At 47.3% G+C, this 143,357-nt stretch overlaps 3 protein-coding genes across 7 annotated transcripts in view; 2 read left to right on the plus strand and 1 right to left on the minus strand.

Moving 5' to 3' along the window:
- Window positions 1–8,692: 8,692 nt before the first annotated feature.
- Window positions 8,693–12,252, plus strand: Fam170b (family with sequence similarity 170 member B). Of its 2 annotated transcripts, none has more exons than XM_076544365.1 (2): window positions 8,693–9,379; window positions 10,540–12,252. In XM_076544365.1, the coding sequence occupies exon 2, from the start codon at window positions 10,545–10,547 to the stop codon at window positions 11,778–11,780; it is 1,236 nt and encodes a 411-aa protein (XP_076400480.1). In that variant the 5' UTR covers window positions 8,693–9,379; window positions 10,540–10,544; the 3' UTR covers window positions 11,781–12,252. The 2 variants fall into 2 exon arrangements, with proteins under 2 accessions (XP_076400480.1, XP_076400479.1); XM_076544364.1 differs by having other exon boundaries at window positions 9,195–9,407.
- A 12,894-nt stretch (window positions 12,253–25,146) lies between these two features.
- On the plus strand, window positions 25,147–107,578 carry Vstm4 (V-set and transmembrane domain containing 4). 2 transcript variants are annotated; one of them, XM_006976718.4, is made up of 8 exons: window positions 25,147–25,293; window positions 31,744–32,142; window positions 50,274–50,342; window positions 56,735–56,842; window positions 68,187–68,220; window positions 82,321–82,427; window positions 83,868–83,929; window positions 106,284–107,578. In XM_006976718.4, the coding sequence occupies exons 1-8, from the start codon at window positions 25,239–25,241 to the stop codon at window positions 106,407–106,409; spliced, it is 960 nt and encodes a 319-aa protein (XP_006976780.1). In that variant the 5' UTR covers window positions 25,147–25,238; the 3' UTR covers window positions 106,410–107,578. The 2 variants fall into 2 exon arrangements, with proteins under 2 accessions (XP_006976780.1, XP_076400481.1); XM_076544366.1 differs by lacking the exon at window positions 106,284–107,578 and adding an exon at window positions 97,068–97,251.
- Window positions 107,579–130,394: 22,816 nt separating this feature from the next.
- Window positions 130,395–143,357, minus strand: part of Wdfy4 (WDFY family member 4) — a 254,176-nt gene continuing 241,213 nt past the window's right edge. For all 3 annotated transcript variants that reach the window (XM_006976744.4, XM_076544367.1, XM_076544368.1), the window contains 6 exons: window positions 142,801–142,959; window positions 138,806–138,985; window positions 137,683–137,865; window positions 135,439–135,523; window positions 131,785–131,896; window positions 130,395–130,839 (listed from right to left, as the gene is read on the minus strand). In XM_006976744.4, coding sequence (XP_006976806.1) covers window positions 130,773–130,839; window positions 131,785–131,896; window positions 135,439–135,523; window positions 137,683–137,865; window positions 138,806–138,985; window positions 142,801–142,959 — 786 coding nt within the window. In that variant the 3' untranslated portion in view covers window positions 130,395–130,772. The remainder of the gene's footprint in view (window positions 130,840–131,784; window positions 131,897–135,438; window positions 135,524–137,682; window positions 137,866–138,805; window positions 138,986–142,800; window positions 142,960–143,357) is intronic.

The raw sequence follows: 143,357 nt of genomic DNA on the forward strand, positions 1-143,357 counted from the left end.
TGTTTGAGCTCACACTCCCAGGTTAGAGTCCATCACTGCAGAAGTCAAGGCCGGATCCTGAAGCAGCTAATCACGTCCGTAGCCAGAGCAAAGAGACTCAAATGCATGCACGGCTCCTGTTACTCAGCTCACTCTCTCCACTCTCAAACAGTCCAAGACTCAGCCCAGAGAACAGTGCCATCCATATCCAATTACCCCAGTGCCCACTTGGTGGTTGGTGTATGCTACAGCTTTGCTGCCCTGCGGGGGTGAGGCTGGGAAGACATCTAGGTGAGCCTTCTCCCAGCAGCCAGAGCAAGCATCCCTCAGGTGCCTGAGCCGGTCATGCCCAACCTCCCAGGCAGTGTTGAGTTCTAGGCCATGCTCCGCAGTCCCCACAGCTGGAGAGACTACTCTGACCTCCAGAGTCTACTTGGCCAAGCCCACCCATGGGCGTGACTCTTCCCACAGCCCAGCTGGCTTCCATTAGGCTTTCCCCAGCATGTACTGTCTTCATTTGCTCTTGTTTATGTTTTCTGGCAAATGCCTGTCATGGCTTTCCCACAGGGCCCTATTCTTGCCTGTTAGGTTAACCCTTTGTGGCTGGGGCATTTTAACCTTTTGTGGCTGGGGTAGGTCTCCTCAGCCCAGCTCCAGGAGCTGTACCCACGGGTGGGGAGCTGTTCTTGATCCTAGGTGGCTGGTGCTGATGCTAGGCCTCTGGGTGGAGGGGCCTGTGGGAGGGGTTGGTGCTGAACCTCAAGTAGACCAGGGTCTCTCACAGGAGACTTTGCATATCCTACTCATGAGCCTGTGTCTTTCCCCCAATCTCATAGCATTCAAATAAGCGAGAGGTCATTTATTGTTTATTTTCTTATGTAAACAAGAATTTACAACACAAGGCTATTGTTTAAGATGGGCACCTAAACCAGGCAGAAACAACCAAAAGTAAACAACCAAAGACAAACAAATCAACCCAGAAACAACCAAAAGTAAAATGCAGCCACTGATGAATCCCCATCACCATCAGGGTCCCCAAACTGACACTAAGTTAGCCAAAATCCCAGAATGGTTGAGGTGAGGATGCTCATGGAATCCCATCCCTAGCTCAGGAACTATTGGCAATCAACGAGGGAAAGTCAGTTTTCCTCAGGGACACAGCCTGAAAGACTCCCTGTGTCCCAGAAGATGGTCCCACACCCATGCACACATGGGCAGCGTTAAGTGGATTCAGTTGGTTAAAAAGGGAAAAAGCACCTGAAGCTGGGAGGAAATATCGGTGGGAGGCATAGTGGGCAAACTGAAGTGGAGGGAATGAGGGTGGGTTTCATCAAAATACACTGCGTGCACACACAGAGTTCTTAAAGCATAAGAAAACAACGTGAGTTCTTAAAAGGGTGAGGCCACCAGTCCACGGACAGCAGTTTCTCCATCTGCCTCTTTATCAGGCTATGATGCACATGGCAGCAACATGCTGTTCAGATTCCCGCTACCAGACTCATGAGTCAAGTAAGCCTCTTTTGCTTATAAAATATGCAGCTTCTGGTATTCTGTTATAGCAGCACAAACAGACTGAGCCGCTGCCTTTTCCCATGTGAGCAAAGCTGAACTTCTACAACACCGGCCAGGGTTCTTTCTCCTCTTAATGGTGCTGGTTGGTGGAGGTGACACAGGTAGACTGGTGGGAGGGACTGCTCTGGTCTCTTCCACCCACTCCCTGTTGCTGTGGATGTGTGAGATCTCAGTTTTCCCAACCCGAAGCCGTTTCCCTGACTGTGAGGTTGCCTTACGAGTATGCTGAGCACTATAGCAACGAATAGCACCTAGGATTAGACTCCCTAAGGAGCAGAATTCCCAGGTCTCTGGGCTAGCATGGTGTGCCCGATGTCCAGCCAGTCCCATCACACTGCAGAGGATGCAGTTGACAGACAGTGGGCAAGCCTGAAAGCCCCCTTCAGGCTCTACTCTACGCCTCGACATTTCACATGACCTGATCCAGCCTTCCCAGAAGTCCCCACTCTACCCTGCTTCATTACTGAGGTTTGGAGTTTTATGTCGGGGATGGGTCAGAGCTGTGGGACCCCTCTCCACCTGCACCATCTCTCTGAAGAATGGTATGAGAACAGACTGATCTTAACGCAAATCTTTGAAAGCAGAGGATTTGGCTCATGATTCTGGGGGCTGGAAGTACGGGGGGAGTCCGTAACTTCAGGTCATATTCCTGCAACACCACCCACATGCCTTGGGTGTGAGCCAAGGGTACAGCACAATGCACGGGAGGACTTGGACGATAGCTAAGTCAGCCTTCAGGACGGTCCAGTCCAAGTACAAGATCGTTCCAGTTCATTCAGCAAAACCTCGGCCTGGGAGCTGGGGGCTTGGCTGAGAGGGAAGACACAGTTCCATCCTGGAGGTCCCGGTGCGACTCTCTAAGAACACACAGAGGGTGTGGTCAGCTGCAGGGGCCCCGCTCCGGGATCACATGCTGGAGTCCAGCTGTTAGTGAGAGGCGCTTCAGCACACATCGGAGCCCCATGAAACAGCAGAGTTCCACTGAGCTTGGGCTGAGCAGGAGGAAGGCAGGCTCTTGGCTGGACTTGTCCTGCCTGAGGGTTCAGCCACTAGACAGAGAAAGCCTAGGCTGTTTGTGCAGGAGCCCCAAGGTGAAGGTCAAAACCTCAAAGAAACCGTGTTCAAGGAGCAGCCTGTTAACCAAACCAGAAGGACGGACGCTAAACTCTGCGCCTTCTGCTCGCGCTTGCCTGGTTGAGACCTGACTTTTGGGGCTGCATTGCTAAGTGACGGACTTTCTCCATGTGGTCTACAAACTCGTTTAGAAACAAAACAAAACAACAACAACAAAAAAAAAAAACCCTCAGGCGAAGCACTAGACAGCAGCTCCAAGGGCAATATTTCTCTGCGGGACCCTCGACTTGTCTGATGGCCCTGACACTTTCTCTGTCCACATAACACAAGGGTGAGGTCATCTTTAATCCCTTCACTGCTGACTCTGCTTCCCCAGCTTTGCCCTTGCCCATGCCTGGCCCAGTTTCTGACGCTGCTGCCACCTGCCCCTCTCCCTTGGCTGCCAGGTCTTGCTTTGGGGAGGGGCCCCAGAAGTCCTCACTGCTGGGAGGTGTTCACCTTTCAGTGGGAAGAAAGGGTCCCTCGTCGTCACCGGAACACCTTTACACTATGGCTGGGCCCCAGAAACCCCCCAACCACAGAGCCGGAGCACAGACGGCCACACCAGGCACCAGCAGGCTATTCCTGGCTCTGGTTGTGTGGGATGGGTGATCTGACGCTCCTGTAACCTATTTCATAGCACAAGTCTCACTGGAATTAGAAGCCCAGGTAAGGCAAGTGTGGAGCCTCTGCTTCCTGCATGGCAGTGGCTGCTTTGCTTCCTGTTGCCTTCTCAGCTGAGAGGATCCGAGGCCGGGAGAAGCAGGGCTTGGAAGAAAGGGTTGGAAAATACTGCAGGCTTTCTGGACCAGGCTTACAGGCTCACATGCGATGTGTGCAGAGGGTTGGCCAGGAGACGGCCAGAGCTCCAAGAAAATGCTGTGCTGGGCCTTTTGGGGTTTTGCACACCACCCCTCCTGGCTGCCTCAGAGAAGCAGAGAGGTTCCTGGCAAGGCTGAAGACCCAGCTGGAAGCCTTTGGAGCTGAGGTGGGGGGGGTAGGGGGTGGGGTGGGGGTGGGGAGACTAAGCAGTGCCGCGAGGGTGTTCTCTGCCCAGTGTCTGTGTGGAGGAAGGGAAGGCCCTCCCCACGGTCAGGAACAGTCCGAAGGGGGCCCCTGGGACAGTGGAGGACAATTGCATGCTATTTGTAGGGTTTAAGCAACCTCGGAAGCAACCTCGTGGGCCACTCTAGGACGACCTAGCAGAGCCGCCTTGGCCCGCACACCTACGGGATCAGAACCCCTCCACAGTTCCCGCCTGTGCCTCAGCCTCCATATGTGGAAGAAGTGTGAACAGGGCCTTCCTGCTGGGACCAGGGACAGGACTGCGAAGGTCACATGGAGATTCTGGGAGGAGGGGAGGATCTGACTAGAAAGTCTGGAAAACATTCTTGTGACTAGAAACTGCGAGACTAAGGACAAAACCAAGTACCTATCAATCATGTCATCCAGCTGGCTGTTTCCTGTGAGATGGGGTTCATGGTGCTGAAGTTGTTGACAGGAACACCGGGTCTGAGCAGAAAAGCACACTGCAGAAGTATCCTCCCAGGCTGTCCTGGAAAACCCTGATGATCACCTGGTGCTTAGTGGTCACCTGCTTCCGAAATCCCCTGATGGGTCCAGAGAGGCCCACAGAACCAGATGCTGGCAGTGAGCCCTTTCATCTGGACATATTTAAACACTACAGGGAACATCAATGCCTACTGAATCTTTGTAGCTGGGTAACTAATATAGTGCACAAGAAACAAGCCCCACTTATTGGGGGTAGAGAATTCAGACAAGGCAAGGAGAAGAAATCCAGGGCCCCACCTGGACCACAGCTGGGCAGCATGGTCATCTGAAGACAGTCTTGCTCTTGCATTTAATGGTTGACAGAGACCCACAGAGGCTGCTGCCTGGAGTGTCTGTGTGGCCTTTCCACATGCTCTGAGCGTTCTCAAAGCATGGTGGATGACTGGAAAGGAGAGAGGAGAGGGTGGAGAGGAGGCCTCCTTCGCTAGCCTAGCCCTGGCAGTTGGCAAGCTCCTCTCCTCCATATTGTCCTTCCTGAGGCAACTACAGAGTCTACCCTGGCCCAGCCTGCAGGACCCTGTCACACTATGCAGGAAGAGTGTGGAGGCTGAAGCTGGTGTGGCATCTGCGGTGTCTGGAGTGAAACGTGTTCCCTGTAGGCTCATGTGCCTACACTTGGCCCCACTTGGGAGGGCTCTTGGAGGAGATGATGGGACCTTTGGGGTATCTTAGGGTTTCTCTTGCTCTGATAAACACCATGACCATAAGCAGCTTGAGGAGGAAAGAGTTCATTTTGCTTCCACTTCCGCATCACAGTCCGTCAGGAAGGAAGTTCCGGGCAGGAACCCAAGGCAGGAGCCTGCGGGCAGAAGCTGAAGTAGAGACCATGCAGGAGCACTGCTTACTGGCTTGCTCCTCATGGCTTGATCAGTTTGCTTTCTCATACAACTCAGGACCACATGCCCAGGGGTAGCACTGCCTCTGCGGGTTGAACCCTCCCACGTCTACCGTTAATCAAGACGCCACAGACTTGACTACAGGCCAATCTTAGGGAGGCGTTTTCTCACTTGTTGGTTCCTTTTTCGCCAAGTGGACAGAAAACGAGCCAACACAGAGGTGGAGACTTGCTGGAGGAAGAGGGTAGGCCTGAGGCGTGCATAGTCTTGGTCTATTTCCTGTTCTTTCTCTCTGCTTCCCCTGTGTGTATGAAAATGTGATCAGCCAGCTGTACATGCTGTCGTACCTTCAACTGCTGCAGATTCTGACCCCCTGGAGCCATACACCCAAACAAATCCTTTCTTCACTAAGGTCATGCTTTAGGTCATGGCATTTTATTGTGCCAACAGAAAATTCACTAGTCCACCATCTGTGGGAAAGTCAGTCTCCCATACTCCAACTAAATTTTCTCTTCTGAAGAGGGCTGCTCACACTCGGGTGTGTTTTTTTCGAATCCTTTATAGCTGTTCAGAGCAGAATTCTATTTGGGGCTTTTGTGGATAAGGGCCCACATTTAGTTTTCACCCAAGTGAGGTCATCACTACATTTGATTGCTAGTAAGCGAGGCTCTCATTATGGAGTGGTGTTACATCGTCTGGGCGCACTGTGTTTTATTTGACTATTTCTTTCTTTTGCTGACTTTCTGGATGTTTCCTGCTTTTTTTTTTCTTTCTATCACTAGCCAAAATTGAAATCAGTATTTCTCATGTGTGCTATTTTACATAATGCAGATGTGGTCCTAGGAAAGAGATGATGGTAGTGTGTACAGTGTTGAGCATGCCCACTGACATGATGGTCTCATGTACAGTGTGGAGTGTGCCCACTTACATGATGGTCTCGTGTAGAGCATGGAGCATGCCCACTGACATGATGGTCTCGTGTAGAGCGTGGAGCATGCCCACTGACATGACGGTAGCATGTACAGTGTGGAGCATGCCCACTGACATGATGGTAGTGTGTACAGTGTGGAGCATGCCCACTGACATGATGGTAGTGTGTACAGTGTGGAGCGTGCCCACTGACATGATGGTAGCGTGTACAGTGTGGAGCGTGCCCACTGACATGATGGTAGTGTGTACAGTGTGGAGCGTGCCCACTGACATGATGGTAGTATGTACAGTGTGGAGCATGCCCACTGACATGATGGTAGTGTGTACAGTGTGGAGCATGCCCACTGACATGATGGTAGTGTGTACAGTGTGGAGCGTGCCCACTGACATGATGGTAGCATGTACAGTGTGGAGCATGCCCACTGACATGATGGTAGTGTGTACAGTGTGGAGCATGCCCACTGACATGATGGTAGTGTGTACAGTGTGGAGCATCCCATGGAGAGCTGTGACGGGTGAACTGTGAAGTTTCTGTGTTAGTGGGGTGACTGCTCCCCTCTCTTCCACAGCCCTTGCTATCCTCAGTCTTTCTCACTTTGCCTCTTCTCAGCGGAGACTGACGCAGTGGGCAAGTGAGCGGCTCTTAAGCGGCCAATGATGGATGGAATGGCTTCTCACACATCTCTCAGCTCTCTGTTTCATTCTGGGGGGCAATGCCTATTAATTTCCTTTACCTTTCGTTTCATTTCACTAAGGCATAGAGAAATGGAACTACAACTTGAAATGTCGTTTTTTTGCATTTTTTTTTTTTTTTGAGGTAGGATCCCAGGTTAGTCTTCAACTTCTAGTTTTACTCACTCTGTCTCTCAAATGCTGGCACTCTGGGTAGATAACACTTACCACTGTGAACAGTAAGAGGTTTGCTGAACACTGATGTGATGAGACAAAGATGACAAGCGGTCATGGAGATGCTCAGTGGGTAAAGGCAACAGCTACCAAGCCTGACAACCTGAGTTCAACCCCTGGGACCCACCGGGCCGAAGGAGAGAACTGATTTCTGTAAGCTGTCCCCCGACTTCCACACACCTGCCGTAACACATGTGTACCACCTTTCCCCGCCCCCCCCCACATGCAAAGTTTAATAAAAATATAACAATAAAAATATAAAAATAAAAACAAAATGTAATAAAAATCTAAAATAAAAAAGACCCATAGTGCTTGTGTGAGCAGATACTGCTTAGTAAAGCCACCCTAAAATTGCATATAAATTATTTTCTCTCTACGCACTTGTTGTTAAAATGTAACTTCTGAGCTGTATGAAGAATATTCTAGTTGTTCCACATGAGGAGGGACCTAAGTTCATCTTTTTCTAGTACTCAATACAAATTTTCAGGATCGTTTACTGGCCCAGTAATCTTTCCCACCAGACAGTTGTTACTTGCGTTATCGCTTAAACGTTCTAACTGTCCTTTGCCCCTTGATCCAAACGTTGTGGGTATCCTTCCTTTCTCAGAAGGCAGGCTTTTGTTTATACGGAAAGAAGAGGCTTGCCGTTTCCTCTTTCAACCGCGAACTTGCCGCAGGTGTGACTTCCTGGCTCAGGAGGAGTTTGCCAGGATGCTGGATGTGTGGGGGTGATGTTAGGGTTGCTTTGGGAAGATTGGGGTTCTCATAAATCACCACCTTTTGTAACTGCTGAGAATCTAGAACTGAAAGGACTGAAGCTGGTGAGACTGAGCCTGCTGCCGGAAGTGCATGCAAAGGCAAGGCTTGCTGGAGGAGGGGCAGCGGCAGGCGGGACCCGGGCTAGGCTGATGGTGTAAGTGGAGATTCCCTAAGTCTCTACGTGAGAAGAACCAGCATGTCAGCATGTCTGGGAGCTTCAGGGCTTTGGGGTATAGAGAGCAGGCAGCTGCAGGAGGTGGGTTACGGCCTCGTCAGCTCAGCATAGTCATTGTTCAGTCACTAATTCGGCAAGTACTTCTGCGGCACTTGGTAATGTGGTAATGTGTTGGACGGTGCTTAAGTATGAGCCATATAAGGAGAAAGATGAAGGACATCTCTACTCAGAGTTTGCATTTGAAGAGAGGCTGGATCTGGTGTGGTAGCAATCCCACCACTCAGGGCATGAAGGTGGGAGGATGGGTAGTTTGAGGCCAATATGGGCTGGTTAATGTGGGCTGGTTCAGGGTTGACTTCAGCTACATGGGGGGAGATCCTGTCTTCAAAAACAAACAGGAAAGATAATTGTGTGTGTGTGTGTGTGTGTGTGTCTAATGTCATCAAGAAAAACAAAGATCTTAGGACCTGGGACAGACAGGAGTGACAAGGTCAAGAGCCCCAAGCCCAGGAGAGGAGGCTTCCAGTGTGTGTGGGCAGCCAAGAGGAGGTGAAGGTATAGGAAGTGGGCAAGGTGTGCAGAAAGGGACAGAGTAGCAGAGTGCTGGGGAGCCTAAACTGGCCAGGTGGGCGCTTTAGAGACAAGCTTCTGACAAACTGTTTCAGTGAGGTGAAGTTAGGCCATGCTGATGTTAGGTGATGGCTATCCATGTGTGAGCATATCTATGATTCCGTTCATATGGTGTGAGATCTTGTGCATGGATGTGTGTCTATGTGCCTCATATGCCTATGTGGATGTCTGTCTGTGTGTATGCTGTAAACATAAACTAATGTACTGTGTTTGTGTGGACGTTCACATTTATGTGTGTAAGAACCTATGTGCTTGAATTTTTTTTTTCTCATTTTGTGTGTGTAGATGTTTTGCCTGCCTCTATCTCGGCACTTTATGAGTGCAATACCCGCAGAGGCCAGAAGGCGGCATCGGATTTCCTGGGGCTGGAATTACAGATGGTGTCATGTGGGAATGAAATCTGTGTGCTCTGGAAGTATAGCCTGGGCTATTATCCCTGAGCCACCTCCCCAATCCCTGTGCTTGGCTCTTTGTGTTTGTGCACATGCTTGATAGCATGTGCCTGTGTTTTTGTGTTTGTGTCCCTGAGAACACACCAGGCAGAGAAGATCACAGAGGGAGAGGAGCACACACTGGGGCCCTTTCCTGGTAACCTGGCAGAGACTTTACCCTTGCCAAGGGTCACAGAACAGACCCGTGTCACTGATGACATCACACAATAAAGCCAGGATCCTAGTGATCATGTGGCCACTCAGGCTGGGGCTGGCTGGAGGGCTTCAGCACAGCCCACACCAGCTCTCACCTAGATTCTGGGTGCTGGTTTGAAGTCATGAAACGCCATCTCAAGGAGAGCAGGAGAGAACAGTCACCAATCAGTGGGACCACTATCAGCATGGCCAGCCCAGAGTCCACAGAGGAGAGCGCAGAAGTGTGCTGGCCAGGTGGCCAATAGATGGAGAAGGGACAGGTTGGTCTCTGGTGCTGTTATCAAAGGGGTGTGTTGTTCATACAAAGCAGATAGGGGAGGGCTATGAAGAAAGTGATCTTCAGGGGAAGCTGGTACTTCCTAGTCTGTTGTGCATCTATGGGAGGTATTTCAGAAGATATGTAGAGGAGAATGTAACTGTTCACTTTTAGGTATTGATTTTAATGTGTTTGAAAAAAAATTACATCAAAATTCTGTAAGTCCTGTAGTAATATGAACATTCCTTTATAGTACGTGAATGTGAGCTAATCTAGACTGCCAACTCAGTGGCCACCAGGGTGTGTCTTCAGGCAGCACTTTAGGATAAGATCTGCTCTTGGAGCCAAGTGGCTCTGCCAGGCATGCATGTCCTCTTGGCCTCCATTTCCTTATCTGCTGAATAAAAATCCTAGTGAAATTCCGTAGGCTCGTTTTGAGTCTTAAAGGCCTCGAGGCCTGGCATGCGCTTCGATGGTGACAGGGACATAGTGTATGTCCTGAGTGGCTGAGAGGTCCCTGGGTAAGACAGAGCTAGGTCACAGAGAAACAGAAGCTGGGACAGATGCTCGGCAGAAGCACAGCTCCATTCTCGATTTTCAAGTGGGTGTTATTGACCTGGTGTGTCTACACACGTGGTGTGTACCGTGGAAAGAACGGTGACACCGGTCATGTGAGTGGGAGCCACAGCCAAAGCACAAGAGGTTATCATGACCCCAAAAGTTCCCTAAGGCACCTTTATGTCCTGTGCATCCCTCCCCTGCTCTTGGTGATTGTTCTGTCTCTGTAAGATCTGCTTTTTCTAGAATGTCTTCTAAGTGGAATTGTGGTAGCTTTTTTTCATCTAGCAGCGGCATTATCTTCTGTGTCTATTCCGCACACATTCCTGGTTCATTTATTTTATCCATGAATACAACTGCATCATGTGGTTGTACCACAGTCTACTTTTCAGTCAACCAGGTGTTGGCCTTTTACACAATCAGTTGATAAAATTTGCACACTCTTTTATCCTTATCTCATGAGATAATATTATGGTCATCTCTGATGAATAGCAGGCACCTTCCCCAAAGCCACCAGAGTCTGCATGATTCTGTTGGTGGCTTCTCAGGCAAGTTATGTGTGGAGCCTTCTGAAAGCACTGATAAGACTGTCCTTCCACTTCTCAGGGACCATGAGGAGGAATGAGTCATCTCCACGGCCAGGGCCTGCCTTCCTCCCAGAGGACATCTACTTGGCAGCCCGGACACACGCAGTGCTGGGCTGGAGCAGCTCTCCGTCATCCCAGTCGTCCTCAGAGTACCAGTCCTATTCTCCGTACCAGTCCTGGACCTCCAGCAGGTTCGATGAGCAGCAGGATGCCCCACCCGAGAGCGTGTGTGCCCTGTACACCCACGTGCAGACCGTGCGCGGCGTGGCAGTGGCTTGGGAGACTGACGATGGCTTTGAGCCAGTCACCAGGAAGCCCCTCATCCGCGAGGCCGAGTTCATCAAGCGACAGCGGCGGAAAGGCTCCTCCTTTGAGATGGCCTCCAATACAGACCTGCACTGGGAGCTGGAAGCCTGCAAGCACTACTGCCCGCAGGCTGAGGACTCTGTGGACTGCTGCTTGGAGGAGCTGCGAGCACCACCAGACTGGCTGGTCACCACCAACCATGGCCTTCGCTGCGTGGCCTGCTGCAGAGTCTTCCCCACACTGGAGGCGCTGCTGGAACACGCCCAGCATGGCATCCGAGAGGGCTTCAGCTGCCAGATATTCTTCGAGGAGATGCTGGAAAGGAAACGGGCCCGGGAACAAAGGCGGGACCAACAGCCTGTAGAGGAGGAGGAGAGCTCTTCTGACAGTAGTGAATGTTTCAAGCCCACCACGAAGATGCTTCCGCAACAGCAGCAGCAGCAGCAGGAACAGGAGAAGGAGCAGCAGAAGCAGCAGGAGCAACAGGAGCAGGAGCAGCCGCCGACGCCGCCACAACCACAGCCGCAGCAGCAGCCGCAGCAGCCGCAGCAGCTGCAGCAGGAGCCAGAGCAGCAGCCACAGCAGCAGAAGCCAGAGCAGCAGCCACAGCAGCAGAAGCCAGAGCAGCAGCCACAGCAGCAGAAGCCACAGCAGCAGCCACAGCAGCAGAAGCCACAGCAGCAGCCACAGCAGCAGAAGCCAGAGCAGCAGCCACAGCAGCAGCCACAGCAGCAGCCACAGCAGAAGCCACAGCAGCAGAAGCCACAGCAGCAGCCACAGCAGCAGCAGCCACAGCAGCAGAAGCCACAGCAGCAGCCACAGCAGCAGCTACAGCAGCAGCCACAGCAGAAGCCACAGCAGCAGCTACAGCAGCAGAAGCCACAGAAGCAGCCACAGCTGCAGAAGCAGCAACAGCAGCAAAAACAACATCCACAGCATCCACGTGGGAAGTAGAGATCGGAGGTGAGGTGCCCACCCTCCCTCCAGCATCATGGGTTGCTGCTCCTTTTCCAGCCATCAGGACCAGAGCCACCAGAGCAGGGGGAGAGGACCAAGGTGGTAGGGGAAGAAAGCCATCCATGTGGCATGTGGAACAGTAAGGTGGGAGGGCTAGGAGCCTTTCCCCAAGGTGCAGCTTTCCACCAGAGTCCGTTTCAGAACCTGAATTCCAAGAAGAGGTCTTCAAGAGTTCCTGATGGTGGATACAAAGTAAGAAACGTGCAAGCAGGTGGCCACAGGGATTTGCATTTTTGCTGAAGGATCAAGAGCAGTCCATATCTGCTGCTCAAGCACTCGTGACTCACAGGGAGCCAACTGCAAATGAAGTTTCGGCCCTATTTTTTTCATTGTTAGGCATCTGTCATATGCCCTAATTCTATGTCTTATGTTATTGGGATTAAACTTGAATAAGACAAAGTGGTAAGAAGTGTCTGAGTGAACCGTGCGACCAGGTGGGGAACATAAATGGTTGTTGTGTAGATGACCAATTAACAGATGTGGAGAGACATGCAGCTTTGCAAAAAATGGTGTTTGGGTCCTTCTGACCAGTCAGCTCAAATTCATGGTCTGCACCCTTGTAACCAGTACAAAAGCTACAGTCTTCAAACAAAGATACCAGTCAGGACCACTGGGATAGGTATGTGACTGATGTGGCCAATGTAGGTTGAGTAACCCTTATTAAAAATGCTTGGAGTCCAAGCATTTCACAAATTTCCAGAAGTGGGACCCAAGTGTAAACAAAATCAACCTGTCTCATAAACACCATATACATGTATCCAGAAAGGAGTCTATTTAGCATCTGTACGGCCCTGCTTTTCATTGAGCTCAATCACATGGGGTCAAGTGTGAAGTTTTCCACTTGTGACATCATGCCGGTGCTCAGAAAGTTTCAGACTGGGGAGCAGTTCACAGTTTGGATTTTGGTTTCTGGGGTTGGGGATGCTCAGCCTGTACGAAAGCTCCATTATGCCCATGACAAAGTCAATTGCAAAGCGAAGGGTTAATCTCATCAAGAAAGTCCAAGGACCCAAGAGGAGGGGCCCTAAGACAAACTGGTTGATCAGAAAGTGCTCATACATAGTATAAGTCGGGCAGAATACTATGCAGGAGGGTTTCACAAAGACAGCATTGTAGACACTGTTGCTCTAAATGGTTCTTTGTGGAGGCCAGAAGTATTCCTTCCCATGACAATCAAAAGTATACCCAGGGAGGAACTGCCGTAGAGGTGAGATCACCCCAGGTCAAGAACCCATGGGCTAGGCAAAATGAGGACCTTGGGAGAGAGAATGACTGAGGGTCATTCTCCAGCTGCAAGGTTGGAGGTATTGCTCCCCATACTTTCAGTGAAGCCTTAACACCTATCACGTGGCAGGCGCCAACCAGGCACAGGAGCAAGAAGAGGATAAAATAATGAAAACAGCTGTAGGTACTGTTTGGGGGACCATGTGGCCAGTGAGTGGGGAACTGATTAGAAAGAATTGCAAAGGTGCTTTTCCCTGACCTGCAGGGCCCTGCAGAGCTCGCCTGGGGCACTTTCCATCTGCCTCAGCCCTACTCGGCCTTTCTTAAAGTGTCTAAGACTTCAAACCTCACAGCCTTGGCACGTGTACTCTGGTGGGATGTAGTTGCCTCCCTGTCTTCTGGCTGACAGGTTGCTCTTTGGGATTTTCTCAGTCACATCACCTTAGCTCATTCCTCATCCTATGTGCTGGTTTAGGAAGATGGATGTGACAGGATCAGGTCCACATGTTTAAGAGCACAGTGTGGAGTGTAAGCATCAGGATAGTAGCAAAAGGAGAAAATGAGAGGCGGGAAGATCGGTAGCCTAGTGCAGGAATCTCGGCCAAGAATGGTGATGATTTGGATGGGGTAAGAGGGATGAGTTCATTCAAGACCTATTTGGGGAATCAAGTAAAGGACTTGGAGATAAAAGGGCATGCCAAGGTGCAGTCTTCCGCTGATAGCAGGAAGTAATGTTTGCTGACTGATAGGGGAGACTTTGGTGGAAGACTGAAGTGTGTCTATGTGGACATGTGTGAACATGTGTGTGAACGTGTTTGTGAGCATGCTATATGTGCCTTATGTGATTGTGTCTATGTGTAAGCGTGGTCTCCATGTGGACATAGTTCTGAGATGATGGTCAATTGGGACATGTGAATTCTAAATGCCAACGGCAAGTTCAAGTAGAGAGGTTGACTGTGAAGTGGTTTCTGAGTTAGACATGGAACAGCAGGCAAGTCTGAGCTGGAACTGTAACTGAGCATGCTAACTATTCCAGCAGTGGACAGATGAGACTCTGGGGAGCAGGAGTGAGGCTAGGGAGATGGCTCAGCTCTTGAAAAGCTAGGCTTGCAACCCAAAGGACAAGAAAAGGGTGGGGTACTTCACAGGATTTTTTTTTCCTGAGCCAACTGATTCAATGAAATATGGTCTTTAGGAGTGGTAAGCAGGGCCGGCTGCTGGGGCAGTTGAGTGAGCCAAGGATGAAGCTGTTTTATTTCCTCTGGGTTTTATGAAGCAGGCTCAGTGACTGACAAGAGCTGTAGCTAGAGTTTTCCTGCCTTGCCCACAGTCAGGACAACTCTTTGTCACCCGCCAGTCCCACAGCCGCTCAGACCCAACCAAGTAAACACAGAGACTTATATTGCTTTCAAACTCTATGGCTGTGGCAGGCTTCTTGCTAACTGTTCTTATAGCTTAAATTAATCCATTCCCACAAATCTATACCCTGCCACGCAGTTTGTGGCTTACTGGCATCTTTTCATGCTGCTTGTCAGGGTGGCAGCTGGCAGTGGCTCCTTCTGCCTTCCTGTTCTTTTATTTCTCCTCTCTTTTAGTCCTGCCTAGCCACCTAGCCACGGCCAATCAGGTTTTATTTATTGACCAATCAGAGCAACTTGACATACAGACCATCCCCCAGCACAGCCAAGTGCAGATCATCTCAGACACCTGCACTCAGGCCCGTGGTTCTAATCATCCTCTATGTGGACCTGCTGGGTAAAGCCACGAGGAACCCAAGAACGGGCTCCTACAGGACATACAGAACATCCCACAGCAAAGAGCAGGCATCAGATGGGCACTGGTCAGGTGTAGACATAAGACAAATCTTTTTAGGGACCAGAAGGGAACTGAGAACAGAAACAAGTATGTATACTAATGAAAGCAACCCAGGAGAGAGGGAGAGGGAGAAATATGAGAAAAACCCAGGGAAATCCAGGACCTAGGCAGGGAGGGATGAAAAGAAAGGAAAAATTGACCTGGAAGTAATCAGTTTTGGGTTCTGCTGCCTGGGTGTGGTAGTTAGGTCAAGTAAGGCTTGAGAGTGCAAGTCATGGAACCTGAATTCCATATCAATTTGCCATATCAAGGAGCTCTTGACTATTAAGCAAATGAGACTGCATTTGTGAAAAACCCTGGTGAAGATGGTGAAGGATGGAGAAGAGCTGTAGACAAATTTCTAAACAGTCTTATTAAATAAGAAACACAGAGCCAAATACAGAGGTAAATAGGCAAAGAGATCAGAGCAAAAGCTGCCTAGCATTAGCTTACCACCAGCAGTAGCTTCAATTGAGAGAGGAGAGGGAGGGGGGGGGGGAGAGGGGGGGGGGGGGGAGAGAGAGAGAGAGAGAGAGAGAGAGAGCTTCTAATGTCTGACTTGTGTTTTTATTGCTTTCCTGTTCTGCTTTCTCATTGGCTCTAAGCCCAACCACATGACTTCCTCATCACTGCCTGTCTATACAGACCTCCTGGTCTCAATGGTTGGTACTGGGATTAAAGATTTGTGTCACCACGCTTGGCTGTGTCCTTGACCACACAGAGACTCTGCCTGTCATGTGATTGGATTAAGGGTGTGTGCTACCACAGCCTGACTGCTGTCCCTGGCTTGCTATAACCTCTGATCTCCAGGCAAACTTTATTTATTAACATACAAATAAAATCACATTTCAGCACAATTAAAATATCACCACAAAGAGCAGTATGGCCAGGGTCAAGGGATCCAGGTGATCTGGCAGCTGGAAGAATTCAAGGGAAATCCAGAGGACTGGAACTATGGAGTCTGGCTAGTATTCACTGAGGGAGGTGACCTGGGATTTTCCCTGGGAGTGTGGTGGTGAATGTTAGAACTAAAAGAATGGAGTGGGGGTTGAGGAAAGAAAGAGGAGGAGATTAATTAGGATGCTGAATGGTCAGACTGAGAAGCACCTAAAAGGGGGCTGGTTTGAAAGGTACAGAATGCAGAAGAGTGGTACTTAAGAATGGAGATGATTTGTGATCACCTACGCATGTATGGTTAACTGAGACCACGATGTGCCCCATGGGCCTCATGTAGGACATGTTCCCTCTGTTAGTTCCAGAGACTCCGCCATGAGGACCTAATCGGTTTTAAAAGGCGGTCTGAGTACACTTTGAAAGATGCTAGAGGATCTATATTGTCTGAGTCATAGAAAAGCTATTTCTGAGGGGACTCAGTCAGCTGAATGGGCAGGTAGAATCCAAGGACAATCGAAGGAAAGAGGAGACTGCTGAGTCAGAAAAATGTAGTGGGTAGCCATTCCAGCTTTGGTCAGGAAGTTCCAACCCCCACTGAGGCTTCGGTAACTATCACACCTACAAGGCGGGGTGAAGGGAGGGCCCTGAAGACCCAAGATGGGGATGCACCGTGCTCTCTTCCTTCTTGGACCATGGACACTAGAGGTAGACCGAGGAGAGTTCTCCAGAGAACACCACCAGACTGCACTGCATCTTTCACAGAACCCGCAACCTACCTATCCCTTCATTTGTAAGTTACGCCATTAAATAAATTTCCCGGCCGGGCAGTGGTGGCGCACACCTTTAATCCCAGCACTCAGGAGGCAGAGCCAGGTGGATCTCTGTGAGTTCGAGGCCAGCCTGGGCTACCAAGTGAGCTCCAGGAAAGGCGCAAAGCTACACAGAGAAACCCTGTCTCGAAAAACCAAAATAAATAAATAAATAAATAAATAAATAAATAAATAAATAAATAAATTTCCCTTTTAACTACGTGGAGTGGCCTTAATAATTTCACCAATAGAAAAACATTAGTGAGAAGGATATTTTTATGTCAAATTCAGTGGGTGAAGAAACTAAGATCAGACATAGTGGTTCAAGTCTAGAGTGTCAACATTTAAAAGACATGTTTACATATGCTTAGCCCTGACATTCTAAAGACTTTGCACTGTTTTAATTGCCTTATTCATATTAGACCATGTGCATTCTCTACAACCCCACAAAATGTAGCTCCCAGCTTTATCTTTCTTTTTTTGGTGAGTGACCCAAGACTTCATCAAGGTCTCATGGCTGTGCATGGCAGAGTAAGGCTTCACCTACAGCAGCTTGGCTCCAAACCATACTATAATCATGACACTGAGACTCCAGCTTGGATGGGGAGACAGATGAAGGTGTCTAGGAAAGCATATATGTTCATCCTCACAGGCTGTGTTGCCTTTAGATTAAACAGCAGCAGCCAGATAACAGAGAAGAGATGAAGGGAATATGGGACGAATAAAGGATGGTGGATGGGGGAGAGGATAAAAATGATGCTCTGCACTTTGGCTCCTACAGATCACTTTGCAGAGATCTGGGACCTCCACATAAGACTAGAACCAGAGTGTGAAAAACCCTTCTAGAGTTTTCAAGGGACTACAAATATTTGAAATGATGAATCACTTTAAACTCTTTATTTTCCCAAGTCATAGGGGGAAAATAGAACTTACATAAAGCTGATAACAAAGCCTGGCAAGGATGGCACTAAAAATCAAATGATGTATTAATCTCATACACACACATGACCATCAAATTTAACCAAGTATAAAAGGTATAATTCACCTTGACTGAGTTCAGGTTGTCCCTTGACTAAATATAGTTAAATAATTATTACATTTGGCAATAATTAGTATTGAAAGAACAATCATGAGTCTCTCAATAAATATGAAGAGGACATGATAGGTAACTCTCTTAAGTCCACGCCCACTCTGGGACATGCTCTACTGTGCACTTAGATGTCCCCCTTTCTCATAATGCCCATGCTTAAATCTATATTAAAACTCTTTCCTACTAAACTCTATCTAGCCTTGCTGCAAAGAATATAAAAGATGACATGATAAGCAATAAGCAGACATAAACTCATATACTTGTGATCAATTGCTTTTCTGATACAGGCATCAAGCAAGATAATTCAATGGAGGAAAATTAATCTCTCCAGCAATTGAAGGCAGATAAAACTGAGTATCTGCAGGCAAATAACTGAACTCAGGGGCTGAAGAGATGGCGTAGTGGTTGAGAGCATTTGCTGTTCATGTAGAGGACCTAGGTTCAATTCTCAGCACTCACATGGCAACTTACAATTGCCTGTAACTCCAAGAGACCTAATGCTACTTTCTGGTCTCCATGGGCACCTGAACACATGTGGTGCTTATAAATATACTCAGGCACACACACATGCATACAAAAACAAGTCTTTAAAAAAAGAATGGAGGGGTGGGGGATTTAGCTCAGTGGTAGAGTGCTTGCTTAGCAAGCGCACGGCCCTGAGTTTGGTCCTCAGCTCTGGAAGAAAAAAAAAAGAATGGAGTTGGATCTCTATCAGGTCACACATACATACATACATACACACACACACACAGGAACTATAGGTATAAAATCTGAGACTTGAAAACTTGTCTACATAGAAGCTTATATGATGAACAGATAAAACAAATGTGGTGTATATCCACACAAAGGGATATGATTCAACTATAAAACATACACTATTCTACCTTACACATGAATGAAACTTGAAAACCCTGGGCAAATGTGAAAGAAGCTAGCCATAAAAGACTACCTAATGTGCAATTCTGCACATATTAAATATCCAAATAGGTGAATTAACAGTGACAGTAAGCATATTATGAATTGCCAAGCATTCAGCCAAGGGCAGGCATGTGAGGACTCTAACCTCTATGGTGCTTCTTCTTCTTGGAGTGATAAGGGCATTCCAGAATTAGCAGTAATGGTACAAAGCTGTGTAACTATAAGGCACTCAGCTGTATGCTTGAAAAAGCTGAATTTTATGGAATATGGATTATATCTTAATAAAAAGAACTAATAAACACAGCCACCATTGTGGGGCAGCAATGGGCCTTAATCCAGTGTAACTGGTGGCCTTACAGGAAGAGGAGGTCAAGGCATAAAGCTGTACGGAGAAAGGCCATGTGTGTTAGCTCTGTCCCTGCTCAGAAAGGGAAGTGTTGTTAGCTTCTGTTACTATGACAAATATCTGGGATAACCCACTTAGGAAAACAAAAGGTTTGCTTTGGATCACAGTTTGGGACATTTCAGCTCATTATATTGGTTGGTCCTGTTGCTTTTGGGTCTATGGTGGGGCAGATCACTACAGTGGGGTGGATCACAATGGTATAGACACATAGCAGAAGAAGTTGGTTACCTGGTAGTTGGGTAAGGAAAAAGGAAAAGGAGGAAGAGACCAGGTCCTACAACCCCATTTAAGGACATGTAGCCACTGTCTAAAATCTCCCACTAAATCTCTGTCTCTCTCTGTCTCTGTCTCTGTCTCTGTCTCTGTCTCTGTCTCTGTCTCTATCTCTGTCTCTCTCTCTCTCTCTCTCTCTCTCTCTCTCTCTCTCTCTCTCTCTCTCTCTCTCTCTCTCCTCTCCCTCCATCCCACCCTCCCCTGTGGGAGCCTGTTTTCAGGTTCCTCATGGCTTTACCCAGCAGGTCCGTATAGAGAGGATGATTGGACCATGGGCCTGAGTGCAGGTGTCTGAGATGGTCTGCACTTGGCTGTGCTGGGGGGAGGTCTTTTGCTCCATCCCCTTGGCGTTTCTATAAATACCCTGGGGCAGAGACAGTCAGGGCCCATTGGAATAGGTTCTAGGCCCTCTCAAGGCTGTCCTGTGTTTTCTATCTGTTTAGCTCCACATTCTAAAGCCTTCTATCTAATATTTCCTGCTGCTTGCACTCAAGAAAACTTTGGGGGAATGGTGGGGTTGATGAATAAATGCCCAGCACTCCCCCTCTCTCCTCTCTCTCTAGCATATGTGGGTGTATGTGCATGTTTAGAAGTATATGTACATGTGTGGGTGGGTGTGGCCGTGGAGGTCAGAGGTTAACCTTAGACGTCTTTCCTCAGAAGCCACCCATCTTGTTTGCTGGTCTTTGAGACAGGGTCTCTGACTGGGATCTGGGGCTTACAGATTCATGGTCCCAGGGATCCCTAGTTCTTCGATCTCAAGTTTACACTACTGTACCCAGCTTTTCATGTGGATGCTGATAATCAGACCAGTAGTGCTGCAATTGCATTGCAAGCATTTTACTGACTGAACTATTTCACCAGCCTGGTAGGCCCCACCTCCTAAAGGTTCCACCACCTTATAGTGCCAACCTTAGGGTCATGTAAGGTCTACACTATAAGAGAGGACGACCACCTATAACCCAGGGGAAGGGCAGGACTCAGAAGAAACCAACATTGGGTGATCAAGTCCCGAGATTGCACCTTACTTTTAGACTTCTGACCTCTAGGTCTGTGAGACAATGCATTGATGTTCTTTTAAATGTCCTATCTGTGGCTCTTTGTGACAGCTAAAGTGACGGAATCTGGGAAGCAGAAGCCAGAGGATGGCAGCAACAGCCAGGGATGAGTGAGGTTCTTTCCTGGTTGAGAATCCTCCGGACAAGCACAAAGCAAGTGCCCTGTAGGATTTGTGGGTGTAGGCACTAGAGATAACATAAACGTCACGGGATGAGTGGATGAGTTCGGTTCTGAGTGGCCTCAAGTCTGGAGCAAGCAGTATGTGTAGTCAACTGTCAGAACGTATGTAAGAGGACTTGGGTGTGAGTGTGTGGTGACGCTCTAAGCCCATCACTCATGCTTCCTCTCTGGGGAGCCTGACCAGGAGACCCCACAGGGAATGCAGCTGGACACAGGGATGAGGAAGTTGCCCTGAGCTGAAAGGAAGACAGAGCAAAGAGGTCTGTGAAAGTGTCACATCTAGATCTCAAAGCCCGGCAAGCCCATGTTGTGCATATATTTGTAGGTGTGAGGGTGTGTGGTGAGCACAAAAGCCCATGTGTGCCTGTATTGGTAGGTGTGAGAGTGTGTGTGTGCATGAAAGCCTGTGTGCTGGTAGGCTTGGGAGTGTGTATGCATGTGCATGGCATCCTGCTGCTCTGTGCTGACATTAACACGAGGCTTGGGCAGAGCACAGACCTACATAGCACAGGTCCACAGATGGTACATGTTCCCAGGGGTCTTTACATTCTCTGCAGGGATTTCTGGAATCTTCCAAGTGCAAACGAGGCAGTGTGAGCTAAGGCACTGTCATCCTCAGGAAAAGAGCAGGAGAGGTCTATGAGAATTGCGTAGGAGCTGGAGAGGTGGCTTAGCGGTTAAGAGCACCAGCTGCTCTTCCAGGGTCTCTGGGTTCCAATACTCAGCACCCACATGGCAGCTCACAACTGTTTGTAACTCCAGTTCCAACACCTTCACACAGGCATACATGCAGGCAAAACACCTGCATAAAATGCACATAAAATAAAATTTAAAAGAATTACCCAGAGCAGTGTCAAGTGAACTCAAGTCCTGTTCTTTCTTAGGGTCAAGAACACATTTACTAAAACTGTGCTGACTCAAGTTACTGCTGCTGAAGAGATTTAAGCAACACAGACATAGAATCTGGGTTTGCAGTTGCCTTACAACTATAAACCAACACATTTATACATTAAAGACACACAATTACAATAACAATAAAATTCAAGCTAGCAACATTAATTTTATATGATGGCTTGTGAAACTGAGCTGCCTCTTACATGAGGTTAGGGTTGACCATGGCAGAGAGCACTCTGGATTACTGGTGTCTCACCACCATGTTGTGGATAGTGGGGCTGTGACTCCCAGCAGGGAGCTGATGGGCTCCTTGTACCCAACTCTGTTGGCCGTCCTGTTGCTTTGACCTCTGTTACTTCCATAAGCCTTTTGGTCTGGAGTTACTCCAAGCTGGGTGTCTCCATTTCTGCATACAGACAATCGTAATCCTGCCTTAGCAAGTATGCACCACTGTGCCAAACATGGTAAGATGTCTCAGTCTTCTATTTCCAAGTTATCAGGAGGCTAAAATGGGAACTTTCTGATGACCAGGTCTTCATTTTAGATTTATAAAACCTAAGAGATCTATTGCGTGAAAATATCTCTGAAATTGGAGGGAGGATTATGTACTCAATGGCACCTTAAAATAACTGAACTATGAAAATTTGCATGGTATCTTAGATAACTACTGGATGATTGTACCCAACTATCAATCAAATAGAAGTGAGAATATCTTAAATAGTCTGTGAGCACTTGTGTGTGTGTGTGTGTGTGTGTGTGTGTGTGTGTGTGTGTGTGGTGTATTCATGAGTATATGTGTGTTTTGCATGTGTGTGGCACACACGTATGAAAGTGCACATGCATGTGTGTGTATATGTGAGTGGAGACTCAAGGGCAACATCCAGTGTCCTCCTCAGTCACTCTCTATTATATATCGAGGCAGGCCTTGTGCTGAACCTGAAGTTTATCTTTTCTCTCAGTTTGGTTAGTTAGCTTGCTCCAGGAATTTCCTGCCTCTGCCTCCCTTGGACTGGGATTACATGTGGGCTACCTCACCCTGACGGCTTTTACATGGGTTCTAGAAATCAGTATTCCAACCCTCAAGCTTACAAGGTAGGCCCCATACCCTCTGAGCCATCGTGTGTGTGTGTGTGTGTGTGTGTGTGTGTGTGTGTGTGTGATTATTTTAATTAAGATGAGATCCGCTATTGCCCAGGCTGTCTTTGAACTCAGACTCAAGCAATCCTCCTGCCTCAGCCTCCCAAGTAGCCAGGACTGTAGTACATGCCACCATTCCCATCATAAACAAATGTTCATTTCTAAATTTTATTTCAAAACACAACAAAACTTGCAACGTCAGTACAGTAAAGTCTTTGTGTTCTCCACCTAGTGTCTCATCTCCTCATTGGGCCTTTCTCTCCGTGTGTCTGTCTCTCTACAGCTATTTTAGAATATGTGTTACAGATGCGTATTATTTTTATATCATTTACTTGTTTGTTTAAGAGTAGTTTGTCAACATCATGTCTATTAAACCCAAACACTAAGTGCCAACATCAACACACTGTCTTCCGGAACCACATTTAGGAACTGGACTCATGTAATACAGAGTGTGTTCTGTCCGTGTACAACCTTTTCCAACACTATCAGTAATAACCTTTTTTTGGAAATTATTTTCTGGCCCACCATGCACCGAGTCTTTTTACCTGCCTCTATCTTGTGCAATTTCTGTATCTTTTTGCTCAGCGAGTGTTTTATTCTTCGAAAGCCCAAGGACTGGTCTGAGGGCTTAGTGTATCTGAGAACTGACAGTCAGTTGTAAGGCACAGTGTGCTCAGTTACATAGGCGGCCTGTCTCATTCCTACACGCCTTCTAATCCCCTGCCTCTCGAGCCTTTGACTCTGGGGCTCCCTTTTCTGCCTCCTGGGAACCGACCCAGACTGTTGTATCCAGTTAGCCTGCAGAGTCCTTGGCGCCAGTGACACTTGCTGCTAAGGGCATTGTTGTAGTCTGAGTACGAAATGTCCCCGACAGGGAAGTGTTGAAACCCAGGTCCCAGCTGGTGGGCCTATTTTAGCACGTGATGGTAATGTCCCGATCTCTGCATATGAGTGCATGGACACATGCATCCACACACACACTCAACATGCATGTAACATACATACCTATATACAAAGAAAAGAAAAGAAAAATCATGTGGTCCATAGAATCCTGTACGTGTCTTGAGTCCACTTTGTATCTTAGTTTATGCAACCCTGGGGCCTTATAGATGGGATGGAATAGATCACTGGCTCATTCATGCATACAAAGTAGTTCCTGTGCTGTTTTCTGGAAGCCTTGGAGGGATGTTTGCATTCGTGAACTGTAGGACTCAGTTTGACCCTGAACTTTGCCCCAGCACCATTGTGTGTGTGTGTGTGCGCGCGCGCGCGCGCGCTACTAAAGATCAAACTTGAGGTCCTACACGTGCTTGGCAAGCATTTAATCACTGAGTTGTATCCCCACCTTTTTGGGGGTAGGAGTAAAGAGACAAGGTCTTGTTAAGTTGACCAGGCTGGCAATCCTCCAGCCTCAGCTTCCCCTGTAGTTGGGATTGCAGTCATGTGCCATTAGATCCGCTTGCCCTTACTTTTTATATATACACCAGAATAAAGAATCTGATCCCATTACAGGTGGTTGTGAGCCACCATGTGGTTGATGGGAATTGAACTCAGGACCTCTGGAAGAGCAATCAATGCTCTTAACCACTGAGCCATCTCTCCAGCCCCTTAGTCCTTACTTTTTGCCCTGGTGCCGACGCTCTGCTGCTTGTCTCCGCAACAGGGCCTGCTGGGCTTCCAAAGACCTGGCTCCGTAATGGACTGGGGTTTCCATCCTGACTGTCTGGGTTCAGTCCAGGCCCTGGGAAGCTCTGCTCCGTGGGGGGATCCCAAAGGAATCTAGCAGCCCGATGGCCTGACCAGCAAGAGTGGATGGTCTATCCTGGAGTTGCCCTGGCGTCAGTACCCACTGGCAGTACCTCTCTTGCCTCCCCCAGTCTTCCTCACACCCTTGAGTGGATGGATGGGAGGCTCTGCTTTCTCTTCTCCCACTCCTCCAGGCCTTCCTCTTCCCACTCCCCCACCCACCCCCGTGCGTGCTTCCAGGGACACAAAACGATTGCTGATGTTCACCATCAGGCGTTGGGTGCCAAATTTAACCTGATTTGGTACACACCACTAGGAGGGACTGGACAATTGCCCTGCAACAGAGCAACAAATGGAAGACACAGAGGGCTTTGGAAGTCCCAGGCCTGTTCAAACACCTGCAAAGCCAAGCCCAGGGACAGGGAGCCCTAAATGGCTATTCTTGCTACAGTTTCCAAACTTTCCAAGCTTTTAACTTTCCAAGGATCATCACCCAGCTCCCAGCTTCTTCTCCAAGTTCAAGGCAGAAATAGAGAACTTTCTCTCAACTGCTATAAGCCTCAGTGGGAGTGCCTGGGGAGTGAATGTGTGAAGTCCAGGGTCAGGGTTTGTGGTGCCTGGACCCCTCTTAGGAATAACCGTGTTGCGGGGCGGGCGGTCAACGTCCTCAGCTCTGGATGCCCTGAATCTCCCAGGTCACCTCAGTTTTCTCATCTGAGACATGGGCGTGGTGAAAGGGGACACCATGGGGCTGGCTGAGCCAGTTGATGGAGAGGCCGCTCCCCCAACCCTGGCGCGGACCCAGGGACCCAGCAGAGCTGGCCTGGGCTGTGGCAGGAGGCCGAGGGGCGGGCCAGGCCCGGCGGGCGGAGGCGTTCTCCCGGGTCACAGCGCCGGGCGGCGGCGGGAAGATGCGGCTGCGGCTCCTGGCGCTGGCGGCGGCCGTGTTGCTGGGTCCGGCTCCGGGTAAGGGCGGCGCGGCGGGCGGCTGCGCGGGAGGCCGGGGCTCGAGCGGGAGGGGAGGCCAGGGCTGCGCGGGGTCCTGGCGGCGCACCCCTCCCGGGCGATCGTGGCGGCGCAACAGCGCCGACCCAGGTCTCCGTGGTCGGTCCCCTAGTGCTGCCGGCGTCCCGCGGTGGGGACCCGCTCTCGGGACAGCTCCCGGTCCCTTCCGAACCGCAGGCCGCGGAGCGCAGGGAGAACCCAGTCGGATCGGAACCCCAAGTTGGCAGCTTTTTTCTGTCTTTCGTAGCAGTCAGGACCCGCGGCTGCTGCCAGCACCAACTTCCCTTTAAACTATCTTTGGAGACGTTCGCAAAATGAGGCCAGGAGCGACTGGACTGTCCCAGCCGGGGTGGGCACCGAGGACTGACTTTGAGTCTTCTGAGATGGTCAGACCTGGTTAGAGAGGGTGTCCTAGGCTTCACTGAGCAGGGTCCTTTCCCACAAACTTTCCCACACTGCTTGGGGGGCCACCTCTACTGGCTTACGTGGAGCTTTACGGTTCCCACTTAGAGTCGCTGAAGAACCTTCTCTTGGTTCCCCAGGACCATGCTGGCTAGAATAATAGTCACAGATACATTAGTGGCTCTCCTTTCCCAGGAGACTACCAGCAGCATTTCACAGTAAGAACCTCAAGTATTTATGGATCCAAGTACTTCGTAAAGCATCAGCGCAGTTTATCAGCCCACCAACCTTTGAGGGTTGTGCAGTTTTATCCCCATTTTAAAAATGAAGAACAGAGGCACAGACCTGACAAGCAGAATCTTTTAGATTCTGTCCTGGACGTACCTGGGGCCACCCCGCAGCTCCTGTTTGTGTGGCCCTCACCTTGGGCCTGTCATCCACTTTGAAATGCCTCCTCCTAGATTCCTCGCCTACATTTGCAAGGGGAAGCCCAGCATATCCTCTTTACATATAAACCTGTACTCCTAGTCTGTGCAGTCTTCCACCCCTATTTGGGGGGTAGAGTGGGAGTTTGTTCATCACCCAATCCTACCACTCACCTTACAGAAAACTGTCAGTCCAAGTGGTCACTAAATCCAGGCCGTGGTACAGAGTGGTGGTTACGATTTGCAGGCAGATCTCCCAGGTTTGAATTTCATCCTATGTGCTGTGTGAGCTTGAACAAATCGCTCAGCTTCTCTGGGCCACAGTTTTGGCTCTAAAATGAGAATTGGCAGCTAATGAAGATAAATTGAGGGAAAAAAACCCAACAACTTCTAATTGCCTTAGAACTGTGTTTGGCCTGAAGTTCACTTGAGCAGATGTCCACCTCTGTGTTTTTAGGTGACATTTTTGGCTCACAGTGAGTGCCATGTGGGCTAGGTCTAGAGGCCTCTCTGCTTGGTGCTGCTCAGCAGGCCCCGATGCTGCAAACGGAGCTAGGCAGTGTACGTCTTCAGAGATCTGCTGTCCTGAATCAGACATCCCTTTGCTGTCACTGAGGAGTTCCTGGCTCCTGGAAATGAGTGGAGTGTTTCTTTAGTCAGGGAGGAAGGCAGCCCATACATAGTGCCATGCCCACTCTCCTGGCCTGCTCGGGGCAGTGACTGCTTCTGCATCCCAGGAGAAGCCTTTGCTCCCTGCACCTGAGGGAGGGAGGCTGCTGCTCTGGGAGGAGACAGTGCCATCTGGAGCTCCGTGGATTTCCTCTCAGAGAGCTGTGTTCATCCCTTTCATGCCATCACCCAAACCCAAAGCAGTGGTTAGACTCCGAATCTTGTCCCCAGGAACCTGAGGTTCATGCAGAAGCATAAACTACAGTGTGACTTGTGGGATCCCGTGCAAAACAAAAATTGAGGGGCTCTTCTTCAAATAGAAACTTTCAAGCAATAATCGGTAAAGGCTAAAGCCAGCAGGCAGTCCTGTTCCTGCGGCTCTCGCATGCATGGAGTCTACCCTGCTCCAGGGCAGCGTGGGTCACTTCCTGTTGCTCTCCCCCACAGTTCATGCATGCAGACTTCCAGCTCACCACAGTGCCACACGTGCACTTACCATGGAAAGCATCACCTCCCCCCTGTTTGCCTGGAGAAGCCCAGGCTCTGAGAGCCTCATTACTAACAGAAGCAGGATTCCAGTCAGGACATCCCAGGACACCACCCCAGGCTCTCTACCCATCATTTCTTTGCTCACTGCTTCTTCTCTGGCAACTGGAAAGGCCTGGGACCACGAGACTTCCGGTGACCAGCCCTTGAGGGATGCCCGGGGCTTTCTAGTGTATTGAAGGAATGGAATCATGGCTGCAGGAATCTTGTCTTTCTGTTTGGATCAACGTCATCCCTTTCTGTATGTCATCCATTGTCACCTTCCTCTTTTAAGAACTGGCTTTTGATTGGGGTAGAGTCCCTGCCAGAGGAATTTGAGCAGGAAGGGACATTAGTCTAGGCCACAGTAGGATTTAGTTTGCAAAGGGATACCCATCTTTCCAATTCCAGCCCGCACCTGGTTCTTCCTGCCTCGGGACTCTGCATAGTGACACTCTCTCTCTTGGAGGTCATTCACTTCCTTGATTGAGTTTTCACTTCCTTGATTCCAAGATAGCGTCCAGCTCATGGCCAGATTCTTAGGTCGCTTACCCCCAAGGCTAGGATCAGGGTCGTTCCAGGACTTTCTTAAACCCTGCATGTTTCCTCTGTGGCCGGAGACATTCGTGGTGACATTCCCTCTCCTTTGTCCGGATGAGAAGCTGGCTCCCCCACTAGCCTATGAGTTCCATAAGGTCAATGGAGGCTGTGGAGACAAGGGGAGGCAGGAACTCTGAGTGAGGAGGTGTAGTGTGGAGGGAGCCTACCTCTCACCTTAGTTCTCTGCAGTATATGCTCATAAAGCAAACATTTACCTTCGGCTTCAGGCTAATGTGACAGTGTCCTAGGTCAGGGAGTGAGGGTCAGCCCTGCTGCTGACATTACGTCAGCTGGAGGAGGAAGGGTGAGTGACATCTAGCCTGTGCGGTCCCTCACGCTGGGCCAGCAGTTACTCACGTGCCTTTTCCTCACACAGGTTGAACACGCTCTGTCATTCAGTCTGTCTGGCCTGTGTGTCCACTCCCCATCCCCCATCCTGCCTCCTATTGCTTCCCTCCCCCCTTTCTGCTGATCCACAGGGGACACAATGACCATGGTTGGACAGGAACTGTTAAAGCTTCTCTCTACAAGTACTGAAACAAGCCCCTTAACTTAAGAAGTCTGTGCTTGTCTATGCTCACCCTTTCCTGGCTGGGCCTGCGCTCCGGTTGTCTGCACATAAGCCAAACTTCCATATGTCCATGCTTGGCATAAGGAGCCTCCAGCTCCAGGGATGGAGGGTGCTCGCTCATGGCACCTGCTTTGACAAGGGGCCCCATTTCTGAAAGCCCGTGACTTTCAGCGAAGCTTTTCTGACAGAGATGCTTAGACATCTAAGGTTCTATGTCTCCACACCATTTTGGGCATGTGCAAGGATCAGGGTCAGCGGCAGGTGAGGGGTTAGGGTGAGCTTTCATCAATAGGGCTGTACGCAGCTGCCCGCTACCACACCAGTGGCTTTAACAACAAACACGTATTGATAACAAGGGGTGAAATCTGAGATCAAGGTGTAGGGGTTGTTGAGGGGGGGAGTTCTCCTGAGGGTCTCTGCTTGGCTTGAGGTGGTGTCTTCTTCCTGCATGTGTTCAGTCTTCCTCTGCATGTGTCTCTTCTCATATGGCCACCAGTCAAATTATTTCACATCATCTGAGGGCACACCCTAAGGATTTCATTTCACTTAGTCTTATCTCCAAATACACCCACATTTGGGGGTACTAGGGGTTAGTACTTCAATGTATGAATAGCCTAGGGCTCTTCACAATGCAGTCTATGCTGAATGTCTTTGTACTCCCATGGGAGACGCCAGTGTTTGGACCATCATGTGAGAGAACATGAGGAGAAAGGGAGGCAGAAGGGCATGCTGAGAGAAAAAGGTGCCCTCTGAGGAGGTTAGCACAGCCCCTTTGCTGCTAGAGAGAAAAGGGTGCCCTCTGAGCTCAGTCCCTTCACTTCTGGAAGCTGGGGACAGGGCCTTGAGCCTGAGCCACAGGAGGACAGGAGGAGAAGGGTTCCGACTTTGCCTCCAGGATGGAATCTGGCCTCCCATGGGGCCTGGAGCACTTGGCTCATTCAGTCACTATAAATAATCCCCTCTTCATGTAGAGCTAATGGGGGGGGGGGCGGCTGGAGCCTAGGGTTCAGTCTGCTTTCATCCCACCCATGTTGTTTCCATTTCCTCTCTTCCCAGCCCCTCCGGCTCCAGCGGGGAGCCTTTGGGGGTGGGGCAGGCTGGCCTTGGGATCTGTAAGCCAGCTGTTGGATGTTGGTGCTCTCTCTTCTGTCCAGTTCTCAGCGGCTAATGGAATAGGGGTCAGCCAGGGGCCCCAGATGCTTCCTCATTCACCAGGGAACTCCAACATGAGGCCATCTGCACTTCAGATGAACCTCAGCCATCAGGAGGAAGTGCTGTCCATGTGGGCCAGGTGCCAGCCAGGTGGGCACGATGCACGCAAGGTGTGGGCCACTATCCTGGTTCACTGTGGTGGACCTCTGATGGCAATGGCACTGTCCCTGGGGAGGGCAGGGAGCATCCTATAGGACACTCCCAGACAGCGTGAGAGTATCGACCTAACCGAATCAGTGCAGAGTGACCCTCACCCTGTAAAGTGACACTAGACGTCCCCAAGCCTAGGGCGAGTCTTCTCAGATACCTGGTGATCTGCATTTTTCATGTTCCCTCATTGCTGGAAAGAAAGGTTGGATAGCACCCAGTGACTTTTCCCCTACCAAAGGCTGTCATGGTGTGGGGTGCTGAGTAATGCCCCCCGAATCTATATTATTCTAACCCCCCTTGCAAATGTTACCTTGCATGACAAAGGGAACTGATGGATACAACTGAGTTAAAGTTCATACATTATTCTGGAGGGTCCTGAGTTTAGCACTTGGCTGCTAAGAGGGGCAAAGGATATAAGACTGGTCCTCAGAACATAACTTTCCAAATGTTAAGTTATTTAAACTAGCCAAGAGCATGTCCACTGTGAGTTGAATGTGACTTATCCCCTCAGAAACTTGGGTGGGAATTTGATCCTCATTGTGAGATACTAAGAGAGGAAGCTTATAAGAGGTAGTTAGGACTCTATCCTCATGAATGGATGGATCATTCATTCATTTCATTCAACCAATGACTGTTATTATGAGGATGGCTATTTTGTGAAAGTGTTTGGTTAGGTCTCTTAAGCACCCCTGTCAGGACATATGATATCCTGTGCTAAGTTGGGGATTCTTCCAGCAAGTAGGCCACCTTCCATCCAGTCTATGGTAAGGTCTCTCAAGCAATTATGTCTTGACATGTGATTTCCTGTGCTACCCCGGGACCCTGAAGAAAGCTGTGATTTCGAACGGCCCTTAGGACATCTGCATGTGAGAAGGCCCCTCCCATGAGCTTCAGGGTGGTGTGGCTGTGTTGTATCACTCATGGCACACCACGGGAAGTGGTTCATGAAAAAGGCACCAGTGTTCAGCTTCTCTAGGTTCAAGTAGCCTGGATGCTCTGGTGGGTATTAGGGTGTTCCACTGAAGGTCAGTCAGCTCAGGAGTAGAACTGTAACTAGGTGTGGGCTACCCCTGGCTTGGTTTTAACTAAGAAATCAAAGGACAGGTTGTAGTGGACAGGGCTTGAAATTCTGCAGCATCTTTTGGGGTATTGGGAGAACCCCATCTCCCTCTGGTGCCAGAGACTCCTTCACTTTTTATTTTAGCTTGTGCACTTTCTGTTCTGAGACCACAGATCTTGAGTTCAAAGAAGCCACTGAGAATCCCGTGTCGTTCCAGCTCACTAGCACTAGTGTGGCCCTGCTTGACCATTATTGCCTAGAGACGGACTCTCTGAGACGAAGAACGTGAGCGAGACAGACAGATTCAGTCTCTGGTTGACAGGCCGTCACAGGTTGCATCTCTGGCCTGCCTTAAACAGCTATGGCCCCCAGCCCTGTCAACACTGATTGAAACATACCTTGGGGAGGTGAGGGGAGAAGATGGGGTGTGAACTGAGCTTTCAAGAGATTCTCCAAAGCCCTGACTCATATATGTAATCTGAATGTTAGTGGCAGATTAAAACATGTTTGAGAACATGTCTGTTCAGATGGCCAGTGTTTGACTCATCATGTGAAGGAGACCATCATCGATAAGAATGTGAATGCCCATGAGGCCCATAGAGGAGCCAGCCCTTTGGTCACAGTGAGACTGGGGAATGAATGTAGAGAGTATTGAAACTGTTGCTTCTCTGGCCTTCCAGAGTATCTAGATGCCAGCAGCACGCAGCATCTCCCTGGCAATGGGCAATGGCCTGGCTGCATGAAGTCAGGCTGTAGCCTTCATCCATCCTTTCTCCCCCTTCTCTTTTCATTTGCAGAGGTATGTGGTGCTCTCAACGTCACTGTGTCCCCAGGACCTGTGGTTGACTACTTGGAAGGGGAAAATGCCACTCTCCTCTGCCACGTCTCCCAGAAGAGACGGAAGGACAGCTTGCTGGCTGTGCGCTGGTTCTTTGCCCCCGATGGCTCCCAGGAGGCCTTGATGGTGAAGATGACCAAGCTTCGGGTAATTCAGTACTACGGGAACTTCAGCCGTACTGCCAACCAAAAGAGGCTGCGCCTGCTGGAGGAGCGCCGGGGGACACTATACAGGCTTTCTGTCCTGACACTCCGGCCAGCAGATCAGGGGCAGTATGTCTGCAAGGTACAAGAGATCAGTAAGCACAGGAACAAGTGGACGGCCTGGTCCAACGGCTCCTCAGCGACAGAGATGAGAGGTGAGAGTGTCACTGGCATGCCCGAGGAGGCGCAGTGTGTGGAGGTCAGGGGTCCCTGCAGTTCTCATTCTGTAAATGCTGGTTGGCTCATTGGCTCTGTTAGTATAGTACAAGTCTTGTGGCCTTGGCGGGCCACAGGCCTGTGAGTCAAGTCATGCAGAAGAGGACAGATCTGGGACACTGTGGCTGACATGGAGTGTAGGTGTGGAAGCAAGAATAGAGGCGTGGGTGACTACCTATGTGCACACCATGTCCTGCCTGAAATATTGGACTATGTGCGCTGTCAGGTAAAGAAAGTTGGACCCCACTTACAGTGGTCAGTTGTCTGGTAGAGTTCGGCCTGAACTGCGCTTACTCTGGACCTGTACTGAGACTTTGTGGTTCTGGGAGAGAAGGAGGGAGGTGGGAGAGGTGACTGTGTGGGACACAGTACCCTGAGTCAGGGGAGTATACAAGTTACAGAGAGCAATGGTCTTTGTGACTTTTCTTGGTGCGGTGACCAAATACCAGATAGAAATCATTTGCGGGGGGGGGGGGGGGGGGTTCATTATGGTTTATTGTTTTAGTGTTCAGGATGCAGCCGCTTGGCTCCATGCAGCGGGCCAGCTTGTCACGTAGTGGGAGGATGGGGTGGTGGAGGGCTCACATCACAGCCAACAGAAAGCCAAGGACATGATAGGGTGAGGCCGGGCATGGTAGACCTCCAGGGACCCACCTCCAGGGACCCACTTTCTCCAGCTGGGTTCTACTGCCCACAGTGTCTACTAGCTCCTCAATTAGCACCTGCAGCAGCTGGGGACCAAGCTTTCAATACTTAAGCCTATGGGGACACTTCAGATTCAAAGGGTGATGATATTGAAAAATAAGTGGGGTCTTTGGTCCATGTGGATGTGTCTAAGTATATAAGAAGCTTCCAGAAGCAGGATCCTTCCTTACCACGGAGGCTGGAAAATGAGGTATTTTCAGATATGATCAGGTAGGGATTGGTCATTGGAAACCTTGAGTTTTCTCAGGTGGGCACTGTATGGCAAGTGTGTTATTATAGACTCGTGGCCTTGAACTGTTAAGTAACTCTGTCTGTTCAACAGTTCCTAAGCCAAGGTTGAGCCTAGTTGAGAAAGGTCCCAAGGAATGAGACTAGACTTTAATTAGGAATGAAGCCTTTGTCAATGCCCAGCCCATTGTTCAGGGCTATGTCTCTGTGATCATCTTAACTAGGGGTGCCTGGTACCCCAAAATAGGTGCATGATGGGAGGGCCTGATATAAACTTCTAGCCCTGTAAATGGGGCAGCGTCATGTTCCTGATCCGCTGCCGGGCCTGGGTCTCAGCTAACTGTGAAGTCTGAAAGTCAGGGAGGGTGAAGGCCCCAGACTGGTCCTCCCTTCCCGCAGGCAGATAGGAGATGAATTTGCATTTTTCAAATATCTTGGTTGCCAAACACCACGTGGGAAGGCTGTCATTTTTATCTCCAGTGTTCAATGTTCTAATCACGAAGACACCCCCGGCAATTTTAATGCCTTTTTATTGTGACTCCAGTCGTGTCTCTGATAGTGTCAAGCTTGGATTTAATTCCACACAGGATCAAGAAGTTCACAGAGAAAAGCAGATTGTTGAAAATATGAGAGAGAGGCTAATTTTATCACACAATATGTCATATTAAAGCCTTTAAGCTACATTGTTTTGGTAAGCATTTTAAAATATGACTTTTTTTCATCTGTGATAGGTATTTTTACAGTCCTGTGTAATAAGGGACATGTTAAAGAGGTAATCCATGTGGGGGGTCTTTGAAGCAGCCACTTGTCTTTGGGGCTGGTGTTATGGTTTGTGGTTTGATGTATTTGCAAAAATGCTGTGTATGTTCCCTCCTTACGCAAATTAATTCAAGAAAACAAATGACTGCTAATACAAATATGTATTTTGGCAAAGAAAAAAAAATACAGTGGCCGAGGATGCAAACCACAAAGATGATCTCTTGGCTCTACAGCATGAGATCCGTTGTTTAAGAGTGTGTGTGTGTGTGTGTGTGTGTGTGTGTGTGTGTGTGTGTGTGTACTATATATGTCTATGTGTTCAATATATCCTGGAGTCATGTACCAAATTTCTTGGCGAATGCTACCAATTAGCATATGTAAAAAGGTCTACTGCCCTTAATTAAGCAATCATCCAGTTTATTATTTCATGTGAATCTGCATTAAGTGAATGAAGCTAAGCTCCTTCCAGAACATTTATTTGAAACCCTGCTTCAAAGATCAAGGTAGCTTGCCAGACTTCACCAGAGATAAGAATCTTTCTCCTTCCTCTCCCTGCTCACCTTCCTCCTCCCTCCATCTCTGATCTTCCCGTTTCTCCTCCTCGGCTCCCTTTCCCTTTGCTCATTTTCTTTTATGTGTTTCGTTGTTTAACTGAGTAATATTCCATTGTGTGTAGGTGCCACATTTTCACTCTCCAGATGTCAGTTTACGGACACAGGTTGATTCTATTCACCAGCTACTGTGGATAGAGCAGCAATGAAATGGCTGAGCCAGTGTCCTTCTGGTAGGATATAAAGACCTTTAGGTACGAGTGGTAGAGCCAGGTCAAATGGTAGATCTAGCTCTAGTTTTTTGAGAAACCTCCATACTGATTTCCAGAGTGGCTTCACTGCTTTGCACACCCACCAACACCATGCAGGCATCCCCTTTCCTCGTGTCCATGGGAGTATTGGCCTTCGTTTGTGCTCTTGGGGCATTCTGATTAGGTGCAACGGAGTCTTCAATGTGGATTGAATCTGTGTTTTCTTGATGGCTAAGGATAGTGAAGACATAAAAGTGTTTACTGACCATTGTGCCCCCCTTTTGAGAACTTTCTATTCGGCTCCACCATCCACTTTTCAGGGGTGTTGGTTTTTTTTTTTTTTTTGGTGTTTAGTTCTTTGAGTTCTTTGTGTAATCCAGACATGAATCCTCTCTGTATAGCTGCAAAAATTTTCTTCCATTCTGCTGGCTTTCTGTTCACTTAGTCACGGAGCAGTACTTTGTCATGGGAACCACCAGCCCTCAAATCATGACACAGAGACTTAATGATTAGTCATGAAAGCTCAGCCCTAGCTTAGACTTGTTCCTAATTAGTTCTTTTTATTTAAATTAACCCGTATTTTAAGATCTACATTCTGGCACATGGGTTTGTTACCGCATCTCCATACTGCACATTCTGCTTCCTCTGTGTCTGGCTGGCAGCTCTCTGCATGCCTAAATTCCTTCTTTTCCTTTTTATCCCTGGAAATCATATCTATTCTCTCTTGCCTGGCTATTGGCCGTTCAGGTTTTTATTACACCCATCACAGCAGCACCTCTTCACACAGTGTGCAAATATTCCACAGCATAGTTGACTCTTTATTTTCTTGGGCAGAAGCCCTTTAGTTTCCTGAGGTCCCATTTGTCAACAGTTAGTTTTAATTCTTGCACAACCAGACTCCTATCCACAAGGTCCTTATCTACACATATTCCCTACTTTTTTCTCTAATGGCCTTGGGTTATCAGGGCCTATACTGAGGTCCTTTATCCATTTGCAGGTGAGTTTTGTGCAGGGAGAGTGGTGAGGATGGACTTTTAGTTTTCTGTATGTTGAAGTCCTGGTTTCTCAGCACTGTTTGTTAAAGGCTCTGTCTTTCCCCTGGTGTATTGTTTGGTGTCTTTGTCAGAGATCAGGTAGCTGTAGTCACATAGAGTGTATTTGGCTCTTCTGTTCTATTCCAACAATCTGTGTCTGTTTTTTTGCCAGTACCATACTGTTTTCATTGCTTTGGCTCTGCATGTAACTGAAATCAGGCATGATGACACCTCCTTTTGTTCAGCATTGCTTTAGCTTGGTCTTTTGTGTTCCCACATACATTTCGAGATTATTTTTCGTATGTCTGTGAAGAAAGGTCCTGGTATTTTGATTGGAATTGCATTAAATCTAGTCTGTGGATTGCTTTTGGTAGTGTCTTAGTTCCTGCTCTATTGCTGTGAAGAGACCATGAACAAGGCAATTCTTATGAAAGAAAGCATTTAACTGGGGGCTTGCTTACAGTTTCAGAGGGTTAGTCCATGGTCATCATGGCAGGAGCAGACAGCTGTGGCAATGGAGCAGTAGGTGAGAGTTTTACAGCCTAATATCCAGGCAGTAAGTAGAGAGAGACACTGGGCCTTGGCATACACGGGCTCTTGAAACCTCAAAGCCCACTCCCAGTGACACACCTCCTCCAGCAAGACCACACTTCCTAATCTTCCCCAAAGAGTTCCACTAACTGGTGACTAAATATTCAAATATATGAGCCTATGGGGGCCATACTCATTCAAACCACCACAAGTAGGGTGGCCAGGCCTGTAGCACACAAATTCTTGGAGGGAAAACTCATAACCATAGGCACAATTTATCCAATTGCTATGGAGTTGTTCTTATCCAGGAGCCCTGTGTTCCCTTGTCTATTCCAGTTTTTTAAGTACCTTATGAAAATATATCCACACATGATTCCTGAAATTTTTCTTGTGTTTATTTCTCAGTATTTCATCGTTGTAACTAAAATCTAGCCCTCCCTCCCATGCCTGCGCACAGTTTGGGATTGGTTGTTGCTGACGAGTATGACTTTTGTTGACTTGGTTTTGGCACTGCACGGGGTCCTGTGTACTTGGATGTGGCCTTTTCAGTTGCTTATCAGTGTGTCTGTGACTTTATATGTCATTATTTTTTTTCTTTTGATCCATGTCCCGGTGGCCAGTACTTTAAAACCATTTACCTGCATTCTTTTTGTATGATTCTACCATGAATTTAACTTCTCTGTTGGGGTTTCTGTCCTAATCACATTTTCTATTAGAGGCTGTTAGAGACTCAGTTGCCTTAGTAAAAAAATGCTGGATTTGAGATATCTGTGGTCCCTGCTAATCAACTCACCGGAAAGGTCATTGGGTTGTCTTGGAGAACTTTTCCCTTTGGAGTTTCTAAAGCCCCCGTTTAGACATCCCTCAGTAAGTCTGTCAGAGAGAAAGAAAGCCTGTCAGCTCACAGTGACATTCACTTACTTCTACCTATCTGGCATTCTTCTTCTTCTTCTTCTTCTTCTTCTTCTTCTTCTTCTTCTTCTTCTTCTTCTTCTTCTTCTTCTTCTTCTTCTTCTTCTTCTTGACTTCCCATCTTCCTTAGCTGTAATTACTTCTGTGCCTGTGAGTGGTCATTCCATAGAAAGGACAGAACTTTTTTTTCCCTTGGAAGAGGAGGGAGAAGACTAGGAAGTCATCTGGCTGTAAAGAGTCATTGCTAGGAAGCGCACAGCCAGGCTGTTGAGTGGATGAAATCCATGGATATTATTGGCACCATTCATATCACTGGGCTTTGGCCTGCTTCCTTGAGTGGGAGAGCTAGGAAAAGAGCTGATATACAGGGGCAGACTGTGCATAGCTGCATCCTGTGGGTGGCGGATTCATGTGCTTGTCAAATGCATTATGAATACCATGCACAATAAAAAAAAAAACAACAAAAAAAACAAACAAACAAAAAAAAACGGGAGCAACAACAGTGAAAAGCCATGATCCAAACAAACCAATTAACACACCTCGATAACTTCAGCCCCCCCCTTGCCTAACTTTGCTCTGTGTATGTACCTGTGATTTTTTTTTTTTTTTTTTTTTTTTTTTTTTTTTTTTTTTGCTCTAGGTCTGGCCATACCCTGGAGCCTGTGTGCATGAAATAAGTAGCATTTTGGTGGAGTAACAGCTATGCCAATAGGGCTGCTGTTTTACATTTTCAGTGGAAAATTATTAGGCTATGACAGAGATCAGGGGTTTTGAAATGTGGGGAAGGCCGGGGCGGTGGTGGTGCACGCCTTTAATCCCAGCACTCGGGAGGCAGAGCCAGGCAGATCTCTGTGAGTTCAAGGCCCTCCTGGTCTACAGAGTGAGTTCCAGGAAAGGCGCAAAGCTACACAGAGAAACCCTGTCTCAAAAAACAAAACAAAAAAGAAATGTGGGGAAATAGACATTGGAGCCTGTCAGCGAATCGTGTGTTGGGTTTTGGCAGTCGCTCCTGGGTACACTGAAGATTGCTGGTGTGATGTGACACACATCCACAGGCAGAAATGATGAGTGAACACTTGCGTCTCCCGAGGACCATGAAGTCAGCCTCAGCTCATCGGTGAACTTGTCAGTGGAGTCTTTCTTGTGCGAAGGTAAAGGCAAAGCCAAGTGTGGGGTGCCCTGTGCCACGCGCCACTTCCTGGGGTTTTAACAACCCTGCTTAGAGAGAATGGGGACTGAAGAGTCCTCTATGGCGCATGGTGTCAGAGTGCTGCTGAAGCTGGGCAAGCATCAGGGCCAATGTCAGGCTTGGCTGCACTTCATCGTTTTATCAATGTGTTAAAAAGGGGGCTCACATCACCCTCCCCAACTTTCAAAAAATACAAAATTGGGAAACATTTCTTAGCATCGATGACGATGAGGAGTACAGCATAATAAAAATGATTCCAGAGAGGTAAGAAACACAGGCAGGAAATAACAAAATGAGATTCAATTTGAAGGCAGGCAGAGTAATACATTGGGGGCGCGTGAATCTTCAGCATCGTAGGATTGTCACCTGGAGGCTGTCTCTGTGAAGGGCTAATGGAAAGTGATTAGATGATCTTGTGCAATGTGACACTACAGTGCATGGGCGGTTGTCATTTCTGGGCGTGCACACATCAGCCTGACATCCTTAGGAAGTCAGGTAAGTGTGCCAAGCACTGTATGGGTGACATTTGGTGGGACCACACAAGCAACTCTGAGAACACATTTCCAGAAGCACAGATATAATCCCCAAAGAAAGACAAATGTAAGGAAATGAGTGACAGCCCTGGGGAGAGAGTCTGCTCTGTCAGTCAGAGAAGCTATGGTTGGCTTAGCGAAGAAGTTACACTGGAGGAAGTGCCTTCTGGTGCTAAGTGGACTCAGTTATCTGGGTCTGTATCTTAGTTCACTCTTTTGTTGCAGTAACAAAATGCCTGAGACTGGGTAACTCATAAATAAAAGAGAGTTATTTAGCTCATGATTCCAGAGGCTTAGAAGTCAAGGGCATGTTGCTGGCACCATCGAGAGCTCATCAGTGAGTCTCCCCACTATTAACCCTACACCTGTCCCTCTCAGGCATTGATCTGGCCAGGTCCATCCTGGGAAATGCAGATTCCATAGGTCGGTCAGCATGGCTCCGGCCACAGTGGGATCCCCAAGCCTTGCTGTGTCTTCTACTGTGTACAGCGGTGTTTCCAAGATGAAGCTTGAGGGTCTGTCCTGGTGCCACGTCCTGTGGTCACTGGTTAAAAACTAGATAGACTAGTTTGCGGGGCTCACCCTGATGGCCCTGGGTGGGTGTGAGGCATTGCCTTCCGCTTTAGGCTTCATCTGTGATGGCTGCAATGGCTTTGGTCCTCCGGAGTTTCTGAAAACAATGACCTTTGGTGGTTTTTCAGCCACGTTTTAGCAGCCTGTGGGGTCAGAAGCAGTCCAACATTTTGAGATGAGACCTCCCCACCCCCCATATTCAGGGGCTGCTCCCTTCATCACCCATCAACAGTGAAATAAATGCTCAGAATAGCAGCAACCTGCAGACTTCTGCAGTTCAACCAGGGTTTTACTCTGACCACAAACAGCAGAGCTGGAGGAGCCAGACTGCTGGTTGATTTAAGGTTATAGAAGTCAGCTTTCAATGGAAAAACGCTGTTACCTTAAAAGTTTGGTGGCACAATGGCTCAGTGTGTAAAGCACTTGCCACGCAAGTGTGAGGGCCCGCATTCCATCCCCAGAACCCACCTGAAAACTGCATCCAGTGGGATGGCTGTAATTCCCAGTGCATCTCTGGGGAGCTGGGAGGTAGAGACAGCAGAATCTCGGAAGCTTTGTGACAACGACTTGGGCTTACACAGGGCAAACAAACAATCCCACCTCAGAAGTCAGAAAGTGAGGGAAAACAGCTCCACATGAGCTCTGTGCATGTGCATGCTCACATGTGAACACATGAATGAATCATGCCCAGACACATCACACACATACAGAGAGAGAGAGAGCAAGAGAGAGACAGACAGAGAGACAGAGAGAGAGGGACAGAGAGAGAAAGGGAGAGAGTGGAGGGAGGGAGGGAGGGAGGGAGAGAGAGAGAGAGAGAGAGAGAGAGAGAGAGAGAGAGAGAGAGAGAGAGAGAGAGAGAGAGAGAGAGAACGCACACATGAGCACAATTTACAAGAAAAAATGTTTGGGGGGCAAAGATGAAATCAGAACATAATTTATCATCTGAGTATTTGACCCCAAAGTGTGAGAGGGGACTTAATAATTTTAATAATTAGATTTGAACTTAACACCACAGGGAACAGATACTTCAGGTTTCCATGGAAGAAGTTAACTAAATCCCTTCTCTCTGGAGACATGGAACGGATAATTAGGAATGAGATTTACTAAACATTTAGTGCTCTGCTTAATTAAGCAAGCGCACATCATGGTGTTTACAGTGTCAACAGGTCCAGACACTCAGAGGAAACAAATTGACAACCAGAGTGTAATTTAGACTCAGACACATTCTTCACTGGACCAAACCTCAAGCCAACCACCACCAGTCTTGTAAAATGTCAGGAGATAAAAATCTCAAACTCCCACGTAGGAAGCTTTCATGTATAAAGCTGTCCTTGGGACACGGTGCCCAAAGAGGCCTGAGCTAGACAGCCAGCATCCCTGCTGACCTTGGACCACAGCCTCCTAATCTAGGGGAAGGGCGTGAGGAGACAGGAAGAAAAGGCAGTTCTGTACAGCAGGTGTCCTTGACACCAAGGAAGGCAGGGATTCAGTTCTGGGATGCATCCGAGAGGTCACTTTAGGGGGCCCTACGATCCTGCTTGGAACACAGGAGGGCTTCAAGAGAAATGATGGGCCCTACCATGTCAGAACCAAAGGCAGCTCAGGCCTAAGCAAGAGAAAGAGAAACCCAAAGAATCCCGGGGATGCAGATTGGGGGGTGGGCAGTGATGAGAAGTCAGGCTGGCGAGGTGACCTGGCCAGGGACTTCAGTACTCTGCCAATTCTGCTTTGCTGTTCCTCATCTGTGACTCGAGGCGTGGGCACAGAACATATTTGACGTGTAAGAAGTGAGTGACTTAAACTCTTGGCATTATAAAATGCCCAATTGAAATGGCCAAAGGGGACAGAAGGACGGATGCTGAGTGGGGCTGAGTCAGTAAAGAAGTCCTGCACTTTAGTGCTCCCTAGCCGCACAGAATGCTGACCCTTGTGTTCTGTGGCTGGTTCCCTTGAGGAATGTGGACTTCCTTTGCAACGGCCCGGCACCCTGGGAAGTTTATTTATTTTTAATCCTTTGCTTTGCTTGCTTTTTTTTTTTTCCAATTTGCCTTAGCCTGAGTGCAAAAGGCAAGAGGGGCTTGAGCTGAACAAAGTGGAGCCTCCATGTTTATCAGCAGTGGCCCCTAGGCAGGTCACCGAGTGGCCTTCCTGACAGATGCAGCTCTGTCTGAACCTCCAGCGAGGCTGCCTCTGACCTTGGAGAAACAAAGAGGAAAGGAAGTGATAGGCAAGCCTCAGAGCAGACACAGAGGTCTCTGTGTCTATGGTTTCTTTTCTAATTTGTGGATCCACTTATATATATAGTGGGAACATGGCTACATTTTAACACTTCTTCCCCTTGGGAATTATCTGGTCCTTGAAAAAGGACAGATAGCGAGCCTATTAACTTTGAATCAGGAGCAAAGGGGTCGTTGGCTCATTCCTTTATTTTCTGATCACCTTATGTATAGTTTTCTTAACATGGAGCTGTGTAGCATGCAGCTGAGGACACTGTGACAGGGTGGTATCTGTTCCCCGTCTTGGGTACAAATTAGCAAGGCTCACACACGGGGCACCAGATCTTAGACTTTTGCTCTTCTTCAACAAAGCTAGGAATCATCCTCTGCTTAAGGAATCCTGCTTCCTTCCTGTAGAAATCTGTAAAATAAACCCCCACGAAGTGCAAGTCCAGGGCCAGCACACGCCAGAGCTGTGAGCTCTGTGGCTCGTGTGTTGCCACGTCTCCATGGCTTCTGAAGCTTTGGAGAGGAAAGGAGACTTGGGTGGCATGGGGCTCCTGCCCTTCCCTCTTCCAAAGCCTCCAACATATAACGATCTCATGGCCCTGCTTTCAAATTCCTTTTGAGTAGCCTGCTTTCCTAGCACACCCCACTGTACCATACATAACCACATCATACCGTACTATACAATATCATACCATACCGTGCAATACCATACGATACCCTATCATAGACCGACTAGTGGATTCATTCATTTCTTTTGTTTTCTGCTAAGACACAGTCTTGTTATCTTGCCCAGCCTCACTTCCAACTCCTGGGCTCCAGAGATCCTCCTGCTTTAGCCGAGGACTACAGGCATATGCTTCCAGAACCACTTCACTCCTGTGAAATAAATACGCCTTGACCTCAGAGCAAGGATGATTCTAGAAAGGGAAGGAAGAAAACCTAGATGCAGATGATACAAGAGGACAGCATGGCTGTAGACAGCGACACATTTTAAGGCAGCACATTTAGTAGGAGTGAGAGGCCGACGTGGTGGACAGTCCCTGGAGGAAGGCTTCTCTGACTCAAGTCACCTCCGGAGTCCAAGTCCGAAGGTCCGTTCTCTCGGGGAGACCGTGGAACACTCTCCTAGCATAGCCTGCATTGCTGTCCTAACCAGGGCAGCTATTAGTGCCACAGGAGACCCTCAACATCCAGCCTGTTGCGCTGTCTCATAGAAGAAGAGATGGAGAGGGTCATTCGACTCTTATCTGAGGCTCTGGCCATCTCCTCCTCCTCCTACACTTTCCCCCGATCAGTATGTAATTCTATCCCAACTGCAAGTGGTCTTGGGAGGTGTAAGTATCTAAGAAGTGGAAAGTTAACTGAAGGGGACCCCATTTATAAAGCCATGGGGAAGTGGTCGTCCATGCTAGGGTGAGACTTTTCTGTGTTGTGGTTATTCTGAGGCCATCCATGCTCTGATAAGTAGTCTCAGTGAATTCCCTGCTTTTCTAAGACAGGCTTGGGTAGAGTTAGTTCTTGGGGTCCTATTTGAGGAGAGTAAACCCATGTTCACATCTCCCCAGGGATAGTTCACACAACAGATGTATCCATCCTTGCAGATACCCAGCTCTTTTGGATGTAATTTTCCTTAAAGCTCTTCTGTGCATATTTTCTGTGATGACGCATGACCCATGAATTCTGGCATCGTGGAAACAGAACACACTACCTGACAGGCTCTCACTCCTGTGTGCTGTTACTCTGGCGATCCCTGGGCTGGATTAAGGAGCTGTTGTCTTGATTGTTCTACTAGAGTTCTAAATCCAGCCCTGGGCTGGACAGGAGGCCAAGGCCCGAGACTCCCATGACCTAAATCCCCCCTCCCATATCTTCTTGGGCTTGGCTCCCATGTCTCTTCCAGGCAGGGCTCCTCTATGTGGGGTCCTGGGACCTGGAGCCTCTGGCCCTTCTAAGAGGTGTTCCAAAATTCTCCCTCTCCTCCCTCACTCCCAGCAACTCAGGGGCACTGCTAGAGAATCTCCACTTTAACAAGAACCGGTTGATTGCCTTGCGTGTTAAGCGTTTCTGTCTTGGCCTACCAGGTACTAGGCAGCTTCCCCTGAGGGCAAACTCGTGCAGAATCCAGATGAATGCTTTAGCCAGCCTGGCCCAGCAGCAGGGACAGAAAGGTTGAGGTGGGTCTCCCCAATGCACCCTTCCCAGGGACATCTCCAGGGCTTTGCTTTCAAGTCAGGATTCAAGGCCGTCGATGCCCCTGTCTAGGGGTGGGTTCCCCAAGGCCCCATCAAAGGATGTGACCGAGAGTCTTTTTTTTTTTTTTACAGTCTCCTTCCTGCCACTTCCTTTTTTATCTTGTGGCTGCTTTCAGCCAGCAGCTCCCAGCGAGGCCGCAGTGTGGTGGACCTCACAACTTATTAGATTTCTTTCGGTCCTGCGCTCCTGCGAGGTTCTAGAATAGCTGGCAGCTTAGTTGTCTGGGCCACCGCATCCGTGAGAAGATACCCAGGGTCTGTGTACTGGTGCCAGGTCCCAGGGCAATGAGAAGGTGGCCAGCAGTCAGGAGTTGACTGGGGCAGGAGCAATCTTCACTCCTGTCCCCGGCCACCGAGATCTTTGAACCAACTGACCACTAGGCACAGTGGTCAAGGCTCTCTCCGACTGAGAAAGCCTCCTTCCGTCTCCGCCTCCCTCTCCCTGCAGGCCCACAGGGGAACTAGAGGCCCTAAATTCTGTGTGGACAGGAGGTCGGGTCCTACACCTGACTTTCCTGGATACAGGCACAATTGACGAGAGGACTCTACATAAATAATTACACTGTGGAGAGGGCAATAGCCACTCATTTGCAGGAGCTTGAGCGATGAGTCCGTCCCAAGGCATGCTTGGCCTCTGCCCCCTCGAGGACCCCCAGGCCCTGTCTACACAGCAACCTACCAGTGGCTGTCAGGTTACGGAAGTTCCAGCCATTGGGACACAAGGGCTGCTTGCTTCCCTCCCCTGCTGCCGACTGTACAGCTGACTGTACATCCTTGCTGACTTCTGTTAGAGAACCTGCAGTCTTCTGGCAGCCAGCTAGTTCACTGCAAGTGAGTTTTGCAAAAATTTGCATTTTATTTCAGAACGTCTTGGGCCAATGTGAATAATCTGTGGTGAAAAACGTTATATTTTTCTTTCAGTTTCTGTGTTTTGTGGTGGTAGGAATCAAACCCAGGGCTTCACACATACTAAGATGTACTTGACCACGGACTGGGCGCTAGACAGCCTCCAGCAGAATGCTTTCTACAAGTATTGGTATTCTCTTTCAACCCATCCACCCTGGAGAGGCCTCTTTCACTCTGTGCCTACAGGAAAGATTGGTCAAGGTCGGTTTCTGTCGGCCTTGGGCATGTGCCACAGAGGGAGGTGCATCAGCGCAGGGAACTGAGCCACGGCTGCTCCACTACAAAGCCCTTGCTGTGGACAGGCTGTATCAGACAGCCGGGGTTCCTTACAGTCTGTGTTCTCAGACACATAGTTTGACATTGTGTCAAATTCACTGGCGATAGCACAGGATTCACAGCTGAAAGGAGATAGGCCCAACAGAACTTTGGGGGAAATTCCTGAAGCCCTGGCAGGGTTCCCGTGCAATTTTTGTTTCTTTGTAGAAGCAGATAAGTCTTCGGGCACCAAGCAAAATGACTGCGCTTTCCCATCAAATTGCCTAGACTGGGGAGGCGGGTGAGTGTCCCCACAGTCTGGAAAGCTCCAGTGATGAGATCTCTCAGGACGTGTCTCCATGTGGTACTAAGTGGGACTGGTTACCTGCCATCATGCAGGAGGCAGAAGGACCTGCACTCGTATTTAACCAAAACCATGGCTTCTTCCCCTGGAGGACGTATGGAGGTGATCTCTGGGCCCCTGCCTTGGCTAAGGGGAATGGAAACCTATTCCAGCTAGAAGGTTAGTCACCGCAGAAGAGAACCCTTTCATGTTGGCCATGGTGACAACTTGCCATTCACTCCATGTAAAGGAGTCTTGAGGCAGAAAACCCTTCTAGGCATGGGAATCGTAGTAGTCAATAAAAGCAACATTATGCTCTTAAGGGGTGGGCTGCCGGTGGATGGAGATATTCAATGATGTCTCAGACAATCGGAAGCACTGCATACATTCTGACCCATGTAACCCTCACCTGTGCTGTCCCAAGTATTTATCACCCCTGTTAAAAACCAAGGCATCAGGCTCTTCAATGAGTTAACTGGGTCCCCACTCCCTGCAAGTAGCAGTTGAGCATTTCAGGCTAGTGGGCATGGGCTCACTGCACCCTTTATTTCCTTTTTAAAAATTGTGTGCAAGAGTTGTGGAATCTTGCACTTGTTACTGTAAGTGAGTGTGTGCACTCATGTGGAGTGCACTCATATATGCACGCATGTGGAGGACAGGTCAGTGTTGGACGTCTTTTCTCAATCGCTTTCCTCCTTCAGTTTTTGAAACAGTCTGCCACTGTACCTGAAGGTCATGGATTCAGCTAGCCTGCCTGGCCAAGGAGCTTCAGAGATCCCCAAGCATCCATCTTACCCCAGCACTGGGGTTATAAGCATGCCTTGCTATGTCCAGATATTTTCCTCAGTCATTTATTTATTTTTTTAAAGTTCATAATGCCTATAATGTTTAGCTCAAACCAACCTCCTCATTTCTTCCCCTCCAATTTCAGCTGTATGTCCCTACTGCTACTTTCCCATCCCAACTTCATGTGGTCCTCTTTTCAAACCCACTGAGTCTTTAGTGCTACTCAGACGTCCATGGGTGTGGGGCCCTCTACTGGAGCATGGGTAGCCTCTCAGGGGCCACATCCCTGAAGAAAACTGACTCTCCCTCCCACAGCAACTATCAATTGCCAGTAGCCCCTCAGATAGGGGTGGGACTTCGTAAAACCTGCCCCCACCCTGGGATTTTGGCTGGCTGGATCCTCTATAGTTCTCATGCATGCACTCACAGCCACTGTGAATCATTATGTGCAATGGCCCTGTCCTGTCTGGAAAACTCTGTTTTGCTGTAGACATCTAATTCCTCTTCTACAACAATCCCCGAGCCTTTGGGGAAGGGACATGAGCACTATTTGGTCTCTTATTCTCTGAATATTGACCAGTGCTGATCTCTACAAATCATCATGTACAGGAAGCTTTTCTGAAGAGGGATAAGAGATGCACAAGTCTCTGATCTAAAGATGAGAATTTGGTCAGGGGCAGTTTGTTGCTATTTCTGTTAGCAGAGTAATAGTACTAAGTTCTTCCAGCTCTTATGCAGGGTCTGGAAATCCATACTCAGTCCCCATGCTCGCAGGACAGGCACTTCATTGATTCTACTGTCTTCCTCAGCTTCTACTTCACATTTTGCATCTGACTCACTAGGCTCTCAGTTGACTCTGAGGCCATAGGTCTGGGATGGGGACTGTGGTTCTGCACTTGTGACAAATTCCTAGGTGCTGCTGCTGCTGCTGCTGACTCCTGGACCATATGGCCTGAAAATTATCAGTGGAATTTAACAAAATAATCGGCATCAGAGGGGTGGGGTGCTGTGAAAATTCAGAGCGGGAAGAGGATTTATGGCTGGGGAGAAGAGAGATTTGTTCTAAAGATCACCCAGACACCAGGGTTGTGCTTGTAAGGATGAAAGAAGGCACACCAAACAGGATAAACAAGACCCAGACAGGGAGGCCTGGATGGTCAGAATAAGGCGGAATAGATATATTTGGGGTCTTGAATGGAGGCCGAGGATGCTATCATGTTTCATTAGGAAAGGAGGGGAGCCTTACATGTTTCTGAGTGAGGAAGGGACAGGAGGCACACAGGTCTATGCAGGATGCAGAGTCTGGAGTGGGAATTGAGAGCTGGTTCTTGTCTAAGCTCTTGTTTCCTGACCCTGGAGATGTGGGGCAGATGATATTCCCTCTTAGTCTCACATATAAAATAAGAAAACATGCTCCCTCCCTTCTCTTGCCTTTCTGTCTTTCCTGGAGCTAAGCTCCTCAGAGGGTGTTTACACCTGCTCTGTGCTGTCTTCATCGGGACTTTGTGGTATTATCCTTTCCCAAGCTTAGGAGACTGAGGATTGAGGTTGTGAAACCCCTTCAGGGTGGTTCAGGAAATGGATGGATGGCTAAGGGTACAAAGTGCATGGATGACATGCAGAATAGACAGCGCATCAGGCTTCTTTGGACCTGGAGCCCCATCAACTCAAGCCTCCCCCGTACCTTCCTCTCTGCTGCTTCTTTCCTCCACTCCAAATGCTCCCCACATTTCCAACTTGACGGCCTCACTTAAGATGCCCTAGCCCCTTCAGACCCACGACAGTTCACAATAAACACATGCTTATTATTTTAAATTCTGAAATGTGGTTGCTCTGTCAGTCAGTAGAGTACAGGAGTTCTGGATTAAAATAAATTGAGCAGGACAGGGAAGTAGAGTTTGGATAGTATATTTTACACACACACAAACACACTGCTTTCCAACCTCCAGAAAAACCCCAAGTGAGGGTGATATAACTACTGATTTTAAAGAATTTTGGTTCTTCTGGGACAGGAGTTTCCTTTAGGAGGGGAGAGAAATCTCTCTGAATTTCTGCTTTCTGAACAGCATCTCTGTGTGTTCCCCAATTACACATTTAATTATTTATTTTTAATGTTGAACTTTATGTATGTGAGTATTTTCCTTGTAGGCTCTTTCTGTGTACCATGTACAGGCCTGATGCCCACAGAGGCCAGAAGAGGGCATTAGATCCCCTGAAACTGGAGTTACAGGAGGTTGTGAGACACATGGGTGCTGGAAATTGAGCCTGGTTCCTCTGGACGAGCAGCCAGTGCTCTAAACCACAGAGTCGCTTCTCCAGATGCACAGTTACTATGACAGCTGAACCTCAGCTGCCCCCTTTGTTTTAGACATGCTAGGACATTACAGGGAAGGGGTCTAGTCATCACACACACAAGTCTTCCTGAAGTTCATCTGGAACTGCTCAACAGGGGCTGCAGAGAAAGTGACGGCCAGGATGTTCTGCAGGCAAATGAGCTTTGGGTGTTCCTGAACATGGTATGTGAGGATCGTGACAAACAATCCAGGCTTCCTGCTACGGAACCCGGAGGGACTCAACCCAAACCAAGAAACAGACCAGACTCTAAAATTGACAGCCCCTAAGCTATTCAAACCTGAGTGGGTTAAGGTGATCGTCAATCTTCACCTTGCTCTCAGGGAACTGAAGGTTTTCTGGAGACTTTGTGATCTTTCTATCAATGTCTGACATTCAATTTGGAAAAATTCTCAGGCACACTGAGACCATGTCAAAATCAAAACCGGCTGGGAGAACAAGTCTGTGGGTGATAATGCTATGGAAGTTGTCAGGTACAACTGTTGAAATTTGTCATTAACTTGGCTAGGAGATGAGGTGGGGAACTGGAGGAGTCATTGGTGAACTGGGGTGTGTGAGGAAGAATTAGACAGATAATTCGGAACTGAAAGACCCCACCCATGAAAACAAAGACTGAATAAAGAGGCTCTGTGGCCGGTGAGACACACGTGAAGGGAAGATTAGCTGTCTAGAAGACACCTCAAAATCAAATATCCAATAAAGGCCCAAAAAAGACAAAAGGGTAGAAAAAAAGAACTGAAATCTTATCGTGACGACGATAATTCAGAAACATAGAGGAGGTCCAATGAAATGAAATGAACGCACAGGCCATGTCTGCCTTATTGCTTGCCTCTCATTATAATTCCGTCTGTGTTCCACCTGCCTGTAGAAATTCAAGTGCTCCGTTCTCTTGTCTAGAGCGCTTCACATGTGGCAACTTAAGTCTAAATTACTGAGATTTGATCCAATTATAGATGCAATGTCTTGGTCAGACTACCCATGTTTAAGTGCTGGATAGCCACACACAGCTGCTGACAACACTCACATGGAGCATTTCTGTCCACACAGAAAGTCCTGTTGAACAATCAGATCAATCCCTGACGCTGTATATGGGTTTTTGTTTTGTTGTTGTTGTCGTCTGTTTAATTCCCTAGTGTGATGTTCAAAGTTTTATTATTATAACTCCACTTTCTCTGCTGGAAGCAGAGTAAATCCAGTGATCAACCACCAAGCAGAAGAAGACAAAATATTCTCAAGACTAGGAGCCTGTTGTCTTTCAGTGTCTTGCATACAGAGTGGTGCTCAGGGCCCGATCCCCGCCATTGCATGACTCCGGGTACTTCTGTCTAGAAATAAATATGCAGCCCTGCACCATGGAAGATGGAAAAATCATGAAGAAACTGATGATTTAGTTTTGACCCCCATAAAGAAACTCTTTACATTTATATTTATTTATACTTTGGCTTTGCCATTTCCTGGCTTTCAAACCCAGACAGATTTCTTTGCATGTCCTGGGGCCCAGGTTTCTCAGCTGTTGTGTTTCTCCTGGGTGTCTGGGTTGTGATGATTTAAGGCAGTTGTGTTAATACGGAAATTTTAAATTTAAGAGACTTTGGTACCACATGACACCATTTGAGGACCCAGTGTGGGTCAGGGCTGTAAGCTGCTGTGTATCATGTTGTCCTGTCTCTTTGTGTTTACAGTGATCTCCCTCAAGGCTGCTGAGGATTCATCATTTGAGAAAAAGAAAGTGACCTGGGCATTATTTGAAGGTAAGTCTGGTGTCTTGATGCAGCCTCATTTCTAGACAGTAAGAAGAGAAGAGGAACAAAAGAGGGGGGGTCTAGTTTCTTAACTTTTTCCTAGCATCAAGTTATGTTCCCGGACTGGTCTTTGCAGGAGTGAGATGGGAATCCCTATTGGGGAAAGTGGTGTGAAAGGCTTATTCTGCCCAATTCTATTTGTTTCCTTGCCCCACCCCACAACCCCAATCTCTCTCCTAGGTGATGCTAAGGAGGGACTTCCATGTGATGGCACATTAAAGAATATGCCTACTGAAACGACCTTTAATTCTTAGTTGCTTGGAAAGACTGGTGTTCTAGAAGAGTTTGAAAGCTGCAAGTAGTGGTTTTCATCCCATGCTGGAGCCACTCAAGGAGCTTTAAAAAAAAAAACCAGGATGCTTGCAGGAGATTCAGACTTAGTTGAAACCTATTAATTCCTTCCTTTTGATTCCATCATGCAGCAGGCTAGGAGCCATGGCCTGAGAGACAGTTGAGGAAGCAGCCCCTGGGAGCTGGTGGTGAATGCATGCTGAACTGTGAGGTGGTGCCTTATGTTTTTGAAATGACTGTAGCATTCAGTTTTGACACACTTTGCAGCATGATTTGAATGTCAAAGACACTTCATATAATGTAAACCTCTGGCATCCATTCAAGTATGAGTGGCGTTCTTGATAGTGCTTTTGCCCCTGCAGGGGCCATTTACTGGTGTCAGGAGACAGTTTTGGTTGCTTCAAGTATGGGGATGCCACTAGCATCTTGTGGATAGAGGGGATGTATGAGACAGTCCCCAAGTCTGCCCCCAAATGCCAAGACTTGGGAGGCTACAGGTCTCTTCCCCAGAGAAAGGACAGCGGAGAAATGGTCATCACAAAATAACTGAGGATTATGACCATAAGCAATGACATCATGTGCTCTAAGTTCTCAGTTAGAGCCTTTGATCAAGGACGGGGCTTAATGTCAACCGGGGACAGGACCTTGGAAGGATTTTGTCTTGTGAAGTCTTTGGGTTGATTGATGAGGAATGAGCTGGTCAAAGGGGCTAAGAGGAGGTGTGCCCCCCCAACCCCTGTGAGACAAGCCAGACAGTAGGTAGCAGAAGGAGCCAGCCTTATGGGGACACCACAGCAATTCGAAACTACCTTTTCTAGTAGCGTGTTAGATACCATATCTTTGAAAAATTCGACTCTAATTGTGGTTGGCAAACCACACACTTGGATGTAACCCTAGTTTGCCAGGATGTCTTGTTTAGTTTTAGAGTTGTAAGTAGTTTTTTGTTTTGTTTTGTTTTCCTCAGATCACATTTTATCCAATAATGAATCTTTATATTTCTGGAATTTTCTTCCACGCTTCCTAATTGCCCTTTTCTGTATCTGATGACTTTCTCCTAGCAAAGCAGTCCGCAGTTCCCTCCCCCTGCCTCTCACTCTGCTTCCTCTTGGCCAGAGATGAAAGTGGCGTCTTTCCCAGAGAGGGAAGCTGTGGGAAAGAGGAGGAAGGTTCCCCTTCTCCTTGCAATTGAGTGACATCGAGGCAGTCTGGCTGAGCTTTGCCGCATGACTCTGAAGCTGTCTTAAGCCCTGGTGTTCTGATGGGGTGGAATAATGGAGATGGCTGTGGGTGTCTGTAAGGAAGGTCACTGAAGAATGTGCCAGAGGGAGCCCTGGCTCCACCTCTGCAGTCCTGATAACCACAGTAGGAATCTCATGTTCACAGGAGTGTGAGGTGGTTTTGATGGGAATGGCCTAAGGACTGTATTTTAAAACTGCAATAGTACAATTAAAAAAAAAAAAAAGACCATTTGGAAGGACTGTAGAAGTCAGTTTTGGCACACTTTGCAGGATGATTTGGATCTCTAAGACACTTTGTATTATTGGCAATGTTTTATAATTCCACAGATGTAGACTAATAAGCTAACTCCGACCTTAACTATAAGTGCAATATGTGGCCCAGCATGGACTTTCTTCTCAATGGAGACAATCAAATCCTATCAAAGACTGGGCGTTGGCGTTCTCATCATGCATCATGCATGCCCAGGGCTGCAGATTGCATGCCTTCTTTCCCTGTGCTGCTGCCGCTGCTGGTCACGGCACTGGTGGTAGCAGCAGTAGCAATCAATGCCCCTGTGCTCTGCTTTTTTAACCCGCCACAGCTTTGGCAAGGTCAAGGGTGTAGTTGAAACTCTCTGGCACAGGATCTCAGGCCTTTTTGCCCTTTTGTTCCTGATTGGAAGAGCTTCAGTGTGGGTTGTGGACAGATACCCATCCTCCTGGGGCTTAGCTGGGCCTGGCTGTGTGCCTGCCCAACAAAACAAGCATTGATTGTCAGGGCTCTTGATGAGATATTGGAGTGAGTTAAAATCCCTCAGGGCTATCACTCAGGTATTTTTGCCCTGAGCAAGATGGTATTACAGGCTACATTAAAAACTAGTGGAAGTACACAGAGTTTTATTGCCGGAACAGCTATTCCCCAAGCTCTCGCCTTTGAACTGGAAATGTAGAATACTGACCCTGGCTTTCTTGACTGTTGTTTTGTGTGTGTATGTGTGTGTGTGTGTGTGTGTGTGCTTGTGTGTGTGTGTGGAGGGGGTGAAGGGGGGTGTTTGGTTGTGCTAAGGAATGCTGGGGTCACCCAGTTTCAAAGCAGCACTGAATACTCTGCTGTGTTGCCAGGCAACAGGTGCCTTTGTCCTGCCTGGGTTGGTTGGCAGTCTGGGAGGATGGGCAGGAGCTGGCACACAAGTGCTGTCACCCTGTGGTGGCCTCCCCGTGCTGTGCACAGCCATAGCAGCCTGCTGGCCCCGCCATCTGCTCCGAGGAGACCTGGATTTTTTGCAGCTTGTCTAAAAATGGCAGTGGTGTCTTTAGCAGTCCAGTGGCAAAAAACAGAATTGCAAACAGATTCGGGGACTAAAACGTGATATTTGTTATTGCTGTTGAGTGTGTAGGCATGGGAATCTTTTATTTTGTTATTTATGTATTCATTTATTTTTCGTTTGTTTATTTTATTACATATTTGGACAGAATGAAATTCAGTGTGTTGCACAGTCTGTGCATATACTTTACCACAGAGCCAAATGCCCAGTATTATGGGGTCATTCATTCATTTATTGATTCATTTGGTACCTAGGGCCTCGTGCATGCTATGAGTTCTCTACGACACAACTGCACAGCCCAGCCTCCCTGCCTTGGGGTATTTAAAAGCTGCCTGTGTTAAGTTCGGGTCTAAAGTCTTAACATTATTCGTCTAGGCTTGATTTTGAAACTTTCTGAGCTATCTTTTTAGAAATAGATTCTTTTTTTCCCCCACACTAACTAAAGGACACGTGTGAGGAAAGAGGGACATCGGCCAGAATGCCAGCCTCTAGAACACAGGGCAACTTGCCTGAGCTGTCGCTGTGAAAAGATGACCCTGGAGTCTTCTGATCTTGTGGCCCTGGCTTTGGGTTAGCCTTTGTTTACAGAGAAACCTGGGGTCAGTGCAGAGTCAGTTTTGAACAGGTTCGCCTTCCTTTTATGTAGTAAAGGAAGTGCTTGGCACGGAGACAAAGTCAGAACTTCTCAGTATTGATCGCTGCCTGATCTAGGGAAAGTGGACGCGCAGCTTTTCTCTTCCTGTGAAGTGACATGTTTTAAGGATCTCATAGCTCCAAGAGCAGAGCAGAGAGCATCCACTGTCGCCCATGCATGAAGACCCACGTGTGGGTGGATGGTGCCTACTGGTGGGGGTCCATTGCCCCCAGGGCCTCTGTGCTTGGTGGAGCATCGGAGCATTGCACACAGGCCAGATGTTCTGTGATTCTGCAGCCACAGCTGCCTGGGGAGAGCCAGCTCCCTCTGTGCCACTGCTAGGCTGAGATCAGAAACCACAACTAGACCTTGAGTTCTTTGCCTCCCACCAGGAGAGAGCAGGCCCCGGATGTGTGTGGTGTGTTTGAGGGACTTCTGGTAAGAATGACAATCTCAGAGCTCACCTGCAGCCTTGGTCCTCCTTGGTCCCTTTAGCCTGGAAACATAGAGAGCACATAAATGCATAGACTGGGGGGCGAGGACACCTTTATCTTGGGGCACAGAAACTTTAGTAAGTCAGTTTTTACCCTCGCCTCCAAGAAGGAAACAGAAGCCAAATTACCGTGCCTTTTTATCAGGGCTGACATCTGACTCCCTCAGAGGCAGCTTTGTCTCCATCTGCCCCAGTTCCGTCTGGCCCAGCAAGGCAATTGGGTTATTTACCACTTTTTCTCCCCTACCAGCCAGCCAAGTTCCTGGAGTAATCTGCTCAACAATGAATAAACCAGGACTGGCTGTGGAGTCACAGGATTTGGACTGTCCTGTATCCTGGTATCTTGTCCTCAGCTCAGGTCTCTGACCTCGGTCCATCATGACTCGTCCCTCTCAGAATCCGTGCATCCCATTGTTGAATTTCATGTTGTTGAAGCAGCAGGACAAGCCTGCCCTCCCTAACCATTCCAGCCTGTCATTCTATAAAGCCACACAGGAGGACACACGTGCCCCTGGACAGAAGCAGTTGGACTTTGCTACCAGGAAAAAGCCACTCTGTTTCCAACTGGACCTCCTCACACCTCGTGGCATTCCACCCTGTGTAGCCTGGCTTCCACCAGGGCTTTCCCAGCAGCCTTTGCGTGGGAAGACCCCACGATTGCTTATGTCAAGCATTTGGTGCACCAAGGAACTCTTCCACAGTGCTTTATTCTTGCATTCAGAACTCTCCTTCCAGCTCCCCTCAGCCTCCATTATAGCTCCAGGATCCTCATGGGAGACCTTTCCTTCTGTCAACCCATCTGCCGATTCTCTTAACAGTTAATAAAAGTGGTCAGGTCTACATACGAGTCCCAGGATAGGTGAGGCTATAAAGAGAGACTCCCATCTCATTAAAACAAAACAAGTGTTTCTCCTTGTCCTGCGGCACTTCCTACTTATACCTTCCCCTCCCTATCCATAGGGATTTTGTCCCATGATTTCTCCAACCCAAAGATACCAAAAATGCATGGCTATACGAGTACCTTAAGGAAGTCTTGTAGTATTTGAATATAACCATGTGTGTCTTCATCTCTGGATGACATATGATACTTAGTACAACACCTGTACTATATAAATAGTTTTAATAACGTGGTATTTAGCCAAGTATGACAAGAAAAAGTGTCTACTGTTCAGTGCAATAAGTTTTTTTTTTTAAAGATTTCTTGTCTTTGTTACTTTTCTATTGCTATGACAAAAAACAATGACCAAGGCAACTTATAAAAGAAAGCATTTAATTTGGGGGTTTATGGTTCCAGAGGGTTATAGTCCATTACTATAATGGTGGGGAACACGGCAACAGGCAGGCAGGCATGGCACTGGAGCAGTAGCTGAGAGCTTACATCTTGATCCACAAATGTACAGAGAGCTAACGGGGAATGGTGTGGGCTTCTGAGACCTCAAAGTCCACCCCCAGTGACATACCTTCTCTAACAAAGCCATACCTCCTAATCCTCCCCAAACAGTTCCATCAGTTGTGGAGCAGACCAATTATTCAAATATATGAGCCTCTGGGGTACATTCTCATCCAAACCTCCTCATTTATTTATGTTTATTTTGTGTATATAGATGTGTCCCTGCATGTACATCTATGCACCACATGTGTGCAGGGCCTTCAGTGGAGAGTGTTGGTTCCTCTAGCACTAGAGTTACAGACAGTTGTTAACCATGATGTGGGTGCTGGGAACCAAACCTGTATAATCTGCAAGAATAACAAATACTGTTAATCACTGAACCATCTCTCTAGGCCCCAAGGTTGCTGTTACTGTTTTTGAATAGTTTTGATCCATGATTGATTGAATTTGTAGATGGGGAAGTTGGAGACACAGAGAAACAACTATGCTTAATTTTTAGTTCAAACTTCTAAGTAGCCCGGAATAGAAATCTACTCAGTCTAGCTTAGACAAAAATGTTGACTAGCTCTAAGAACATGAAAGGACTTTCCAACTCGAGGCATGGCTTCTGCCAGGCCTCCCTAGGGCTCTGGTCAAACAAGAGACTCAAAAGAACTTGGATGCGTAAGTTCGTTGTCTCTCCCTTCTGGGTCATTGACCACCTGCATCTCCAGTTTTCAATTATGATGAATCAGATTTACCTTTTCTAATGATTGAACATGTATGCTGATTGGGTGCTCTGTCTCTGATCTGTGTCCCTAGCCATCAAGGTTTACTCATAGGGAGAATGCCTCTGATGACAAGATTGGAACTCTGCCTCTTAGATTTAGACCTGAAGGTTTTCCTCTTGTGCATTTCCCACCCCCCCCCCCAAAAATCTTTATAATTTATATTTGAAATTCATTTTTTGTGGTTTGTTTTGAGTTAATGTTTATGATAATGTGCCCTTCAGATCTCTATGTGTATGCTGTCCTTGTGTGCTGCGTGGGGATCCTCAGCGTTCTCCTCTTCACCCTGGTCATCGCCTGGCAGTCGGTGTTTCACAAGAGGAAATCTAGAGGTAAGAAATCAGATAAGGTCATGTCTGGAATGGGTAGCCACCCACCCACACACAGGCGGAAGATGGCGGGCAAAGTATCACCTTGGTGGGAAGGCATCCTGGGTCAGTAATTGTCTGCCTGGAATCAGAAAGCAAAGTGAGTGAGAAGACCTGCCTCTCACAGGTGTTGCTGAAATACACTGACCACCGTCACACCAGCTAAATTCTGCTTCCTCTCATCTCTTCCTGGGGCTTTGGGTTCCTTAACTCCTATCATGTTATTCATCCGGAGGAGGCGGGGGCGGGGGGGGGGGGGGATGGAGCCGTGTGGCACTGCACTCTGGCTCAACTTCTCAAGAGTGAATTTTGGGGCCAAATTCCTGAACCAAGGGACTTTCAGATGTCTTCTTGTCAGGCAGGTGGGACCGGAGAGTCTCCTTCTGCTCTTTTCCTGTCTCTTTCCTCCTCAGCGTCCCTGATCCCTGGAGTCTGTCCTCAGTCCTTTCTCTCCTGCCTTCTTTCTCAGGCATTGCATTCCATGACTCCTCTCTCCTTAGAAATGCTGCCGATCCTAACCAGAGTCCATCTCTCTTTCTAAGCTCAATTTCCCAAGTCCAGTGGTTCTGAGAATCTGCCCGGCTGCCTGCCTCTGTTCTGTTCTCCGAGGATGGCTCGGCGGACCTTCTTCTTCCACGGTGTTGGCTGCCTTCTTGAGCTTTTCTTTCTTTAAAGCCCCCGAGTGCTCCTCATGCACACCATCCCCCCAGAATTTCCAAAACCAGTTGGGGACACAGTTGCTTTCAGAGGTGATCAAGACAGACTGAGCCCAGTGTCAACGAAACCTCCTCACTTAGCAACCAAGGACCCAGCCCCTGTCCCTCTCCTCCCTCATGGAGACCTGAGGGACAGAAATGCACCTGTCTGAGAGCTGGGAAGGAAGAGACACTGGGACCATGAGCACATTTCTGGTGACATGTGAGTAAATCATACATCACTGTCACTATTAACCCTAGCTTATGGATCTGGGAGGAGTTGGCTTCTGTCCGTGCTCACAGGGACCTTTAAACTGGGAAACTGAAGGACAGCTATGACAAGGACAAGACTGGGAAAACCAGGAAGGGAGGATGGGCGTCCAGGGACGGATACCACAGGAGACTGTTGCTCAGGGGTGAGGAGGAGAGGTTCTGGAACTGGAAGAGCTGCTGTTGTCATGGGGTACAGGGGCTAAGAGCACTGTCTTGCAGAAAACCTGGGTTCAATTCTCACCGCCGACATGATGGTTCACATGGGTAACTCCAGTCCCAGGGAATCTGACATTCTCTTAGGGTCTCCTCCAGCACCAGGTACGAACATGGTGCACAGACATACGTGCAGGCAAAACATCCAGGCGCATAAAACAAAATAAAAAGAATTGCTGTTGTGGGAGAGGGGGTGTAGAAGAGCAGTTCGGCCACTGCCCGGATGGAGCAACAAGAGGACTCAAGGATCCTGCATCCACAGCCTCCCTTCTCCAGCACGGGAGTCCCTGGATGCTTCTTCCCCTTGAAATTAAACCAAAACCAGCAAGCGTAGAAGACAAAGGTTCATCGGTAGTTTCCAGGGTCTGGATGGGGTTGGCGGGGAGCAGAGAACAGCATGCAGCCCTTGAAATGGAGCCAGGGGTACAGGCCAGCTCTCCCTACACTGGAGCCTGAGTGTTTCCCACCTGACTTGGGTTTCATTGCTCTGCCCTTGGGTACCTTGGTCCATGGCATCTGCCGCTCCATCCAGCTATCCCAGCATTTCCCTCGTTCTCAGTCCTCAGCTGCTCCTCTGAGCTTGTGGCAAATGTTTGCCCGTGGGTGTTGGCCCTCTGCCTCCCTTCCAGAGAACTCTGTGTGAGGCAGGAACCATGCATGTGACCCATCCTCCTTGGAATTTGGCTCACAACAGATGCTCCACAATTGATGAACAAATAGATTTGTTTCCCAGCTGCTCTGCTCCCAGCTGTTGGAGCTTAAAAGGCCCTGGCAGTTTCTAGACTGGGTGTGTGCTCGGGGCAGCTCCACCAGGGCCTGGGCAGACTTGAGCTGCAGACCCCGTGGGACTTCAGGCAGGACCCAGGAGTCAAAGAAAGGCCAAGAATGGCAGACTGGACACACAGGGGCACCTGGCGTCTTCCTCCAGGCCTCACAGAAAGACCTCAAGGAATGGGGATTATGACTGACTCATCATTGTCCCCTGCCAGGGTGAGCTTTAGGGTGACCACCTGTGCTCAGCATCAAAAGCCCTCCTCAGCTGTCAAGAGCATTGTCTGAGCACCTGATATAGACCAGGTATACGGCTCTACTCCTCCATGTCCTGTGTAGCCTGCACGGTTCCCGTGAGACGAACAGCATGATGATATCCCTACACTAGCCAGCGGGAGAGGTGAGGCTCAGACTCTAGCTATATCTCAAATGCCCTAGTTTTCTATTCTAGAAAATGCGCAGACATCTGAGGATGATCTTTATGAAGGAACTTTCCGTGGAGATTGTCCATGAGGTTCTTCCCACACAGATCTGCCTGTCTTCTCTGGTCCTGGGTACATCTTTTGATATGTCTGAGTTTCAGAGAGGACAATAATCTTTTCTAGGTGATTCCTAAAGACTCCACAGGATGTGTCTGAAGGCATAGTGTTATGGTTTGGGCATAAAATGTCCCTACCAAAGGCTCATGTGTTTGAGGCTGGGTCCCAAGCTGAAGGGACTATTTTGAGAGGTCCTGGGAGCTTAAGGAGGTGGCATATAGCTGGAGGAGGTAGGTCACAGGGGTCAGGTTCTTGGGGTTTTCTTGTCACTGGCCCTGTCCTGGTTTGTTTTCTGCTTTTGTTCACCAAGAACTAAAGAGCGGCCTCCTCCACCTGCTGCCCTTCCATGGTGTTCTGCCTGAGTACTAAGGCCAAGCAACCATGGACTGAACCCTCTGCAGCCATGGGCAAGGAACTCCTCCCCCCTTTCAGGTGTCTTCCAGGTATTTTGGTCACAGCTATATAAAAGTCAGTAATACACTTGATGTACATGTGACAGAAACAAGCATGTATGGATGCAGATAGGCCTTAAAATCTGGGGTTAGGGCTGCTCATAGAACCCCAGCTCCTGGTACAGTTTCCAGGAAAGTGCAAAACAAAGCCCACAGGTTTGGTTTGCATGCCCTTGTAACATCCATTATATATTAAAATCGAGCAAAACCATACTTAGAGACATTGTATTTAAATTAAATGAGCTTAGGTCCTAGGATCTTATGAGTAGGCTTCTTCCTATTCATAATGTGAATTCCAGAAGGTCATTAAAATGGGACAAATCACTTGTGGACCATGTTATTATCACATGTCCAGCATTCCTGTCCTCTGCCTCTCAGGTATAGTCCTCATCAGTACCTTAAACAGAATTATCCAATAAGAAATCCAAATTGTCTCAGTTGGATGATTCCCCATTGAAAATACCAGAGCTATTGATCAGAATATTTCCGGCTTTGACGTTTTATGCCCCAGTTCAAGGATATCGAGTTTTCAGAGCTGGTGGACAAGTCCAGCAGGGGGGCCAGATCCTCCGGTGGCTCTGCTTCTGCAGCGGCGCTCTCTGGGGCGTTATTCCTATGAACCCTCATTTTTTAGTGGAAAAGGGTAGAACGCAGTGATGGTGATTTGTCCCAGTAATGCCGTCTTTCCCGCTTCCAGAATGGAAGCAAAGTAGATCCTAGGTTGGAGAGAGGGAAAGGGTACAGCTCAGTTACCACAGGTAACTGGGGAACAATTGACAACTATTGGGGCCCTAGGGTCTGGAGTGCTGGGCTGTTTCTATGGCAACCAACAAGCCAGGGTATATCCCACAGGAAGTGGCCCCCGTGTGGGCTAGCTGCTGTCAATGGTTATGACTTTCACTGAGAGCCGTTAAGCATTTGTGGACCATACTACATGTGTCCAAATGATTCTGTGACCCTAGGATACTCAAAAATCAAAGACACTTGTCAACTTTATACAGCATTGTCTTGCTTCCCATGCACTGAATTATAACAGATTTGCATCATTGTGACTAAAGCTAGACCATAAATAAAGAGCTGAGAATAGTGCTTGGTTTGAAGAGGATCCACTTCTTACTAGGGGGTCCTACTGTGAGCCTGTTGGTTTTCAGTTTTTTTCCCCCTTGATGCTTGGACTTTTGCATGCATGGTTGGGGAAGCCAGCCCCATGCTCTGTTGGGTCACAGAGCACTGAGGTCTGTAGACTGCTCCTACCCAACAGTGCTTCTTGGTTCCTGCAGCAACATCTGGACAGAGGACATCGGAGGCGCAGACCCACTCCTGAGGACCCTGCAATACTCTTGGCTCTTCCAAAGCCAAGGGCGGCAGGCCAGCCTTCTTGGCTGCCATTCTGCCCCAGCCATCACTGCTGTGTTTCCAGGACCCCCAGCTGGGCTATGAGCAAAGCTAATTGTACCCATGTGTTGCCAGGCCAGCACAGGCACACTCCATTCTTCTCCCTAGCACAAATCTCTGTCCTTGCTCTGTGTTAGCGCCTGTAGTGCCCAGGACCTCGTCCCAGGGCCTCTTCAGCTGAGTCATCCTAGAGAAGAATACCAGTCCTGGGGTCCAGGACTGAGCTCTGAGTTTTAGTGTTTTCTCAGGACACTGGTTTCTAAGGCCGTTGCTTTTCAAGAACCCACCTAGTCTTGCTGGTCCAGGGAGTTTCCAGCGATCCCCAGCCTTCTGTGCCCAAGCTTCCTAAAGTTGAGTCTGTAAGGCATCTTGGAGCCCAGGTAGGAGCGGTGGTGGCCTTTCCTTACCGTCTGAATTCTTCACTGGGAGCTCTTGTTCCTTTCCGTTTGCATCTGTCTTCTGAGACCAGAGACTGGACAATCCAAGGCTCGTTATAAACTATGCCTCCCCTGCCTGCGTCCCTGTGAGGAAGAACCAAATGGCTTATGGACTTTTCCTCCAGAGGTACAAGGAAGAGGGGACTAGGGACTGAGTCCCACTCACTTGAGAGTAGAGACCACAAAAGACAGAATGGTTGGCTGGGATGACAGAGAATGGAAGGATGACCTGAGGAGGTCAAAGGGCTCAGAGACACCTGGTATCCCCAAGGTCAACCTCACCCTTTGTCCTTTGGCAGATTGATCCACGGGCTACACTTAGTACTACTGGTTCTGGGCAGGCCCGCTGAGACTGGTGGAGAAGGAGCTGTCTTCCCTTTGTGAGCCTGTCAGCTTCCTAAAGAGTTCTGGACTTAGAGCCTAGATTCAAGTTCCTTTATCCACAAAGCAAGTCAGAAACTGCCAATGAATTATATTTGAGCCCCCAAATCTCCCAACTGTAAAATGGGGAGGGGTGTTGCTCTTATCTTTCAGGACTCTGGGAGTTCTGGGTATGGGCAGAGCAGGTATCCTGTTAGCCTTCCCTGACTGGAAAAATCCTGGAGAAAACCAGCTGAACAGAGGAAAAGGTTTATTTTGGCACATGGATTCGGAGCTTTAGGTTTATGGTCACTTGACCCCATTGCTTTGGCCCTCAGGGAGGCAGAACTGCAAAGCAGGGAGCTGAGCAGTTCCTCTCATGGTGTCTTGAAAGCAGAAGAGGAGAAGGGAGCCCAGAACGAGACATGACACCCAAGACGCACTCACTTCAGCTGTGCTGAGTTTCCATCACCTCACAGTATCTCATCACCAAATCATGAACCAGTTGACAGGTTGATCCATTGATGAAGTCGGGGCTCTTACGATGCAATCAATCTCCCAAGGCCATGCCACTAAGCATTCCTGCGTTGGTGGCCATCCAGTGTCATTTCTGTTGCTGTGACAAATATACTTACTATTCCAAGTCACAGTCCATCATTGAGGGAAGTTAAAGGGAGAACTCAAGGCGGGAATGTGAAGACACCCCCGCTTGGTATTTCACAGGGCGTTACCTTCAACGGAGGAACTCACTTCATAGCCAAAGGTGGCAGGAACCATGGCGGAGTGTGCTTGCTAGCTCGATCACAGGCTCATGCTCATCTAGCTTTTTTTAATACAGCACTGGACCATCTGCTCTGGGAATGGTACTGCCCATGGTGGGCTAGGTCCTCCTACATCAATTTAAAAAGATCAAGACACACTCTCACAGACATGCCCACAAATCAGGCCAGTCTAGGCAAGGCTTCGACTGAGATTCCCTTCCATGGGGCCAGGCTGTGTCGTCAAGTTGATAGTTAAAGCTGACTAAGACAATGCTCAAGCTTTCCATTCATGAGCCCTTGGGGACAATCCCAGATATAACTGTAAACAAGTACCCTCCCTGGTCACGTGCTTCAGGTACCATGCGGGCCACGAACTGACACAGTAGAGAAATGTGAACCACAGGTGTAATCGGTTGTCTCCTTATTAAGGTTTTAAAACAAAATTGGGTGAAAATTTGTTTTAATCTGTTATGTCTGAAGATACAGTTTCTAAGGAGAGAACGGGTGAGACCGAACTGCACATGGCACACGGAGCTGTGAAGCCTGGCGTCACCACACGCCTTGTTTGGAGCTTGTTTCATTTTGAGGCCTTACAGCCCCGTGGGCTGCTGGTCAGCCCACAGCACGGAACACAGCAGACGGGCAACTTCATGTGTGGTGCTTTTCATTCACCAAGTGTGGTTGTTAAGTGGCGCCTGGTACCAAACTCCTCCTGGTCAGCTTCCGCTGTGTGACAGAAGCAGGTGATGCCGCCATGATAGCGGCTGCACTGGCCAGGCGGGGTTGTTTGGGCATGTCTGCTTCCGGGAGGTGGGAGCTGTGGGGCTCCACATGAGGAGAGGACAGTGCTGTGCACAGGGAGGGGAGGACCCCTGCCCTGACTCCTAGGAAATGCACGCAGGCTGCAGACTGGGCCTTGAAGTCAGGCTGCGGGGCTCCCTGACTTGAGTGGGTAGAGAAAGCTCTCTGCAAACATGGTCCTGGGTGCTATAGAGATCCTGTCCTGGGACTGCTCCGCTATGAGAGGAGATCGCTTGTGAGCAGAGCGAAAACACCCCCAGACCCAGCAAGTGTCTCTGAAAGGCCTAGGAAACCAAAATGAGTGTAAGGGAGGTGCGTGCGTGCGTGTGTGTGTGTGTGTGTGTGTGTGTGTGTGTGTGTGTGTGTGTTGCCTGTGTTACGTGTGTGGTCAGCCACACCTGCAGGTCCCAACACTACAATAGAACTGATAGGTGGGGGTGTGTCCCTTCAGCCTGCCTTCCCACTTCTGGAGGAAGTGTGACAGTCACAGGCTCAGCTGGAAAAGTCACAGACTTCAGGCCTGAAACGCTTTGGAGGGACTGGCCATGGTAGTGGCTTTGAACAGTGAGGACCTAGCTGAGAAGGAGGAGAAGGATGGTTGTCAGAAAGAGGCTGGTGGCTAGAGTGTCTTGTCAGGAGGGGTGAGAAGCATTGGCCTTCCTTTCGGAGCCTTTGGAGATCACCCAAAACAAGACCATGTATGTTGTGTTTTTATCTCGGAGGATAAATGCCCTGCACTAGGTGCTGGGAGGCAGTTATAGAGGGCTGTTCCACCAGTCACCCCCGAGGGGCTTCTCCATCTGGGCTCCTAACCCCCAGAGCTAGTATTGTAATTAGGGGATCCTGTCTCACTGGGCAGCCTCCCACACACTCCTGAACCCTTGCTGAGTGGGCTCTGCCTCCTCGGAGTCCAGGTTAAGCTAGGGCACTGATGTGATCGACATGCTGCTAGTGCCTAGTGGTGGCGGGACTCTGGGGACATCCACTTCTCAGAAGCTTACAATTGTCCAGAGTCCCCTGTGGTCCTGGGTGGTCTATCTTCATCAGTGGGAGTGTTGGCCTGCGTTCACTCAGCTCAGACCTCACATTCATCTGTCAAAACGTATTACTGAGACATCCCACCAGACTGGTGCCCTTCTTAGCCAGTCCCCCGCCCTAAATGGAGTCCCCCAGTTTCTCTCCTGCCTCTTCACTCCTCGTCTCTATCTACCCCATTCCTTTTCCTGCACCTGGACTTCACCTCCCCGAACACAGGGAAGCTCCTGGCACTCTTCCAGGTCTGGGCCCCACTCTGCCAGCTGCAGCTAGAGCACAGTGTACACAAGAGGCTCGGTATGGCTGTGTGTGGGTAACACCAGCTCTCAGTTTCTGAGGATGGCGCCCCCTAGACACAGAGGGCTCTGAGTCAGGTCACTCTGCTGGTGACCCGGAAGCCCTTGCGCTCGGGTTACTGTAACAGGACAGCCTGGGCTGCACAATGGAGTCCACTCTGTGGCCTCACTGTCATGGCCCTTGGAAGTCTGAGATGGAGATGCTGCAGTATCAAGGCTGGGTTCTCCTGTGGCTTCTCTCTCTCTCTCTCCTGTGGCTTCTCTCTTTGGCATCATCTCCTTATGGTTTACCTGGTTTTCTGTCTGCATTCGTGGCCTGGTTCCTTGCTCTAAAGACACCAGTCTTGTTGAATTAGAACTCACCCTAATGGCCTCATTTTAACTAAACTCTTTCTAAGATCCTATATCCAATTGCAATCCTATTACAAAGTACTGGGGATTAGGTCTTCAGCATACGAATTTTGGAGAGAACACAACGTGGTCTGTAACACCTGCTGTGTGGCTGTGGATAAGTTTACTACCCTCTCTGTGCTTCAGTGTCTTTCGTTACAACACAGGAACAGCGTTTAAAGAGGTTCTTGTAAAGCTGAAGTTGGAGAACAGAGCTGTGGGCTTTGAACAGGTGTTTCCTCAATAAATTCTTCACAAACTCCATGACCTTGGACTTCTATTTTATGTGTTGTTGGCACCTCAATCTTTTTCATTACAAATGTTGTAAATTGTTTCAAAGGAGTTGTGCTCTCCAGAGCTCTGCAGAAATAGCTATTTTAAAATGATAGGACTGCATCACGCCCTTTTGTATTTTGATTTTGATCACCAGCCCTGTTTATTTTAAGCATCCTATGAAGGAAAAAAAAAAAAAAAGCACCCATTGAAGTGGGGGTGGGGAAGGCCTCGCACACCTCGCACAGAAGCCTCGGCTGTTAGGGCCATCATCTGGTCCGTCTACCTCTCCTTTTCTCTTCGTCCACCTGCCCCACAGAGTTTTGTCCTGCTTGCTCACAGCTGTAGAGCTGAGCGACTGTGGTGCTTACCTGCATGCGTGTGCACATGCGCACAAATGTGAGTTCACAACTCTCCATTCCCTTCTCTCTGGGTCTGAGTGTTAAAATGCTGTTAGAAGATCAAATTATCAATACTTCACAATTAACAGTATTTGGGAAGATTACTGTAAAATGAACAACAATAACATAAATAGATCATTTGTTTAGATAAATAATTAATAAGCATAACGTAACATTTTATTGAAAGTGCACTTGTATTGAAATAGATTTTTATTTTTACTTTATATATCCTCACATGTAAATGAGAAGATGAGAACTCAGAATTTGCTTAGGGGTATAGTTCTCCCTCAATCGTGTTCCTGTTTTCTTAATAAACGTGAGCTTGGGAATTTCACCTTCAATACAAAAGAAGGCAAGTTTAGATGGTGTTTTCATATGCTACTCAATACCAAGCACAGCTTTTGAATTATATATGTAAAGAGTTAAATAATGATCTAGCATCAAAGATGCTGTTTAATATGCTGCCAGCTGACACCTGGATCCGCTCATTATTCAATCCTTGTTGGAAGCAAAACATTGCAAATTCCATCCTCCTGAGCTTTAGCTACTAAGCTGGGAGTTATTCGGAGTCTCAGTGGACACGAATGCTTCATGTCAGTTCATGTGTGCTGCTCCCTATGTCAGGGGTCCGTGATGTAAGTCCCACTGAGTAGACAGCATCCCTTGGCTTTGTGAAGTGGAAAAGGTGCTGTTATAAGCAGAGAATAAAAATAACATAGTCAGATCTCAGACACATTGCAAGAGAACCAAGAAATTGATTCCTTTCTGACCCAAGAATGTTGTTTTGGATATGCAAACCAAATACTAAAGTCCATTGACCCATATGAAGTTTACAATACTGTCACAAATATGCATGTTCAGTACACACTATGTTGCTATTGTTGTATCCATAAACCATCTAGCCCACAGTAGGTGCTCAGTAAATGGAGTGCAGGAAGGGTTTAGACATTAGTAGAGAGCTGGTTTATATATCTTTTTAGCTCTCCCACGCTGGCAGTCCTGCTCTGGACCTTGCACTGGCTAACTGTGCAACAGATCATCCCAAACACAAGAGCATGAAACAACCGTTTTATCTGCTCATCCACAGGTTGGCAGTTGAGACTGAGCTCAGCTGAGCAGTTCTGCTGCTGCTCTCAGCCAGAGTCATTCATGCAGCTACAGTCGGATGGGGGATCAGTTGGGGCTGGCTGTTCTGGGACCTCAACTACCATGGCCAAGGCCTTCTCCATGGGGACTCATATTCCAGTGGACCCACAGAATAATTGACAGCAGAAGGGTTTCCTGTCACAAGCCTCAGATATGGCACTTTTTATGCCTCTACTTGTGGCACATTGGCTAATGTCCCTTGGATCTAAGCAAGTCATGTGGCCAAGTTCTATTTAGTATGAGGTAGGAGAAGTTATACATAGATATAAACAGATGCAAGGAGGTGGGATTCGCTGGGACTGGCCATATAAAGATTTGCCCCGCAACTCAGGATTCCCCAGGCTGTTTCGGCATTCCTCTGTTGAGGTAACCTCAGCTTCAAGTCTTAGATCAGACACATTCTGGATTAGGGGCCCATGTATTCTAATTTTTCCATGATAGATAGAAGTTTGCCTCAAGGAGAACCATTGTAGAAAGATACCTTGCTACAAGGCTTGTTTCTTAGGGACATCTTCTTGTTTTATGCTTGTTTGAAGCAGAGTCACACTGTAGAGCCCAAGGCTAGTCTTGATTAAGATCCTCCTTCCTCAGCCCTCCAAGTGCTGCACCATCATATCTGAATATGTAAGGAGCTCTTTTGAGATCATTAAAGAACACTAACTGAAGAATGAAAGCCTATTTCACAGTGAAAAGGTTATAAGGAGAGATAGTCTGACCCATCTGGTCCAAAAAGTTGTTTTCATGACCCAGAGCTCACAAGTTGGAGGACTTTACCACCCCAGGACCCTTTAGCATAGAATACAACTTAACTTGTCTTGGCCAAAGATGAATATTATGATGTCTGGGGTATGTGGCTTCATATCTGATGTACAGTCCAGAACTGAAATCATATCAAGTCATTGGGGTGCCCTCTGATGTCTCTGCCATGATTTCACCCAAACGTTGCAGGCAAGAAGCCCCAAAAGTTGGCTGGTGCAGCCCTAATAACTGAGCAAGATCTGGGTCCCTGCCTTTCAGGTAATGCCAAACTAACCTGTATTTACCAATTATTATTCTTTTTCTTTTCACAGTGAGACATTATTTGGTGAAATGTCCTCAGAACAGGTAGGAATATTTTCTTTGTTATTTCTCTTTGATACTTCTTTCTTTTTATAATACCAAGAAGTTGATTAAATACATATTCTTACTAAAAGATGTTGGTCACAAGAAACAATGTATGTTTTGCATATGTTTGCAAGTTGAATAGTCCACAAGCCAGTCATAATCTCCATAGGGTACAGATGGCGTGCAGCTCCTATGGGTTGAGCCTGTATCTTTGAGGGGCTTGAAAAGTGTCCTGTAGGACCATGTGGGAACTTATGACTGGTCTGAGCCAACTCAGTACCTTCTCACCAGTAACTAATCTTTTCTCCACATGTACTGACTTGGCCTATGTTCTACTTTAGCTGGTGACAGGCCTCATTAGGAATATAGCAGTTTTAAGGTATCTTAAAACTTCAAATTCATAACATTTAAGATTTTCAGACTTCTAACTTTAAAAAAAATATCAATGAGACACAGAGCCTCTTATTAGAATGCTATTAAAATTTCCTAATGACAGTGAAAACACAAAAATCATAACTAAAGTGAAGAGAGATAATTGACCAGATCAGCATGGAGGTTAATCAGGTATTGGAATGACCTGATAAGAATTTTAAACCAGATATCATCAATCTGTTTAATCAACTGAAAAATGAAAACTCTGTTGAAAGCAAATGGTAAATAAAAATGCCACCCAACAGAGAAAAAGTAGAAAGTATAAAACTGAGAAAATATAGTAACAAATGCAATTTTTTAAAATATTTGTTTATTATGTATACAGTGTTCTGCCTGCATTTATGCCTGTAGGCCAGAAGAGGGTGCCAGATCTCATTACAGATGGTTGTGAGCCACCATGTGGTTGCTGGGAATTGAACTCAGGACCTCTGGAAGATCAGCCAGTGCTCTTAACCACTGAGACATCTCTCTAACCCCCATGAGCCATCTCTTCAGCCCCCACAAATGCCAATCTTATTGAATAGACTCAATAATAGGGTGACAATGTCAGTAGGTAATTGGTAAAAAGGAAAGACGGAGCAATTGAATCATACATGTAAACCACAGATACAAACAGACTGAAAAACTGATGAACAGCTAGTTCTCAGGGACCTGGAGCAAGGGTAATTCCTACCATCAGGTTACAGAAGTAGAATGAAATCCAGAGGAGCTGATCATTATTTATTTATTAGAAGGAATAATAGCTGAACACTTCTTAAATTTTTCAGAAGAAAAAAGATTCATAGATTCAAAAATGTTAATTCCAACCATGGTGGGTATACTGAAATCTACATGCAGACACAGCACAATTAAACAGATGAACTTGAATAGAGGTGCACTCTCTGAATCCAAGGACAGAAAGAAATGGTGTTCTTCTTGTAATCTGAAAGAACGGCACCCAGAAATTCTATGTCGAGCAGAACTGTCTTTCAAGAATGAAGGAGTAAGAAAGACATTTTCAAATTTAGGAAAACTTAAATAATTTGTTGATAGATCACTGTAAGTAGGGCTAACAATCACCTACTTGAAAAATCACTTCTAAAAAAAAAATTCTTGAACCCAAAATGAAAGCCACCTTTAGTAATTAAAAAGGAAGGAACAACTTGAAAAATGAGTATATTTTTATTAATTCACTGAGAATTTCGTACATGTCTACAATATATTTTGATCACATTCACCCTCCATTCCTCCCCTAACTCCACCAAGATCCACTCATTTTTAGACAACATCATGTGAATACTCATGAATTTAAAAAATCATGTCTGATGATTGAAACAAAAAAAATTTGATTCTCAATGAAATTTCAAAGTTAGGAAGATGGATAGATCTCATAGGAAAGGGATCGCTACTCCTCATTTGGTGAGGGAATGTCAGCAACAGTAGACAGTGGTTGGTCACACACATATATTGCAATTCCAAAGCAACTACTAAAAGAACTCTATCCCTAACACTTAAAAAAAACTACAGAAAAATCAAGATAATCCTTCTAGTATATTCAAGTCACTTAAAGAAATAGAATAAAGAGAACCCTAGGAAAGGAGGAGAAAATAAATAAAAAATTGCTTCCACACCACCTGTCTCAAACTGGTTTAAATACATCGGTTGAGTCACAGAGCGTGGGGTAGTAAATAACTATGTGTCCCAACTGTAGTCTGTGTACAAGAAACTCACTTCATGCACATGACATAGGCGGAGTGAAAGGAAACGGGTGGAAGAAGAGAGAGCACGCCGTCAACAGTCTGTGTGCATACACTGCACATCTCACAGAGGAAAACACTTAGCAGGGCTTGGATGGGACATTAGAGGGTAAAATGACCAACTCACCTGGAAAACAAAGGTCCTAAATAGTCTATGCATTAAACAACAAAGACACAGAGCCCGAATAGCCAACACTGAAGAGCTGAAGGAAGACTGGAAAATCCATGGTGATTTTTAGCAACCAATAGGCTTGGCTTAGGTCCTCGATCCTAGGTCACTGAAGACATAAATCATGCTGTCAAACAACAGGACTCAGCTGATCCATCTCCAGCAGTCAACTTATGGAAGAGCACTTTTTGTTCATATCCTCATGAAATATTCGCCAAGATATATTCTAGGCTGAGATAAACCTCAACAGCTCAAAAGGACTTGGAATCGTAGAGTGTAATCTTCGACTACGGTGAATCATAGTTGAAGGCAACAGTGAGACAGCAGCAGGAAAATCTCTAAACATGGAACCAGGAAGCACCATGCTTTTGTTTAAAGTCACAAGCTGAGTCTCGGCAGCACAGGGCCAGTGCAAACACAGGTCCAGTCACCAGGGAAGCATGCGCGGTACAGAGATTGGAGCATACATGGGGTCCAGAAGGAATTGTCCTTGTGACACATTGAGCTCCGACGAGTGCAGGACAGTTCTGAATAGAAGGCATGCACTTTTCATCAAGTGGTGTGTACTCCACAGACATCGCAGACAGAAACATGGACTGACACCCCTTTTCTCGCAGCATTGGCAAACACAATTAAAGAGACTTAGTCTGAAGTATAAAAGCTAAAACTATAACATTTCTCAGAGAAAATTCTCGTGTCCTTGGATTGCATAAAGTGACACTGTGCAAGATTCATAAATGAAAGACTGACAAAAATTTAGTTCCAAAACCACAATTACAAAAATGGAAAAACAAGCCATCGAATAGAAAATATCTGCAAATCAGAGGAACCTGTTTCCAGATATAAGGTTCTTCCAACTGGATAATGAGATGACAAATAGCACAATTAAAATAGGCAAGAGTGATTTGAACAGGTATTTCCCTAAAGAAGATATACCCGGGCCTCATAAATACATGGAAAGATGCCCAATATCTTTAGTCATTAATTAGGGAAATGCAAATTAAATAATAATGATTCAAGCACACCCTAACCGTAATTGCCTACAATCCAAGAGACAGATATGCCAAGTATTGGCATGCATATGGAGAAACTGGATCAATGTACACTGCTGAATGGAGCCCCCAACGGGGAATACAGCTCGGTAGTTTCTTAAGGTGTGACTCTTAATATGACCCACAAATTGTACTTGTAGGGATCTACCCAAGTGGAATGAGAGCATATGCCTACTCAAAGACCTGTGTGGAATTGTTCTCAACTGCTCTATTAATAATAACCAGAAACTGGAGACAATCCAAATGTGTTCACCAGCCGGTGAGAGAGGAAACAAAATGCAGCAGATCCATCCAAAAAAGTTCTACTTGGCAATGCAACAGACCATGGAAATAGGCCATTCTCAAAACACCACAAAGTGAAAGAAACCAGGTGCAAAATTTACAGTTTGGTGCTATTTTAATGAAATGTCTAGAAAAGGAAGATTTATGGAGATAGAAAACAGAGCAATGTTTGCTTATAGCTGAGGTTGAGCGTGGGGATTAATTTTGGATGTGATTAATGTGGAATGGTCTAAACGCAGAACTTCCAGCACTATGATTGCAATGTCCTAAAACTGTATTGTACTGATGATCACACAACTTGTAGGTCTATAAAAATCTACTGGATTGTTTATTATGAGCTACAAGTTGTATTTGGAAATCAATTATGCCTCACCAAAGCTGCCTGTTTTTTTCTTAAGACCACACCCACTCACACTAGGACTAGGGTGAATCAGGCATGTCTTTTGGAGAGAGGTTTATAGCTGGGCCATTCATGCTTGTCCAGAGGTTACCCAGCCTACCATTCTCCCTTGATTCCTGGGATACCTGGCTCTGCTTCGTGGGGATCTTGCAGCTCCTCCTGTCTTGGGTCCTCTCTACTCCTCATTACCCTCCCCTACAGCAGTCACATTCTAAATTGAGACTGCTGGGTCGAGGAGGAGAGCAAGGATGTCATCCTAGTTTGGTAGACACTAGAGTTTGGTTTCCTCTAGCCCTGGGATATACAAGTGTATTAGTCATTGTTCCATTGCTGTGACAAAATACTCGAAAAAACCGACTTTAAACGGGGGAAAGGCTCCTTTTTGGTACTGTGGCTTTGGAGTCTGTGGCAAGGCAGCACATTACAGCAGAGACTATGGTAGAGCAAACCATTTCCTCCCATGGTGGCAAGGAAGGAGGGAGAGAGAGAGAGAGAGAGAGAGAGAGAGAGAGAGAGAGAGAGAGAGAGAGAGAGAGAGAAGGGAGGAGTAGGGAAGTCTTGGTTTGTTTTGCTTTGATGAAATACCCCAACCAAAGAAATTTAGAGGAGTGTACTATGGTCTACAGTCTAGAGGGGACACAGTCCTCCTGGGGAAGGCATGGTGGCAGAAGCATGAGGCCAGTCTGTCACACTGGGTCAGCAATTCAAAGGCAGAGAGAGGAGAGAAAGTTGGGCCAGGTTATAAAACCTCAAAGCCTGCCCCCAGTGATGTATACTCTCCTGCAAGGCCCCATCTCCTAAAGGTTCATAACCTTCCTGAACAGCGCCACCATCTGGAGACAACGCGTTCAAACATGTAGGCTGTGAGGGTCATTTCACATTTAAGCCATGACCAAATTCCAATGTCCTCTTCCTGGGTGTGTCCCTAGTGACCTAATTTCTTCCCTGCCTCTCAGTCAGGTGCATCCTGATGGTACCATAGACTGGTGATCAGGACTTAACTCACGGTCTTTAGAGAACATTTAAGATCAAAACTATAACCCAGATACCAGGGTCATAGAGTTCTAGCCAAATGTTTCTGCTTCTATACCAAGCACATTGGGGGCTGACAGTGATGCAGTGGGGTGCCCGGCCCAAAGCTTTCACCATGAAATGCTTCCTGCCAAACCAACTATACGTAAGTCTCTGTAAAATCATTTTCCTCCCTCAACCTGAGACCATGGTGGGGTCAAGTCTGACCACAGGTCTGCCAGGAACACTCATCCTCCTGACCAGAGCCTCATGTGACCTCACGTAGTCCCGACCCCTTCCTGCAGTGTCTGGCTAGAGAACAAGTCAATTCTTTCCTTCACCGTGGCTTTGACCTGCGTGCTGGGCTACAAGCCTGGGAACTTCAGCCCATTCTTTTCATGACAGAGGGCGGGTCTGGTACCCTTTTTGGTTGCTGCTGTGGGAACTGGACCCTGGGGTCTCAAGTTCTATTCATGATCAGTGTCCTTTTTTGTCCTCTGACCACTTCCTTCTAAAGGGAAAAGGGCAGAAATCACAGGATCAGGGCCAGAAGCCAAGAAAGGAAACCCTCAGGCAGGGGAGGACCCTCAGGAAGAGGCCACATACTGGTGTTGAGAACACTGTGGTCACAGAGAAAGGGGCCTTGCCAAGTGACCGGGGCAAGATGGGGACTCTAGGGAGTTCCATGACTTGCTAAGAAAAGTTTAAAGATGAAAAGTAAAGCTTATCACGACTGTGTCCTGTCCTGAGTCAAGAGGCTGCCATGGTCTGGGAGGAGCGGCCCTGGGCTTTAGGTCTAAGGAACCCTCCCTTTCCCCAAGCCAAGTGTCCTTAGGAATCGATGTCCCAGACCACAGCAAGCTTGTCAAGGGTCTGTGGGCTTCAACATGCCTTCCCTTGGAGGCTCAGCAATGAGGGCATTTCAGTTCATATGAAATGGCTCAAAAAAGTCCTGGAAACCCAGCTTTAAAACAAAATGCAGCAATTAGAGCTGTGATGCTTCTTGTGTGCAAGCCAAATTTTAAAAAAGCTGGAGAGAGAGAGAGAGAGAGAGAGAGAGAGAGAGAGAGAGAGAGAGAGAGAGAACAGAAAAGGCGGTTCCCGGCTTGGCCATCTCCTGTTCCCAGACACAGGAAGGCGGCACCATGTTTCCTGGGTCAGCTTTCTTCAAGTGTGTGGCACACCCTATCTCTTGGACAAACTGGGGTTAGGGTACCATCTATGTTTCAGGGTGTATTAGAGACACAATCCAAGGTGACTTCTGAGCTTCTTTTAATGCCTTTTCTGTATTTCTCCGAACCATCAGAGATTTTTTTTAAAGCATTCCCTGACAGTGGAAACAAGGGGTTTACCCAATAAGTGACATGCCAGGAGCTCAGAGAAGGAAGAGACGCAATTCCAGAGACTCTAAAACCTCACAAGTTAGCCTTCAGGAGTTTCAAGGTCCGACAAAATGTTGGCCAGCCAAGGCCTATGCTGCAGCATCCATGAACTGGTGATAGAAGGGCTGACAGAGAGCAAGATGACCTCAGCGGCCAGAGGACCGCTTTGTAGGGCGAGCAGTGAACTGCGGTGATGTAACCCACTTGTCAATGGTCATGAGAAAGCTGTGTGTGGGGGGGGGGATGCTTTGGCGGCCACCTCCTAAAGAGGCAGCTTTTATTCTGCTGCTCAGAATCTGCCCACAAAAAGATCACAGGGAGGGCAGAAGCCACCAAAGCTAGTGACACTGGCTGCCGCTTAGTGCCTACAGAACACAACCCGCCCCCAAGCTCAACTCCAGCATTGAGAACAGATTCCATACTACATGCAGTCAGGACACTGACAATGTAAGATCATCATGGGTGACAATCGTGATTGTCATGTGACAGCCACAGTTCAAGATGCTCTGTGTGTATCACTCACTTAATAATTGTCCTGGTATAGGACCATGGCAGGTGGCACTATTTACCTACCTTAAAAATGAAGTTATACAACCTCTAAGTAGCTCTAAGTACCTGGCATAATACCAATTGACCTTGAGTATTTTAATGGCAGTTGAGGGCTCTGGAACCTAGGGTGAGACATCTGAAATTCACCCCATTTGTATGAGTTTTATCTGTGGTAGCTGACATTGGGGAGGGGAGTGTCTATAGTTACTAATATTTATTATTGCTTTGAAAGTGACAGAGAGTTGCCATTGTAGCTATAGAAACTAGAAATTCCTCAAGATTCTACAAGAAAGATTTCATAGTGCGTAGCACATGTGGTAGCTGTGGGCTGCATGAAACCTTGAGGAGGTGGCCAGAGATCCAGCAGGAAAGGAACAACTAGGACATGCTCATGGTGTAAGTCGGGCGTTTGCCTTGCCGGGACTGAGAAACGGAGGGGGTGGACATTTCTGGCATAGGGCAGATCAGTTAAAGTCAGGCCTTCCACAACACTGTGGAGCAAGAAGCACCGGGGAGGCCGAGAAGGATGCTGGGAGGACCTCGGCAGCAGGGCTGCTTGAGCCCCATTTGCTAAGGGCTCTCTGTGTCCAGATCTTTGGTCTCTGGCTGTCTTATTTCAGACGAAAACAAATCTCTATGGAGCATGTGACTCTACCCAGTGATGAGAAACACCTGTTCATTCAGTGAAGAATAGAAATGACAGACCTCAAGGAGCATGTGCCTCACAATGGTCAGGAGCTGCAAGAAGGTGGCCTTGGACCAAGGGTAACACCAGGCATCGGCAGTGTGGTTCCGTGGATGAAGCTCCTCAGCTCTCACTGCTAGCATGCCTCACAGAGCCTGGTATCAGGATGACCATTTGGTTGCCAGGACACCCTAGAGGGACCCATGCTGTGGATCAAGATTTAGTTACCGGAGATGGCTGTGGTTGGGTGTAGAAGGCTTAGCTGTAATTATGCTCTCTGGTGGAATCAGCTTGGTGTATGGTAGATTTCCCCCCTTCCTCTCTGTTCTCCCAAACGCTCCCAGCTCTGAAGGAGACACGCAGAACATCTGGCCCACCATGTACTCTGTTTGGTAGCTGACATCACTCATTCCAGACAATTTTCAGGAACATGCTGTCCTCCTCTGCCCACTTCTTTGGCCAGAACAACTTTTAGTCTTGGGCACCAGGCACAGTTCGCAGCCTCCGAGACTCCGGCACTTGTGTTGACCCACCCTCTTTCTATGAGGGAAGGAGTTTAAGCAGCTATACTGAATTTAGCACAAACATAAAATGTACTAGGATGTTAATGCCACCTTCTTGTACTATCTCTTTAAGGAGCTGTCTTAAGCCCAGAGCAACTGTTCTAATCTAGCTTGAACGACAATCTTTCTGTCTCTTAATTTTCTAGTTCTTTATTGTTCAGGCTAGTCCCAAGGTCCTTGCTTCAGGGTTAGTGAGTCAGACCAACCTGGACTGAATCTCACATCCCTTCCTTGGGAAGGCCTTGGGCCTTCATAAGGTCTAGTTCTCTTGCCTGAGAAGGCTGGAGATTATGGTAACCTTTGCACAGTGGCTTGCACCGAACAGACAAAAACACAGCAATTACTACTAACTTTTCTTTCTGAAAAGAAAAAAAAAAAGTTTACCAAGCATTTGTTCAAAGCCCTGAAAAATCCAGGTCACATGCTTTGTTGGCATCCTGGGGAGGCCATGCACTCTTCAGTCGGTCTGTCTCTCTCCCCTTATTACCGGCCTGGTCTGCCCTACATTTGCTTGGCCTAATACCACCGCAACTGTGGGAGGGTGTGTGTCAGAGCAGGGTATGGTATACTATGCTGGGCAGAAAAGTTCCTGATCAGTGTTCACGTTGAAACTTACAGTCCTTCCCTCAGGGCTGAAACATGGGCACCATGGTGGGCACCATGGCAGCCCCTAGTGGCAACATGGTATTTCCAATGTGGCGCTATGAAATGTCCATGTTGTTTGCATGCACTGGCTACCTATTTGAGTTCTGTAGCCCTTGAATGCCTGTGGTAGTTTCACGTGTCAACTTGACCAAGTTTAGAATCAGCTGGGAGATTATTGACATCTCTAGCTGTGTCCATGATGGAGCTTCTAGGGAGGGTTATCTGAGGGAGAGAGACTGGCCATGAGTGTGCACAGCACCATCCCGTGGACTGGGCATCTTGACTGAATAAAAGGAAGCCAAGGAGAGCTGAGCACAGCCATTCCCACTCTACTTCCTGTCCCACTTGGCTGTGGACTGTTTTGCTCCTTGAACCAAAACAAATCCTCCCTCTCTCAAATTGTTTCTGTCACAACCAGAAAAGCAGCCGATACAAGGCCGCATCTTGTTTATCCATGCTATTCCATCTGACATCGTAGTGGCCCCATGAGACAGCTAACGAGGGCTGGTCACCCATCTTACAGATTGAGAGGTGGAGGCCCATAGAAAGGATGGCTTATCCAGAATCACCTCTGCAATGTCATCCTCTACCCCATTTCCAACATCTGCTCACTAAATCCAGTTTCTGCTAGTTCTGGAGCAGAGGTTCTGAGTCCTTGTGGAACAGAGACTTCAGGAGGTGGCGCCTCTTACGAGAGACCCAGACCACGTGTTCCGCCTCCTGCCTCATCCATGCTGGAGCCAGAAAAGCAGCCCCATTAACAACACGCTCCCCACAACCAGCACTTCTGTCTGACTGGCTGCCTTCTAATTCAGAGGGAGTTTCCGGGTCTATTTTTCTGTCTTTTTTGGTTTGACTACCACCAACATCACTCTCCTCTGTCAGAGACAAACAGCATCCCTGTTCTGATCCAAGATGTAGCATAACTTTTCTTGTAAGTTAATCATAAGGTGGGTTTTTAGTTGAAAAGTCCTCCGGGACTTGGCTTGATGGGGAAACGGGATTCGGAGGGAAAAGTGTGGACCGCATGTCACCACGATGACTCACTGTATACTTGAAGTCTTGTTGAACTATGAATTAGAACTAAATTTAGTTGGAGGCGGCCTTACTGGTTTAGAGGAAAATGGTGATGACAAGACAGATCTTTTTCAGCTCTCTAAAACCCCTGGGCATAGTGGCATACACTCATAGAAATGACATCCCAGAAACTTCCGCTGTGTATGAAAGAGCTAAAGAATTAAGTCCAAGTAAAAAGGAGAGAAAGTGGAAACATTTAATTCTCTAGTGTATGAGGTGCCCTGGGGATACTGTCCAAATTCAGAGGTACAAAAGAAAGAATATCAAAGGATTTCAGCAGAAAGGGAAGAAAACTGCATTTAATAAAAGTCTAGGATTAAAGGGGTTTCGGAAAAAAATTGTAACCAATGTGTTAGCTTGGCAAAAGAGATCTATGCAAGTCTATGTGAAAAGTCCAAGGCCTTAAGTAAATAACAATAAATGTGAGGAAGCATGGAGATAGACACAGGCCAAGGCCATCCTCTGTGACAATCAAAGAAATGCAACAAAAGAGGGTCACGTGTTTCTTCATGAAGTTAGCTGATAAACTTCGTGCCAAGGACAATGACATGGTGTCGCTCTCCACCGACAGGACAGCCACAAAGTGGTACTAACTTGTTGGCAATTGTTTTGACAACATGGTAATTCCAGTTTTCAGGTTCAAACTTCAAAATGAAAGTTTAGGATTGGGAAGCCATTCTGCAGAAATACATTAGAAAATGAATCAGTTGCTCATTTGCTAGAGAATGGGTTTGTAAACTATAGCTTTTTTTCTCACTAGAATAGTAGGAAAATCTAAAAATCTGAAAAATATAGGTTAGATAAAAAGGAAGTGTTGTATTACAATTTAATGCAATATTTTAAAACATATAAAATACAGTGTTAAATATATTGCTCATATAAAGACCTGATTATAGCAGCTTTATTCCAATTCCTCAGACTGAGGAAAACCATCATTATTGAGGGGAATAGATGAGTAAACTATGCGACAACCAGACAATGGACTATTACTTGGACTGTAAAGAAATGAGCCAGCAAACCAGAAGATATGGAGAAAGAACCCTCCGTGCTGGTTATCAAGTGAGAAGAACTGGTCTGAACAGGCTACATAGTGTGTTTACCACCCTCCAATGTCCTGGACCCAGCAGACCCATGGAGCCAGTCAAAGCAAAGAGCAATGGTTTCTGGAACCTGAAGGGTGTGGAGAGGCAAAGCACAGAGGACTCTTGGGAGTGCGAAGGCCCTCTGTAGAATATTACAATTCTGCACATACGTCACTGTCACTGTATATTCGTGCAAAGTCTTAGAACACAGGAGAGTGAACCCTAATATTACCTGTGGACTGTGGATGCGCCTGATGATTCTGCATAGGCTTTCCAATTGCAGAGTATGGGGTGTTGGGAAAATTTGTCCCTTCTCAATTCCTCTGTAAACCTAAAACTGCTCTAAAAATAGTCATTCTTTTTTTTTAAGAAGGAGAAACAAGTTGTGGAAATATTTACAGAGGTCGAGTTTTGGTCATGACAGGCTTATTTCCTTTCATTTCCATGCCTATAATTACCATTTTAATCCACAAACCTGCCTGATTTTATTTGAAAAGAAAAATAATAAACATGTCAAGAGTTTAAAAGGCTGCGGAACCAAGCTCTCTGTGTTGTCTGTTTAAACAATCCCTCGTTTGCTCTTGGCGGTCAGAGTTTTGTAAACTCCCATTCCTTTAAGCTATTTGTCAATTTACACAGTGGGCCCTGCACTCTCCAGCTATGACCACTTAGCCTGTTCCCAAGGAAAATAAGTCATCCTTGGGGAATCCTGGTAGAAACACATCCTTAGACTTTTCCCACACTTTGTGAGTGAGTCTTGACTTGTTTCTAATATTTAGGACCATCATTACCATAGCCTGTAACTATATATCTACATTACTTGTGTATAATTGTAAATGCAACAATTCTCTGTCCTGTCTCCTCTCTGTGCAGCTCTCCAGCATTCCTAGTCTCAAGACCCTTGACTATTTCTAACATTTCTTTATATGTAGGCAAGCTCACTCCAGCTTGTGTCTTGTTTCCCCTATTTTTATATGAAGCGTGAGGTATTTCACAGTGGATTTCTCCTTAGAAATGTGTCTAACCCTTGGAATTTTTCTCTCAACAACGTATCTTACTTCACTAGAACATAGGTCACTGCTTTCTTCCTGTTTCTAGCCACAGAGGACCAGGATAAGAATAATAACATACTAGTAGGGTGGTAGTGGTGCACGCCTTTAATCCCAGCACTCAGGAGGCAGAGGCAGTTGGATCTCTGTGAGTTCAAGGCCAGCCTGGCTTACAGAGCAAGTTCTAGGACAGCCAGGGTTACACAGAGACCCTGTGTAACCAAACCAAAACAAACAGCCAAAACAAAAACAAACAAACCAAACCCCAACCAAACAGAAAGCATACTTTACTTAACCAGCCATTTGGTGACAGCTGGGCTGTCCTGCTGAAGTTTGCACTGCTGTAATGCTTAAGTGTTATGCACATATCATTTCACATGCACACAGTGACATTCACGCAGGGAATTTTCAGAAGTGAGACTGCCGTGCCGTGTTGGTAGATGTTCCTGAGTTGTTTTCCACCAGGGAAGAGCTGCACTGCATGCTTGTCCAGAGCACTTACTCGAATTTGATTCTTGCCATTCTGGTGTGCAGAGAAAGGAACTCCCCTCTCTTCCTGCCTTTTTAGGATGAGTTTAGAGTGTTTACACATGTGGGACTCTCCTTTTGGACACACATTGCCCCTCTACTGACTCTGCATTGTGATGATTGATCACGGTCTTGTCCACTTTGGAAATTCTTCATGGCCTGGAGAGATAGACTGTCCTGGGAACCATATCTGCTAAGCTGGACCCTGTGCCTAGGAACAAATGATTCCACAGGGAGCTTCCCTGTGGGTTGCTGGAGCCAATAGGAGAGCTTTGAAACAAGACGGATGGCCATTCAGAGAAGCCCTTGGACCTCCACGCGTGTAGGAGGCTGAGATGACTAGCCTTCATTGTCAATTTGAGGAGATTGAGAATCAACAGAGACACACCTCTGACAGGTCTGTGGGGGTCTTTCCAGAGAGACTGAACTGAGGTAGAAAGTTCACCTTAAATGCGGTGGCACCATCCCTTGGGCTAACTAACATCTTGGACTGAATAGAGAATGTAAGCTGAACACCAACAGTACTCATCTCTCTCTGCTCCCTGAATGTGGATGCAATGGGACCAGCTGCTTCACATGGATGCTGCCATGACTTCCCTGCACAGTGGACTGGGGCCTCAAGCTGTGAGCCAAAATAAACTCTTTCTTCCTTTCATGAGCCTCAAGATAAGTGAATAATGTAAGAGCCAAGAAGAGCTTAGGTCACATGTTCACTGCTTATTAACAACTTAGAATGGTCCATTAGTTCTTCCTTAAATAGAAGTCCTGTCATCCCCATCACATTTTTAAATCGTGGATATTACTTAGAAAGAAACGGATACTTGAGTGGCCCCACAGGATCAGCTGACTGGAAACACGACACTTCTCAGAGTAAACTCATTTGCCTGTCCTAAAGATGAAGGTACCATGGAAGCAAGCTCCTTGTACTCATGGAGGACCCTGAAGACACAGCTCCCCTGAGGCTTTTCTCAATAAACTGAGAGGCACTTGGTCTGGGGATTATGGAACCCAAAGACATGGACAAAGAATGTTGGCTCTGGGGAGCTAGCTCAAGAACAGGTACATTTTTGATGACAACGTTAGTAGCCAATCATACAGTCAGTAGCCCAGCTACACTGTGCCCAATTAATGTAGATATAAGCCATCAGTTCATACATCCCTAAATAATGTGAACAAGCTGGTCCTTGGTTCCTCCAGGGAATTTGAACTTTGAGCAACACATCATGAGTCACAAACTAGCTCACCTCATCATCTTTATCTTGGCCAAGGGAGAGTGGCAGACTTGCTGGCATCTCTGGAGACAATGTAAGACACTTGCTGTCTATCTGTGAGGTGGCCCTTCCTTGGACACCTCCATAGGGAGTCTTCAAGAGCTCCTGGGGGCCACTAGTTCCTTTCCCATTCTGGTTTTCAGCAATGAACAGACGTTGGCTTCATCTGGGCCTTTTTCTTCTACAGCTCAGGGGAGACTGTCACCAGCGTGACCAGCTTGGCCCCACTGCAGCCACAGAAGGGCAAGAGGCAGAAGGAGAAGGCAGATGTCCCACCTGCAGTCCCTGCCAAAGGTAAGAATTGGACCTGCAATTTCTTAAGTGAAAGCCGCCATGATTGATGCAGGGGTGGGCCTGGAGTCAGTTGTGGGATTAGGGCAGGGAAATAGATGGATGGGGGACTTGTCATTCAGTGCTACTCTAGTGTAAACATCCCCCTAGATTCTAGGCATAACAAACTGGGATGAAGTAGGGAGCAGGCAGAAAGCATCGAGGTAAGTCAACATGCACAGGAAAGTCCATACTGAAGTTACTGTGGACTTTTAAATGGTGGGGTGAGCAGGGGCTGGCAACATCTTCTTGGTTCTTAAAGAGAAAGAACATCTCTGGCATTTTAAAGAGATATGCAGTACATTTCAGACTTATTCTGCTGACAAAATACACATTCTGTAATTTTATTTGGTGGTTGCTGTTTTTATTTAGAGCAAATTTTTTTTTTTCGGTTTTTCGAGACAGGGTTTCTCTGTGTAGCTTTGCACCTTTCCTGGAACTCACTTGGTAGCCCAGGCTGGCCTCGAACTCACAGAGATCCACCTGGCTCTGCCTCCCGAGTGCTGGGATTAAAGGCGTGCACCACCACCGCCCGGCTATGAAAGGGGTTTCTTAAAGGACAAAAAGGCATGGATCTTACCAGGACCAAGACTGTCTATAGAGAGACCCTATTTAGATTCTTAGAATGGCCTAGCTAGGTGTTCATCCCTCAACAAATTTGAAAGAGATAACTTTAACCCGACAAAATGCATTTTATTCCTTCACTGGGTTCTGCTGGTATCCCACCGAACCCTGTGGAAGAAGCCGGAAGAGGCGTAGCTGAAAGGAAGGAAGGGTTTGAAGCGTGAGACCTTGGGAGGGAAGGAGCAGAGATCACCTCAGCCAGGGCTCGCAGCTTTGTATGGTGTCAGTCCCTGCAGGGTGGGTATCCTGGTTATAAAAGATACAAACTGCGCTTGGGGAACTAAGTCTTGGAACTGGGCTTTCAACTCCAATTTCAAGCCATGCAGTCAAGACTAGTTAGGACAATGGAAGAAGAGCCTCTGGTCACTTTCGTTAACCTTGGACAGTAAGCCCCTCCTTGGTGAACTCACAGGGCTGAGTGAGGGTCAGTCATTGTCCTTGGAGTCAGGGGGAGATCAGAGTCTCCTGGGTAAATTCCTACCTCAGCCTTGACCAAGGACCCCTGGTTGTCTCCCACACCCTTGACTTCCATGCAGGTGACAGAGACCTGTACAGAACTGTTGTGACCTGGCCTAAGGGAGGCTGTGACATGTCTAAAGATGAGGAGATGATTGTTCCCCAGTTAGGGGTGTCTGAGGATAGCGACTCCAGAAGCTTGAGCTCCTCTTGAGGGTAGGAAGGCTCTGCCAGTCTGTACATGGGTGTCTGTGATGACCATGGAAGATGGACACTGAGAGGCCTTGAAGGAATTTCAAGCTAAAACTTGATGTCCTTCCACAGCTCCGATTGTCACCACTTTCCACAAACCAAAGCTGCTGAAACCACAGAGGAAGGTCGCCCTGGTGAGTAGCCTTTCTCTGTTGTTGTGGTCTCTCTCACACAAGAAACAGAGCAAGGGTCAAGCAGTTCCTCTACCAGCTCTGGGTAGGTCAAAAACTCCATTTCCTCTGTTCCCAAAGGCATTCTCTCTCTTCTCACATCAAATCTGGAGTCACTTTTTCTCCACCTTAATTTCGCAGAGTGATCTTCCAAGACAATCCAAATGGAATTCTCTTTCTCTGTAATGGTTGCCTTTCAAACACGTCATATACAGAAGGATATAGAACAGAAAGTGGACCTGCTTGCATCGATTTACCTGATAACTCCCTCTGCAGAGGATGCTAAGGGTCTTTCCAGAAAAAAAAAATATGCTAACTCTTTTTTTATTTTGAAATAACTTTAGAGTTGCAGAAGTCATCTTTGAGGTATCAGAGTTTGTGTATGTCCTTCGCCCACTACGGTTAACATCTGACGTAGCTGGGGTGTGTAGCTCTAAGGTAGGAGTTCTCGACCTGTGTATCACGACCCCTTTGGGGAGGTCAGTTGACGCTTTCGCAGGGGTTGCATATCAGATATCCTGCATATCATATATTTACATTGCAATTCATAACGGTGGCAAAATTACAGTTATGAAGTAGAAACATAGTTTTATGGTTGGGGTCACGGGAGCATGAGAACCTGTATTAAAGGGTCGCAGCATTAGGAAGGTTGAGAACCACTGCTCTAAGGTATTAAACTCAGTATGATGTCCATACAGCACTTCTGCTGGTTGCCCACTTCGGAAACATCCCAGTGCCCCACAGTAGAGGCCTGAAACCATAGATTGCACCAAACCCTACGAATGTGTGCTCCATTTTCTCCACACATACCCCTGATAATGTGTAGTTTCTAAATTAGTCACAGTAGAGTAACAATGGCCAATTCTAACATGGAACAATTACAACATGCTGTAGTAAGAATTATTTAAAATGGTTATTTAAAAACTTATGAATTAACTGATTCTGGAATTTTCCTCGTAAGATTTTCAAATGGAAGTTGACTGCCTGTAACTGAAAGTGATGATGGGGGAGGGCAGCTGTACGTCCTTAAGATGGGATGTCCATTTCAATCCACGGTGAAGCTCATGTCTGCCAGGCTCCTCACTGTTCTTTCCTGTCAGTCCCCTGTGTGTCAGAAGCCAGCCCCAATGTCCAGCTCACACTCAAAGCAGGCAGAAGAAATTAGGCACAGCCCTTCATGGGGGAAGAAGTCAGGGTTTGTGGACCTGTTTCCCACAGTGATTACTAATTATTTCAGCTGTGTCAAGGCTTCTGCTCACTGTGTCCCATGCGTCCTTGCCTTTCCCCTAGGAGTTTGTGTGGTGGCATGCCAATGGCGGTCTTCTATTCCCTCAGCCTGTCATCTCCGTTGCTAAGAGTTCTGTAAGAAAGAGCTGCCCCTTTCCTCACTTCTTATCCACTGATTCCTTTGATATCGGAACATGCACAGCCACTTATGTAGTGTTTTTAGGGTTTGATCATCTGTGGTTTGTTTTGTGGTTGACACTGTTCAGCACTTGTGTTTGTACTATGTGTGTGAATGATAAAGGATTGTCAAAGCGATTCCAATGCCCACGGTGGCAAAGAGCAGTTTACGGGAATTCTCTTTTTGTTCTTTACTGGATAGCCAATGGTATGCATAGAATACATTTGTGCATGTGCTTTCTACATGTCATCATATTTAACTTCACAGTAAGACTTGTCCCTCTCGGCCAGTTTTGTCTGTGAGGACACACAGACACTCCATTTAAAGGCAGTGTTGGGGTCCCACAGTCAGCCAAGAGACAGTCACCAGTATTGAATCAGATAACATTCTTTGGTCTACAGCCTACTGGGCCCTTCTCCTTTATCTGCTAAACATAACACCTGGTGTGCAGTGCATGGCTACAAAATGCTGTCTTAAATGGTTGTTATTTTTGTGACTTATCAGAAGATTGGATTCAACAGCACTTAAAATAATGACCATAATCCTTGTGCAGGTGTTGACTGCTGACCCTTCGGTCTGTGTGTTTGTGTGAACTGACATGCTTCTCTGGATGGAGACTTAGCATAGGAAATTAAAATAAAATTAAGATAAATTAAATTAAAATAAAAATTGCTTAAAAGTTTTTCCAGAAGTATTTCAACTAAAGGTTTCTGTATGTGTTTTTATTTTATTTATTTTATTATTTTATTTTATTTTATGGGTGTTTTGTCCGCATGTCTGTCTGTCCCCCACATGCGTGCAGTGCCTGAGGAGGCCAGAGGGGGAGTCAGATCCCCTGGAACTGGAGTTACAGGTGGTTGGGGGCTGCCTTGTGGGTTCTGGGAATTGTACCCAAGGTCCTCTGGAAGAGCAGCCCCACTCTTAACGGCTGAGCCATCTCTCCAGCCCCAGGGTTTCTTTACCGATGTAAAAATATTATGGAAAAAATTCTATATAAATATGAGAAGACATAAAGTAAACTATGAAATAAAATATTTGTAAATGGTCAGTCTATTAAGCTCTTTTCACAAAAAATAGAACAAGGTAGTTATATAATTTCAAAATAATTGTTTTTGATGAAATCTTTCTTTTCTTTTTAGTTTATGCATTTTGCTTTATGTATATGAGTATTTTGCTTCTCTCTCTCTCTCTTTCTCTCTCTCTCTCTCCCTCTCCCTTCCTCCCTGCCGTGTGTGTGTGTGTGTGTGTGTGTGTGTGTGTGTGTGTGTGTGTGTGCCTAGTGCGTGTGGAGTTCAGAAGAGGGCATCAGAGCCCCTGGAACTGGAGTGGCAGATGATTGTGAGCCGCCATGTGATGCTGGGAACTGAACCTGGGTCCTCTGCAAGGACAACAGGGACTCTTAACCTCTGAGCCTTCTCTCCAGCCTCAATAAGATTTTTTTTTACTAACAATTCTTTAAATGCAAAAATTATTTTTTGATCATTAAGATGTAAAGAATTTTTTAAGTTTTTATACCAAATTCTCATAGAATTAAGTTAATTTTAGTTAATACAAGTTTCCACCAATAACAATTCACAGGTGGAAAAAAAAAAAAAAAGAGCTGACCTCAACCAGACCTCTGTGTGACCAATATTTTAGAGTCAAAATTACCAGGTCTAGTATCTGCAGACTTGGACGAATATTAAGATTTATTGCCCCAGGACGCTAGCATTGACCTCAGTCTCAATTTGGTCGATATGTATTTCTCAGATCAATAAGTCTTGATGGTAGCTGAAACTTGAGTCAATAGCTACCTGTTGACTCACACGGGCCTTAATGGGTAATTTAGATAATAACTTAGAGGTATACACACACACACACACACACACACACACACACACACACACACACACACACACACTGTAAAAGGGTGCATCTTGGCTGGGTCCTAGGCTACAGTACCCCACAGTCCTTCTTTCTAGAAACTCACCTACACTCTCCTTTGAGAAGAAGGCCTAAGAGCCTCCACTCACTTATTGATCACCTACTGTATACCAGCTTCTCTTCTAGGTGTTTCATGATTCCTGTCACTTGTCTCCCCTACAGTGTACACCAGGTGACATGTATTAATCTTGGGGTTCGCAACACTCAAGTGATTAAGAGGTTACATTATTTTTTAGTGCTTCTAAGACAACATGACCATTTACAAGAAATGTGTGTTTTAACAGTGATGAATGGAAAGTTTTTGTTGCAAATGACAGCCTCATGTCAAGAAACAAGAAAGAAAGCCAGGGAGAGGCATTTTGAAATCAAGGTATCACGACTGCACTCTCCACCCCTTATTTAAACAATACCAAATGTAGCAATCTGTTTCCAAATTCTGCTAGCTAGGAGTGAGGAGCTGGGAGCCCCCTCACACTGGTTCTTCCTGGCTGTCTGATGATGCAGTCTGTCCGGTAAGTCTGTCTGTTTGCAATGAGTCTTTATCCTAAGATCAGCAGTCCTTCCTCTTCTGGACACACCCAGGGGAGTAGAAGTGTGGCCTGGAGAGGGAATGCAGAGGCAGAGCACTAACCCAGCAGGCCTAGGATCCTGAGGATCCTGAGGATCCTGAGTCTCACTACCACCAGGACAGATTCAAAACAAGCAAACAAACAAAAACCTGGGGCCCTCAGAACACTCTGGAAACAGTGGCACCTGTTTGTTGGTTTTTATAAACTGGATCACAGATTCCAAAACTCACTGAAACTTCTGGGGACCCCTGATGTCCTCACCCTAGTCCAGCACTCCCATGGCATTGCCTTAGGAGCCTGTGGAACTAATTCCCACACTTCCTTTTTTCGGGAGAATCGGAGAGCTCCCAAAATGCATTTTTTTTTTTTTTTTTTGCATTAGGCCAGTTTATTGATTTAGAGGCTGAGTAGGGGAAGAAAATTCAGTGTCTGGTGTGGAAACAAACCCGAGTTTAAAGGGGAAAAAGCGACAGTGCGAGGACTTTGGTAGCACCCCAAATTAATGAGGAACAAAATGAGAATCATCCTTAGCGTTAAGCGGGTTTGATGTCCACTGTGGCCCAGTCAGCATCCCGCCCTCCTCTACAGTACGGCCACGAGGCCTTCCTCTCTGTAATTAAGCCCCTTGTGCCAGGGTTGCTGAGGGGTCAGGCCACTCCTGTTGTCCAAAAAGAAAATGAGTTCGTGTGAGCAAGAGGCTGAAGACAGAAAAATCAGGAACTCCGTGGGCTTAATTACCACGAGTTTCCCGGCGGGACTCGTGGAGCCTGTCTTATTCCCTCTGATCCATCCACTGCATTGCTGTCCGGGGGCTTTCCTAAAACCGCTCCAACCCTGTCATTTCCCTGACTAGAATATTCCAATGGCTCCCCTTTGCCTCTGGCATAAAACACGGCTTCCTGTGAGTGGGAGGGTGGGGCCCATCATCGTCTGTCACCGCTTCCTAGGTCCTGTCCCACGCCCCCACCCCCGGGAACGTGAGACCCCATGTAGTAGATTCCCCCCCCCCTCCGCTGCCCTCTGCCTGCCCCCAGAGAGTTACAACGTGATCCCCACAAGGCTTGCCCTTGAGGCCTCCTGCTCCCAGCTCCCACTCCTCCACAAATCTGGGTCCACCCACGACTTTAATTGGGGCCCTTGTTGGATATATTTGACTGGCTTGCGACATTTCACACTATGCCCTTTGGGTCCCTCGTCCATGTTGTAACCTATGTGAGAATTTCCTTTCTTCCTAAGACAGAATTGCATGCCATTGCATGGATGTATCGGGTAATATTTTGTGTGCCCATCCTGCCATCAGTGCCCAGAGTTGACACCCCTTTCCAACTCTTGTGAATACTACAAATACGGGCATAAACGCTCTTATTTAGCTCTCCCCTCTTAATTCTATGAAGTATGAATACAGAAGTCAGTTTACCAATTTGTATGATAAATCTTTGCGGGGGAGGACCCATCCCATTTTTGTGCCAAATGAGCTGCACCATTTTACACGTGCACTAATAATACACAGACTTGGATTTCTCCACGTCCCTGTCTTTTCTTCCCTTCCTTCCTCCTCTTTTTTCTCCCCCTCCCTTTTCCTCTTCAATCCTCCTTCTTTCCCTTTCCTCCAGTTTTTCTCTCTTCAGCTCCCTCTTCTCCCTTTTTGATAGAGGCGTCCTAATGTGAACGAAATAGTATTCCACTGTGGTTTTAAATTGTGTCTCCTTGATGATAAGTGATGTTGAATATCTTTTCATGGTCTTATTGGCTACTTTTGTCTTCTCTGAAGAAATGAGACTAAAGTTCTTTGTTCATTTTTAAATTGAACTAGGGGTGTGTGTATGCTCATGTACACTGGGAGGTTCTCTATGTATTCTGAGCACTAAATACTTAATATCTAACTAATGTGGCAGTAGTTTAACCCTTTCCAAACTCCCTCCTCTCATGGTAACCCAAAGATCAGAATGCTCAGTGGTCAGAATAGCCTTTTATTCCATCAGAGTCAGAAAGACCCTGTCCCAGGAGTCTCCCTCTCTGTGCCTGGTTGAAAAGCATGGGCTGATGAGCAGGGTCAGCCCCTGGCTGTTCTCTGTTTACCCAGCCCCTTCCTCCAGCTGTTTTCACCACCCAGAACATATTGCCAAGGCCAAAAAGGATGTTTCCTCTGCTCGGTAGTAGAAAAGGGCTCTGAGGCCCATTAGGCACCAGTGATAGAATTCTGAGAGGATTTTAATAATATTCCAGATCCCAACAAAATTATTTCCAGAGGACATGCTTTTCAGGTTTCTTGAAGGATGTTTATAATAAGCCAGAGAATTTCTCTTGTTGTCGTTAATGTGCTAGAACTGGTTTCAGCTAAATTTTACATGAAAAGGATATATTAACCTGCATAAAATATGTTCATAATCTCAATTTAAAATTAAAAAGAAGGAAAAAACCCACAACCACATGTACAATATATTGCCCCAAGTAAAAGCCTTGGGAAAAAAACAAAAACTTTGCTTGTACCATGCTAGTACCATTTTTACAGAGATAAAATTCTATGCCCCCCTTGGCGCACATGCTCAGCCCATTATTGTCACGGGGAGTTATGTATGTTGACTGGAGGGAGAATCCAAGCTGAAGCTTTGAAGGGATGAGAGCGGGGAACACAGAAGTCATTTGGTTTCATGGGCCTCTCCTCCAGAGAGAGCAGGCACTGGGGCTTCCAGGAACCGGAAGTGATCAAGAGCAAGTGGGAACGAGAGCATCCTGTGCTTAGGGAGTCTGTTCGCCGGGACATGGGGCTGTCATCTCCAGGCAGGCCGCATAGTTTGTGCAAGAGTGTTGAGTCACATGGCAGAACCCACACACACCTGCCAAGTCAGGTGCCTTTCTGCTGTTTGAGAAGCCCGTAACTGTAGGTTGAGGTGCTGATGATTTGTGGGGTGTGTGTGTGTGTGTGTGTGTGTGTGTGTGTGTGTGTGTGTGTGTGTGTGTGTGTAGGGTGGAATAGCTAAGGGAAGCTTTTAAGACAAGGTAGTGTACTAAGGACCTATTGGGAACCTCACTGGGGGAGACTGTGTGAGTCCTGCCGTGGAAGTGCCACAGATGGAGGCGACTCTCAGTTGTGAAGGCCGCCGAGACTATGGTTCTAAAGGAAGGTGAGCTTCTTTATCTGCTGCATGGCTGGTCCATATCACCCTTTCGGCTCCACCCCCTTCTCCCCAGTGCCCACTGAATGCTGACAGGCAGTGTGCAAGGTGCTGGGCAGGGCGGAACCTGAGCCTTGGAGCCACCTGGCCCAGGTGGTGAGCCGGCCTGCAGAACAGCCCAGGTGGGGAGCAGGCCTGGATGCCCCAGCAGGGCCTGCCCCATAGATGACCTCTCCTGGAGTCTAGTCCACCCTACGCCCAGGAGTCAAGCTGGGTCCCACTCTAGACTGCCTGTCCCCTGTGTCTTCGGGGACTGTCCCTCCCTAAAGAGCCATGACTTGCTTGCCATCCCATCCTGGCTGATTTGCTGCCTTTATTGGGCACTTCATTTCTGAGATCATTGCACTGCTGGGAAATTTTTTAAAGAAACTTTTTTGCTCTATTTTGGTTTTGTAATCTTGAGAAACAATATCATTCCTGCTCACATTTGATGGTTTTAAGCCGGTTTCATTTACAAGCTCAGTTTTGAACACAGAGTACTTCAGAGTTGTTATTAAAAGACTTTTTCACTCTCAGATGGAGAATACTAGAAATGAGGTGGCATTTTTGGAAAGAAAGAATATCAACATATGTAAGACATACATCCAAAGTATCAGGAATCTCTGTGTAAAATTCTGAGCTCACAGCCAAACAATGGTGCATCTGAAAGCTCCTTTTCCTCTGACTAGATTAAATTGTAATTTATTATTATATGTCTAGAGATAAATTTATTTTGCCTCCTTCTCTCCCCCACCCCCAGTGCTGAGGACTTAACTCAGGGCCTTGTATTTACAAGGCAAGCTTGGATTAAATTCTCAACCCTAAATTGATAAATCATCAATAAACATATATGACGGCCAAAAGCCAGTTGTATATATATATATATATAGCTTTAGGACTTTCTGCTTGGAGTATGTATAAAGATGAGGAGTGCAAATTATTAATCTAGTCTGTGTGCACCCATTGCCCACATTACATATTCTAATGTAAATTTTACAAATGATGAGGCATGCTCATTGTCATTTTAGATTTGACTTCATTACTTAGTTTGTGTCCTGTATACCATGACAATGGCCTGATGATACTGTGACAGTGATGGCCGCATTGGTGATAATAGTGATGGGAATGGTAGTAGTGATGGTAGAATTGAGATGAAGGTGATGATGTTGGTGGTAACATAGAGGATAGTGGTGGTGGTGGTGGGGATGGTGATGATGGTGGTGGGGATAGTGATGATGATGATTAGAATGATGATATTTCAGTGGCCCTTTCCATATTCAGACCCTGTTCTAATACTTATCAATAAGGAGGCATATTTAATTCCGGGACAACCCCCTTATTGTCTTCATTTCACAGATGGGATGAGGTAGTGAACTGTTCCCTCATTGGCCTTTGTCAGATCTGATCCAACCAGGTGCTTGGTGACAAGTCCTTTTCCCCCAACTATGAGTCCATTCCTCCTGTCAGAAGCACTCAGTTAAGTCCGTTGGTTCCAGGGCATTATTTTCTGCCCTGACCTCACTGGACAGGTAGGACTGTTCTGGCAATTCAGAATTTCCACACGCTAAAATACAAAATGCAGTTCCTTTCCTAAGCTTTTATTTCTCTGCCATGACCTCTCTTATATGCTTCTAAGTATTGTCTACGTATACACAAAAGCCTATCCATATCTTTGTTTGTATCTCGAAAGCACATTATGATCAGCTAACTACTGTTGGAGGGCATGACGTAGGATCAGATGGCTCCACTTCTGCAAGTCAAGTTTCCTGCAGATGGGAGTGTTTCTTGCACAGTGTCCCTGAACTGAAGTGTTCTTCATCACCACTATGCCAGCACCTCTCTCCCATCATTCACAGAGCTCCACCCTGCTCTTTGGGGACTGCCCCAGGTCACTCAGTGTCCCAACTCTTGGCCATACACATTGTGCTGATTTTCTACTTTAGGAAGGCTGCTCTGGTGAAAAATATCCCTGCACACATCCCTTTATTTAGTGCATTTCCATGGGATACATTTTCTTAAATTGGAGTTATTGTGTGATGTGGATCTCTTATTTTGATAGTCTATCCAATCACCTTCCAAAAGTCATTTCCCATTTTATTCTGCCATTATCAAAGGATGAGAATGATGTTTCCTCACATTCTCCTCAATGTTGGATTGGATACTTCTCTCTCTCTCTCTCTCTCTCTCTCTCTCTCTCTCTCTATATATATATATATATATATATATATATATATATATATATATATAATTAATCTCTATATGTATATAGATAGAGATATGGTATATAGTCAATATATACCATTGGCCATTTGGCCATTGGTCACAAATAGGCCACTTGTCTTCGTTTCTGCACTTGTGGAATGGAGATGACTACAGAAAGTGCCTTCTGCATAGGCTTGCCATCACGCCAAGGGACCCTAAGGTGCTGTTGTTACATTCTAGTTGAAAAAGACAGAAGATAAAGGAGGGGCCTTGTCATGCCAAGGAGCACTACATGCTGTGACAACAGTAGAGTCAGGCAGGGGCAAGAGGAACTCTGATGAGGAAGATACCACTTTAGAGCAAAGGCCTGATAATATGAGGAAGCAATGTTCACCATGGTGTAGGTGACACTCTTCCAGACGGAGAAAACAGCAAGTGAACAAAGGCCCTGAGGTCATCCCTGAGCAAGGAGCACTGCCCAGGCATGTCCAAGAAATGTACAGAGACTAATATGGCTGGACTCTGGTCCGCAAGGAGGACACGTAGAGTGAGCTTCGGAGAGGCACAGGACAAGGTCTTAGGAGAGAGCCTGATGAGGACACTGAGTCTTATTGTGAGCTTTAAAGGTCACCTTTGGAAAGTCTGTTCCAGGCACTGCTTTAACTTGTTATTTATCAAGGTTATATTGTATACTATTTTTAAAAAATCACTGGGTTTATTTGGTTCTGACTGGCCTTGGAAGTCGCATAGCTCCTAGCATACAGTGATTCCAAAGTCTTCAAATGCTTTTTTCTCTCTGCTTCTGAGAACATCCGAGGAACCATCTGTGATGACAACACTTGCTTTAATCTATTATGAAAGCGATGTCCCTGACAGTAACAGCAGGCCACACACACAGCATTTCCTGCAGTCCTGGCAGGAATTCCTCTGCGGCCATCACATGTGTCAATGTAGTCAGTCCTTGAATGTTATCCCATAAGAGAGGCATTCTGTAAGTCATACAGAGGAAACACAGGCACAGAGAGGTTGGATGCCTTGCCCAGGGCCATACACCATAGGAATGGCAGCCTTCTTGTTTCTGAGAGCAAGGCTCTTGAACACCACCGTAGATACCCTTGTGTGATCCAGTGTGGGTGGATAGGGTTTAAAATGGCAGATTCTCAGGTCACACTTGTGGTTAAAGCAGATAAGCAAACATTCTATTTTCCTAAGCAAAAGTATCATCTAGAGTGGTACTGCCTGTAGAAGCCCTCTTGGAAGGCAGCTTGGGATGCATGCATCCCTGGTTCATATGGGAAAGAAGATGAATGATTGCATCAGTGTATGGAGCAGTCACTGTGCAGCCAGGAGAAGTTTCGAGTATGGGAGCCTCACTGAGACCATTACCTACAATCACATTTCTGTTTGCAAACTATGGCTTGTAATATCTGTCAACTTGAAAAATCTCGAACCTATAAGGTTCATCCTTGGCCTTTCTATGCTGGCTTCAACACATTATATACACAGATGGTGACTTGTGACTGTCCCAAGGGTTGTTGGCCTGGGCATGTGGCCTTCCATCATACTGAACATACACTGAGAACATTCTTTAACAACTGTCCTTTGAACTCTTTGGACTCAAGAGCATCGTGTGAATGTGCTTGGCTGGAGACTTCCAGCAAGTTCATCTGGTCCACAGTATCGACAAACTTCAATAGGTGAAATCTTTGTCTCCACTTCTTTTCTGACTTCTAGCTTTTCTGTCTTCTATAGTCCTAGAGCACATTGGACTATTGGCCATCAGACCCTAGGTATGCACACAGAGGTTGGAAATTGAGGTGAGAACCTCAGATATGACCCCCAGGCTCAGGCAACAGAGCAAGAGGGTGTTTTGTGCCATGGACTCTTAGGTCCCTTGTGTCTCTGGACTTTGACTCAGATCATCAATATGTTTTTTGGTGAGCAGTCACAGCTCCATGCTGACTTTGGGAATGTAAACCATTCAAGGTCTTGAGGCTACTGGTCCACCTGGACCTCTGACCTCAGCAGTATAAGTTATTTCAGAGGCTTCTACCATACACTTTTCCTGGAACAGAGATGCTGGTAGATTAATGACCTCTACTCCAAGGAGTTGAGTGAATTAACCTGGTGATTGACTTATAATTCTTTCCATTCAACTCTCAGCTTCATCTTGCCACTATCCAGCAGCTATTTCCCACACAAGCTGGTCAAGGCAGAGCCTACTCCCTTGTGACCTCCATCCACCCCATACTGGTTAGAGGCGTACCTGCTCCTATTCCAGAAGCCTCATGTCTTGTGTGAGAATGGGGAGGTAAGGGCCTGGAGAGCTATCCTCTGTCCCTTTATCACCTCCTCTCAATGATGGCAGTTCTGTGTGACCTTGTGCTGTGTGGCCTTGGGTTTTGCATCTCTTCATACCCAGCCTGCCATCTGATAAGGATGAGGCCGGTCATGCCCTTCATCCTCAGACCCTCCAGCTGGAGCTCACACTGCCTGCTGAGTGGTGTGAGTCTGTATCCAAGCCTTATGCAGTGTGGGCTAATGGTCCTCACTCCTTTCCCCATTGTGTCTGATGCCTGTATCTTAGTTAGGGTTTCTATTGCTGTGAAGAGATGCAATGACCACAGCAACTCTTATAAAAGAAGGCATTTAACTGGAGGTGGTTTACAGCTCAGAGGTTTAGTCCATTATCATCATGGTGGGAAGCAGGGCAGTGTGCAGCCAGACATGGTGATGGAAACGAAGCTGAGAATTCTACATCTTTACCCACAGGCAACAGGAAGCAACTGTATGCCACACTGGGTGTAGCTTGAGCATACAAGACCTCCTAGCCTGCCCCCCACAGTGACATACTTCCTCCAGTGAGGCCACACCTACCCCAACAAGACCACACCTCCGAATAGTGCCACTCCCTTTGGGGACCATTTTCTTCTAAACCACCACAGGCTGCTTTTATAAAAACGGACTGCTGTCCACCTGTCTAGATCACCTAGATATGAGGTTTGTACTTTCAACAATGTGCACTGCCTTGATTTGAAATGCTGTACTGCTCATGTACTTTTCTGAGGGACCAGATCCCAGGCAGGATAGATGACTCTGACTCCCGCATATGTGTACCTGGTACTGTAAGGTACAGTTTTCTGCAGATTTGTTTGGTTAGTTGGTTTTGCTACAGGGTAGTCCATGCTGGCCTCCAATTCATGACCCTCCTGCTTGCACCTCCTAAGTGCTGGGATTATAGGTGTGTTACCACTCCCAGCAGCGTCCTGCCTTTTAAAAGCTATCTATTCATCGGTGATGTGAGTGTGACCATTGGCCCCACCTCACAGAACAGAGGTGAGAACTGAATGCAATGGTGAAAGTTAGTTGTCAGTGAGCTGAGTTCTGCTCTCAAAAGGACCAAGTCTCAGCTGCCACACTGAGCTACCTCCCAAAGCCACTCTGGGCCATTTACCATCTCTGTCGTGGAAAAAATATTTCTTTTGTTGGTTTTCCTCCTTTATTTTTATTTAACATCACAGCAGAAAACTCTAGATCCTCTTTTCAGAAATATCAATATCAATATATATGCTTGGAAGCAACGCATGCACCTCAACAATGCCAAGTTCATCTCCAAGGCATGTTGGTGGCCACATGATGGATGGGCCTAAGGCATTCTTTTCCCTCCTGAGTATAGATGTTCAGAAACTCCCAAGGCTCTGGGTGGGGGAGAGCAGAATGTGCTAAACACTCAGCTTCAGCATCCTCACTAGCCATGGTTATGTGTGTGTGTTGGGGGGGGGGCTTTGGGGAGACTGTTTTTACCAGTTCCTTCTCTGTTGAATAAAAAATGAGCACTTATCTTGAAGGGAGAAGAGGAAGTCTGCCCCGACAATTCTCATAGTCTCTTGGGGGAATGGATTCCTGATACTGCAACTCTGTAGACCTGCAGCCCTGGCTGGAGCTCTAAGGTGACGTGAGCGCGAAGCTCCCATGTCCTGGGTATTGATCTGTTGCTGTGGTAATGGTATTACCTCACTGAACTCTTCACATTGGCAAACCGGGAGCTGCTGCAATTGCATTTCTCTCTTATTCCTGCAAACTTAATTCATCGTGCACACCCAGCTGCAATCTCTACAAGAAAGTATTGTTTTGCAGGAGTCTGCATAAGAGATCATTAAACCCCTGCTCACCCAGGAAGGGTAACTTTCAGTTGACTCCATGGAAACCCGTGCACAAGATGAAATCCTCGGAAAGTGCCCATTAGGAGCATGAAGTATGTGTTGTGAAGAAATGCATAACTCCCGGATCTCTTGAGGTCGGTTTTCCTGGTGTCAGCAGACTCAAGCCATTCCTTCCCCACGGGTGTACTTTCCATAACCATCACCCTAAACTGGGGCAGAGAAAGGCTTAAATTAGAGCTGAGAGAGGCAGCCTGAGTTGGTACATGTGACTTCAGCACCTCACCACTGGTAGAGCAGGAGGATGAGACTAGGCAGGCCATCTGAGGCTCTAAAATTCTCATTCCCTCTTCTACCTAGACTGCAAAGACTTCCCACTGCACACAAGCTGTAGCCTGCGTGATCACAGGAAGTCATGCCGGGTGTGAGATTTAACCTGGCTCCATAGCCATCAGTGACAAGTTGAGTTTAAGTCTAGGATTAGTGGGTGTCCCCAAGGATGAGGGGGTCATTGTGTCCCTGACATGCACTAAAAGAAGTAAAGAAAAAAATAAGTGACACCAAGGAAAGTCACTTATTTTGGAGTTGTTGTGACTCATGCTTCTTAGGTGGGAAGGCAAATGGTGTGCTCTGCAAGGCTGACAGTTTCTTTTCTTTTTCTTTTTTAATTTAATTTTATTTTATTTTACAATACTATTCAGTTCTACATAATAGCCACAGATTCCCTTGTTCTCTCCCTTCCTGCCCCCCTCCCCTTCCCCCCAGCCCACCTCCCATTCCCACCTCCTCCAGATCAAGGCCTCCCCCAGGACTGGGATCGACCTGATAGACTCAGTCCAGGCAGGTCCAGTCCCCTCCTCCCAGATTGAGCCAAGTGTCCCTGCATAGTCCCAGGTTTCAAACAGCTAACTCATGCAACGAGCCCAGGACCTGGTACCACTGCCTAGATGCCTCCCAAACAGATCAAGCCAATCGACTGTCTCACCTATTCAGAGGGCCTGATCCAGTTGGGGGCCCCTCAGCCTTTGGTTCATAGTTCATGTGTTTCCATTCATTTGGTTATTTGTCCCTGTGCTTTATCCAACCTTGGTTTCAACAATTCTTGCTCATATAAACCCTCCTCTTTCTCGCTAATTAGACTCTCAGCACTCCACCCGGGGCCTAGCCTTGGATGTCTGCATCCAGATTCCTCAGTCCTTGGATGGAGTTTATGGCACAACTATTAGGGTGTTTGGCCATCCCCATCACCAGAGTAGGTCAGTCCCTGCTATCTCTCCACCATTGCCAGCAGTCTTTTGTGGGGGTATCTTTGTGGATTTCTGTGGGCCTCTTTAGCTCTTTGTTTCTTCCTTTTCTCATGTGGTCTTCATTTACCATGGTCTCCTATTCCTTGTTCTCCCTCTCTTTTCTTGACTGACAGTTTCTTAAGAGTGAAACATACATTTGCCATATGGCCCAGGTATCCCACTTTGGGGTATTTACTCTAGAGAAACAGAAACACCCACAGAAGCCTGTCAATGCATGTTTATGATGACTCCTGCTACGGCCCAGTCATATAGATCCCTGGCTGGTTTAGGGCTTTTCTGAGGCCAGAGACCGGGCACTGCCTTCACCTCCCTCTGCCATTCTGAACACACTGCTCTCGATTTTCATTCCTGCTGCTTCAGTGGCTCCGGAGCTACTTTTCAGTGAAAAAGAGAGAGAGAGAGAGAGAGAGAGAGAGAGAGAGAGAGAGAGAGAGAGAGAGAGAGAGAGATGTCACTCAAGAGACCTGAGCACACAGGAGCAGCTGGAGCCTTTCCCTGGGCCAGGAGCCCCTTTCTGTAAGAGCTCTCTGCCTCGGACTCAGCATGTCCCAAACCTCAGCTCAGGCTCTTCCTGAGAGGCAGCATCTCTACACATCGGTCCGCTGCTTCCTGTGTCCTCAGCACAGGGGGAAGAGAGGCCATAACAACAGAAAGTGCCCTTGTTGAACTGTGGGTGGCAGGTGGGCACACGGGGACTGGGCAGAAAACATCTGACAGTGAGCCCGCCTCCTCCCCCAAGAGCCTGTGTGTTCAGTCAGAACGGTTTAAGGTTCACCCCAAGGTTGGGGTGCATGTCACCTGGAGGCCAGGCTCCTTTCCTCAGGTGGAAGCAGTTCACCTCTGTTGCTGCTGCCACTGGCTCCTCCTTCCCGATGGAGCCAACCATCCCTCTTCCCAGGCAGCAGAGAGAGCCCAAGTCCCCATTGTCTCTTCCATGTAGCTGGATTTACCGCAACTCAGAGTTAAGGCCAAGCTATAGAGGGCAGGACAGCAGGGAGGCATGTGTCTGGGAGGATTGTGTGAAGGGGTGCTAGAACCCCCCATTCCCAGCTTGCTTCCTCACTGAATAGCACCGGTTAGCAGCCTCTTCCTTCCTTTCCCCCACCTCATGTTGGCATGACCTAGTATGTACCCATTCATGGGAAGGCCGATCATCTCTTCTTTCCCCAAATAAAGCATTTTCTCTTCATCTATACTGTGATCAACAGACTATTACGTAAAGGATGCCATAATTAAATCCCATAAACGAAGTAACTCATACAGCAGAGATAAGTTTCCCCAAAAAGGCTTCAAGCCCAAGACCAACATGGCATCAGGCCTGACTTCCCCTGATTCCTTAGCTTGTAGATGACCAGTGTCTTCACGGCACCATCCCTCTAAGTGGCCTGTATCCCAGTGCTTGCTAAAAAGAAGTACTCACATCGGATTAGCATTCACTCCACCAACCTCATCCTAACCTGATCAGTACTTTAAAGACCCCTTCTCCAAATGCAGTCACGTTCTGAGGTACTGGGGGATAAACAGCTTAGGAGTTTGGTGGTGGGGGTGGGGTGGGGTGGGGTGGGGATGGGGGTGGGGTGGGGTGTATAATTCAGCCCATAACTAATTTCCCAGAATCTCTTTCCGGCAAAAAAAAGATCCCGGCTTACATGGTCTACACTGCTCTTGTTCATGCGTGAAGGATTCAATGTGTACATAGGTAGAAGAGGTTTAGCTGAGCAGATGGAAAGTGATGGTGCCAGAATGTGGACTTACTCCACACACATGCATTTAGCACCTTCTACAAGGCAGAAGCTGTGTCAAAATACTCACACGCATCTCATTTACACACTCACAACTAACTAGCTGCTTACCATTGTTCCTGAGTGCTAACGGGAGAACTACCCAAAGTCAAGTAGCTGGCACTTGAACCTTGTCTGGATTCCTCTTGCGCCTCAGCTCTGCAGGCAGGTGGGGACCATGCTAAAACTCTCCTCCCCTCCCCATGCACATGACCGCCATGACGCAGGCGAGAAGAATGTGCTGCCTTCAATGTACTGGTGTCTCCCTGCATCTTCTGTCTGTCACCTACTGATTAGAGAGCCTCCCTCCAACTGCAGAAAGGATCCTCCCTGACAAGTAAGGAATGGATGAGAAGGAGAGCAAAAACGGCGGAAGACAAAGGTATGAGCATGTATGAGGACCAGGCGGCTACACACAGATGGCAGATCTTGCATCTTGTAGGCTCAACCAGTTACAGGCTGACGATATTTGGAGGAAATTGCATTTGTACTGAGCTTGGACAGACTTTTTACTTTTTGTTTCTCATTATTCTCCAAGTGATACAGTGTAGCAACAATTTTCAGAGAATTTATGTTGTACCTCATGTTATAATTCATCTAGAGAACAATTAAAGTGTAAGAGCATGTGTGTACAAACGTGTACACAGAACATGATACTGTTATACTAGGGTCTTGGGCATCCGAGGACTTTAGTACCTGTACAGCTCTTGGAATCAATCCCTTGCAGATTTCAAGGGTTGGGCGTATAGTCGCTTTGAGGAGCAGCAGAGAATCCCACTAAGCATTTCTGAGGCCTGGGGAAAAGGCAAAAGAAGGTAAAACCAGAGTGTCCTGAAGAGGTGCTGCTGATGGGTTTAGAAGTGGCACAGTCTGCTTCCTGGAAATTCAGCAGCAGCTGTGTATGATGTTGGCTTAGTCAGAGGACCATGAGTCCCACTTTGGAAGTTCCTGTTAATGCTTTCAGCAGAGCCCTAAGGCTGCAAGAGGGCATACAAACAGCGGGTTAGTATGACTGAAGCTTGCTCTCAGGTGGCCTGTGTCTCGCCACCCCTCTGATTCCTTGGGAGAATGCTTCTAGGACTCCCCATATAAAGCAAAAGCCAAGTCCTTGGTATAAATGGTGTATATCTGCATCACAATGTAGCCTCCCTATATCCTTCTGTGTTCCTGAGATCATCCCTAAATTACTTACCATACTAAATATAATGCAAGCGCTGTATAAACAGTAGGTGTGCTGTATTGTTTAGGGAACAGCAGAGGGAAGTCTACATGTGTAGTACAGATGCAACTTTTCCCCAAACACTGGGCTGTTTGCAGGACTCACAGATATAGAAGACTAACTGTAATTCTACACCCCACACCCCACCCCACCCCAATATCCAGAGTACCAAACAGGCCTAAAGACTGCTGTTTTGAGAACTGGTGGCCAGTAGAGAACACACAGAGTGCTCCCTGGTCCATCCTCAGAAACCTGCACTTCTGTCTAGAACTGGAATTGCTGTTGACACTGGGGATGGGTTTGTTGGGTTTGTCTAGCCAAGGTTACGGTGAGAGTACCTGGACTATAGCAATCGAGATCCCTTACCTGGTCCTGTCCCACGGCAAGCCCTTGCCTCCTGTGATGGTTACGTCATACCCTGGTCCTGGCAGCTGGCTTTACTCTGCCCTCTGGTCTTACCATCTCTAAGCTATTTCTTAGGTGGACCTAAGCTTTACTGAGGCATCATCGTAAACAAAGGCCGGTCGGGGAAACCAGTGAGAGGGACCCATTTGCCCATTTCCCTTGGCTGTTAGGACTGTATTTCCAGTCGATCAAGCTGAGGACTGCAGTTAAGCACATGTTTGATGGTGCCAGCCAACTGTGCCTGCCAGAAAAACAATAGGTTCTTTAAAGGTGCCAAGCACTGCTGTTATGCATCTTCTGTTGTAAACTGTATACACTTCACACTCCGGAGCCTCCTGTGTGCTGCCTCATATCTTCAATCAAATTATTACACTCCAGAAATATGCATAAGGGAAATGATTGTACACATTTTATGGTGGGTTGTTGCTTGTAGCAGTAATTGAAGTACCTTTCCCACTTATGAAAGTACTAATTTTATTTGTTTTTATTGCTTTTCTAGATGCAATTATTTATTTAGTGTGCTTTGGCTTTATTAAATTATGTTTACTATAGGAACATCATAAAAATGTATGAAAACAACAGATCAACCACGCCAGCCTGGTGACCTGTACTGAGAAAGCTGGTGTTATTTTTCATATCCAAACATAATGAAATAACTTAAGAATAAACAGATAATCTACACTAGAAAACAATACGCTTTCAAAGTAATGCAATAAAACAACTGGACAATATGATTTCATAAGCCTGGGTTCTAAAATTTACATGAGTTGGGTTTTGAGTACTTATTGGAGGACACGTGGTGTTCCTAAATGGAATCATTACAATGTGAAATGTAATGAAAGCACAAGGCGAGAAGGTACGTGGGGTTTCGTTGGCTGGTAAGAGGTGGACGACCAGAACACAGTGTAAAGACTTTCAGTGTCAAAAGGCAAACCGAGACTCCATCCCTACAAATGTGCTTAATTTTGAACTTGAAAAATGGTTAGACCCTGTGCACATCGCGTGGAAGTCACCTGGGCCGGATATGCTGGCATTAAGTTCTTTGTCCACCCTTTTGGGCCCCTTGTTTCCAGTCCTCTCAGCATTTTGTCTCAAAAGAACAAACACTCTCTGCTTTGACATCCTGTTGGAGACACGTACATTCCATGTTAACAGTGTCTTTGCCCTGGACTTCCATAAGATAAAAAAGATAGAGGCATATAGGTTTTTGTTTGTTTGTTTGTTTGTTTTTAAAGAGTGTGATTCAAAATAACAACAAAAAAGAAACTGAAAACCTAACCCTCAAATCTAACATCTAAGTCAGAAACACAGAGTTGCTGAAATGAAAATGTCGATATGACTGTAATTAGTGACCACGTTTACTTATCTAATTGCAAATTTTAATTAATCGGTGTGTCGGGTAACTAGATATGCCTACTGCAACATCCAAAAGGTACAAAACAAAGAATAAAAAATAAAGTGAGAGTCTTCCCAACCACCCAGTTTACACCCCTTGAAGCTGTGGCTATTGGGTTCTCCACTTACTGATTTCCAAGGGTAACATGTTTGCTTACATGCATGTATGCACACACATTTTCATAAATAACACTACATAGAGACCGTGTACAGCTCCATTGGTTTTGAATGATATTTATGGTACAGAGGGTCAAACCCCAGGCCTTGCACAAACTGGGCAAGCAGCATACAACTGAGCTACACCGCCGGCCCCAGCTCCATGGTTGTTAAAGATTCCTCCATCATACATTCTGTTCTACGAATGCCCATGTTTCTACTGAAGAACCTGAGCTTGCTTTCCTTCTTTCTTTCGCCCTTCCTTCCTTCCTTCCTTCCTTCCTTCCTTCCTTCCTTCCTTCCTTCCTTCCTTCCTTCCTTCCTTTCTTTTGTCCCAAAGAAGAGAATAATCTCAATAGCAACAAATGAGAGGATATAGTAGTTTGAGCAACTTAAAATTTGTTTGGAAACTTAAAACGCCACACTTAAGTGTGATTTAAAATCATGCCTTCCAGTAACAGCGATTGTGTCGGCATCACAAGCCCCACTCAAGCCAGACCAAACCCCAGCACGGAGAGAGGAGATGAACATGAGGTCCCACCTCTAGCCGAGGAGCTATTGGCAATTGGCAGCTGCTGGGAGAGGGACAGTCAGTTTTCTTCAGGAGTGTTGCCTCTTAGAGTTTGCCCACGCTTCAGTGAAAGGCCACTCATCCGAGAATATGTGTGCAGCTCACACTGGACTTGATGGGTGGAAAACACACGCACACAAAGTTAGGTGGATAGGCAGGAGGGGCATCTGGGAGGATTTGAAGATGGCTGAGTGTGACAAAAACCGCATTGTACAAACTTCTCAAAGAACTAAGACCAAAGCTGTGGGTCTCTCGGGGTGAGCAAGGTTGTCTCACTTATCTGCACAAGAGCTGTTGTGTGTCCTTTCCTGGGAGCCTGGGGCTTTGTCGTCCTCTGCTTGTTCCCTGGTGGGTTGTTGGTCAGGATCTTTGCTGAACTGTCAGCCCCTTAGATATGAGCTGCAAACATCTTCCTTGTTCTTTTTTTTTTTTATTATTGTTTTTTGACTCAATTAAGAGAATATTTTGCCATCTAGAGCAGGACAATGCGCCATTTGTAAAGTTGCCATATGCCTAAGATGGTTTTCCTAAAAGTTCTCTGTATGTTATTCTAATAGTTTTAGGGGGTTTACATATTTGGAGGTGATATAGGGTGTGATTTTATTCCATTTTGCTCCCAAATATTGCAGTAGCATTTACTGGAAGATGATACTTCTGGGGTCTCTAGCCAGTTCCACTGATAAGCATGTCTGTTCATCTGCCAGCATTGCCATATTTAAATTAGTCCAGTTGTATAGTTTTAGTATTTGCCAATTTTTCATTATCTTACCATCTCTTAATCATATTAAGAAAACATGCAGCTGTGACTACGTCATTCAAAGATTGACTTTGTCAACAGTGATTTTTAAATGTTATTGAATGGCTTTCCAGCATCTATAGAGATAATGATGAGATTTTTCTCTTTTGCTCTTTTACTAATATAAATCATTTTAAAATACTGAACCATGTTTGTGTTCCAGGATAAAATCAACCTGAATATGATTACCTATCACTTATGTGCCTCTTCACTCTCCTGAATAAATTTGAATTAAAATGTGTATGAACACAGAGTTCATTCTAAAACCCGTCAGGGTTGTCTTCCCTCTTGTTCTCTGATCAGCATAATGACGTGAGATGGTCTGTTCTGCACAGCAGCTTCCTTCAGGAATGCCCGGCCAATAGCTCTCCTGGTGCTGCTAAGAGGCAACCCCTCCTTGCTGCCTCTGAGGGTATTTAGCAAATTCAGGTTGCCTACACTTAGCATTTATCATTCATATTTTCTGGGACATATCATTTTACCCTGTGTTTCAGTTTTCCTCTTCAGTGTGTTGAGCCAAGCAGCTTCTAACAGTGTGTAAAAATCCCTTTATTTTCAATCTATTACCTTTCTTGTTTCCTGTTTTATTCATTCATACTTTTTTATATTTTTCCTTTTTATAGTGATCAGTTTTTTACCAATATGCCCATTATTGGTACTTTCCAAGCACTTGATTTTAGATATTTTGGTCTGTTTTCTGTTTTTTGTTTTCTCTTATCATTTTGTTCAATTCCTAACTTTCTGAATTCGATGTTTAAGCCTCATCATGTTATTAAGTAATAAATCACTTAATGTTCCATGACTACTGTTCTCGCCGTACTCTTTAGCATGTAGCAAGAAATACTTTCTTCATTATTATTTTCCTGATACTCTGAATTTTTCATTATGTAATTACATCATTCACAAAATTTTCTAAGTTTGGTATTAGTTGCCAGTAGACTTATTTCTGTCTCCCGTGCATTTCCTTTTGACCAGTGTTAGTGCTAGGTTTTGCTTTTTAGAATTAGCTATTATTTGTGAGCTAGAGTCCAATGGCTCTTGTGAGTACTTGACACCAACTTCAACATTAATGGCAGTGTCTCTTGGCAGAGCATGGTGTTCTATGTGAGCTGTATCTTTTGATGTTACTTGGTTTTGCCTATTTGTGTTTGCCTACACGTTTCCCTTACCGCCCTATAAATACTGTGAAAACAGGTACTCGGTAAATGAGTGCATGGTAGACAACTTGACTGTGGTCAGCTTGCATTGTGTTTCGCTTTTGTTTTTCTATACAGCCAAAGATCGCTGAGGAAAACTTGACCTATGCCGAGCTGGAGCTGATCAAACCGCGCCGTGCAGCCAAGGGAGTCCCCAGCAGCACCGTGTACGCGCAGATCCTCTTTGAGGAGAACCAGCTGTAGTGACGCCTCTGGCTGTCACCTGCTCCCTCTTATTTATGACACTCAGAAACAGAGGCCCTATTTTTGTATTTTCACACGTGCCTTCAGTGTGATGGGGAGCCCCTTCCCATGGCAGTCTCATGTCTTCTAAGAGATACGCACTCCGCAGGAAAGAGGGGCCACAGCCTTGGGCTATGTCTCCTCAGACAAGAGGTCCCTGGCCTGATCCTGAGATGCAAGGACTCTGCTTCCAGGAGCATCTGCTGAGCCAACCCTTATCACTTTCTTCTCTTCTTTTCCTGAGTCTTAATTTGTTAAATAACAAGTTAAATCTCAAGTTTAATCTGCCACCCCTCACTGTGTCTAAGACATCAAGCACCCAGTTTAAAGCCACAGGAAATGCCTGTAGAGGTCACAGAGAGAGGTGGGATATATGGACTCACTGGTTCTCTGAGGCTCAGATGTGTGCTGGGACACCTGGAGCACAGCAAGCCCCCGGTTGTGATGGCAAGCAGCCACTTATGATGGCATCCATTGTTTAATAGATGCTCTGAAGCTGGCCATGTAAGGGCAGAGTGCTGATGGTTCAAAGTCTGAGGTCCGTCTCGAGAAATTCCGGCACTCCTCTTCAGACCCATCCCTCACCGGGGCTGTAGGTCCACAAGAGCACCATTGTAAAGTGCTTGTCCCCCTTTGGCAGAATGGACCTAGAGTGATAGGAAAACATATTGCTCTCTCTTTTCCAAAGACTCGAGTATGGTACCAGTGGGTATGTCACGTAAGTGGGTAAAGTGTGCCGAACTCAGTCGGCTCCCACTCCCTGGAGAGCAGAGCCTCTCACTGTCCCCTCCGCATAGAAGTGGAAGAACAAGCCGTTTCAGAAAACTATGTCAGGAAAACTCAACTCTTGGCCGGTACTTTGTCCATCTCAGCTTTGGATGTGAACCGCAATGGTCTTGTGTGGACTCCAGGGGACCTTGGAGAAGTTTCTCTGTGGACCTAAATGATGTACAGAAAAGTCGGACTTGATGGAAGTAGATCTACTCTGCGAGAGTCATCCCGATGCGGAGTGCTGTTCAGGATGCTTGTTGATGTGTGTGTACTCTGGTGGCCGTTTACGACACTCTATAAACATTGTTTGGCTATGTAATTTACCGTGTATATATGATAAATTATCTATTTTAAACACAGCTGGGGGGTGAGTTGTGTCCTTTCTACCACCGTAGGTCTTACTTGAGTTTCTTACCCCTAATCATCTAGACTTTCTGTATCTATAGAGAAAAATTTAACCCTTTCTAGGATTCTTGAAGGTTAAATAGGACAATAATCATTGTGATATTCTGGAAACTATAAGCCAGCACACAAATGATCTCACCTGACATTCATGCTAAAGCCACCGTGCATTTTAAACACACGAAACAAGCAAACTTTTGTTTGCAGTGTTTAGGTTTGAACCCAGGGCTTTGCCCATGATCTAAGAGGCCCTCTACCTCTAAGCTGAATTCCTAGGCTGGTAGTAGCTTTAAAACACATTTTTTTTTTTTACCTGCAAACTTGGTCCTAAAGCTGTAATGTTCCCACAGACCCCCGGGTCCCTGTGAATAGTTCTTGTGTTTATTGGAAAGGGTCCTGCAAAAACTGGTGTGGAAGTCGATCCTCTCTGATGACACCTGCATCCTGTCTCCTCTCTCTGTGCCTGAAACACGGCTTTTGAAGAAGAAAGACCATTTAAAATAATGTACTAGAACTTTCTAGGGCATCTTCTTTGGAAGAGGAAAACCACAACTCACACACCACCGATACCAGGATTATCCTAGAGAATGTTACATTTTATCATGACAGGGTTCTAGCAGTTGGGTGTATAGTCTTTTGAGGACACAAAGTGATTCCCTAACTTGCACACATAACCATACAGGCAAACAGGGACACTGAGGTGCCAACTGGGAGTAGAGAGTGGGACAAATGAAGAGGTGAGGCCCACAAATACCCAAGCCTGCTCTTTTTCTGGGTACAGTGAAAGCTTAGGGCCATCATACATGGACAACGCATTCCACTAAGAATAGCACATGCTTTTAGGAAACGTCCAGAAGCTGTAATTGAAACAGATTCACTTTAGCCTTTTTCTCTCAAGTTCTGGTCACAGCTGTATAAGTCCTCACTCACCAAGTTGTAGGGATGGAGGGGGGGGGGCTACTGAATATTTCCTTTAACGGGGAGCAGAAGCCTCACAGCATGCCTGCAGAGCTGGTCTCTGCCATTCTTCAAAAGGAAACCACACAAGCATTCTCAGAGCAGGGGTAATGGGTGATTTGTACCTGGTGCTTATTTGAAGTGACAGATTTTGGCATTCTTGCTTAGAAAATGTGTCTAGTCACTCATTCTCTACCAAATAGACCACTCACCATGAATTGACATTTCTGAATCTAAGTGAGGGGGAACACCCAGCAACTAGAAAGTGCAGAGAGTTCTTCTTGCTATAAGGCATCAATAGGAGCAATGATGTCATCATTGAGTAATTTCCCAAAATGGACAGCTGCTTCCATGTTCAAATCAATTAAAGCAAGCATGGACCAATTTTTGGAGTAATGGTTTCTCGGGGATGGAGTGCAAACAGGCTCAGTTGGGGATGAATTTTGGCCTAGGCCCCAGATGTCAAGGAATCTTCACAGGCGGCAGCATGAGAAGGAGACAGAATGAAGCTCGCGTCAAGATGTGTTGCTTACAAAGCCCCGAGCTGAAACAGCCCTGGCATGGGGAGCGCTGGGATTCTGTTAAGATCCCTTCCTCGCTACAGCACTCCATCTCCTCCATGCTCAGGAAACAAAAGCCACACTGGGCCTGTCACCTCCTGATAGGCATGAAAAGGACATGGAAGACTCCATAGTTTTTAATGCATAATTATGTGGGTTGGCCAAAGGCTGACTTTTAGAGATTGTTCATGATCAATTTTATCACTCTGATCTACATGACCATAACCACAATGGGCCAAGAATGAGGCTTGAACCTCTGCCCACAAATACGGCCCAAAGGACGCATATGCCTATTTCAGCCACCCAGTCCTTGTGAGAAAGAAACGATCTCTTCCTTTTGCGGATGACAGACTGAGGCCCATGGAGACTGAGAGAGAAACAGGCAGTAGTGTCCTGTAAGCATACAATCCTGTCCAGCTCCTCGGATTCATCTCTTTGTCCAGATGTTCTTTTAATCACAATCTGTCTCATTGTCTCACCATTTAAATCCAATTCTACACTGTCTAGACAAATAGCAATGGAAATAATTCTGAAAGGGTGTGTGGGTCATCTTTTTTTTTCCAGCCTAAGAAACCCAATACATCTATCTCATCCAATGGCTGTACAGCCATCCTTTGTTCTTTGGGATTGACTCTAGGGCCCCAGTGGCTTGTCCTTTATATAAAATATAACACCTGTATGTAGCCTGAATACTTAAGACATGTCTAGATTACCTATGGCTGCTAAAACAATATAAATGCTATAATGACCAGAAAGCAAGAGTGTATGTATTCATCACCAACATTTTAAGAAATAGTTTCAATCTATAGGTGGTTGAATCACCTATGGATGTGGAAAATGGGCTATCTTTGTAACTGTGAACTCCCACTGTTCTGTGTCCCATACTACCTGAGTGACATCTTTCTCAATGGGGAATTTCAGCACTAATACACTCTCTAAGGAAGGGACCCTCGGGGTTAGAGTAGGGATGACACATCTGGAGCAGTGCTGAGAGGTGGACTCCAATGCCCCATGTCAGGTTTATTGAAATGCTTCTTGTGTTGGCTCTGAATTTTAAGATGGTTTCCCCACAACCGGATGTCTTTCCAGTCCTCTTGACTCAAGAGACTGGTTCGAGAAGGTGGCCAGCTCTGTCACTTGGAGCCAGATCTCTTGTGAGACTAGATGAGATGACTTGTGAGATGGTGACCCCACTCAGAACCACATGGTAGAGACGGTGACCCCACTCAGAACCACATGGTAGAGACGGTGACCCCACTCAGAACCACATGGTAGAGACGGTGACTCCACTCAGAACCATATCCCTATCCCCACATGAGGAAGAGAAGCTGTTCCTTAACATTGAAAACAAAGCAGAGATGTACAGCATGGGAGAAAGATCTGCATTCAATGTGGTCTCACTGAGCTTCAAGGATGTTGAGTGCTAGAAACAGAAATGTGGATCCTGAGCTCCATGGGGATTGAGGTATTCTCAGAGTGTTAGGCCAACACTGGAGCCTGGACAGTGGGCAAAATCCTCAGGGAGATGCTACCCAATGAGAAAGCAAGGTGGCCGGTTCTGATTGGTGAGAAGTGTCCCATATGACAGGTCCAGAGCAGGTGAGGAAGACAGAGGAGATCAGAGGTGAGTGAACAAGCAGAGGGGACAGGGAGGGCAAGGAAATGCTCTGAGGTTCCCCTCTCAGAAGGGGCTCAGTGGTGGGAACTCTACAAAGTGGGGTAGAGGCTGTGTCTTGGCGCATTCTGAAAGATTCTCATGTTAAAAATGTGTTACCCCAGGGGAAAGTTTCCCCAGATGCATGAGACTTTGATATGGGTTATGTCTGATTTGCCTGACATTGTTTTTCCAAAGCAATCTCCACCTTTTTGTTCCATGATTTGGACAAGACTCTTAATGGATGCACAAGGTAGGGCATGAGGGGTGGTGTTGCCGAGTTCTGCCCCTTCTGTTGGCATTGGTAAAGATGACTTGGTACCTGCTTTCTAATAAACACAGCTTGATTAGTTCCACGCCAATTCAGTGTCTGTCCGGTTGTTAAATGTTAATGCACTGCACCCTATAGTTTTAAATAGAATTAGAGGTGTTTACAGCTTCGGTTATATGCACCTTGTTCTTCTACATTAAACTTTATTGCAGGTGTCCTCCATCAGCCAACAGGGGAAAAGCTCATTAGCCCCTGGTCTGTGCGGGGGCTGTGCTGCTGCTAAAGGAAATGCAGATGTTTCCTTATTGCAGCTTGGAGCTGCTGCAGGCAGCTGGGTGGGTTCTTCCCGTTGTTGGATGAGAACCTCAGGCTCCTGGGTCTTTGGGAATCCACCTACAGCTTGGCGTTATTTGCTTCCTAGGAGCTAGAATCAACTCTCTCACAGACCACCACACTTATCCTTGACCTTCCCTCTACTATATTAGCCACCCACAAGCACTGCCAGAGGCTGGCCTCAGAGTGCAGCTTGGCCAAGTCACCTCCCACCCCACTAAAATCCTGCTTCCTGGCCCTAAGGACATGGCAATCTCCTAGAAAGGTAGCCACTACCCTCCAACACAAGGATTGCTGTGCAAGGTGTGGGCTGGTACTGCAGCAGTAGCAATCACCGGAGTGTGCAGTGAGCTGAGCTCAGGACTCTGGACTGCCAGGTGCCTCGTGGGCAGCCAGTCACACAGCTCTGGCTTTGGCTCTATCCCAAGTAAGATCCTGAGGATCTGGAAGCCCTGGCAAGGCCTTGTGCCACCCAATGTCACAGCTACAACTGCTGGCTTGGGCAGCAGCATCAATAAGCTGCCATGGTATGAGCTTACAGAACATGTTGGTCCCAATTCCTGCAGAGCTGACCACAACGCTAACCCTTGTAGGCCTTCTAGGGCACTGGAGTATAGAGTGAGACCTAAGACTAGAGACTGCCTAGAAAATGATCTGGGCCACGGGTTTTTTTAACTGGGACCTCCAATAGTGAGCAAGAAAAGACTGCCGCTGAACACTCCATGTTTTTCCTTACTATGGGTCATGAGACTGCCTGGTTCTTTGGTGAGGCAAGAGGCCTTTTGCAAGGTGAGATAAATGTCTGGATGTAAAGGATGCTATGACATGCCCACAAGACCATGGCAGGGGGCAGGGGGGTGGAAAGGGAATGCATCACATTCACAAGTAAACTCTATAAAGTCTCTAAATTCTGGAATTCTTCATATAATCATCCCCAGTCATGGGAGCTTGGTAGGCAGGTAGTTTTAACTCCTACTGTTTTTATTTTGGAAGATTAGGACACAATTCAGTGTATTACTGTCCGAATGCTATTCCAAATATCCACATTAAGATAGAGGCATTACTAGTGCGTAAACTCCTTCTGTCCATTGCCAGGATACAACTGGCATTCCAGGATGTGGAACAGATGGCAGGGATCTTATTCGTGTGTAAATCGGGGACTTCTGACTTAGTGGACATGGGTGTGCAGACATATGCTGTGTCCTTGGCCTTCTTGTGGAGCCCAGCCCAGGAAGCTTCTTGCGCAGGCCTCCTCCCATCTCTGTGGACTCTGGGCAGTAGATAAGCTACTTGATGTTGGGAGCATCCCCTGGCCCTTGTTTACAGATTGCACATCTCCCTGGCTATTCGCATGGCCTCGTCCCCATCTCTTCTAAGCTCGGTTCCGCCTGCTTTCCCTTACATTCCCACACATTCTCTCCCTAACCTAGCTTCAGTCCAAATATGCCTTTTTTGTTTTTGTTTTTAAATTCTGTCTTCTCCCTTTCCTTCGGTCCCCACTTTTAATTTGCAGCCATCACATGCTAAGGACTGACCAACTGTGTGCAAACCGTTCTTACCGGCTTGGTCACCGGACTTGGGATTAGAAGCCCAGTGGCGCTCTGTGTCTGGTGTTGTCTCTCCATGCATGATTCCATTCGCTGCTGTCCTGACATCACATTCAATAGCTCGAACATTGCTTTTAATGTGCTGAGACCTGGCCTTAACCTGGGTCTGTCTCTGTTCTGGGAGGCCGCTTGACCCCTCTTATTCCCTGTGGGAGGAGCAGGCCCACCTCCAGGGTGATCCAGGCCTCAGAGGAACAGGGATGTGTGAGGATGCTTCAGGGAGGGGCAGGCATGTGGGAGACTTGTAAGAGAGCTGCAACCCAGGGACAAGCGGCCCACAAGCCTGGGACGGGGAGTGGTCATGCTGAGAGCTACTGACCCGCCTATGTCCCCTCTCAGCTTTTCCTCATGACTGGAGATAAAACTCCCTGCTCCGATTCTACATCCTGAGAACACACAAAAAGCTGTGCCAGGCGGGGGGCTGCTTTGCCGAGGTCAGGCCTGGTTACCTTCTTGACCCTTCCCTTGCTTTTCGTCCCCAGCACGCTGTCCTTTCCAGAATGCTCTCCCTTGGAGACAGGGTTACGAAGTGCAGCTTTCTTCTCTGCTAGAACAGCAAGCCTTCTGAGGACAGGTCCCTATCCACTTTGTCACCACATGACCCTGCTGCCAGACATAGAGCTTAGTCTCTTGCATGGCTTCTCAGTACTTAGAAACTCAACAACCCATGCAAAAGGAATACGTGCTTTCAAATGAAAACTTGAGGAAAGCGGTGGCGTTTGTGCGGAGTGGGCGGAGTGGGCCAAGTGGGGAAGGGGTGGGTTTTTTTGTTTTGTTTTGTTTTGTTTTTTTTCCCCTGTAGATTCTGTTTTGCCCCAAAGCCGCCATCTAAGCCTTCTGCTCAAACCACACTGCCCAGGGCTTCCAAACTCAGCAGCAAGACACTGCTATATTTAGTCCGTTGGCAGACTCTCTGCAGTTTCCATCGGAGAGCAGCCTGGAATAGCACATTTGTCTGGGGGTGGCAACAGGCTGTGTGGGCTCGCAGGCCCCCTCTGGCCCCCTCTGGCCCCCTCTGGCCCCCTCTGGCCCCCTCTAGCCCCCTCTGGCCCCCTCAGGCCGGTGGTGTCTCTGATAGGAACCCTGGGAGTCCTCATTCTGAGGGCCGGACCCCCTGTGGGGCAAGAAGGAGGTGTTAGATTCTTTCCAGAGAAGCACAGGACCTGTGGACCAGGGGGCCAGTCAGGGCCAACCCCATAGACTCAGAACTTCCTACCAGCATCTGGAAACACCTATCAGGAAACTAGATAGACTCTTAGGCCTGGGAAGAAATGCCCACACTTAAGATAGTCTCGGCGTCTATTTGCAAGTCAGTGTGTAACTCTTGGTTTGTTCATAAGTTGGCCAGGGGGTAGAGTACTGGTGCTCAGTAGAAGAACCCTTGCCTGGCTTGTGTGAGGCCGAGTTCCATCCTCAGCTACTGCCGGATGAAAGTGTTTAAGATTTAGAAATACACTACTGTGTGTTCTTGGGTGAAGTAGCCACTCTGTAAGAAGGCAGGGTGCCCTTCTGGACTCGGCCAGGCTGTGTGTTCTTCTCAGTGACCCTTCTTATAACTTCACACAGCTCTCAGGCTGCCTTTCCATGACACAGATCTCAGCCCGCAGCATAGAGGAATCGCAGTAAGATAAATATCCAGTGGGACTCTGTGCCCTCCTTTGCTTCCCAGCCTGCTGCCCTGGGCCCATGCAGCTTTAGCCACACTAAAGTGCATGCTTCTTTATTTTTCTTATTCTAAAATTCTTTTGTTTATCATGGGGAGTACACATAATACAAATCTTTCTGTTTTAATAATTTTCATGGGCACAATTCTGTAGCATTAAGGATATTCATATCAATGTGGAAACATCACCACCGTCAATAGCAGAGTTTTATTTTCCCAAAGTAAAACAGCTCCCCGTTTTCTGGACCCACAGACCATGGAAGCCACTACTGTTCTTTCTGCCCCTAGAAATGTGACCACTTGAATGACTCGTCCAAGTGGAATTATGTAACGCTGTCTTCTGTGTCAAGCTTAGTTCAGTTGGCAAAACGTATTCCAGGCTATCGGTGTTATAGCACAGGTCAGAACGTCCTTTATAAGGCTGATCCTTTGTGTGTGTCCACTCATTTGTCCCTAGACATTTGTGTCATGAACAACGCTGCTGGGATGACGGTGTGCAGTATCTGGGTAAAGTGTTCACGCTTCCCACGTGACAGGTTCGCAATCTCCCTCAGCACAGGGTCTCTTACAGCGTGGTTGTTTAAATCAATATACCTTGGAGGACTTGTCACCACCATTTGCTGTGGTTTGAATGAGTTCCCAGCCCAACATTGTTGAAAGGTGGGGCCTATTGAGAAGGGCTGAGATCAAGAGGGCTCTCCCCTCATGAATGAGTTGATGCTTCATGTAAGACTTAGATACCACAAATTCAGCTGTGTAGTGGATGTGTTTTCTACCTTTCTGCCTTCCACTGTGGGACAATGAGGCACAAAAGTCCCCCACACATGCTAACTCCTGCATAAAAGACCCTCAGATACAAACTCCTGCATAAAAGTCTCCTTGTACATCAACTCCTACATAAAAGTCTCCTCAGATATCAACTCCTTGACCCTGGACTTCCAAGCCCCCAAATTGTACAAAATAATTCTCTGTTCTTGATAACCCCCCAGTTTCAGGTGTTCCATTATAGCCACACAAAATAGACTCAGACCCTATCCATCTCCTCCCAAGAGCAGCAGGCTCCCTACTTTTGAAGAACACGCCTTAAGTGTCTCTGAGAGACATTGAAAAGTTGTGATATAGTAAGTTGATAATTTTTTACTAGCTTAGATAGTAAATTGGTATTCTAATTTGTGGCTTAAAGCATCTATTTATTTAACTCAATAACTGGAGGCATGAAGAGTTGAGATCGCTTAAAGGAGAACTTTAAAAGGCTGTGATGTCTAATGTTTCCAGTAGAACATTCCAGCCACCACATTTGTAGAGCATGGCTTGAGATCTAGATTTGCTTAGACCCTCAGGATTACAGTGACGCTGATGAGCATGGAAAGGACCCTATGCCTCAGGCTGGTGACCAACCGTCCACCAGACCCTGATGCGCTGGCCTCTAGATGTCATGGGAGTCAGCACTCTTGCCCATCCTCCCAGGAACCATTGCTCTAAATCCTCCACCGTGTGCATGCCGGCAGCTGTCACTCTGGTTTCCATGCTTTTAGTTGAATGGACACTGAAAACACAAGTACTCAGGATAAGGTAGACAGAGGCAGAAAGGGCTGCTTGAGCTTTAAAGGGGGCAGGGGAGGAGCCAGCCATGGGATCTCTAGCATTTCCAGCTGCTCTCTTGCTGAATCCAGTTTCCCAACCTGTGTCTTGTCTTTTGCCCTTCATGGAATGGAGCAGGGGTTCTTCATGGGCTAGTGATAGGCTTCCCAGGACTGACGTAACCCAGGGACACAGACTCCCACAGCCTGCTCATTGCTAGGTGTATAGTGGCCGCTCTGGCCTCTCCCTGGTCCTGCAAGTCACATCCCTACTGTTTCCCTGGGGTGGCCAATGTGCTACACTCTTCTGACGATGGTGGCATCCTTGGGGATGGCTGAGAGGACAAGTCAGAGCTGCACATCACACACCTGCGCAGGGACAGCCGTCAGCAGGTGCTGAGTCTGTGGATTCAGGGCGTTAGAGGCCTCTCCGGCCTTCCCTCCTGCTCCTCACATGTGGTCGGCTACCTTGAGCTTCTGGTGGGGGCTGCTGTGTGGGAGTCTCCCGGGCAGGCCTCTACTCAAGCGACACTAATTGTGCCAGAGAGAACGGCTCACTAGAGTGGAAAATAGTCCTCATATATCTAGCCGAAGACGATAATGACCTTTTAAATAACAGAAGCAATTTTATTTCAATACCTCAATTACTCTGAACTCTCAAATGTCAAAGTGCTCGGCACTTTCAAAATAGCTTAATATAGACATTTATAGCACTTAGACACAGCTAGTTTCTTATCTAACCTAATTATGTGTTGTACAGGAAATGGCGCGGCTGACCATCTGTGTTATTTTTCACAGCCGTCCTCTAGCACAGCTCTTAGCTTGGCCTGGCCTCAGTCCGCCGGGATGTCTCCCCCAGGGAAAGCAGCTGTTGCCTGGGAGAGAAGCTGGCAGCACCCTTGGAGGCGGGTAGGGACTGACTCCAGCTATCTATCGCAGGGAGGAGGCTGGGAGCAGGCCTCCCAGCTTGTTGATACCAGCTGCACTGTGCTCTGCCTCAAGGGACCCGGGTGTGTCAGGTGTAAGGACCCAGAGACAGAAGGAAAAGCTAAGAAGTGAGCTGGGGTCAGCTGGCGGGGAGGTGGGCAGTGGGGGCACTCTGCCTACCTCATCCAGCAGTATTAAAAGTTACCTGCTCAACACACGTGGCAAGGGACACCTAGCTTGGCCACCACTGCCTTCTTTCTCCTCTCTGGACTTGTCTCTGCCACCCCATGTCCCACCAGGATCACACTGGGCTCTTCTGTGCCTTCCAACGGCACGTATCTACCCCAACATGTGTACCTGGTCATTCCCCTGCTGGGGACACACTCTTTCTGACACCTACGTGGCTGCTCCCAGACTCCTTCAGGATGCCACTTCCCTCTGAGCTGGTCTAGCCTAAGTGAGGGGTGTCCGAGCTGTGGTCCTCTTTACAGAAGCCAGCCAGCATCCCTCCAATGCAGTGGGTTGTGCTTGGCCAAGGACTGCAGAGGGAGAGCAGTACCCCATGTGAGCATAGGAACCGCTCAGGAAGAGGAAAACACACAGATAAGGTGGCCTGTGCCTTGTGCTGTCCAGGTGACACCTGCCAGAGGCAGACGGGACACTCATGACTGGGTCGGGTAGGCAGGGGAGAAACAGGCTGGGCCACATCCCAAAGCCAAAGGGAGGACCCTGGATCAAGTGGTTCCCTGAAAGCTTATGTTGGTGGCGTTTGATTTCCCGGTGAGGCCTCACGACTCTTGGCTATAATGCACTGTGTGGTCAGAGACTCGCTGAATCCAGTACTTTCAGCTTGAATGTGGCTCGTGTGAGCTTCCTTTACTGTGAGGTGAGGGCACTCGATGACACCAAAGCATCTGGATCATCTCACTCCTTGGCTCCCAGAACTTTGAAGGCTGTGTCCCACTGCCTTCCTCATGGTACTCTAACCAGGTACCATGCTGCTCCATAGCCATGAGCCATTCCCTCAACTCCTTGAGTCTAGCTGTGAGGGCCCTGGGGGCAGGGCCCTGCTGTCTTGTCAATTCCCATATAACACCTAGAACAAATGGATGCTCCACTGGTAGTTCTGAATAAACGTGGGATGAATTTGTGAGATGCCTGGGAGTGAGAGTCATCCAGCTAGAGAACTTTGTGCCGACCATTCAGAACGCAGAGGGAACTGGGCTCAGTGAGAGACTGTCATGTGTCTCTGGCTCTGCTTGATGTGAGACGGAGACTACCCCCTTGGCCCGAGTCTCCCCACGGGAGTAGCTGTAAGTGGAAAGGGGTTCTGGAGTCAGTCTAACAGCGAGAACAACAGAGGTAGCCATCAAAGCAAGCAGTGGGGGATGGAGGCACTGTTACAAACTGGAAAGACCCTCAAAGCACTCAGCTCACAGTAATGATCAGCACTGTGTGGCCACAGAGAAGACACCCGCCGCAGCCTCTGGCTGGCCCCCAGAACTGCCAAGAAGGGGTCCTGTTATGATCCTGGACCACTGTTCCGCATCCTGAACCTCAAAGGGCTGAGCACTCCGCTGGTGAGGAGGATCAGGCTTCATCTACACCACAGGACCCCTCGGTCCTCATGCTTCTCCAGCTACTGAGCTCAAATCATGAGCAGGAATATCCTTTCACCTGGGACTGCATCCTCCCCTGTGGCTTGGCCATTGAAAGAGATCCCTTGGTCTCAGGGAATCATATTCTCTCCCCTCTCGATCTCTTTTGTTCTCAGTCTCTCTCTCTCTCTCTCTCTCTCTCTCTCTCTCTCTCTCTCTCTCTCTCTCTCTCTCTCTCTCTCTCTCTCTCTCTCTCCCTCTCTCTCTCTCCCTCTCTCTCTCCCTTCATAATATTTCTCTTTTCTTTCTTTCATAATCTTTCTTCCTCTCTCTCTTTCTTTCCTTCCTTCATAATCTTAGGAACCAGGGCTCCCCTGTTCCACTTTTCTTGTGGATGTCACTTACTCTCAGTCCCTTAAGTGTCCTTTACCCACTGGTCCTGCTTCAGGACCTTCTGAGTTCTGTGCATGTGCCCCTCAGACTTGCTGACTGAAACCACACCATTTCTCACACAGAAATAGGTAACGACACCCCCATGACTTGGAGTTGACTTTGCTGTCTTTAAAAACACTCTTAAGGTCTCTGTCCCTTCTCCTGGACATTGCCTTGGACACTGACCCAAGCTCAGCCATGATTAATATAGCCCATGGCTAAAAAGTTGGGTTTTTTGTTTGTTTTTACATTTTTGGAGGTTTGAAGACAGCTAATGATATTTTGTCACATGAAAATGATAGAAACTTCTATGTTCTATCCATAATAAAGAACACAGCCACCCTCATCCATCGTGTGTTGCTCCGGTGAGGAGTTTTGAACTTCATGGCAGTGTGAACATGAAATACAGTCCATAGAAGCTGAACTTCAGACTCGGGCTTCACTCTGGTCCTGGGGTGCCTGGGGTGCCAGCTGATGATGGGCTCGATGACCCTCTCTCGTGATACCGGGCAGCCACATGCAGTCCCAGCTTCAGTCTGAGGCCAGGTGCTGGGGAAAACCGTGGCTGCTCAGTGGAGGGGTGCTGCCAGCTGAGGGGAGGGGGGAGTCCGTGCAGTTTAGACTTCTGCTTTCCGTTCGCTGCAGCTTTTGGAGGCACAACCGGATCATCCATGCAGCAGCACCTGCAGTTTTTCTAGGGCTGCTTCACCCTGTAGAGACCGCCCTTCCTTCAAGGAGTGTTTGTGCTGGTTTAGAGTGGGATGTGCGGAGTCCAGGGTGCCTCATGCCCTGGCCAGCACTCAGTGTCTCAGCCTTCTGAGTGTTTTCACAAGTGCTGCACAGTGTGACCTGCTTCTGAGGGCTTCCTTTCTCTCTTCCCTCCTTCCCTCCCTTTCTTCCTCTTTCTTTGACTTCCTTCCTTTCCCTCCCTCCCTTCTCCCTTTCTTTCTTTTCTCCTTTTTTTCTTCCTTCCCTTTCCCTTACTCTCTTCTAATCATTTTATTAATTAAATGTATTCATTTATTTTACATCCTGACTGCAGTTTCCTCTCCCCCATCTCCTCCCATTTCCTCCCCCCCGCTCCTCTCATCTCTCTCCCCTCCCCTCCCCAATCCACTCCTCTTCTGTTTCTGTTCAGAAAAGGCCAGGCCTCCCATGGGTGTCAACAAAGCATGACATATCAAGTTGCTGTAGGACTATGCTCTCCTCTTATATTAAGGTTGGGTAAGGCAACCCGTTATGAGGAATAGGTTCCCCAAAGCCAGCCAAAGCCTTAGGGACAGTCCCTGCTCCTACTATACAACTGTCACACATATGTAGAGAGCCTAGGTCCCATGCAGGCTCCCTGACTGTTGGTCTAGACTTTAGGAGTGCCCATGAGTCCAGGTTAGCTTTTTCTGTGGGTTCCCTTGTGAAGTCCTTGATCCTCCTGACTTGTACAATCCTTCCTCCCTCTCTTCAACAGGAATACCCAAACTTGGCCCAATGCTTGGCTGTGGGTCTCTGCATCTGTTTGCATCAGTTAATAGATGAAGACTCTCTGATGACAATTGGGGTAGTCATCAATCTATGAGTATAGCAGAACATCATTAGGTATCATTATGTTGACTTTTTTCTCCAATTGTGTTTGGTTCTATCCTAGGTATCTTTGTTATTGAGCCTCTGGGTCCTAGCACTCCAGGCAGTGTCAGAGATGGGTTCAGTCTCTTGGTATGGATCTGAGGTTGGACCAATCATTGGTTGGCCACTCCCACAATCTCCACACCCTCTTAACCCCTGCACATCCCATAGGCAGGACAGACAGTAGGTCAAAGATTGTGTGGCTGGGCTAGGATCCCAGTTGCTCCACTGAAGTCCTGCCTGGTCAGAGGAGATGGCCAATTCAGGCTACACATCCACCATTGCTAGGAGTCTTAGCTGGGGCCATCTTTGTAGATTCTTAGGAGTTTTTCTTTCCTCAGGTTTCTACCTGATCCTGAAACCCCCATTCCAGCCCTCTTTTTGAGTACTCTCCCCCTCCACCCACCCCAGCCTGACCCCTCAGGTTCCTCTCTCCATCTGCCCTTCATCTTTTATTTCTCCTCTCCCGGGAGATCCATGTGTCTCTCCTTGGGCCCTCCTTGTTACCCAGCACCTCTGAGACTATAGCATAGTTGTCCTTTACCACTAACATTCACTTATGAGTGAGTACAAACCATGTTTGCCTTTCTGGGTCACCTCACTCAGGATGATTTTTTTCTAGTTCCATCCATTTGCCTTCAATTTCATTGTTTTTAACAGCCAAGTAGTATTCCATTGTGTAATTGTACCACATTTTCTTTATCCATTCTTTGGTTGAGGGGCATCTAGGTTGTTTCTAGGTTCTGCTTATTATGAATAATGCTGCTATGTATCTAGTTGAGCAAGTGTCCTTCTGGTATGATTGATCATCCTTATGATACATGTCCAAAAGTGGTGTTGCTGAGGCTTGAGGTAGGTTGATGCCCAGTTTTCTGAGGAATCTCCATAGTGACATCCAGAGTGGCTGTACAAGTTTGCATTCTCACCAGCACGGCAGAAGTGTTCGCCTTGCTCCACTTCCTCTCCGGCAAAAGCTGTCATTCGTTGTAGTGGGTAGTTGTTCCAGCTTTGACCTGGAGGTACCGCCCCTGGTGAGGCTTCCAGTAACTGCCACACCTACCTATGACCTGGCCCCCTGGGGTGGGGCCAAGACTGAGCCCTTAAGACCGGAGATCTGGATGTGCTGGGTCTCTTGGTTCCTTGTGATCCTGGATGCTGGATGGTAGACCAAGCAGAGTTCTCCAGAAAACACCACTGGACTGCATTCCACCTCTCCTCAATCCTTAACCAACCTCTTTACTGCCTGTAAGTTATCCCAAAATAAACCTTCTTTTTAACTATGTGGACTTGCCTTAATAAATCACCCAATAATTTGTGTTTTTGATATTGGCCTTTTGACAGGTGTAAGATGAAAACTCAGAGTCATTTTGATTTGTATTTCCTGGATGACTAAGGATGTTGAATATTTCTTTAAGTGTATCTAGGCCATTCGAGATTCTTCTGTTGAGAAATTTCTGTTTAGATCTGTACCCCATTTTTTAATTGGATTATTTGTTTTCTTGTTGTCTAGTTTCTTAAGTTCTTTATATATTTTGGAGGTACACCCTCTGTCAGATTGGTGAAGATCTTTCCCCATTCTGTAGGCTGCTGTTTTTTCCTTTTGACAGTGTCCTTTGCCTTACAGAAGCTTTTCAGTTTCAGGAGGTCCCATTTATTAAATGTCAACCTTAGTGTCTGTGCTACTGGTGTTCTACTCAGGAAGTTGTCTCCTGTGCCAGTGTGTTCAAGGCTGTTTTCTATTTTCTCTTCTATCAGGTTTAGTGTAACTGGGTTTATGTTGAGGTCTTTGATTCACTTGGACTTGAGTTTTGTGCACAGTGACAGATATGGATCTGTTTGCATTCTTCTACATGTTGACATCCAGTTATGCCAGCACCATTTGTTGAAGATGCTTTTTTTTTTCCATTGTATAATTTTGGCTTCTTTGTCAAAAATCAGGTGTTGATAGGTGTGTGGATTAATGTCTGGGTATTCGATTCAATTCCATTGATTCCCCTGTTTGTTTTGATGCCAGTACCAATATGTCAATTGTGCCAATATGCCAATGCTGTTTTAATTACTGTAGCTCTAAAGTAGAGCTTGTAATTTGGGATGATAATACCTCCGGAAGTTCCTGTATTATACAGGATTATTTTAGCTCCTGGGTTTTTGTTTTTCCATACGAAGTTGATTATTATCCTTTCAAGGTCTGTGAAGAATTGTGTTGGGATTTAATGGGGCCTGCATGGACTCTGTCAATTGCTTTTGGTAGGACAGTAATTTTTTACTATGGTAATCCTACCAATCCATGAGCATGGAGATCTTTACGTCTTCTGATATCTTCTCCAATTTCTTTTTTCAAAGACTTGAAGTTCTTGTCACACATGTCTTTCACATAATTGGTCAGAGTTATACCAAGATACTTTATATTATTTGTGGCTATTGTGAAGGGTGTTGTTTCCCTGATTTCTTTCTCAGCAGACATCTACAGAACACTTCACCTAAATACAAAAGAATATACCTTCTTATCAGCACCCTATAGAATCTTCTCTAAAATTGACCACAAAAGCAAGTCACAAAACAAGTCTCAACAGATTTAAAAAAATTGGGATAACTACCTGAATTTTATCAGATAACTATGGATTAAAGTTGGAGTTCAACAACAACACAAATGACAGAAAGCCTATAAACTCATGGAAATTGAACAGTTCTCAACTGAATCACCAATGGGATAAGGAAGAAATAAGAAAGAAATTAAAGACTTCCTAGAATTCAATGAAAATGAATGTACAACATACCCAAACTTATGGGACACTATGAAAGTAGTGATAAGAAGAAAGTTCATAGCACTAAGTGCCTACATAAAGAATTTGGAGAAATCTCACACTAGCAACTTAACAGCACATCTGAAAGTTCGAGAACAAAAAGAAGCAACCTCACCCAGGAGGAGTAGAGGACAGGAAACAATCAAACTGAGGACTGAAATCAATAAAATAGAAACAAAGAGAACAATACAAAGAATCAATGAAACAAAAAGCTGGTTCCTTGAGAAAATCAATAAGGAAGACAAACCTTTATCCAAATGAACTAAAAAGCAGAGAGAGAGAATATCACAATTAACAAAGTCAGAAATGAAAAGAGGACCATAATAACAGACACTGAAGAAATCCAGAGAATCATTAGGTCATACTTCAAAAATCTGTACTCCACAAAATTGGAAAATCTAAAAGAAATGGACAATTTCTTGATAGATACCATATACCAAAATTAAACTAAGACCAGATAAACAATTTGGGTAGACCTATAATCCCTGAGGAAATAGAAGCAGCAGCTGTTAAAATCTTCTAACTAAACATTTATTTTAAAACTATTTTGAGTCTCAAGTATCCCAGGCTGGCTTTGAACTCACTAAGTAGCTAAGGATGACCTGATCCTCTTGCCTCTACCTACAAAGTGCTGAAATGACAGCCTGTGCCAACATGCCCAGCTTTCATTTGCATTTTCCTAACAATGATATTGAGATACTTTCTATGTGCGTATTTACCAAGCAGAGATTTTCTTTGGTGAAGGGTTAAATTCAGCAACCTTCTATGTTTCTACCTCATTATTTATCAATAAACTTTAGATATTTGCAAATATTTTCTCTAGCCCTGCTGCTCTGGCTTGGGAGAATGTGTTTGGAGCCTCTTCTGGGGTACCTTCTTCCTAGACAAAATTCAGTGCCTGCCCTTGGTAAAGACAGACTCTTCCAGAGTGCCATCAGGGGCCCTAGGAACATTTGACTGCCTGGACAAAGCTTTCTTTCCCATCTGTCTTTGTGTGGTTAGAAAACAACAGACTGCATCCAACCTGTGACTTCACAGGCAACTGATGCTTAAGGGAAGTTAGTGCTGGAAAACTAAAATGAGTGACATGGAAGACAAATACTGTGGAAGTGACCGGGCAGGCGGTATAGACAAACCCTGGAAATGATCAGTCAAGGAGGGTGACTGTCCGCATCTCTACAGGGACTAGCACATGTAAACGAGGCCGAGGCATGATTCTCTTACCCGTTCACTCTTGGGGCTGTAATAGTTCCCTAAGCCCATGCTTTATACCAGGACTTTCACACAGTTGTCTCATTTAACTTTCAGAGCTACCTACAGGTCATCAATTGTTATTTCTATGCCATAAAATGATGACAAGAAGAAAAGACAGCTGAGCCTGGCATGGCTCCTAGGTAGAGGGAAAGGGATTGTCTGGAGGGAGAAGATGACATCCCTGCTTGAGTGGAGAGGAGGCATGTGACTGTGGTCACTGAGAATGACCCTCACCATCACTGTGCTCGCCTGCCACAGGACTGAGCTCTCTGCCACAGGATGACTGAGCTCTCTGCCACAGAAGATATTCAAGCCATTCTTCTTGGACACAGAGGTTTGGGCTCATTTTCTCCCCAACAGCCAAAAGCCTCTTAGACACTTCCTCTTTGTGTCCCAGTGGGAGGTGGGAGAGACAGTCATTCCTGATGCAATGCTGATGCTCCAGATCCTAGCTGCAGCGTTTTGGACTTCCCTCTGCCCATGGTCCACCAAGGGGCAGTACTCCTGTGTGCTGCAGAGGTCATGCTGTCTAGTCCTGTGGTCTAACCTGGAGCAAGGCCTCTCCTTCTCTGTGTCTTTCTCCATGTGTGAAGTGACAGAACTAGAGGTTTCGTATGACCCACCATGGCCATGGACTTTGAAGAGCTGTGTGTCAGGCATCTGAGCCTGGACTCAGTCCTTTTCCATCAGTCTCTGAGCTTGGCACAGACTATATACTCAATGCACCCCGCTCAAGGCAGGTGAGCAAGTGTCTGAATGGCTTACCAAGTGCTTCAGTGGACGGTAACAGCATCACCATGTCAGTGAGGGCTCCTGGGTGCCCAGTGCTCAAGCAGACCTCAGGCTACAAAGCATCACTCCATGGCACCGGCAGGGTAGCTCACTGCCCTTTCCCGTCATTGAGGGCTTGTGAAAGCCACTGTGATGCATTCCTGGCCAAGTGCAGTACAAAGACCTAGACAAGGGGCATCACAGGATACAGCGGTTTGGGGGCAGTCAGCTATCACAACTCAAAACAAATGCAAGTGTTCTCTGAGCCTCCAGGGCATACAGGTGGGCACACATACATACCCGTGCGCAAACACACCCCTACCTTGGTCTGACATGTGATATGTACCCACGAACGTACTGATGGAAAGCTGATTTGGGCTCAGAGAGATTTGATTTTTATGCTAAACAAATTTCATCTAGATTTCCATCTGAGAGTCTACCCCTCCCCAAATGTGCCCTGCCTGGCTGCATTCTAATGTGGGCAAATCCAATCCCTGAGTTCTCTCCCGTCCCCGTGACTGAGTTCGCCACACTGACTCCTGCTGCTGGGTTGGTACAGGCAGTTGGGGCCTCTTCCATGGACTGAGCTTCTCTTCTGGAGCATGAAGGGATGAAAGATAGGGGCCAGTGTCGATCAGGAGGCTGTGGCCCCAGAGAGATTTCCAGAACCTAGAAGTCCCTGTAGCTTGGTGGCACCAAAACCTCCAAGGCCCTCTCTGAGGTTCCACTTTTAAATGCCAGTTTTCTCTATATAGGTAATTCATTTGTCATCCATGGAGTTATGATAGCCACCTCCCTGTCCAGGCAGCGACTTCCTCATTTGGCAAATGCAAACACACGGCACCTGGTTAAAGTTGAATCTCCCAGGAAATGCTTGGTTGGTGTGTGTTTATCTTAGGTAAAGCCAGGTCTGTCCAGATGCAGAGAGGGGTCTGGCCTGAGCCTTTGGGTGAAGCCAGTTCCTAGAATTCATATGCCCACCATAATGCCAGCCCTGTGCTTTCATAGTGAGCCCTGTTCTCAGTCCTGGAATTAGAAAGAATCCAACTGCACAGCTTGCCTGTCCTCATCCTTTGCAGGATGTAGCAGACTGAGTGAGGCCCTGAGTGTGAACTCCGTGACAAATGGCTGGGCCACAGCATGTCCTGGGAAGGTGAGCAGAGCTGACACCTCCCTAGGGAACAAAGGCTGTCATCTCAGTGGGATGAGCTGGAGCCTTGCAATCATGAGGTGGGATGGGGTCTGGTACTGGTGCCACAGTTTTAGGAAGTTTTGATGAAGGGCAGCTGAGCTGGGTAAGAGCCAGCCTGGCTGCTGTGCCATAGCTGAGCAGATTACAGTTGGTGAAGTGTGGGGTCCTTGACCTCAGAGGCTTTAGAGCCACACGTCAGCTGGGAGCTGGGTGGCAGAGAGGTGACTGCTTCCTCATCCCATCCTGTCACTGTTTCCTTGTTCGTTATTTGAAGAGAAGGCCTCCTGTGCCCGGTTCCAGGACTCCGGAGAGCCTGGCTTTCATCCCAGCATGCTTCTGGAGCAGCACAATCCAGTGTGCACTTTTGCAGCAGTGGCCCGAATGCACCTGGGGAGCCTGCCCACCTGCGCTCCTCACCCTGGTCGCCTCGTGTCCCTTGTGCCTCCTCCGTCCGGTCACAGAGCTCCACCCCCAGAACTCCAGTACTGGGGCTGGCTCAGCAAGACACGTGATGAAGCGAAAGCTTGCACCATGCCACGGACCTCAGTCCAGGTTGGCTCCATCTCCTCGCATTTCATTACATTTATGATAAATAATATATCATATAATATACCTCAGTCTGTCTTCTATCATTTTATTACACACTGAGCATTATTTCAATCTCACAACAAGTCTTAAGACATACACCAGGGTCCTGTTTTACAGATACAGAAACAAGCTGAAGTTGGCAGGAAGCAGAGACACCAGGAGTGCAGGGCCCCAGGCTGTCACCCATGCACTCAGTGAACCCACCTTTCTATCTCAGTTTCAGATACCATTGGTGCCTGAAGTTTTGTTATGGCCCCTGTCGGGCCCCTGCAGAGTGGCAGGGGTCTGTGTGGTTTCCTCTCCCCCATCTCATCCCCAGCAGTTGATGCTCCTGCCCTGCCAAGATGTCCCTCAACTGTGGGGACGTCTCATCCAAATCAGCTCCCTCTCATTCATTTCCAGGCCTCTGCCATGTCTTCCCCCCGATCAGACCAAGACCTCTAGTGTGAGCTAGTTGAATGTCTAAAGTCACTAAGGCTGGTAAGAGCCTCCTGCCAAAGCTGCCGTGAATGCCTGGTCTTAGGATAGGGCTTCTCTACCTTAGACTAGCACAGCTCTGCTCTGTTTGTGGTCTCCCTCCCCTGTCCCAGCAGACTCTACTGCTGATGCCTCATGAGCCTGCAGCACAGTCTCATCTTCAAGGGTTCAGGGGCATCTGTGTCCTCTTCCAGGTCAGTGCAAAGAAGTTTTCCTCCTGCAAGTAACATGCACCCAAGACCCTGTTACCAGGTGTCGCCAAATCTTCCCAGACACATAGCGGTGGCCGGTCGGTCCTTCCAGCCTGCCCCGTTCTCCTCCCCAGTGCTCTCTCCCGCTGCAGCCCCCTCTCTGTCCTCACAGGACTTCCATCAGCTCCTGGATGCCACAGCACCCACCCTCCCCTGGCCACATCCTAGTCCTGCACACAACACCCACACATCTCTTCTCACTTCTTCCCACCATCTTTCCATTCCACTGCACCCCACACATGGAGGGGTGCTTTCGTGGACCTGCTGATGGCACTCAGGCCGTATTGCTGTTGCTCCTGGGACCACCGACTCCAGACCATCTGCTACCACGGTGCAGCTACTTGCCACACAATCACTGCCTAGCTGACTCTCCAGAGCTGCTCCCGGGGGAGGAGGTCCATCTCATCTTCTCACTCTTACCCACACGGCCCTTCAACAACCTCTAGCCTCTCAACCAGAGCAACAGCTTTCACTTAGTCCACTGGTTCCTCCTTCCTGCAGCCCAGGCCTTTGCAAGGGCCTAATCCATTATAACTGGTGTCATTCTAAGAAGATAGTCGGTCACAGGCACAGAGAGGGTTATGGAAGGCTGTTATGGAAGTATACAGGACACAGGAGAAAGTGCCATCTACAAGCCAAACAGAGCGGCCCAGAAGGAAGCAAGCCTGTTCCCACCCCGCTCTTGAACTTCCAGCCAGAATTGTGCAATACGTTCCTGTTGCTTAATCCACCCAGTGTGGGGCACTCTGGTAGCAAGCAGCCCGAGCAAACGGGCAGCTCGGGTGTCACCTGTGCCTACTCTATGGTATGGGCTATCTTTTCCTGTCTCTCTCACCTTGCTCCATTTATTTGCTTTGACATCTCAGCCCTAAGAGGCTAGCAAGAAGACTCATTTTCCACTTGAGAATACAGACACAGCAGGAGGAGGCTGGGGCTGGGGTAGGGAATCCCAGAACCATTTGACATGGGGCAAATGAAAGGTAAAAACTCTTACGGGATGAATGAACATAAGGCAGACTTTTGACGGACAGGCCTTTCAGCCCTGGATAATGCTATAGATGATGTTTTGAAACTGACAGCAGGCCCAGCCCTGATATTTATGGCATGCTTCTTGGCCTTCCTGGGGAGTGGTGCTCTCTGCTGTTATATTTATGGCCCTCCAGCGCAGTCCCAGCCCGACAAGGGATTGCAAATGGACTGTCTGCTAATAGTGCATGCGGATGATGTGGGAGGTGGCATGATCCTTGACCCCAGGATCAGACAAGAGCCCTTCCCATCCAGGGAGGGGTGTCCTGGACCTAAGAACTGGCTCATTTCCCAGCTTCCCCTTCGCCAAGTCCTAGAAGTTGAGTGAAAATCAGGATGCCCTAACTGTGATCTTTTGCCATGTTTGACATGGCCACATACCGCCTCGCCTTCCTTAAGCCGGCTCGCTGCTCCTTAAAGGTGAGGTGATCAAAAGCAATCAGACACCAAGTTCATTTTCATACCAGGCTTGAAGAAACGTGAGAAGGAATCGTATCCCTACTTGGGCCATCGGTGGGGAGACTTTCAGGAAAGGAACTGGAACTGAGGTGCTTCCAAATGCCCCATGGCCAGCAGCCACCTGAGTTTTTTGTTGTTGTTATTGTTGGTTTTGGTTTGTGGTTTGAGTTTTGTTATTGTTTGTTTACTTGCTTGCTTGTTTGTTTTTTTTTTTTTTTTTGAGACGGTTTCTTTGTGTAACCTTGGTTGTCTTGGAACTCGCTCTGTAGATCAGGCTGGCCTTGAACTCACAGAGATCCACCTGCATCTGCCTCCCGAGTGCTGGGATTAAAGACATGTACCACCATCGCCCGGCCCAGTCACCTGAGTTTTAGTCCATTAAATACTTCTCCAAGATGAGCAACAGCTCAAAATCAGTGTGAGGGATGGGAACATTTGATCTCTAGGTAGGAATGGACAGAGGGTCAAGCTGGCCAAGCCAGGACCTGGCTGGGAACCACTACACGCTTTTACTGTAATGTTGGGGTAGGGATGCCCAGGCCTGGTGAATTGCCCTACCTGATGTCAGTACCAGTCACGTGAGGCAGTCGTGTGTGTGTGTGTGTGTGTGTGTGTGTGTGTGTGTGTGTGTGTGTGTGTGGCCCTTGGGTGAGTACCACTCTGCTCAGCAACGCCACCCATTCCCTGTGGCCCTCTGACTTGTAAGAATTCAGACAAAACTGGGCGAGAGACACTTAAGCAGCCTTCCATTTAGAAAATGGTGTTTTAATAAAATAAAGACAACAGGGTGGGTTCCATGAACCGATACCCCTTCCATTTTGTTTCCAGTACGATAACCATTGGGAAGATGAGCCACATGTAAATTTTCTATGCAACTTATCACTAGCAGGTCAGTTTCCAGCATAAATGTCGACCAGAATCCTTTATATGAAGTCGTGTGGACCACAGAGATGTTCCGGGTACACAGTGCAAACATCGGGATTCCTTGAGAACTGTGGGGAGGAGAGCCCTCAGAAGCTTGCTCTGGGTATAGGGCTCCGGCTGCACATCACCTCGACGCCTGCAGCCTGTTGCTGCAGACCCCGGGACACCCAGCTGAATGGCGGGGCCTCCGCACTTGTTTCCTCCTACCCATCTGCTGACCAGCAGAAGATTCTCCCCTTCTCGTCGCCAACCAAGAGCTTGGTCTGGTTTCTTGAGAAGAAAAAGAAAAGGTAAGAGCACTGGAGGTCATCTCATGAGACCCACACACCCCACTCAGGAAAGCATAGCATGTGGGACTGTATCCAGGACACGGTGAAACTGCCCCCGTCCTGTCCCCTCTGACTCTGAGGGATGGAGTGGGAGGAATGAACTCTGTATGGACCTGAGGATGGGGGTGGGAGCTTTGAGAGGGGACTGTCGCAGATCCTGAAGCATGGGGTGGGGTGGGAAAGCTGAGGTTCTAAGGAGCTGGCTGAGGTCCCCCTCCATCTCTCCAGCCTTAGCTCTGGGAGAGCATCTTGCCCAGGAGGGAAGCAGCCATCGTCCTGGCAGAGGATTGGCATGGGGTCCAGTGAAGAAAGCTCAGGTCTACTCTTTTCCAGCCCCACACCCAGGCCCTCTCACACAGGCCAGCCTGGCATCAGAACACTGCACTCCCCACACCAGGGACTTCAGGGGGCTACTATAGGCCAGTGAGAGAGGAAAGAATGGTGGAAAGCCAGCTGCTCTTGAGACTACAGCTCCCTAGAAGGGTTAACTGGGTCACCATGACAACTAAAATAATGAGAACCCAGTGTCATCTTTGAGACTACTCTTCATTGGCTAAGGGACTTCAAAAGGCATTTCCCGTTCATGTGCGAAGACCATCATTAGCAAGTTACTGTCACTAGTGGGATTTAGGACAAAAGGACCCTTTGGAGACAAAACTACAAAATATCCTTCCCTGCCATTTGCATTTCTTCACGAATCTATGCATATTCATGAGATAGAGATCAAGAGTGCATGGCGATTACAACAAGATGGGTTCGCTTGGGTCACTGTAGTGATGTGACCTTCCTGGGTCTGATCCCTAAACCCAGCTGGAAATGTTGGAATTTAGCAAAGTTGGCTGTAGCGCCCTCTGCTGGAGTCTTGGAGAAAGCAGGCTACTCTTACCTAGTTATGGCCAGAGCCGTCACAGCAGGGTTTGCTTTGCTAGGCTTGCCGCTCAAAGCAACACTGACATCCAGCTCTCTGCTCAGGGCAAGGTTCTTGGCCCACTTGTGCCCTGTGGAAAGCATAAGAAAGAAAAGTTAGCGCATCCAGTGGCTTCATGCACAAGCCCGTGTGCACCCATACATAGGACCACACAGATACAAACATTTATATTTGTGGTCAGCAACTTGTTAAATTGAGGGGGAAAATATATTTAATCTTGGCCTGTGCTGTTGCAAAAAGGGCCGTCCCAATTTAATTTGCAGGCTGTGATAGTTACATGTGCTGACGTGCCGCGTATCCATTGTGTACCAAATTGGATTTGTGTATTATTGCTTTCTAAATTGCATGCCTAGTTCAGCAAAATTGTTCATCAGTGTTTACTGGCTTTATGCTTAATAAGATGCCCCACAATACCTTGCTGCCAGGGTGTAATGCAGCCTGTAATTGCTTAGTAAAAATAAATTACATAAAGTCTGCATTATCAACTTAGCTAAATCCTCTCACGCCCAACCAATAATTAAATGCTGAGAGAATTTTCTCAAAAAAATATAACTCAATGATTGTTACTTCACTCATTCTAATGACTACATTTGGAGACAGACAGTCATTCCTTCAATGTGAAGGGTGAGATGGAGGAACAGCAGGTGGGCACGTCCCTGTCTCAGGACCCGAATGCTGCTGCACACCCCCACGCCCCTAGCAGTGTTGAAGTGGCCACTTACAGGTGCAGAGGGTTCAATGCACCAGGGAATACATGAGGCTATGAGTGGAGAGCACTGCTCGTAGACAGAGACAGACACTTGGAAATCTGAGCACAAGTCCAAACATCACGCTTTCCCTGCGTCCAAATATAGGAGCTGCTTTCTGAAGCAAATCATGCTCCGGTGGTCCAGCTCTTACCACAAATGATGAATAAATGAGTTCCAGGCAGAAATTAGATTACAACTGCCTAAAATGCATATCCTCAATGTTTGCAGATTTCCTTTCTTGCCCTTTAAGACATTTGAGGGGGTGTTATAACATACACACCAATAGGACACATATGCAAATATTCATGTGTCCTACTTAATTCTGATCTCTTTCCAAGAAAACAGCTTTGAGCAGTATGATGAGGCATCATGCTTCCTTCTTGGAGACCTCCAGTGGTCTGTGCTCACAGATTTGTTCTCAAATTCGTTGACTGTAACAGAGGCTCAGTGCGATTTATTTTAACTATGTGTGTACCACCCTGTCATTTCATCCTCCTTGTAACCCTGATCCTGACTGTGAGTTCTGCAGGGCAGCTGTGACCTCAGGTCAGGACAGATAACAGGGGAATAATGTGGATTCTGGAACCCCCTGACAGCAGGAAACCATCTGGTAATTTCCCTAATGCCATCATCTATATTCCAAGAGGAGAGTTTTTCAGAAGTGTGAGGAATAAACTCTGTGGAGTATATTTGCGTCTATTATGTCTCTGTCCCCAGCACCCTACACGATTGGAATCATGGGAAATATTCTCCGCTAGCAGAAAAGAAACAGGGCCACGCTAGCTGTGGGGATGGAGTTGGGTCTACAGCTCGGTCCTCTTCCTGTTCCTCCGACTATGTGGCCACTACTATTGGTGCTGAACAGAAACTGAGGATCCTCTGCCCTATACTGAGGATCTGTGGGTCAGGAGCTGAACTCACACCTTTGATTGTGAAGGGGCAGCTGATCCTGAGACCCATATGACTTTCAATGTCATACACGTGTGCATGAGACATGCTTCATAAATAGCCAAGGGAAAAGGATCCCTGAGCTGGATCCTCCCGTGGGGCAGAAGCAGGGGAGAGAGTGTGGTTGCTGCTCTCCAGGGAAGCACAGAGCTCCGAAGAGCACACAGCCATGCGTGTCTCTCTCACGCTGAGATGGACTGACTCCTCATGGTCTCCAATCACCTGGAGGAACTAGGACACTGAACTGGACACGGCTCTTGGTTTTGTGATGTTTGTGCTCTGACTCAATTGAGATTATTGACAAATCCCCAGAAATGCTGAAGAAAGGGATTTTCAGTGTAGATAGAATGTAGGGTCTAGAGGGTCCCCAGCAAATGCCTGTGTGTGCTTGCAGAAGAACTCACAAATGGGAGTCTGGATGAATCAGGAAGGTATGAAACCTGCAATAGAGGTAAACTAATTTAAAATGGCCACTATATGGCCAAGGTAGCCCTGTGGGGTTGAAGAAAGTCCTGTCTTGTGGACGGTCACTGGTCTGGGAGCTAACAGGAGTACTTGGCGGACTGGGGAACTCTCCAAGGATGGTGATGGATGGTGTGATTGCATTTGAGGTCAGCATGACTGGCTGCTGTAGTGGCAGAAGTGAGAACGCTGGCAAGCTTCCGGGATAACCTCAGGCAAGTCACTGAGCCTCTCTGTGTCTTGGTTTCTCTATCTCTAAGATGGGCACCTTGCTAAAAATCTCCTGCAGGACTGCAGTGAGAAGGCAGCAGCGGCGGCGGGGGTGGAGGGGTGGGGTGGGTGGGGGTGGTGGTGCATGAGAAGCGTTTTTGTTAGAGTGTGGCATGCTCTCTGACAGCTTAGCCCTGTTGATAGCCTTGGTGGTGGAGACGGCAGAAGGGTTTTGCCTTTCACTCTTCCCTGCCACAATGAGAAGGCTTTGCCCCCAGACAGTGGTCCTCTTGTGTTTGTGCATATCACCCGGGAATGTATGTGACATTGCCAGCCCAGCAACTCTGAGCTTTTTCAGTGGCTTGGGCTGAGTCCCAGGATGGGGCAGTACATTTGTAGTAAGCCCCTGGCTGAATTGGAAGGGGACATAATGAAGGCTAATGGGGCATCGGAGGTGCAATAGATCTTCCTCCTCCTCACTGGGAGAGGGGCTCCTCTCTTCTGTTTACAGGCTGCTAATCAGCTACATCCAGGTCCTGGGCTGTGAACTCTGGCTTTCCAGGACCATCAGAGAGCATCAAAGAAGAACATGGGGACATATGTACCCCTGAAGCCCCGGGGCCCCTGATATCTACCATATACATCATTGTCCACTGGTCCAGTGAGTACCAGAGTCCAGTGGAGGGCTCACCAGGGCTTCTCATACAGCTTCATGGTCCACCAGATACTTGCAGGACACAAAATATTCTCGGATGCCCCCTGCCATTGTCTGGGTCTGAAATGTCCCTCGGGTTCGTGTTTAGAATGCTGTGACTCCAGCCTACAGCACTGTTTCAAAGGCTATAGAGCCTGTAAAGGGTGGGAAGTGTTCGGCAGGAACATGTCACGAGGGATGCACCTGTCAGTGTCATACCCAGTGCTGGTCCTGGTCTAGTGATCTGTCCCCGCTCTGCTGCATGGGAACACCCTCCATGTCACAGACAAAGTCACTCCTGACACCACGCTTTCTCCCCAGTGATGGACTGAAATGTCATCAGCCAAAGTCAACCTTTGCACCCCGGAGCTGTATCTGTCAGATATGGGATCACAGAATGGAAAGCAACAAATATAGTCCCCATCCTGGCAGCACTTCCCAGAGCTTCTCTGGCTTCCCTAAGCTCTGGGTGAGGCTGCAGGCCTGGCGTCAAGGCAGGGAGAGAGGAGTACAGGGGGGCAATGTGAGTTACGCTCTTCAAGCAGGTACCTCTGGGGCCGAGAGGCTCAGTGGAGGGCTCCTCTGTCACTGCCTTCTTGGGAACAGACATCTTCACGTCTTCTGTCTTCCAAATCTGTCCAGAAAACAGAAAACGTCATGGCCTCGTAGAATTATCTATCCTGGCTTTAGGGTCAGGGTGGCCATTCCCTATCCCCTCACACTTAGGATGGGGATATGTCTGAGCGTTCACTTCTGGTCTTAGTATCAGGAAAATGGTTATTTAGGCTTCAGCTCCCCCTGTGGTGGTTCAGCCTCTAACAGCTGCAGTTCAGGTGGTTTCACTTGCTTCCCCAACTCTCTGAAGTGGATCGTCTCCTCCCCCTTTCTACAACCCTTTATCAGTTGTGTGTGTGTGTGTGTGTGTGTGTGTGTGTGTGTGTGAGAGAGAGAGAGAGAGAGAGAGAGAGACAGAGACAGAGACAGAGACAGAGACAGAGAGACAGAGAGACAGAGACAGAGACTGAGACAGAGAGAGAGAGCATGCATGTGTGAAGGCACATGCATCGGCACACATCCATGTAATCCTTGTATAAGCATGTGGAGGTCAGACGCCAATTTCGGGTGTCTAATTTTCATTCTCCTTCCTATGTTTTGAAAGAGGATTTCTCACTAAAGGATTTACCATTTCAGCTAGACTGGTGAATTAACAAGCCCCTGTCATCACCACCTAATGCCTGGATTTCACACACAAACCACTTTTTATTTTAAACCTAGCTTTTGCAAGGGCGCTGGAGATCTGAATTCAGGTCTTCATGCTCGGACACATATTTAAGGCATCAATCCACACCCCCAACTCCTCCCCTGACTTAGCTAACCTTACACCCCACCGCCTACTTGTCACATCATCACTGAGTCAATGCCTTTCTATTCTTATGCCATCACCTCTGGGCCCACCTGTCCTCTGGGTTTGATCCTAAACCTAGAGCGTGAGAGCCCTCAGGATGACCACAGGTGGCTTCTCCCCTGCCCGGTCTGGACTTTCCATCCTTTGAAGGCAGAGCCAGCAACTGTTCAAATGTGTCTGTGCACTCCCTGCACCTCACACAGCGGGGCTGGGAGGCCCCTGGAGCCCAGTGGCTGAGTGAATGAAGGCTGAGTGCACAGTCACTCCCACACATGCCTGCAGCAGACGCGGAGAAGGTGGACTCTTGGCTCAGTCACCCCCGTTCCTCTTCCTCATCTGGGTTCAGATCATACCCACTAACCCTGTGTCTTTGTGACCTTTCACGCCCTGGCTAGCTAAGGACACAGGTCACATACCCCTCACTGAGAACACTGTAGGCGATCTTCCTGGGGGCATCTCTCCTCAGGCTCATCTCTTGCCATTCATGCTGGCCTCCACATACACCAAATGTTCCACCTCTCCTGAGGTATGTCTGCCAGAGGGAACGACACTCTTCACTTGAGCCCTCCTGCATCACTCCATCTCTCCTCCAGAAGCACCATGTTCTCACAGGTCAGTGTTGTGGGTGAAGCCTCCCAATTATTTGCATTCTTCACCCACTCTTTCATCCTCCCTGCCAGTCTCATACAAACCAATCTGAGCCTTATTCTTCCAATCTCATCCCCTGACTTCAATGTTTTGTCTCTTCTTGGCTTCCTGAAACTCCTTTCTAAAACTCACGGCACTCTTGATTACCTTAACCCTGACGCATGCATAGCATTTTACATTTTCTTCTCTTCTAAAACCCGAGTGTCCCAATGAAAAGGGCCTGCAGTGGCTTATGGGAACTCCTTGACAGCATGGCATTCAGAGTTGAGTAAGTGGGTAGACAGATATATGGATGGTTAGATAGCTAGATGGGATGGATTAATGGATGAATAGAAAGATGGACAAAAGCTTGGATAAATAATGGATGAGTGAGTCAAAGGGTAGAGATTAACAACCAGTTATATGGGTAGAAAGATTGTGGGTGGATGAATGAGTTAGCAGTTTAGGTTGATTCAATTTATACTTTTTTTCAGTATTGTGCTATGAACTACTTGGCCATTCACCATACATACCTTCATATATGTGTATATGTATGTGCAATATCATATTCTCTCTCCTTGTCTCTCACTCTTTCTTGGCCATGAAAAAACACCACCTTTCCCTTGATTTGCTGTAGATAATCTAGTATGAAATATTTTTCAAATCCCGTATGCAGTACTTGACCCATGGAGGCAGTGAAAAAAAAATGAGATAAACACAATTATCATCCTGTGTACTCATTCTGCCCCAAACACACTTACCCGAACCATGCCATCCTGACTCCCTGTGATGATGACGTGGTTCGCATCCCACGCCGGCCCCTCTACTATGCAGCAGCATGTTATGGTTCCTTCTGGGCCCCAGGCTGTGGTAATACTGGCCAGGGGCTGTCCATTGACATCCCACAGGGACAAATGAGCTCCGGCACAGGAGACAATGGTTCCCTACAGCAATGAGAGCTGGCTTTATTCTAGGCAAGTTTCGCCGGCAGCGTCCACAGCACATGCTCAGTCACCCAGTTTGTGCACTGTGGTACCTCAACTCAGCATCTTCTCTCATGAACCCACTTACACAATCATAGTTTGATGGTCTTGTTGAGATGTGGTGGAAACTAGGTTTTTTCCAGGTTGGAAGAATTGGGCCACTGGGGGCATACCTTTTAAGGGTACATCTTCTCTGTGCCCTTTCTGGGCACTCCATTTCCTGGATGCCGAGCCCTGAGCAACTCTGCTCCACTATGCCCATTTTAAGTGCCCCTTCTCGACTCAGGCCCCAAGCAATGGAGCCAGTTGAGCACAGACTGAAATTTCTGAAATGGGACCAAAATAAATCTGTGCTTTAGGACACTGACCCAGGCTCCGGTGGGCTCCTCCAAGGTCCTGGTCCCTAACCCCATCTTGACTGCTATAGAAGACATAGCCTGAAGACTGACCCTGTTTCTCTGGATGAGGGGCCTTTGATGGGCTGTCTAGCACTGCCTCCATGAAGAAATTTTGGATTTCATCTAGTGGGGGAGAGCATACAGAGGTGCCAACGAGGAGCAAGTAGTTCATAAAACTTTGCAACGCCCTTTCAGAAGTAACCTTCAGGGAGAGGTTGCCCTCATGTCTCCTAAAAGATTCGTTTATATCTTGAGCCTTGCTCTGGCATGGGAAGATCTTCCTGTTCAACCTTGCTGTACCTACACCAGAGCAAACCCCTCCTAGTGCCCTGTTTTCCATTGGCAAGGGATGGTTGGCACCCACGTGGCCTAATCCACATTTGGGGGTGATCAGCGTATGTCTGTCCCTGGGTTTTCTCTTGTGGCACTGTCCAACATACTACAGTGCAGGCTCAAGGACATGGTGAGTGAACCCAGACACGGAGAAGTGAAGAAGGTCTCACCGAAACATCACTGATGGCAATGGCTGAGATCCCTTCCCGGTGGACAGGCAGGCAGGCCACTCGAGAAAGGTGGTCCAGGTCCCAGAGGGTACAAGTGCGATCCTGGGAGCCACTCACCAGGAGGCTGAAGGTGACTGAGGCTGCCAGGCATGTGACAGCCTGGGTGTGTCCATACAAGGCCTAGGAACAGGAGGCATGAAGAGGTGAGGAGAGAGACTCAAATAGCTGTTAGCTGTTAGAAGCTGCCTTTGCTTCTGGGCCCCAGATGAGGAAACAGATTCAGAGTGAGTCAATGATTTTACAGACAAGTGTGTCTATGTATGGGGGCTGGGGGGAGTGCATGTGTGTAGTGGAACATTAAGGTGTGTTACTTTTGATTATGTTGTATTTGTTTGACTCTGAAGCTGTGTTACTGTGCCTGTGTAAAGTACCTGATGGTCTAATAAAGAGCTGAACAGCCAATGGCAAGGCAGGAGAAAGGATGATTGGGGCTGGCAGGCAGATATATATATATATATATATATATATATATATATATATATATATATATATATATATATGTAGAGAGAGAGAGAGAGAGAGAGAGAGAAATCTGGAAGAAGAAAAAAGAGGAGAGCTAGGAGCCAGAGAAGGAGGAGGACTCCAGGGGCCAGCCACCCAGCTACACAGCAAGCCACAGAGTAAGAATAAGATTTACAGAAGTAAGAGAACAGGAAAAGTCCAGAGGCAAAAGGTAGATGGAATAATTTAAGGGAAGCTGGCTAGAAACTAAGCCAAGCTAAGACCAGGCCTTCATAATTAAGAATAAGCCTCTGTGTGCGATTTATTTGGGAGCTGGGTGGCAGGCCCCCCAAAAGAGTAAGAAACAACCAGCACCACACACGTTTGTTGGCCTCTTGGTGGCATCCACTTCTAGGACGTGAGGTCTGAGAAGCGATAGTCCCTTTGTAGTAATCCAGCCCAGAGTGTCCTTATGCTTTGACCCTCTCTGTATTCTTCTTGAATCTGAAGCAGCCCCTAGCATGTTAGTATGCAAAGGTTTCAAACAGCAAAGGCCCAGACCAGCAGCCTCAACAAATCTGGGATCTTAGTGGATATTGGATATACCCCTGATCTTCTAAATCAGAAACTCTCATGATGGAGCCCTGGAATCTGCATTCCCTCCCATCCAAGAAATCTCATGCATACTCAAGTTGGAGATGTACTGCACTGTGGGAGACTCAGAAACAAAGCAGTTCTTGAACCAGACTGGGAAGACTGCGGGATGACACAAGAACACAGGCCACAGAAACAACTAAGCAGGGCTCTTGGGGACTCACAGAGCCTGCAGGGGCTGCACTAGGTCCTCTGCATACATGCTGTGATTGTTAGCTTGATGTTTTGTGGGACTATAACAGTGGGAGTGGGGTTGTCTCTGACTCCTTCATCTGCTCTTGAGACCCTTTTCTTCCTACTGGGTTGCCTAGGAGTGGATCTAGGGAGAAGAGAGGTGCAGGGGAGGGACTGGGAGTAGTGGAAAGAGGGGAAACTGCAGTTGGGGTATAATATATGAGAGAAGAATAAAAAATAAACAACAATCTCAAAAAAATGCTCAACCTTTTGTTGATTTGTATTGAGAAAGGGCTATTGGCAATATAGCCTAGGCCAATCTTGAACTCAAATCTCCAGTCTAAATTGGGATTACAGTGCTAGGATTATCAGCATAAGCCACTGGGTCTGACTAAAGATATGGATCAAACTCAGGCTGACAGGCTTGGCAGCTAATACCCTTACAGCTGAATTATCTCGCTGACATAAAATGTGACTTTTTCAGACCTCTGGATATGAGTGCGTGTCCTGTGTTGTCTTGGGGGACTTGCGCTTAGCCTTCAGGTTTGAACCACTTGCTCTCGGCCTTCAGTCTTGATTCATGGATGGCTGTGAAGACAGCTCTTTCCAGACAACTTAGGGGGCCAAGTTCCTTCTGGGCCCATTGCTCCTGGCTATGGTGAGGATTCCACCCTAAGCATCCCAGAGGGTACCCAGAAAGCCTGAGGTGGTTCTCTGTCTGGATATGCCTGGCATTCCTTAGAACCAGCCAGGAGTGCAGAGGTGGCATCCTGAAAGGGACTGGGCTGGCTGGACAATGGCTAGAGCCCCAGTCCTGGCAGAGACAAACTGCTCACTCACTGGGGTCATCATGTTTCAAAGCTGTCATTTTGCCTGACCAGAGCTATTAAAAATTGTGTCCTCAATGGAGCCTAATGTGACACCAACCAGATGGTGGTGGCAAATCTCTGGACATGACCCACTGAAGAAGATGTGTGTTGTCTCAAGAGCATGGAAATAAACAGAGAAAGGAAGAGTTTTGATAGGAATTCTCCAGTCTTCCAGAATGACCTGAGTCTGGTGATTAAATTCTGACCACAGATGACATAGCACCTCCAAAAGACACAGACAAAGGGACCCCGACGGAGGGTTCGGGGCTTCAGAGAGGATAGCTGTGAGCCTGAGTGGCAACACAGGCTGCATTATGGAACCAAGCTGCCCTGTGCTGTGCAGAGGGCCAGTGTGCATGGCAGGATATGGCACTGCATACACAGACACAATTTGCTGTCATCCATCAGCCCAGAAACTGCAGCATTAGGAGGCACCCAGTGCCCTGCAGTCTGGGAAGGCCATGAGATTGAGGCAGAGCCCAGCAGTTCTAAAGGTGTATTGAACAGGCTCTTTTCCTTTTCTTCTTTATTTCTTTTTTCTTTCTTTTTTCTTTTTTTTTGCAAAATGCATGTCAGTTAAAATAACTTTGTTTTATCATCTTAGAATTAAGTAGCAAAATATAAATACAACACAATAAAATAAAACCTCTCAAAATAATTCTCCACGATGGTGGTTGCGGCGAGGTGGCTAGTCTCAAGAAACTGTTGATGGCATTGGAGAGCTTATAGAATAATTCTGGAAAACTTTGTGTCATTGCTCAGTCATTCTCCTCAAAATACATCGTAAGGAAACAATTAGTCAGAAGCAAACAGCATATATATAACATGTTTTCTGCGGCACTGTTGAAAATGGTTAAAAGTTGGAAATAACCTAATTGTCTAGTTTTAGAAGAAATGGTTTATTAAACCGTGGTATACTGACATAACAATTGAAATGTAATTTTATGGAAATGGAATCATCTGGAACAATTGAAATGCAAATTATACAGGCTGTAGAAAAATGAAAACAATTTGATAAGCTGACTGAAAATGGAACAAAAATATCCATATAAGACTGAGAAAGGTATAAATATGCATATAGGGGTTGGTAGCATGCAAAAATGAAAAATTTCTATAGAGGAAGCAGAGAATTTCTTATTTTTAAAGTGAATTTAAATTTGTCTTTAATGTTTCACATCTTTAAAAATAAACACTTTCAGAATTGTTTTGAACCTATTTCATAATGGCCTCTAGGAATACAGGTCAAGGGCAGGCCCCCTTTGATGAGTAGCTGGAGGTCTCTGCTCCCAGCCTGCTGTGGGTTCTCCCTCTGCTCACATCACCTCCCATCTGAAAAGGTTCCATTTTCCAGATCTATGCACTGGGAGGAGCCACTTGGTTCCTTTGTAACTTGTTTGTTTTTAACCAAGACTGAAGGGAAGATAGTGGATCTCCTTTCCCAGGGCTGTTGGAAGGTAAAGTGAGGTAATGCTTGTGAACACGCTGTGTGGGCAGCCAGGGCAGATGCCCTAAAGCATCACCTGGCCCAGGAGACTCACTTTCCTGGCCCTGAGCAACATGGAAGCAGCTGTGTGTGCCTCCAGGACCCTGCACTAAAGCAGTTCAGTCTCCAGGGAGGTGCCTGCTCTGTCTGCTCATCAGATCTCCCCAGGGATTGAAACGATCCCCAAATGTGGACTGCCTTCTGCTCCCGGGTCCCATGCTCTAGAGAGAGGCAACACTTTTACCTAACAGGGAGCTTGGTTGTGCTTTGGCACCATGGCTGCCAGAGACACCACACCTCTGAGAGGCACGTACCTGCCGGAGATGCAAGCCTCTCGGGCGGCCTTTGACCAGGCTGAGCTCCCACACACACACCACTGCGCTGGCCCCAGACGTGACGATCATTGTAGGGGATGGGCACACAGCGCACAGACAGGGCCCCCAGGCAGCCAGGTTCTCAAACGTCATCAGGATCTGTGAGAGACGGAGAACGAGGGCTGACATGGGACCAGCAGACACTGAGAAACCAGGCCAGAGAAATAAGGAGAGCACAGGTGAATGGAGGGTGCCTGGGGAATGGGGGCCATGTTCTAGGTTCCACAGTCAAGCTCAGGTGACTAAACCCAGGCCATCCTAGACCTGTCCCCACGGAGGGGCTCCTACCCCAGCCAGGTGGGAGAGACCTGCAGTCACCTGCACAGCTATTCAGGTGCTGTGAAAACCATCGGAGTTGGGGTGTGGGGGTACAGCTCAGTCTGAGACAGTGGTAGGACTGGAAGGGGACTTGGGGGGGAGGGGCTAGTTTTGATGATTGCGAGGTTAGAATGAGAAGGGCTAGAAACACGGGAAGTAGAGGATTCATTGTATATAAT

This window comes from Peromyscus maniculatus, chromosome 9 (genome assembly GCF_049852395.1).
Source record: "Peromyscus maniculatus bairdii isolate BWxNUB_F1_BW_parent chromosome 9, HU_Pman_BW_mat_3.1, whole genome shotgun sequence".
NCBI classification, from domain to species: Eukaryota; Metazoa; Chordata; class Mammalia; order Rodentia; family Cricetidae; genus Peromyscus; species Peromyscus maniculatus.

Bases quoted from the DNA above. Each gene is read 5' to 3' on its own strand.
- Fam170b (XM_076544364.1), top strand. From the start codon at position 9,365: ATGGAGAAGGGACAGGTTGGTCTCTGGTGCTGTTATCAAAGGG. The intron at 9,408-10,539 runs GTGTGTTGTTCA...TCCACTTCTCAG, and splicing joins CTGGTGCTGTTATCAAAGGG to GGACCATGAGGAGGAATGAG.
- Vstm4 (XM_006976718.4), top strand. From the start codon at position 25,239: ATGCGGCTGCGGCTCCTGGCGCTGGCGGCGGCCGTGTTGCTGGGTCCG. The intron at 56,843-68,186 runs GTAAGAAATCAG...TTCTTTTCACAG, and splicing joins TCACAAGAGGAAATCTAGAG to TGAGACATTATTTGGTGAAA. The intron at 68,221-82,320 runs GTAGGAATATTT...TTTCTTCTACAG, and splicing joins GTGAAATGTCCTCAGAACAG to CTCAGGGGAGACTGTCACCA.